Here is a 144,179-nt window from a genome sequence, read left to right as displayed (position 1 = left end):
TGGGCTGAGACGAGACAATTGGTACAACACTATTTTATTAACAAATGGCAGAACTGAACGAACCAACAGCAAAACCCTGACAGCGTTTATATATGCCGGCTGTCAAACCCAACCACCAATCAACTGGCACCTTTTTTCCTGGCCTTGTGGCTGCTTCTGCATCAGCCAATCAGGGAACGGCGCCTCCGTTGTTAGGCAACGTGCCGAACACAACACCCCTTCACCCCTGTTTGGTGCACATGTAATCTTTCAAGTAAAATGGACGTGTGCACACTCAGCTTGATCGTCAACACAGGAACAGCCGGCTGCGGGGTCGGTTCCTCAGTGGCCGGTGGATCTTCCGGGACAGCCTCTGGTGCAGACACGTCCAGTAAGCATATTGAAGGTTGTTTTGGGCCAGGGGCATCAGACGGAGGAATGATAACTGGTGCTGGTAACTGCAGGTGCTCGTCCTGGTGCGCCGGGGAAGCGCCAGGTGCGCTAGTTAGGCTTTGGGGCAGAGTTCGGCCACGCAATTGATCCACATGTCGCCGCCACGTTCGACCATCGTCAAACTGGATTCTGTAAGAGCAGGGACCTGTTATATGAGTCACTTGCCCTTGTAACCAAGGTGGTTCACCCCCAAAAATTCCGCACGAAAACCAGGTCTCCCACCTTAAATGCCTAAGGTGTCTGACATCCAACCAGAGTGTTTTCCGGCGCATATGTGGGATGTAGCCGGTCTAACATAGTTCGCAGGCGGCGACCCATAAGCAATTCCACCGGACTTCTGTTTGTGGTAGAGCACGGTGTTGTGTGCTGCACCAACAGGTAAACGGCCACTTTCTCTGGCCAATTGATGGGTTTAAGTGGGGCCAGTGTCTCCTTGACAGATCTCACCGCCCGTTCAGCCAAACCATTTCCCGCAGGATGAAACGGTGCTACCTGAACATGGCGGATTCCTAGGTTAGCTCGGAATAACTGGAAGGTGGCAAACGTTAATTGAGGCCCATTATCAGTCACCAGCACATCTGGAAGTCCATGGGTGGCAAATAACCTGCGTAACACCCGGATGACCACCTCAGACGTGGTCGAGGTCATTAGTTCCAATTCCACCCATTTTGAAAATGCATCCACCATAACAAGGAAAGTGCGTCCCAAGAACGGTCCAGCAAAATCCAGGTGGATATGTGACCACGGCCCCCTGGGAATCTCCCACTCCCTTGGGGGGGAGGCGGGAGCCGCAGGCCTTGATCATTGGCATTCTGGACAACTGGAGACCCAATTTGAGATGTCCTTGTCAATTTTGGGCCACCAGACATAGCTTCGGCTCAGGCCTTTCATTCGGACTATGCCAGGATGACTCTCATGTAAATGCTGCAGAATCAACGTCTGCAGCTTGGGGGGAACCACTACCCTATGACCCTATAGTAAGCATCCCAGGTGGACTGATAATTCTTGCTGATGGATTTTGTAGGGTACGAAAGGTATGGCCATCCCCTGCCCATGCAGTCCTAGACCTGAGACAGGACGGGGTCCCAGCGGGAGTGAGCAGCAATATCGGTGGTGGTCAAGGGGGTGCCCAGCTCATTGACCATCAGGACAGACAGAGCTGGTGTGGGGTCAACCACAGATAGAGGCAAAGGGCAACAGCTGAGGGCGTCAGCCTGTGCTATGAGCTTACCCGGACGGTGAATCAGGGTGTATGAATAGTTCGCTAAGAACTCCGTCCAACGGGACACCCTGGGAGACAGGAACTGTGGCGTTTGTCGGTGACCAGTTAGAAGCCCCAAGAGGGGCTTATGATCCATCACCAGCTCAAAATGGTGGCCATAGACGTAGTCATGAAATTTTTTGATGGAGGCAACAGCTGCCAAAGCCTTCCGATCAAGTTGACTATAGTTGCGTTCTGCAGAGGACAAGGTCCTCGAGTAAAAAGCCACGGGAGCCTCTAAGCCATTTGGCAACCTATGGCTTAACACGGCCCCAACCCCAAAAGGAGAGGCATCAGCCGTCAACACTAGGGGCAGAGTTGAGCTATACTGCACAAGAACAGCCGAAGATGTGAGTAAGTCCTTCACAGCTTGAAAAGCCCTGGAGTGCATTGGACCCCACATCCACGGTGAGTCCTTGTTCAGTAATCGGTGTAGGGGCTCAGCCACCGTGGCCTTATGAGGTAAAAATACACTATAGAAATTCAAGAGCCCCAAAAAGGCTTGTAACTCTGCTTTACAAGTGGGTGTCGCAGCTTGCTTAATAGCCGCAACCTTAGAGGGGGTTGGATATATACCCTTGGCATCAATCAAATACTCTAAAAACTCCACGTTTGGAACGCCAATCATATATTTGCTTTTCTTCAATTTAAGGCCAGATTCCCTGAAACGTAAGAAGACAGCCCGTACTCGACTGATGAGCTCATCTCAAGAAGACGCAGAGATGAGCACATCATTGAAGTAGGGCACAACACCTGGTAGGCCATGCAATAGACGCTCCATTAAATTTTGGAACAGGCCAGGGGCCACACTAATGCCAAATTGCAGGCGGAGGCATTTAAAAGCTCCCCGGTGGGTTACAATGGTTTGAGCTTCAGCTGAAGCATCATCCACCGGAAGCTGTTGATAAGCCTGAGCCAAGTCGAGCTTGGCAAAGATCGAACCAGGGCCCAGGGAGTGGAGGAGATGCTGGACAACCGGGACTGGATACGGGTTGGCTTGTAGGGCCTTATTCAGCGTACATTTAAAATCGGCACAGATTCTTATGGAACCATCAGGCTTATTGGGTATCACTATAGGTGTTTCCCAGCGGGAATGGTCTGTTGGTTCTAAAACACCCTGAGCGATAAGTTTGTCCAGCTCTGCATCCACCTTTGGGCGGAGGGCCAGCGGCACCCGACGAGGCTTGAGCCGTATGGGGGCAATTTGTGGATCTAAATTAAGCGAAATAGGAAAGCCAACATATTTACCTAATGATTCGCTGAATATATCAGCAAATTCGGTTGCCAGGGCAGAAACATCAATAGCTGTGGAGTGGACACCTGAAATGGCTAATCCTAAAGAGGTAAACCAATCTAACCCCAGAAGGCTTGGAAGGGACCCATGCACCACAATCAAGGGCAGACGGCCAGTAAACCCATCCTTCTCCACCAGCAACTGGCCCTGCCCTATGATAGGAATGTAATTTCCCTGGTAATCACAAAGTTTCACAGGGCAGGGTCTGAGTTGCTGTTTACGAAGAGATGGGATCAGACGCTTGATGGACGACCAGGAGATGATGGACTTCGAAGATCCGGTGTCCACTTCTGGACATCTGACAGGGTGAGCCTTTGATCTTTTTTTTTTTAAAGAAAAGATTTTATTTTATAAACATTCAAACAAACATATAATAATTCCCGCCATAGACGTTTTGCCGACAGATGGTAGGTTGAAATCCCCCATGACCATAAGCCTGGGGGTATCAACCGCCAACCCGGTTACCATGTCAAGCAGCTCAGGCAGGGCCGCTACCACGCAGCAGGGAGCCAAGTACGTAATCATCACGCCCATATGCACCCCACGACCCCACATCACAAGGAGGGACTCACATCCGGTTATCTGAGGTACAGTGGTCTCCCTTGGACATAGACTTTCTTTAATAATAACCACCACCCTCGTGCCCCTACCCTGGGCCCTCAACTGATGAAATGCCCAGAAACCTGGTGGAAACATTTCAACCAGGGGCACCCCCACTTCTGGGCCCAACTAGGTCTCCGTAATACCTGCCACATCCGCTTCCCCCTCCTGAATAAGGTTGTAAATGAGGGGGGTCTTATTTATCACGGATCTGGCATTGCACAACAACAGCCAATGGCCTAGGCCCTGAGACTCTGTGCTACCTGGGGAATGAGTAAAGCCTTGGAGACCGGAGTGTGCAATCGCTCGAAGATAGTGAGAGCGCACTCCCATAACATGATATGGCCCCCTGCTTCCACTATAACTGGCCCTCCCACCCACAGTACAAATCATGTGGCCCTCATTAGATCGAGCTCTAGCCCCCTCCCTGATATCCAGCCCTGCTCCCCTAATGCCGCTGCCCTCTGCCGGACCCAGCCTTGACCCTTGTGGGTTCTCCCCCAATCCCACTCTGGTCATCCCAGAACCCAAAGATGTACTTTGTACATTGGGATCAACAGTGGAAGGATAAAAGAAAAGGTCAAATTAGAAAATTGATAGCTATAATAATTGGGATATTGTTTAAATATGTATAACAAGTGTGATAATTTGAACATTTATTACCTAAGTGAAAGAAAAGAAAATTGAAACAATATATGATTATGATTTATAAAAGTTTATAAAAACTTTTTGCAAAAAAAGAGGCTTCCGGTTTTTCTGGCTCCAGTGAAGACGGTGCCTTTTTTAAGGTCCGCCAGCCCCGCCGTTTGTAGAGCCGCTTCGATCGTGAGAAGCGGCTTGAAAACTCCAGAATCTGTAGGATTTGAAGGAGAGAGTTGGCAAGGCGCAGGTTGAGCCCCTGTGAGCCCCCAGAAGTCTACTACTGGGGAGGAAACAGGCGCGGCTCCCTTTCAACTTGCGAAGACTCCGGACGGCGTGGGACGACTCTGCTTTCTGCAGAGCAAGCCGGCAGCAGCAAACAAATCGATTGAATTTAACCCTACCAACTAACAGGGAAAAAAAGCCTGAACCCTGAAACCAAGGAATTGCAAGTATTTTCCTTTCTTCGTGACTTCTTGATCTGATTAAAAATTTAAGTGAGTGGAAGCGGCTTGAAAAGATGGTGCCACTCCAGCGCTAACAAGTTAACAAGCTGAAAGGGAAAGTGACTTTCTAAAGCCATTCTAATAAGTTACATTGTAGCGCTGTTTGTTACGAGCACAGGAGAAGAGGGGTGAAAAAATCCCTTTCTAAAATAAGCTGACTTCATACAAGTTTACTTCTAATTTGATTAAAGCTGGGGGATTTTTTTAGAGGACTTTGTGGTGCTGGAAGAAGAAAAAGGATTTCTCTTTTTAGAAAATCTAACTCACGTGGCAAACTGGCTTCTAAAAAGCAGGAAAGCAAGGCAACAGGGGGGGGGGATCTCCCACACATAAGCCTGAAGAGCAGTTTGATTTTGAAAGTTTAAAAAAATTTATCACGCAGGCTTTGGATGATAAATTTCAAAAATCTCAACAGGAAATTAAGCAGGAAATTACTGAAATGAACTTAAGAAGCAGATGAAAGAATTTTTTGATATTAATTTGAACAAGGGTACCCCTATTGAAATTGTGTGGGATGCGAGTAAAGCATATATGAGAGGAGTACTCATTCATATGAACTCTAAACATAAACTGAATAGACAAAAGAAAAGATCTGAAATTGAAGTAGAAATAAAGAAAAAAGAACAGTTACTTATTAAAAATCCAACAGATGAAAGAACATGTAGTGCTATAAAACTTTTGAAAGACCAATTCCAAATGCTTATGGCAGACCAAGTTGCAACAAATTTACAATATGCAAAGCATAATACATTTTGTAATGCTAATAAACCGGGCAGATGGCTGGCTTACACTTTAAGGAAGAAGCAGAGTATGCGGACCATCGACTGTATTGATATTGGAGGGACAGAAATTTATCAACAAAAATTAATTAAAGAAGTTTTTGTAGACTACTATACTAAACTATATGCTAAAGAAGACATACAGAATGGACTTATAGAAAAATATCTAGAAAATAAAAGAGTTACAAAAGTTACTAATCAACAAAAGGAAAGACTGAATCATCCTATAACAGCTGAGGAGATAATTGCAGCAATAAAACAACTGAAAACTGCCAAAGCTCCGGGAACAGATGGCTTGACTGCAGTGTATTATAAAACTTTGCAAGCAGAAATGGTGGAACAACTTAGAGACTTATTTTGTAATATACAACAAGCGGGTAAAATACCCCCATCATGGAAAACAGCTTATATCTCTTTGATACCAAAAGAGCAAGCAGGTCCTAAAAAACCGGAAAATTATAGGCCAATATCTCTTCTGAATAATGATTACAAAATTTATGCAAAAGTATTAGCCAACAGGTTGATGCCAGTAATTAAAGAGGTGATTCATGATGATCAAGCGGGATTTATAGAGGGTAGATATATGAAGGACAATGTAAGGCAAGTGATAGATTTATTGGAATATCTTGAGAAGAATAAACAGATCCCTGCAGTGCTGGCTTTTTTGGATGCGGAGAAAGCCTTTGATAGAGTGGATTGGAATTTTCTATTAAAGACTTTGGAAAAAATGGACTTTGGGGATCAATTTATACTGGCGGTTTCAGCAATTTACCAAGAGCAAAAGGCACAGATTATTATTAATGGAAGTTTGACAACAGACTTTAAAATTGAAAAAGGTACAAGACAAGGCTGTTCGTTATCCCCTTTGCTATTTATTTTAACATTAGAAGTCTTGTTGAATATAATAAGGGATTCGACTAGCTTGAAAGGTATAGTGATAAGGCAAGAAGACTACAGAATAAGGGCATTTGCAGATGATCTGGTTGTTACCCTAACACAACCGGTGGAATCAATAATCCTGATGAAAGACATTATAAAAGATTATGGTACAGTATCAGGATTTAGACTGAACCAGAAAAAAACTAAGATGATAGTCAAAAATATGACACAAGATCGACAACATGAACTTGAAAAGAGGGCAGGTTTTGAGATTGTTTCAAAGGTTAAATATTTAGGAGTTCAGGTTGCAGAATCTAATATGAAACTGATTCAAAATAATTATGAGGTGTTGTGGCGAGAGGTACAAAAGGACATGGAGACATGGAAAAAACTGCAGCTTTCTTTACTTGGAAGAATAGCAGCAGTGAAGATGAACATTTTGCCAAGATTTCTTTTTTTGTTCCAAATGATTCCGGTGCTTAAAAGTGATAAACAATTGAAAGAGTGGCAAACTGGAGTGAATAAGTTTGTCTGGAACGAGAAAAAACCGAGAGTGAAATTGAAAATTATGCAAGATGTTCCGGAAAGGGGAGGTCTTAAACTTCCAAACCTACAGTTATATTATGAAGCAGCAGCTTTGACTCAAGCAAGCGATTGGTTTGGAAGGAAAAAGACTGGAATATTGAATATAGAAAGTTTTGATCTCGAATTTGGTTGGCACGCTTACTTGTTTTATGAAAACAAAGTGGATAAAGTATTTAAAAGTCATATACTTAGAGATTCTCTGATGAGAGTATGGAAGAAGCACCGATTCAAATGGGATTATAAAATACCGCTATGGCTGGATCTTGGTCATATTATGTGGAATACAAATATAATGTCACTCGGGGGGGTTTTATACAAAGAGGTTCTTTTTAGAGATGCGGGCAGATGGCAGTTGAAGACATTACAGACACTGTTGGATGAAGGGATTAACTTAACTTGGTTTCAATACAATCAACTACAATTGAGATGGAAAAAGGACCAAAAAACTGGTATTATGTTGCATGAGGAAGAATTGGTTAGACATATAAAAGAGAAAGGACCAATGCATATCAAAAGGCTATATAATGTTTTGTTAGAAAGGGACTCAGAAACTGAATTGGTTAAAGATTGCATGATTAAATGGGCACAGAATTTTGCAGAACCAGTAATGTTGGAAACATGGGAGAAAATATGGGTTCAGAATGTTAAATTTACGCAATCACAAAATTTGAGGAAAAATTTTTATAAGATGTTTTACAGATGGCATTTAGATCCCAAGAAATTATCCTGTATGTATCCTAATGTTCAGCCAAAATGTTGGAGATGTGATTGTTTAGATGCTACATATTATCATGTTTGGTGGAATTGTAAGAAAGTTAAGGCTTTTTGGATAAAAATATGGTGGGTTATGCAGAATGTTTTGAGGAAAAAAATTCCATTTTCTCCACAATTGTTTTTATTGGGTATAGTAAAGGGTTTTACACGGGATGAAATCAAGTTGATATTGTACATGATAACTGCAGCGAGATTATTGATAGGTAAATATTGGAAAAATGAAGCTTTACCCACTATCGAAGAATGGACTTTGAAGATGGCCAGTTTTGTGGAGATGGCGAAGATCTCAGCATATTTAAAAGATCGCTCACAAGAGACTTATGAATGGGAATGGAAAAAATGGATAGATTATGTGCAGAACAAATATCAAGTTAGAAAGTACCAAGTAGTTTTTCATTGAAAGTATTATATAAAAATAGAAATGTATGAAAACTGTGAAGATAAAATTTTTTTAAGGGGGTCTGAGGGGTTCAAGTTTTATAAAAAGGGGATTTTGATGGGATTATATTTTGTGGAAGTCAGGGGGGAGGGTTAGGGGGGGTTTGGGGGTGGGATGGGGGGAAAATGGGGTGAAAATGTAATTGTAAAACTTTTGCAATAAAAAAAAAACTTTTTGCAAAAAAAGAAGAAATTGTGGGTGCTTCATCACTGGAAGTTATCCTCAGAAGGAGACCAAGATTCTCCCATTAACCTCATTCCTGGCACCAAAATTCCTTCCAAGAGGCAATACCAAATGTCAGCCAGAGTCAGCCACCCTGCAATATTATTTGGTCTTAAATTTGCAAAAGGAATTGATATGACCATGCCAATCACCAGCTTCAGCTCCCAAATTTTCTGTGTCCAAGAAGCAAAGAACACCGATCACAAGTGTGGATAAATGAATCATACATTTATTTATTAATTCATATATTTTATCTTTGATTATTAGTTGGGATTTTAATTTCAATGGTCTTCAACTTTGTAGTTTTAATTCTTTCATTATTCAATCACCTTAATTATCAAAGAGATGCAAAAGAAGCATACAAACCCTGTAATAAGTTCAATGAATAATTAAACGTTATAAGCCTATGAAACCAATTCACAATCAGTTCCCCACTTTTATCATTAGATGCTCCTTAGTGTTTAGATCTGGTCTCAGGATGATAATGTAGCACTTGGGGAAGAAGATGCAGCCCAGAAGCCCAGCACTGGAGGCCAAGATGGAGAAGATCTGCACGACTACCATGAACTTTCCTTTAGTGCTCAGGTAGGTGGGCAGGAAGGAGACCCAGACGCTGCAGAAAACCAGCATACTGAAGGTGATCAGCTTGGCCTCATTGAAGGCCCCAGGCAGGTTCCTGGCCAGGAAAGCTACAGTGAAGCAAATGATAGCTAGGAAACACATATAGCCAAGGACAAGATAAAACATGGTGACAGAGCCTTCATTGCACCGAAGGATGATCTCTCCTGGCTGGGTGTTCAAGTCAGAGTCAGGGAATGGGGGAGAGATTCCAAGCCACGTGGCACAGATGATAATTTGTCCAGCAGAACAAGAAAGGATGATGGAGTTGGCCAAGCTCTTCCCCAACCATTTTCTCACCCTGTTCCCTGGTTTTGTGGCAAGGAAGGCCAATACCACTGTGATTGTTTTGGCCAACACAGAAGACACAGCTACTGAGAACACAATGCTGAACGCCGTTTGTCGGAGAAGACAGGTGGCTCTTCTTGGTCGGCCAATGAAGAAAAAGGAGGACAAGAAGCAAAGCAGGAGGGAGACCAGGAGGATGAAGGAGAGGTCCCGGTTGTTGGCTTTGACAATGGGAGTTTCTAGATATTTAATGAATATGATTAAAATAAATCCTGTGGTTAGGAACAAGAGTAAGGCAAAAGAGACCAGGATGATACCCAGATGTTCTTCAAAGGACAGGAAGGTTATTCTTTTTGGGATACATTGGATTCTGTTCTCGGTTGGATATTGATCATATGGGCACTTTGTGCATTTTTCAGTATCTGAGAAAACAACAAGTAATATTTCTTTTATATCTCTTTTCACCTTTCAAGAAAGATCTTCTTTGGATTTCAGATGACACTGACCAAGCATGGCAGGTGCTTATAGAGTAATAAATATAGAAAACTGATATTATATTCTTATTTATAGAAAAATAAGAATATGTATGTATATGGGATAAATTCAAGAAAAATTTATAGGCCAGGAGAGAATATATGGAGAATATATTTGATGTAACACGTTTCTATTCTAAACAGGTGGGAGACATGGAGGAGAATATGCTGAAAAGCAGCCTATACAATATGCTGTGAATCAGCCAAAACAATAAAAATGGAGTGCAGGAGAATATGCTGGAAAACAGCCAAAAGAAAAATGTTGTGAATCAGCCAAACAATAGATTTACGAGTGGAGAAGAACATGTTGGTAATCAGCGGGAGGAATGGAGGAGAATATGATGGAAACCAACTAAAATAAAATATACTGGGAACAAGACAAAACAATAGATGGAGACTTGGAGGAAAATATGCTGGAAAACAGTCTAAAGATAAAAATGTTGGAAATATTTTGGGGTGAAAAAGAAGATGATGAATGATAATTAAATAATGTGAACTGGTTTTGAAATGATTTTATGTAAAATGGGAAGTGTAATTGATGATAAGCCTAAGAAAATTAGATGTAAATCAATAGAGGTTAAGATAGAGATTTGATGAAATGGGTCTTGAGACTAAGGAATATATATGGAATTTTGATTTATAAAATGATATAAATTAGAATTGTGTTTATTGGAAACTAAAGATTGTATATAAAAAGGAGCTGTGTTTATTTGGGAATTAAGATTTATGGTGATACAATAGAATGCTAAATGTTTAAATTAAGATGTTAACATTTGTGATAAGAATTGGTGGTTTGACTTTTATCTTAAAAGATGTAAATGGATGAAACTTGGAATCAAATTTGTTAAAGAAGTGTGAGCAATTGTACCTATTCAAGACCAGACCAAACCTTCGTTCTCAAAAGATGTATTTTATGTTTAAGATGTTTAAAAAAAAAATAAATATTTTTCAAAATAAATAAATAAATATAATTGATTAGCATATTTTTTGGACTATAAGACACACCTTAGTTTTTGGGGAGGAAAATAACAAAAAAGCTGATTGGCGGGTGGATCACCCTCCCAGAATACCTCCAATCAGCTGTTCCCAGAGGTGAACTTTAGCAACAGATTCGTTGGTTGTGAGCTTTGCGCCTTCTTTTTTTTTTCAGCCTCTGAAACCCCCGTTTCAGAGGCCATTTTTTCAGCCTCTCGAATGGAGGTTTCAGAGGCTTTTTTCAGCACGGCAACATTCAGTGTATAAGATGCACCCAAATTTTCACCCTCTCTTAGGGGGGAAAAGGTGCATCTTATACTCTGAAAAATACGGTAGTTGGTTTTCTTTTCAACCTGTTTTCTGTTAGATCTGATTCCTTTTAATCCCAATAGTGGAAGTAAGGCTTCTTCCCCCCCCCCCATTAGAACCACAACTGTATTCCCTTTTTGTTGCTGTTGTAACTGTTGGTATTTCATAACTTCAACTTCCAATTTCCTAAGAAAATTGGAAAGATAAAAAGAAAAGAGAAATCACAGTAGCAATCCAACAAAGGAAATTATGATGGTAGTTATGCTGAACCTGGGAATGTTAAACTGGGCTATAAACAATATTTGTCTTTTACCTCTTAATCCATATGAAAAATTAAAGCACTAAAAAAAAAGTGGAAGCTTTTACCACTAATAATGGTAAATTTAATTTATGTTCCTTCTTTCACAAAGATGACCTCTCCCACTTCTTTAGGGCAAGTCTTCCTTTTGTATTTGTCCTGGCCTGCCAGCGGATCTGGCAGCAGATTTGGACAGTGAGTAGGTTAAGGAGGAACATGGGGCAGTCTTGGAGTCTGGGGAAGGCTCTGACAAGTGCTCTGCATCAGAGGCAGAGATGGAGTCAGGGCCGTCTGACAGTTGTCAGCTGCCTTCGGAGTCGGACATCAGTGGGGCAGAAGAACAGCCGGAGCCTGTTCCCAGTGTGAGCATGCACAGAGTTGCCAGGAGAAGGGAACAGCTAAGGAACAAGGTTCGACTCAGGAGTAAAGCCACAGATGGATGGTGAATGGCTCCTCCCATAGGGAATAAAGAGGAGCAAAAGGGGAGGGGAGTTTGCAGGAGACAATTAGTTCAATTCATTAGAGTGGAGATCTATTCCTGACTTCTTGCCAAGTATTGCCTGCTACAGAGTGGCGTTTGGAAGATATCGGCCTGGCAGGTCTGATCTTGTGAAATCTCTTGAAAGACTGTTGGCCGGGACTTTGCTGGAGAGGAATTCACTTTAAACTAAATAAAAGGAATTTTATCAGGATGAGGAGTTCACTTCGTGCTTTTGGGAAGCCTAGGTCAGAATAGGATTTCTCTCATCCCTTGAACCCAAACACTCTCCCTCCATGGTTCCCCGAATTAGATCTTTCTGCTTAGGGGATTCTGTGATCTTAATAAAGATTGACTGACTAATGAATTGATTGATTCATATATCTCTTAGGCTGTAATATAAACTTGGTTTGGGTGAGCAAAGGCCATTGATCTGAAATGATTTCTCAATTTCAAAGAATGCAGATGTTCCTAAGAACAGTCAACATAGGAGGACAGTTCCAAACCAACAAGAAAAGAGAAGTTTCCTCTAATGCGAGTGAGCTTGCACAATCCACCGTGTCCTTCTATCTCTTCCTACCTCATCCCTCAAGATCTTTTTCTTATCACTCCCATTATGGGCACCTTTCAAATTGGGCATCTTGAAAATTAAGAACCACAAAATTATCAACCTTCGATGTGTCTTTTTTAAAATGTACATTGATCAAAACGCTCTAGATGAGTCTAGCACCCTTTCCTCTGGTGTGACCCACCTTCCTGAGTGGAGATAGTCCCTTCTGGACAAGGAACACAGTCATAGCAGCAAACTGGCTCTCCTTCTCGAGCCTGCTTGAAAAATCCAGGATGACAATTTTCCACACATCTGGACTGAGGCAGAGACTAAGGAAAAAATAAGGAATGCCAAACGAAGTTTGTTAGAAGTAACCATCATTGAAAAATGGAGGTAGACATGAATATTAGTCAAGTAGCTGCTTAGGTAAGTTGTTCGCTTAGGTAAATAAGAAATTTTTAACTAACTCTCAATGTTGCAAGGGATCTAACTACCAGCAGATTCTTCACTTAGTTCAGTGCCAAAAGCAGAGGGAGTGCAGGGGGGAGGGAGGTCATGCGTGCACGTGCCCACACCCATAATTCTATCTGCCCTGCCTCTGTGCATGTGCGCACGACCCCCCCACACTCCCCCGCCTTTGGCACGATGGGCTGGTAGGCCCATTTTTTGCTCTCCCCAGGCTCCAGAGCCTTTCTAGGAGCCTGGGGTGGGCTAAAACAAACTTCCCCACCCCCTGGAGGACCTCGAAGGGCCAGAGACAGCCATTTGCTGACTTCTGGTGGTCGCAGAAGCCCCAAAAATCAGGGGGCAGAGCTGAGCTCATGTGCCCACCGATATAGGCCCATCACCATAGGTTTGCTATCACGGACTTAGTTCCTCCCTTTTGCTTCTAGAATATCTCATTGTAATACAGGATCCTTCTATTTAATAAATTCTGGAGAGAAGCAATTGAAAAAAGATTTAAGCATGAAGTGACAATTAGTGGTTCTTCCATATGGTTATATTAGCATGCATTCCTCCTTTCTTCATGTATCCATGAGTTTAAAGTATGTGCTTTAATCATATTAAAGTTTAGAATGAAATTTATTCTGAAAGGTTTGTGAATATTTTATTTTACTAGATTTATTGAAAGAGAATAAAAATGTGATGAAGAAACTTCTGGCCAATGGGATCTGGGAAGGTTTCTTCTAGACCACATGTATCATTGTATCATCATTCTTCTTGTGCCATAATCATCATCGGACATTGGCCAACATGATCACCAACATCCGATGACGGATATGGCACAAGAAGAAGAAGAAGACATATATCAATGCAAACCCACCCCCATTTGTAAGTGGATCAGGACAACCTTCCATTTAAGATATAAAGGAAAACTTAGTTACAGATTAGGGTTGGATTTGGTGCAGTGGTTAGAAGGCAGAATTGCAGGCTGACTCTGTCCACTGCCAGGAGTTTGATCCCCACTATCTCAAGGTTAACTCAGCTTTCCAGCTTTCCAAGATTGGTAAAATATGGACGAGATTGTTGGGGGCAATATGCTGACTCTCTAAACTGCTTAGAAAGGGATGTAAACACTATGGAGCAGTAGATAAGTCTAACTGCTGTTGATATTTATTTGTATATTTATTTGCTAATTTTATATGGTGGTGAAGTAAGACTAAATTTACTGCCTAGTTTTTGGAACTGTAGAGAGATGAGATAGAGATGAGGTGCCTTTAAAAAGGGTAAGTCATTCATTTTTTGCTGCATCACATGGGACATGAGTAGGAGCACTGTGTCAGCAAAAATGGAGCTTAGGGAGGCCATGCATGGCACACCCGGGCTCCGTTTGGAGCTGCGACAGCCTCCTGCGGCCCTTTGCAGTGAAAATGGTGCTCAGGAAGGCTGTGCGCTGGGCCAGTCCTTCACTATTTCCAGGTGGACCCATGTGACGGATGAAAGCACCCCATGGACCGGATCCAGACCCCGGGCCTTGAGTTTGACATACTGGTTCTAAGGTCATGTTAAGTATCCAAAAAAGGTTCCTTTCTGTTGAAAAACCACCGTTAGCTAACAACAACTGGCATGAAAATACAGAGCTACATTGATTATTAGTTACATTTGGAGACTCCTTTTTCCCAGAGAGACTTAATGTAGCTAATAATCAAAATAAACAACTGCATTCAAGGATGTTCCTTCTGAGGTTATAAGCTAAAGACCCAATCTAAGTAACTCCCCCCCCCCCCAATTTGTCCCTCATTTGTTCCAATATGAAGAATGGTTTTTCTTTGGATCAAGTCATGTTTCAGTGCTTCAGTTTTCTGGGTCAGGGCACATCAGAACCATCATTATGATATCATGTGAACTGAAAGCCTTGGACCTTCTCCTCAGGAGCAGAAGGCCTATTCATCTGTCCCCATGGCATGAAAGACAAGCATGGAAAATTCTGACATATATGGTCTGTTTAAGAAGATAAGCTTACCCAACCATGGCAAGCTAAATCTGAATTCCCAATGGTATCAACAGGAGTTGCATCCAGTCTTGATTAGAGTTATCCTTGCCTCTTTCACTCCACCAGGAACGTGGGTAGTGGCCAAAAGACTTGCATTCTATTTTGCTAATTTTAAGCAAGGAAACAAGACAAGTTGGTGCTATGAGCACCAAAATCCCCAGCACTTGATGTCCCCTTTCAGCAGTTTTATACAGATACTAGTTTGCACAGGGGACACAAAAGAGCCATCATCACCCAGCATCCCAAGTTGGACATGGCTGAATCAATTTTAAACCATGTTTCATATCACGGCATCTAAAGGACACCTTGCCAATTATATTGACGTCTCCTGAGACATTTTTTAAAAATTAGAAGGATTCTACTCCCCAAATTCAATTTTCACTGAAGCCTATTTGGTGAACAGGCTTAGCTACTTGAAATGTGCCCTAAGACTTTGGAAAACAAAGAAAAGACACCAATGTTTAATTCACCTTGTTAAGCAACTTTAGTTGTGAAATAGCATCTTGATCGATAGTAAGTCTCTGTCTTATAAAAACCCCTAGTTGCTCTTTAATGGGATCCTCCCTGGAGAGAACTATCAAGCTTACGATGTCCAGATCTGCTGCCACATCACCATTTTGGTCCAAGTATATTTTAATGTGGGAAAGATTGCAAAACTCATTCTTCTTCAAAAAGGAATGAAACTAGAACAAAAATATCCAGGAATGTTAAAAGCAGAAATACTAGTCTGGAGTAGCCTTCAAAAGTTCTACATGCTCCATCACTGATGGCTTCCAAAAAGAGACTGGAAAACCATATGTCTGAAATGGTATAGAGTCTCCTGCTTGAGTAGGGGGTTGGACTAGAAGACCTCTAAGGTCCATTTCAACTCTCTAATTCTATGTCCATGTCCACATCTCTGTCTAACTACACTTGATAAGAATATTTGTGGAAATGATCTCAAAATAGTAGATTGCAAACCAAATGTGAGTTGGCCATGTGATGCTCATGGAAAGAAGGCAAATGCATCCATAAAAATCTTAGAAGTAAAAGTGCAGGTTTGGAGAGAAATTGACTCAAGTACAAAGTCCCCTTGCAGACATCTCCTTTGAGAAGACATTGTACAACTACTGGATCAGCTTTAGAGATGGGCAATGAAATCAAGGAAGAGATCAAAGGAGCTGGTCTTAGCCTGGAGGAAAGGCAACAAGGAGAGGAGTCATGTTGGTCTCTGGGGATGAAAATCAGAAGGAATCTGGGAGCACCTTTTACAATGGAGAACATCTCTTGGTTGGAATAAGGAGAATACAGCACTCTTCCAATAGCTGAAAGATGTTACATGTCAGGTTCCAAGTAACGCATCCCTCACAAATCAAATCAGGGCATTTCCTTTCCCCAAAGGAAAAATAACAGATGTTTACTGTTATTCCAGAGCAGGGATGTAAAACTCGATTTCATGGAGGGCTGCATCAGGATTGTGTTTGACCTCCGGGGGCTGGGTGGAGAAGGTTTGGGTTGGCGTGGCCAGGGTGGGCATGGCCAGCTTGATGTATCTTGTGTTGGGGGCATCTGTGGGGGCCTGGGCAGGGTTGGGGGGGATCCAAAAACGGAGGTGGCAGAGGGCTGTAGGAGGCCATTGCGGCCGAAAATGGAGGCCCAGAAGTGCAGCCCTCCCAAGCTCCATTTTCACTGGTAGAGGTACCACTGGCCGGTCCTTCACTCTTTCCAGGGCAGCCACACAGGCCAGATCTAAACACCCCACAGACCAGATCTGGCCCACAGGCCTTGAGTTTGACAGCCCTGTCTCAGAGTGTTGGACATGGAAAAAATGAGCTCAGTCACAAGAGAAGAGATTCTGGCTGAATGAGATGAAAAACATCCTAAAAGGAGGAACAATTTTAGAGCTGATCTAGTGAACCGGAGAAGCTCAAGTTTCCTCTTCACTGATTGCTTTAACGCAAAGATCCAGCAGCTATTATTTAAAGAAGCTTTAACTGGGATTTTGGCAGGCAGCAGGGGTTGTACTAGATGGCCTCAGGGACTCCTTCAAATTTATGAACATAAAATTCCAAAATGCTAATCGCAAATTAATAAGGACAGGAATTTATTTAAAAATGCATATATACTTTGTAAAATTAATACTGTCTTAATATCAAAAAGTATATGTCACGGTACCCGCTCTTTGGAAAATTATCCGCAAGTGATTAGGTTGGTCAAACATGTTGGCCTTTTGAAGCACAAAACAGTTGAAATGGTTCCCTGCCTCCTTTGTATTACTTCTCCAAAGAAAATAAGTTTCATGGATCTTTGTCGGGACTCCATACCTGCCATGGCTTCAGCCTTCGAGTCCCCAGCCTCTCTTCTCCCTTTTTCCTTCTCCTCTTGAATATGGAGGAATAAGCAGCATTCAAGGCATGGGCCATAATATTCATCATAGCATAAGCATACCGGTTATACCGGTTCCACATCCTATTCCTTTCCACTTTCGTGTTCAGTGGGGATGTCTGAGTGCATCTTGTCCTGCCTTTGACAGAAATGTTGTCTTTTGAAAAAGAACACTGAAAAGACTGATTGGTGAACTGTGGTTCTAGAAAGAAATCTGGTTCGAAGGAACCATCATTTGGCATATTTTTCAACTGAAAACGGTAGTACCAAACACTATGGACATATTTGAGAAATGTGTGTCTTCTTTTTTGCATTTCCCCATAGCCTGCATATAGCCAGACTTTTCCTTCAAAGGGTTCTGGCAAACCTTGAAATATTGAATGGAAAAGAAGAATTCTGTCCAAAAGCGAAAAATAGGCTGCAAAGTGAACAAAGACATTGACTTGTTTCCACTTGGAGATGGCATCCCTGAGGGCTGCTGTACGTGCAGGAGTTGATAAAAGTTGTGATATAACAATACAAATCCCGTTCCTGACAAGCAGAGGTGTCAAAGTCCTCATGAACTTCACTCCATCCTCTGTGTCTGAAGCAAAGAGACCAATCAAAGACCATCCAAAATGGAGGAGCAGTTGGACAATTCCTGGGTTGAAAATCGCTAATTTGGGGAGAATCTGGTAGAAAAAAGGGAATTGTCTTTTATCATTCATAGCTTCTGAAGCACTTGAACAGATCTGGGAAAAAATATGAAGAATGCTGTATTTGAGGGTCAATTATTGGCTTTCAATAAATCCAACTCAACCAACTGATGTCAATTTCTAAAAACCATAACTTTTCAGCTTGCTTTATTAATAAGTATTAATAAGGTTTATGGAGAAAACAAAACTTGATTTCCCCTGACTGACATATTGTGTGATTACATGCAGGGGTGGTACTTTCCCTACCGGTTTGCAAATATGAGCGCACATGCCACTTCAGCACATGCACACGGCCTCAAAAACATGCCTAAATAGGACTTCATACAGCCAGGGTGGGGGTGGGCCACCCAAGATTTCCACTACTGGTTCACCCGAACCAGTCCAAACCGGCTGAATATCCCCTCTGATTATACAGTTCATGACAAAGCAATTGTCAACAATGGATTATCTGTGTCTAAATCCTTCTTATTCTTTGTTCTCCTTCATCTTTCCACTCTGAACTTTATTCAAGTGGAGCAAGATATTGTTTTTAGCCATAATATCTATTAGACGAATCTATTATTTATTTGTGGAGAAGAACCTGCAAATTGTAGGTCCCACAGATTGGGATATTTCTTGAATCGTTCAGCCAATAAAAAATCCTTTCCAGGAGCTTTGTTGCTCTTCAGGTCCTTTGTGTTGAATTTGATCATGGACTGATTAGCGTAAAAAATAGTTGACATATTGATTAATATGCTTGTACTTTTTAAATGAATTGGATTAATTAATGGGAGTGGTCAGTGTAAATCCACAAACATATATTTCTTATAAGCTTTAGGTAATATAAACTATTGGGATTCTTTTCACAAACCTGAAATTTGTATATCATTGAAAATATTAATTTGGCTAAACTAATAAAGAAAACAAAAGCTTTCCATCTGTGCTTCCTTTTCTACAGAAGACCCTTTGAATGGACACAAACCCCTTCTTCACCTTCACAAATGTGCAGGAGAAGCCCCCAAAGCAATGGGGATGTTGTCATGAAATTATATGGTTGCTTGGGTGACACACACACACACACACACACACACACACACACACACACACACACAATATCAATCTAATCCTTTGACAACACACCTAGAGTGGCCATGGAGAAAAGCAGCTCTTGAATTCACATGACGTATTGGTAAGATCTTACAAATCCTTAGTAAGGCCATACCTAGAATATTGCATCCAGTTTTGGTCACCATGTTACAAAAAAGTTGTTGAGACTTTGGAAAAAATGCAGAGAAGAGCAACTCAGATGACTGAGACTAAAACATACAGTTTTATGAACGGTTGCAGGACTTGGGTATGGCTCGTCTAGAGAAAAGAAGGAGTAGGGCTGACATGATAACAGTGTTCCAGTATTTGAGAAGTTGCTACAAAGAAGAGGGGTCCAACTTATTTTCCAAAGCAGCAGAAGGCAAGGCAAAAAACAAATGATAGAAACTAATCAAAGAAAGAAGCAACCTGGAATTTAGGAGAAACTTCCTAACAGTGAAAACAATTAACCAGCAGAACTTCTTTCAGAAGTTGTGGATGCTTCTGGAAATCTTAAAAATCTCACTGGAGATTTATTCTGATTGATTGATTGATTGATTGATTGATTGAATTCCACAGAGGAGATATAGTTGGATTTATCGCTTACCCATCTTGCCAATCCACCCAATTTACTAGATAGAGAGGTAGACATACAAACCTGTGGGATTTTGTAGGGAGCTATTAATGTTGATATCTGGATGGAGTACTCTCTGTCAGTTTGATCATAAAGAGCCAAATGGTTGTCCTTTTTGCCACAGCTGTAGTTGGGAACATTGGCTTCTCCTGTAGAGAGGATGTCCAGCAAGGCATCTGATGTGCCAAGAGTGCTGAAATAGTAGCCATGGATGTTGTAGCCAAGTGTGAGATTGTGCAGGAGTGGGGAATTCTTACTGACCATTTGAATAGCGAAAATATATCGTAGGATTCTAGACTGATCAGAGGATATTCTAGTGTAAAAAATGTTCATTTTATCATCATCACCACCACCATCATCAATCTTAAAATATATTTCATATTTCTAAATATATCTTTGCTTGACTAGTGAAAATGAAGCATTGCACTTCTGAATGAGCAATAGATAAACTCCTGTAAAAAATGATCACATTATTATCATCACTTCTGCTGTTCACCAGCTGCCAACAGTTTGGTAGTTTGTGTCTCACTGGCTCAGGGTTGGCTCAGCCTTCCATCCTTCCAAAGTTGGTAAAATGAGGAGCCAGATTGTTGGGGGTAATATGCCAACTCTGTAAACCACTTAGAGGCGGCTGTAAAGCACAGTGAAGTGGTATATAAGTCTAAGTGATATTGCTATGGACACCCATCATCAAAAATGTCATCAAAATAGCACAACAAAGAATTATCTTTCTGTCCTAACTCAGAAAGCTCAAACTGCCCAAGGAGCTGCTGATCCAGTTCTACAAAGGAATTATTGAGTCTGTCACCTGCACCTCTATAACTTTCTGGTTTGGTTCTGCAACCCAATGAGACAGACTCAGACTTCAGAGGATAATTAGAACTGCAGAAAAAACCATGGCTCCCAACCTGCCTTCCATTGAGGACCTGTATACTGCATGAGTCAAAAAGAGGGCTGTGAAAATATTTACAGACCCCTCACATCCTGGATATCAACTGTTTCAACTCCTACCCTCAAAACGACTCAATAAAGCACTGCAGAACAGAACAGCTAGACACAAGAACAGTTTTTTCCCAAACACCATCACTCTCCTAAACAAATAATTCCCTCAAAACTGTCAAACTATTCACTAAGTCTGCATTACTATTAATCTTCTCATCATTCCTATCACCCATCTCCTCCCACTTATGACTGTATGACTGTAACTTGTTACTGGTATCCCTACGATTTATATTGACTGTTTCCTAATATGATTTGTTTGCTTATTTTTACCCTATGACTATTATTGTGTTGTACCTTATGATTCTTGATGAACATATCTTTTTATGTACACTGAGAGCGTATGCACCAAAGAGAAATTCCTTGTGTGTCCAATCACACTTGGCCAATAAAGAATTCTATTCTATTCTGTTCTGTTCTGTTCTGTTCTGTTCTGTTCTGTTCTGTCCTGTCCTGTCCTGCTCTGCTCTGCTCTACTCTGTTCTGCTCTTTTCTATTCTACTCTATTCTATCATCATCAACAGAACCAACAACATATTTGTTTTTCAATCTAATCCACTTTGTCTCTTGAAGCCTACAGAATCTTAAGCCAACACTGACTCCAAACCCAGAGACAAATGATACTCACCCATCTCCATTTAATTTTAATGAATGTTGGGGAGATGGAATTGATACGGGCCCCCTCCTGGGTTAAGTATTGCAAATGCACCATTATTTGTAACAATACTAATTTTCATCTGGCCAGTAACCAAGGTCTGAAATAAATGAATGATTAAAGTGGAATCAGCATAGAAGGAAGAGGATGTTTCAAAAGTGACTCAGAAACCAATTCTAAAAAATAAGTCATCCTGTATTTCTATAAGGATCAGGAATAAATATCAATGAGTAGTTGTATTTGAAATGAGCCTGGCAGGGAGAAACCACAATAATCACTAATTTAAACAAAAGTCAGTACAGTATTCAAATCACAAATTCAAGACTGAACGGGGAGAGGAAAATAATGTGGACTTTTTTTCTGTCCCATCTTTGGACATGTGCTGCAATATAGGAGCCAGTGGAATAAGGCCTAGAAAATGAGAGTGTTCAAATTATAAATGGAGGGTATGCAACTGCATTATCCTGGATGACTTACGAGTCAAACTGATTAGAAGGCTCTATGTTGAAAGGAAGCGTTATATACACCAGTTTTGATGTAGCGATGATTATGTTAATGAAATGGTCTCCTGGTCTGTAATAACTCCATGGTTTTTTTGCATCCTGGTGCTCTAAACTCAGCGGGCATTTCATTCTCAGCTTCCCCGAGACAGGCTGGGACAACAGCAGCATCAAAAGCAGAAGCAGGAGGTCCATCATTCATAGGGCTGTATCAATTACTTTCCTGTTTCTAAACAAGAACAGGAAGAATTAAAAGCCCTCTCATAAAAGCCAGTGACTTTCCTGATTCAGACAGAGACAAACCAAGCTTCACCTGGAAAAGAGAGAAAGGTACATTTAACAGCACAGCCCCTACCTGTCCTAAAATTCAGATAATACAGAGTGTGACCTAAAGCCTTTATCCTTTCCTTGAGGCAACCTCCCTCTATGTTGCTTCAGTCTGCTGTTTTCATCAGTTACTGGAGAAGTAGAAGACATCTCAAAGAGCAGGATGGTGATAATTACAGTGTGAAGCAACTTTTCCTCTGGGGATGATGAACTCCTTCCTTGGCTCCATTTGCAGAAAAGAAGCCAGAGTACAGCATGTTAGTGAAAAATTACAGATACGCCCCTGAGGGCAGGGTTCTCTATCGGTTGTGGTCTTTCCTGTCAGGACATGTCCAGAAAATGATGCTGGAGGAAGACACAGTGTTGTTGTTGACTTCTGCTGCTCTTCAACATGGTGTCAGCCTCCTCTGGAACCACCTGTGCTCCGCCGAACAAACACCACACGCACACACTCAAAGGTGAAGCTATCCGGTTTAATCGTAGTTTACACGGTGGTCATACAGTAAGCGCTGAAGTTTTCTGATGAAAAACAAAGTCGGAGACGCCCGATTCCTCCGCTTACCTGGCTTCATAGAACGCCCCCAAGCGCTCCGCCCTTACTCAATTGTGCATTTAAAGTGACCGTGCTATTTACTCCTTCAGTTACTTCCGGATCTCGGTGTCCCTCATATTGAAGGGCGTTTGTTTCCTTTGACATCGTTTTATTGACCCTGTCCCCAGATTCCCTATACCGTCCACCACCTGATATCACCGTGCCCTGCTAAACGCTACAACACCCCCCTTCACCGTGTCTCTGTTTTTCTGGCTTGTCACAGTCCCCGGGATCATGTGTCGAGGGAATGGCTGACACTCGACATGCGCCCCCCCCCCCAGGTCTCTTCCTGTAGGGACATAAAAACATTTGGTTGTTCTCATTAAGTGGGAAAGTGTCCACCTGGTTTGTTTGGATATGTTTCATGAAATTGTTTTAGTAATCGTGGAGCATCTATATCCTTCGTCTTCACCCATGTTGCTTCTGATATAGGGTATCCCTTCCAATGTACTAAATACCTAAGCTTCCCATGATATATCTTAGAATCGAGGATCTTTTTAATTTCATATGAGCTTCCTGTCACCGGCCCTGGACATGTTCCTGTCTCTCTTATTTTGGCTGCTGGTTTTAGGAGACTACTGTGGAATACTGGGTGTATTCTTTTCAGTTAGGGGGGTAGTTGTAAGGATACCGTTACGGGATTTATTATTTTGGTGATGGGAAAGGGACCTATATACTTTGGACCTAATTTTTTACTGGGCCTACGCAGATTGATATATTTTGTGGACAAATACACTTTTTCTCCTATTTTGAAGGGTAGGTTATCTCGTCTCCGTTTGTTTACTTGGGTTTTGTACGCTTCAGAAGCTTTTTCTAATGCATTTTTGATGTGTGGCCAACTCTGTTTAACCCTCTCTGTCCATTCTTTTGGACTTTGGGAACTAGTCATTTGTACATCTAGATCGGGGATGGCCGGGAACTCTTTTCCAGAAACTACCAGGAAGGGTGTATAACCTGTACTGCTGTGCACGGTGTCTCACTGTCCCTCGTATTGAAGGGCGTTTGTTTCCTTTGCATCGTTTTATTGACCCTGTCCCCAGATTCCCTATACCGTCCACCACCTGATATCACCGTGCCCTGCTAAACGCTACAACACCCCGCTTCACCGTGTCTCTGTTCTTCTGGCTTGTCACAGTCCCCGGGATCATGTGTCGAGGGAATGGCTGACACTCGACACATGGTTTCTTTTCTCCAGGGGCTTCTGGGTAAGGTCACCCAGAGCTATGGAGTTTGGTGCCACTCTAGGTTGAAAACATGGAATGTTTTCAAATTTTAATATGGAGAAAGCAGTCGTGAAATATATTTTTTTTTGCTACCGGTTCTGTGCAAGTGGCTTGGTGGGCATGGCTTGGTGGGGTGTTATGTGACTGGGTGGGCATGGCCAACTTTTTTTTTTTTTTACTTTTTCAAGCACTTTTTTACTACTGGTTCACCCGAACCGGTAATTTTTATCACTACCGGTTCACTAGATCCGGAGGGAACCAATAGCATTTCACCCCTCAGAGAAAGATAGAGGGCCAATAGATTTTTTTTCTTGACACCAATTCGTTGCCACGCCCACCAAAAAACTGGTTTGAAGCAGGGGTGGGCTGCTGGGGGTTCTCAGGGGTTCAGGAGAACCTCTAGCTATGATGCTGTACCTTTCAGAGAACCCCCAAATCCCACACCTGGCTGGGCTGGCCCACCCCACCCCTCCCAGGAGTAGAAGGGAATACAATGGAACTTTTATAATTGGAGCAACTATTTGATTTGGAGAATGGAAATAAAAGAAATAACTATAATATTGCACAGGGGACAAAATTTAAGGATATAAAAATTGAAAAGGAGTATACATGTGTGGACAAGAAAATGAAGATGGAGAAATAAGACATAGAAGTGGAAAATAAAGAAGATAAAGATATTGTCAGCGTTTCGACGCTGGCATAGAGAGCAGAGGAGAGAGAGAGATAAGCTCTGAACTTTTGCCTGCTAAATCCCTTTGAAGTCGGTTTGTCGTGGAAATGAAGCGGGGAGACATTCCTGGGAAATGACGAGACAAGAAGTCTGAAGAATGACTTGGAAGATAGCCAATGAGAAGCAGAGTTTTGGGGATTGGAAAGGGAGGGATTGGGGGGCAAAAGGTCAGTCTTGTCCGCATCAAGTCATGATCCGGTGGCTGTGCTCAATTAGAGAAAAGATTTCCTTAAAGATTGGCAGTTTGGAAATTCATTTATTTTGAGATAGCATCGAAGTCTGACAGACGGACCTTTTGGTGGACCTCTGGTTCCGAGACAATCACATCTTTTGACAAAGAGAGATGGCCTAGCATGGAGAGGGACAAAACTTTATGTCCCAGACACCTTGCGCACCTTAATCCTCAAGAGAAGTCACAATGTCAAACCAGCGGGACATTTTGGCTTCCTAAAGACTCTGCACTTAGCTCGGAGACAGTTTTGGTAGCCCCATATGAGAAAAGACATGGACAGCTATGTAAAAAGTTGTACCATCTGTGCCACGATGAAAACCCGACCAGGAAGGCCCCCAGGGCTGCTGCTGCCAGTAGCTGAACCGTCAAGGCCATGGGGGGAGATTGCTATGGACTTCATAGTTGAACTGCCGAGGAGCAGCGGAAACACAGTGATCTGGACTGTAATAGACTTGTTCTCCAAACAGGCACATTTCATACCCTGCAGCGGACTACCCTCAATCCGCCAATTGGCCAAACTGTTCGAAAAACACATCTACCGCCTGCACGGAGTACCCAGAAGAATCATCTCTGATCGAGGGGTCCAGTTTACAGTGAAGTTCTGGAGAGAATTCCTTCGATCCATAGGATCATCCCAAGGCCTCAGCTCAGCATTTCACCCAAGCAACAATGGGGGGGGGGCGGAGAGATTGAATGCCATGATAGAGCAGCACCTGAGGTGCTACGTTGACTACCAACAATTGAACTGGGCGGACCTCTTATCGTTTGCTGAGGTCGCATATAACAATGCTGTCCACAGTACTACAGGACTAACCCCATTTAAGATAGTGAGTGGCATCGATTTCGTCCCCATGCCAGAGTACCTGAGGGAGCCTCCTTCCTCAGTTACCTTGACCAAATGGATGGCAATGCTAAGAGAAACCTGGGAGAACGTCAAGAAGGCGTTAGACAAGGCAGCACGGTCTTATAAGACACAAGCAGATAAGCACCGAGCCCCTCAGAGACCGTTCCAAGTGGGGGAAAAGGTCTACCTCTCCACCAAGTACTTGAGACTCAGACTCCCGACCAGAAAACTGGGGCCGAAATTCATAGGGCCATTTCCAATAGTAAAAGTAATCAACCCGGTCACAGTACAATTGCAGTTGCCCCGGTTACTAGGGAGGATACATCCCGTTTTTCACAGTAGCCTCCTGAAGCCTGTAGTAGGGTCAACTTTAAGGTCAGTGCCACGTGATCCCCCAGGGCCCTTAATTGTTGGAGGCCAGACCCACTATGAAGTACAGCGAGTTCTCGATTCGAGGTGGCACAGAGGGTGCCTCCAGTACTTAATTAAGTGGAAGGGCTACCCTTTGTCAGAAGCTTCCTGGGTGAAGAGCACAAATATCCAAGCTGACCGCCTCATAGCTAAATTCCATGCAGATCACCCGGACAAGCCGGGAGGGGGTGGGGTACCCCCTCGGAGGGGGTGAGGTATTAAACTTGTTGTTTTTCTCACGCAGGCCCCACTGGGAGAGTGAAGGGAGAGGGCCCGGATGTCAGCATTTCGACGCTGGCATAGAGAGCAGAGGAGAGAGAGAGATAAGCTCTGAACTTTTGCCTGCTAAATCCCTTTGAAGTCGGTTTGTCGTGGAAATGAAGGGGGGAGACATTCCTGGGAAATGACGAGACAAGAAGTCTGAAGAATGACTTGGAAGTTAGCCAATGAGAAGCAGAGATTTGGGGATCGGAAAGGGAGGGATTGGGGGGCAAAAGGTCAGTCTTGTCCGCATCGAGTCATGATCGGGTGGCTGTGCTCAATTAGAGAAAAGATTTCCTTAAAGATCGGCAGTTTGGAAATTCATTTATTTTGAGATAGCATTGAAGTCTGACAGATATTGTGATTAAATATGAACAAATAATTGAATATGTGCATACTAATAATAAAAAGGAAGTCTCTAGAGATTATATTGAGATTAACAATAACACAGTGATGATTACACTGAGATTAATAATGATATAATGATGATTATATGGAGATTAGTACTGACTGATAAAAGAATAAAAGGTTGGAAAATATTAAGAAATTTAAAGAAGTCCAGGACCTGGATTTATAAAATGACTATATTGAGATAAACAAATATGAGAAGAACTATGTTACAGATATTTAAAAATGAAATAGGGATTGAAGCTAAAATATATGGAAAATAGATTATATTAAAAAAAATATAGCAATGGATATAATGAATTTTTAATTCATTTTTAATTCATCTTAATTTTTTATTAAGATGTTAAAAGATACTACTTGAGGAAGTTGATGGTTATAATAACTAGGATATAGTTTAAATATCTCTAAAAATTGTTATAATTTGAATATTTTTAATAATATAACTACAAAAGTAAAAGATGATTACACTGGGAGTAACAGTGAGAAAAATAAAGATAATTATAGTACAGTAACAGTAAATAAGATGATTACACTGAAATTAACACTGAGAAAAATAAAGATGATTACACTGAGATTAACAGTGGAATAAAGATGATTACACTGGGATTAACAGTGAGAAAAATAAAGATGATTACACTGGGATTAACAATGAATAAAGATGATTACATTGAGACTGACAAAGAGAAAGATGATTACACTGGGATTAACAGTGGAATAAAGATGATTACATTGAGATTAACAGTGAGAAAGATAAAGATGATTACACTGGGATTAACAGTGGAATAAAGATGATTACACTGAGATTAGCAGTGAGAAAAATAAAGATGATTTCTCTGGGATTAACAGTGGAATAAAGATGTACTTTGTACATTGGGATCAACAGTGGAAGGATAAAAGAAAAGGTCAAATTAGAAAATTGATAGCTTTAATAATTGGAATATTGTTTAAATATGTATAACAAGTGTGATAATTTGAACATTTATTACCTAAGTGAAAGAAAAGAAAAATATTTATTTATTTGTTTGTTTTGTTTGTTTGTTTGTTTATTTGTTTGTTTATTTATTTATTTATTTATTTATTTATTTATTTATTTATTTATTAAATATATACTGCCCTACTCCCGAAGGACCCAGGGCGGTGAAAAGCCAAACAGTAAAAATACAAAGATACAAAATTTAAAAACAAAGTAAAATCGAATTAAACAAATTTGGCCCAAACATATTAAAACCCCAATCATTTAAAAAACCTATTAAAATTTGCGTAATTAAAAAGAGGGAAAAGATTAGGCCAGGCCCGCCTGGTGGAATAAAAAGGTCTTAAGAGTGGCGGAAGGTGCGCAGATCCGGTATCCTCCGTATCTCCGGGGGGAGCTAGTTCCAGATAGTAGGTGCCCCCACAGAGAAGGCTCTCCCCCTAGGGACCGCCAGTCGACATTGTTTGGCCGACGGCACCCGGAGGAGCCCCACTCTATGAGAGTGTACCGGCCGGTGGGAGGCTATTGGTGGTAGTAGGCGGTCCCGTAGATAACCAGGTCCTAAGTCATGGAGCGCTCTAAAGATGGTAACCAAAACCTTGAAGCGCACCCGGAAGACCACCGAGAGCCAGTGCAGCTCACGCAGGAGATGTGTTATATGGGAACACCATGTCGCTCCCATTACCACCCGCGTGGCTGCACTCTGCGCCAGTTGGAGCCTCTGGGTGCTCCTCAAGGGGAGCCCCATATAGAGAGCGTTACAATAGCCCAGGCGGGAGGTGATGAGGGCATGAGTGACCGTGCGTAGGGAGTCCCAATCCAGAAAGGGACGCAACTGGTGAATCAGGCGAACCTGATGAAAAATCCTACCGGTCACAGCCGACAAATGGTCTTCTAAAGACAGCCGTGAATCCAGGAGGACGCCCAAGTTGCGAATCCTCTCCATGGGGGCCAATGATTCACCCCCAATAGTCAGTGATGGTGCCAACTGACTATATCGGGACGTCAGAAACCACAGCCACTCGGTCTAGGATGGGTTGAGCCTGAGCCTATTCCTCCCCATCTAGATCCGCACAGCCTCCAATATACGATTATGATTTATAAAAGTTTATAAAAACTTTTTGCAAAAAAAAAATAAGTTATGGGTGCTTCATCACTGGAGGTTATCCTCACACGGAGACATTGATTCTCCCATTAACCTGGTTCCTGGCACCAAAATTCCTTCCAAGAGGCAGTACCAAATGTCAGCCAGAGTCAGCCACCCTGCAACATTATTTGGTCTTAAATTTGCAAAAGGGATTTATATAACCATGCCAATCACTAGCTTCAGCTCCCGACTTTTCTGTGTCCAAGAAGCAAAGCACACCGATCACAAGTGTGGATAAATGAATCATACATTTATTATTAATTCACATATTTTATCTTTGATTATTAGCTTGGATTTTAATTTCGCTGGTCTTGAACTTTGTAGTTTTAATTCTTTCATTATTAAATCATCTTAATTACCAAAGAGATGCAAAAGAAGCATACAAACCCTGTAATAAGTTCAATGAATAATTAAACGTTATAAGCCTATGAAACCAATTCACAATCAGTTCCCCACTTTTATCATTAGATGCTCCTTAGTGTTTAGATCTGGTCTCAGGATGATAATGTAGCACTTGGGGAAGAAGATGCAGCCCAGAAGCCCAGCACTGGAGGCCAAGATGGAGAAGATCTGCACAGCCACCATGAACTTTCCTTTAGTGCTCAGGTAGGTAGGCAGGAAGGAGACCCAGACGCTGCAGAAAACCAGCATACTGAAGGTGATCAGCTTGGCCTCATTGAAGGCCCCAGGCAGGTTCCTGGCCAGGAAAGCTACAGTGAAGCAAATGATAGCTAGGAAACACATATAGCCAAGGACAAGATAAAACATGGTGACAGAGCCTTCATTGCACCGAAGGATGATCTCTCCTGGCTGGGTGTGCAAGTCAGAGTCAGGGAATGGGGGAGAGATTCCAAGCCACGTGGCACAGATGATAATTTGTCCAGCAGAACAAGAAAGGATGATGGAGTTGGCCAAGCTCTTCCCCAACCATTTTCTCACCCTGTTCCCTGGTTTTGTGGCAAGGAAGGCCAATACCACTGTGATTGTTTTGGCCAACACAGAAGACACAGCTACTGAGAACACAATGCTGAATGCCGTTTGTTGGAGAAGACAGGTGGCTCTTCTTGGTCGGCCAATGAAGAAAAAGGAGGACAAGAAGCAAAGCAGGAGGGAGACCAGGAGGATGAAGGAGAGGTCCCGGTTGTTGGCTTTGACAATGGGAGTTTCTAGGTATTTAATGAATATGATTAAAACAAGGCCTGTGGTTAGGAACAAGAGTAAGGCGAAAGAGACCAGGATGATGCCCAGATGTTCTTCATAGGACAGGAAGGTTATTCTTTTTGGGATACACTGGACTCTGTTCTCGGTTGGATATTGATCATATGGGCACTTTGTGCATTTTTCAGTATCTGAGAAAACAAAAAGTAATATTTCTTTTATATCTCTTTTCACCTTTCAAGAAAGATCTTCTTTGGATTTCAGATAATACTGACCGAACATGGCAGGTGCCAATATTCAAAATATAAATGGGGGCTGGTTGATAATACTAACTGTGACTGTGGGAACATCCCACAAACTTTATACAGTATCATATTGCTACAAAATGCCCCCTCAGAAGGTTCCCTGGATCCCGGCATTAAATACACCATCTTGAGGGCATTGTTGCCCAATGGCTAAACAGTCTAGATATCCAGCCATAGGTTTAGACACTCTGGTAACTGTTCATACGTAATTTAATTTTATTCATAATTGTACCCATCATTTCTAGTATGCATTGTTGAAATAATTCACTATTCTGGTGTTTTATATTTTGATAAACATTTTTATATCCTGTTTCTTCTAATTTTATGTAATAATGCTGTATTCTTTTACACCATACAAAATAAATATAATTGATTAGTGTATTTTTTGGACTATAAGATGCACCAAAGTATAATACACACCTTAGTTTTAGGGGAGGAAAATAAGAAAAAAGCTGATTGGCGGGTGGAAGAGCAGAAGGGTCTGGGTAGAGCTCCCCTAGACCCCCAGGCTTTTTTTTTAAGCCTGGGGTTTGCAGGGTGAGAGCTCCCTGAAAGCCCTTCAAAACTCTGGAGCCGGGACGAGTCTGCTTAAAGCAGACTGAAGCGTCGCGACCACTCCAGCAAAGCAACTAGAAGGATTAAAAAGAATTTGGATTTTGGATGCTGTCAGAGTTAATCCAGGAGACTAAAAATGCAAGTATTGTATGCTAACTCTGTTTTTTTAAAAAATGATGGTGCCTTAGGGCGTGAAAACTGAAACCTATAAGTGAAAGTCCTTTTTAATATCAGTAACATTGTTAAAGCTATCGGGTTATTCAAGAAAAAGATTTGAAGTGGAAGTGGAATGGAAAAGACTGTGGTATTGACTTTAACTAATTTATATTCCTAATTTGTCTGGAAATAATTGGAGTTAATGACCTGATAGCTGAACTAACACAAACATAAAGAGACAATTGAAAAATGGCTGAAATTAAAGATGGACTACATGAGTCAGCAAATTTACAAGTAGTGACTGCGAAGGACTTAAAAGACTTTTTAAAATCTTTTACTGCTGAGATAAGACAGATAATTAAAAGAACTATTCAAGATTTTAAATTGGGGGATAATAATGACTTGCTGGCTGAAAAAGAGGAAGAAATTAATCAGGACAATGTGCCTTTGGAGGGTAAAAGAGACATTGTTGGGGCTAAAATGGAGGTTATTATATCAAAAACACAGGTTTTGGAAGAGGCTTCCATTCAATTAACTGAGAAACAGCAAGAGGACTCTTTACTGCAGGGTTGATAAATATTTTGACAAGTTTTGGCGCTACAGACAGAACCGATATATAAGGAACAAACTGATGGATTACAAATGCAGGAAGAGTTGAAACGGGGGCTTCAAATTAAAGGAAACAATCCCAAGAAGAGAACGAATTCCTAAGACATACCAACTACAATTTCAAACCAAAAAATCTTCGAAAATAAAAGCGGGGGAGGAGCAATGCTGAAGGAGAAAGTATTATTGAAGAAGGACTGGAAAAAATATAGAAAGAAAGAAAGGCTGGTCATATTTTGGAGATTGTTTCATGATGTTAAAAGATTTAATTAAAGTTGGAGCAGGGGGAGGAGTAATGCTGAAGAAGAAAGTATTATTGAAGAAGGACTGGGGAAAAATATAGAAAGAAAGAAAGACTGGTCATATTTTGGAGATTGTCTTATGATTTTAAAAGATTTAATTAAAGTTGGATAACTTTTGAATTTTATGGTAGTCTTAAAGTATTGAAGTTTAAAGGTGGATAACTTAAAATTTAATGGATAACTTTTTGACAGTTTTGAAACTTATATTTTGGAGAATGTTTTGTATTAAGAGATTTTAAAATATTTAAAATAAGATCATGGTGGTTTTTTTTTTACAAATGTGAAATGTGATAAGAGAATTTATAAAAGGAAGGTTGAAGTACAATTTTTAAAGGGGGAGTTAACAAGTGTGAGAGAGTTTTGAATTCTGTAATAGTTAGCATATTTTAGCTTATGTTTGTTAAATGCTATATCCTGTTTTTCCTCTGGGAAGTCGGGGGGAGGAATTGGGGAGGGGGGGTTGGGTGGTGATAAAATGATGTATGATAATTCATTGTGTAATGTTTGGTTGTTTGAATATAAAAATGAAAAACTTTTGTTTTGGAGAAACTGGTTGTTCACCATTTCAAGCTGGGCCTTGATAAGACTTTACGTCAGGCTTGTGCATGCAGGGACCTGGCTCCACGGTTGGCCGCTTGGTTCCAAGCGGCCACTTAACTGGACGTCAAATTCCGAGACGATCGCCAATGGAGAGAGTGGGGTTCCAGGGGCCAACGTTCAACATCCAGGCTTCCTAGTCGAAACTTAGTACCACCTTCTCCAGCTCAGGTTCCCAAAACATCAACGGTACAACCAGCGAGACTAGTAATGAAGTGTTTCCGGTGTGGAAAACCAGACCACAGAGCCACGGACTGCCAGGATGGAACCAAGACTAGACCAGGTCCTAGCAGTACAAACCGGGGGTCTGCTAGAAAAACCATCCGAACCACATCAGAACGGTCCCGGGGAACACAACAGGTACCAAAGACACCAGTAACCTTGTTGGAGGAGAGGTCCCCTCCCACCAAGGACTCGGAGACCAGTGATAGTGAGGGTGACACAGATCCAATGGTGCATATGGCCATAAGACCATTTGTGGTGCCTGTCGTCTTAGAGGCTGAGTGACGTAGAAGGTGTGCAGCCCTCATTGACTCAGGCTGCACATGGTGTCTAATAAGCATGGGGGTGGCTGCTGAGCTAGGAGTCAGATTACATCGATTGGGTCAGCCCATCCGTTTTGAACAGATGGATGGGTCTTTGTTGGGGGGTCAGCCAGCAACCCATGTCACCAGCAAAATGATAATGGAAATAGGTCAACACAGGGAGGAAATAGGCTTCATTGTAGTATCCAGAATCACCGAGGAGATAGTCCCCGGTTTGGCTTGGATGGATAAGTGGGGCCACAACATATGGTGGGGAGGTGGTTGTCGGCATCTATGGATAGGGCTAGGTCCCAATCCACCCCCACATGAAAGCCACCCATACTCCATGCCCATACCTGAATGTCCATCAAATACCACAGTGGATACGGATGTACAAGAGTGGTTAGCCCAAGCAGAACAGGTACGGCAAATCGCCAAAAAACCTTACAGAAGGCATCGGATAATTACAAACGTCAGGCCGATAAAGCCAGATGGCCAGCACCACCCTTTCATGTAGGCCAACAAATATTCCTGTCTACAAAGTATCTGAACCTATGCCTCCCGAGTAGGAACTTAGGTCCCAAATATATTGGGCCCTTCCCAGTGGTGAGGGTGATCAACCCCGTAACTGTAAAACTCCAACAGCCCAGGCTGTTGGGAAAAACACACCCGGTGTTCCACTGCAGTATACTGTGCCCAGCCCACTTATCTACACTCAGGGAGACCCCATTGCAACCACCTCCACCACTGATGGTGGATGGGGAACAGCAGTATGAGGTAAAGAAGGTGCTGGATACCTGATGGCATAGGGGTAAGCTCCAATACCTTCTCTTATGGGAGGGATATCCTCTGTCAGAGGCCTCCTGGGTACCCGAACACGATATACAAGCTCCCCGATTGATTGATAGGTTTCACAGGATATACCCAGGGAAGCCGGGTGGACCCCGGGATCCACGACATGGCATTTCTGTTTCAGAAGGCGTCTCCATGGTAGAGGGGCCGCATGTCAGCTCCAGTGTGCTGTCGGCATGGAGCTGCCATTCATGGGGGGAGGAAAACACAAACCTCATTTCAGCCCAGCATCTGCTTCATCAAGCCTGCCAGGAACTGACAGGATTGACGAGAGGGAATAGCAAGGGGATTATCTATTTAAATATTGGTTGCAAATACTCAAGTAGATTAACTGTTTAGATGCTGGTTGCAAGTAGTCAAGTGAATTAACTGCTTAGATGCTGGTTGTAAATACTCAAGTGGATTAATTGTTTAGATTCTGGTTGCAAGTATTCAAGTGGATTAACTGCTTAGATGTTGGTTGTAAATACTCAAGTGAATTAACTGCTTAGATGCTGGTTGTAAATACTCAACTGAATTAACTGTTTAAATGCTGGTTGTAAATACTCAGTGGTGGTTATGCTGAACCTGGGAATGTTAAACTGGGCTATAAACAATATTTGTGTTTTACCTCTTAATCCATAATATGAAAAATTAAAGCACTAAAAATAAAAAAGCAGCTTTTACCCCTAATAATGGTAAATTTAATTTATGTTCCTTCTTTCACACAGATGACCTCTCCCACTTCTTTATGGCAAGTCTTCTGTGTATATTTCTTGTGGCCCACCAGCGGATTTGGCAGCAGATTCAGACAGTGAGGAGGAACATGGGCCAGTCCTGGAGTCTGCAGAAGGCTCTGACAAGTGCTCTGCATCAGAGGCAGAGATGGAGTCAGGGCCATCTGACAGTTGTCAGCTGCCTTCGGAGTCGGACATCAGTGGGGCAGAAGAACAGCCGGAGCCTGTTCCCAGTGTGAGCATGCACAGAGTTGCCAGGAAAAGGGAACAGCTAAGGAACAAGGGTTGACTCAGGAGTAAAGCCACAGATGGATGGTGAATGGCTCCTCCCATAGGGAATAAAGAGGAGCAAAAGGGGAGGGGAGTTTGCAGAAGACAATTCGTTCAATTCATTATAGTGAAGATCTGTTCCTGATTTCTTGCCAAGTATTGCCTGCTACAGAGTGGCGTTTGGAAGATATCGGCCTGGCAGCTCTCCAAGCCTGATAAAGGTCTGAAGTTGTGAAATCTCTTGAAAGACTGTTGGCCGGGACTTTGCTGGAGAGGAATTCACTTTAAACTAAATAAAAGGGTTTTATAGGGATGAGGAGTTGGCTTCGTGCTTTTGGGAAGCCTCGGTCAGAACAGTATTTCTCTCATCCTTTGAACCAAACACTCTCCCTCCATGGTTCCCCGAATTAGATCTTTCTGCTTAGGGGGTTCTGTGATCTTAATAAAGATTGACTGATTAATGAATTGATTGATTCATATATCTTTTGGTCTGTAATATAAACTTGGTTTGGGTAAGCAAAGGCACTGATTTGAAACCATTTCTCAATTTCAATGAATGCAGATTTTCCTAAGAATGGTCATCATGGGAGGACAGTTCAAACTGACAAGAAAAGAGAAGTTTCCTCTGATTCAAGTGATCTTGCGCAATCCACCGTGTCCTTCTATCTCTTCCTACTTCATCCCTCAAGACCTTTTTCTTATCCCTCCCATTATGGAAGAAATTGGGCATCTTGAAAATTAAAAGCCACAAAATTATCAACCTTCGCTGTGTCTTTTTTAAAATGCACATTTTAATCAAAATGCTCTAGATGAATCTAGCATCCTTTCCTCTGGTGTGACCCACCTTCCTGAGTGGAGATAGTCCCTTCTGGACAAGGAACACAGTCATAGCAGCAAACTGGCTCTCCTTCTCGAGCCTGCTTGAAAAATCCAGGATGACAATTTTCCACACATCTGGACTCAGGCAGAGACTAAGGAAAAAACAAGGAATGCCAAACATAGTTTGTTAGAAATAACCATCATTGAAAAATGGAGTTAGACATGAATATTAGTCAAGTAGTTGCCTGGGTACGTAGTTCGCTTAGTAAATAAGAAATTTTTAACTAACTCTCAATGTTGCAGGGGATCTAACTACCAGCAGATTCTTCATTTAGTTCAGTGATGGCTAACTGTTTTGCCATCGCATGGCAAAACCGGGAGGGGGGCCCGGGGAGGTTGTGTGCACACGTGCCCACATCCATAATTCTATGTGCCCTGCCCCTGTGTATCTGTGCACGACCCTCCCCCCCGCACTACACTGCCTTTGGCACGATGGACCTGGTAGGACCATTTTTTTATCTCCCCAGCCTTTCTAGGAGCCTGGGGAGGGCAAAAACAGCCTTCCCCACCCCCAGGAGAATCTCCAGGGGCCAGAGACAGCCGTTTGCTGACTTCCGGTGGTCCCAGAAGGCTCAAAAATCAGCTGGCGGAGCTGAGCTCACATGCCCACTGATATGGGCCCACCGCCATAGATTTGCTATCACAAACTTAGTTCCTCCCTTTGGCTTCCAGAATATCTCATTGTAATACAGGATCCTTCTATTTAATAAATTCTGGAGAGAAGCAATTGAGAAAAGATATAAGCATGAAGTGACAATTAGTGGTTTTTCCATATGGTTATATTAGCATGCATTCCTCCTTTCTTCATATATCCATGAGTTTAAAGTGTGATGCTTTAGTCATAATAAAGTTTAGAATGAAATTTATTCTGAAAGGTTTGTGAATTTTTTATTTTACCAGATTTATTGAAACAGAATAAAAATGTGATGAAGAAACTTCTGGCCAATGGGATCTGGGAAGGTTTCTTCTAGACCACGTGTATCATTGTATCATCATTCTTCTTGTGCCATAATCGTCATAGGACATTGGCCAACATGATCACCAACGTCCAATGACGGATATGGCACAACAAGAAGAAGACATATATCATTGCAAACCCACCCCCATTTGTAAGTGGACCAGGACAACCTTCCATTTAAGATATAAAGGAAAACTTTTTTATAGATTAGGGTTGGATTTGGTGCAGTGATTAGAAGGCAGAATTGCAGGCTGACTCTGTCCACTGCCAGGAGTTTGATCCTCACTATCTCAAGGTTAACTCAGCTTTCCAGCTTTCCGAGCTTGGTAAAATAAGGACAAGATAGTTGGGGGCAATATGCTGACTCTGTAAACTGCTTAGAAAGGGCTGTAAACACTATGGAGCAGTATATAACTCTAAGTGCTTTTTCTATTTATTTGTATATTTATTTGCTAATTTTATATGGCCACCATGCTGGTGAACTAATATTAAACTGCCTAGGTTTTAGAACTGTAGAGAGATGAGATGGAGATGAGGTGCCCTTAAAAACGTCAAGTCATTCATTTTTTGCTGCATCACATGGGACATGAGTATGAGCCCTGTGTCAGAAAGAGATGTTTCTAAGACAGGGGTCTCAATCTCTATTTTATTGAGGGACGCATCAGGGTTGTGTTTGATCTCAAACACAATGAGTGACATTGAGCTGGCCAGGGGACATGACCAGCTCAATGTCATTCATTGAGGCTCTGTTTTCAGCCATGATGGCCTCCTTCAGCCCTCTGCCAGAGAAAACAGAGCTCAGGGAGGCCGCCACACCCTGACTCCGTTTTCTGCTGCAATGGCCTCCTGCAACCCTCTGCCAGCAAAAATGGAGCTTAGGGAGGCCGTGCATGGCCCTCCCGGGCTCCATTTGCAGCTGCGACAGCCTCATGCAGCCCTTTGCCAGTGGAAATGGAGCTCAGGAAGGCTGTGCGCTGGGCCAGTCCTTCACTGTTTCCAGGGTGGACCCGTGTGACAGATGTAAGGACCCCATGGACCGGATCCAGACCCCAGGCCTTGAGTTTGACATCCCTGTTCTAAGGTCATGTTAGGTATCCAAAAAAGGTTCCTTTCTGTTGAAAAACCACCGTTAGGTAACACCAACTGGCATGAAAATACAGAGCTACATTGATTGCTGAGGATTTTGTACAGTATCTGGATGATAAAATAACTCAGATTCAGGAAGACTTGGCCGCCGACTGGGTTAGTTCAGACGAGATGACTGAGGCAGGCCTTGAGAGTGTTATCTGGGAGGAGTTCGATCCTGTGGCTCCCGAGGACGTGGACAGGATCTTGGGGCGGCTGAACGCAACCACATGTTTATTGGACCCGTGTCCCTCCTGGTTGGTGCTGGCTTCCCGGGAGGTTACACGAGGCTGGCTCCAGGGGATTATTAACGCTTCTTTGAGCGAGGGTGTCCTGCTGGCTGCCTTGAAAGAGGCGGTGGAGAGGCCTCTCCTCAAGAAGCCATCCCTGGATCCGGCTGTTTTGGTTAACTATCGTCCAGTCTCCAACCTTCGCTTTATTGCAAAGGTTGTTGAGAGTGTGGTGGCGCAACAGCTTCCCCGGTACCTGGATGAAGCTGTCTATCTGGATCCGCTCCAGTCCGGCTTCAGACCTGGGTACAGCACGGAAACGGCATTGGTCGCGTTGGTGGATGATCTCTGGAGGGCCCGGGATAGGGGTTCTTCCTCTATCCTGGTCCTATTAGACCTCTCAGCGGCTTTTGATACCATCGACCATGGTATCATGTTGCGCCGGCTGGAGGGACTGGGAGTGGGGGGCACCGTTTTGCGGTGGTTCTCCTCCTATCTCTCCGACCGGTCGCAATCCATGTTGACAGGGGGGCAGCGGTCGACCCCAAGGCGCCTTGTTTGTGGGGTGCCGCAAGGGTCGGTCCTCTCGCCCCTCCTGTTCAACATTTATGTGAAGCCGCTGGGTGAGATCATCCGTGGTTTTGGGGTGGAGTTCCATCAGTATGCTGATGATACTCAGCTGTACATTTCCACCCCAGACCATCCCAATGATGCCTTGGAAGTGATGTCCCAGTGCCTGGAGGCCGTGCGGGTCTGGATGGGGAGAAACAGGCTTTGACTCAACCCTTCCAAGACCGAGTGGCTGTGGCTGCCGGCGTCCCGGTATAGCCAGCTGACGCCATCGCTGGTTATTGGGGGCGAATCATTGGCCCCCACGGAGAGGGCCCGCAACTTGGGTGTCCTCCTGGATGCGCGGCTGTCTTTAGAAGGGCATATGACAGCCGTGGCCAGGGGGGCTTTTTGTCAGGTTTGCCTGATACGCCAGTTGCGCCCCTTTCTGGACCGGGACTCCCTACGCACGGTCACTCAAGCACTCGTCACTTCTCGTCTGGACTATTGTAACGCTCTCTACATGGGGCTCCCCTTGGGGTACACCCGGAGGCTCCAACTGGTGCAGAATGCGGCTGCGCGGGGGATTATGGGAGCGACGGGGCGCTCCCATGTGACTCCTCTCCTGCGCGAGCTGCATTGGCTTCCGGTGGACTTCCGGGTGCGCTTCAAGGTGTTGGTGATCACCTTTAAAGCGCTCCATGGCTTAGGGCCAGGGTACTTACGGGACCGCCTTCTGCCACCAATAGCCTCCCACCGGCCGGTTCGCTCCCACAGAGAGGGCCTCCTCAGGGTGCCGTCGGCCAGACAATGCCGGCTGACGACCCCCAGGAGGAGAGCCTTCTCTGTGGTGGCACCTACCCTATGGAACAATCTACCCCCAGAGATACGAGTGATCTCCGACCTTCGGATTTTTCGTCGGGCCCTAAAAACTCATTTTTTCCAGTTAGCCGGTCTGTCTTGATTTTAGGGTTAGTTTTAAAATTTTAATATTGATTTTAATTGACAAGTTTTAAATTATGGGCCAAATTTATAAATTATTTTAACTTTATTTTTTAACTGTGATATTTTGTATAGATGTTTTTATCTTGGCTGTTCACCGCCCTGAGTCCGAAAGGAGAAGGGCGGTATAGAAATTTGAATAAATAAATAAATAAATAAATAAATAAATAAATAAATAAATAAATAAATAAATAAATAAATAATTATTAGTTAAATTAGGAGACTCCTTTTTCCCAGAGAGACTTAAGGTAGCTAATAATCAAAATAAACAACTGCATTCAAGGATGTTACTTATGAGGTTATAAGCTAAAGACCCAGGCTTAGTAATTTCCCCCTGCCCCCAATTTGTCCCTCATTTCTTCCAATATGAAGAAGGGTTTTTCTTTGGATCAAGTCATGTTTCAGTGCTTCAGTTTTTTGGGTCAGGGCACATCAGAACTGTCATTATGATATCAGGTGAACTGAAAGCCTTGGACCTCCTCCTCAGGAGCAGAAGGCCTATTCATCTATCCCCATGGCATGAAAGACAAGTATGGAAACTTCTGACATATATGGTCTGTTTAAGAAGATAAGCTTGTCCAACCATGGCAAGCTAAATCTGAATTCCCAATGGTATCAAGAGGAATTGTATCCAGTCTTGATTGGAGTAATCCTTGCCTCTTTCACTCCACCAGGAATGTGGGTAGTGGCCAAAAGAGTTGCATTCTAGTTTGCTAATTTTAAGCAAGGAAACAAGACAAGTTGGTGCTATGAGCACCAAAATCCCCAGCACTTGATGTCCCCTTTCAGCAGTTTTATACAGATACTAGTTTGCACAGGGGACACAAAAGAGCCATCATCACCCAGCATCCCAAGTTGGACATGGCTGAATCAATTTAAAACCACGTTTCATATCACGGCATCTAAAGGACACATTGCCAATTATATTGACGCCTCGTAAAACATTTTTTAAAAATTAGAAGGATTCTACTCCCCAAATTCAATTTTCACTGAAGCCTATTTGGTGAATAGGCTTAGCTACTTGAAATGTGCCCTAAGGCTTTGGAAAACAGAGAAAAGACACTGATATTTAATTCACCTTGTTGAGCAACTTTAGTTGTGAAATAGCATCTTGATCGACAGTAAGTCTCTGTCTTATAAAAACCCCTAGTTGCTCTTTAATGGGATCCTCCCTGGAGAGAACTATCAAGCTTACGATGTCCAGATCTGCTGTCACATCACCATTTTCGTCCAAGTATATTTTCATGTGGGAAAGATTGCAAAACTCATTCTTCTTCAAAAATGAATGGAACTAGAACAAAAATATCCAGGAATGTTAAAAGCTGAAATACAAGTCTGGAGTAGCCTTCAAAAGTTGTACGTGCTCCATCACTGGTGGCTTTCAAAAAGAGACTGGAAAACCATATGTCTGAAATGGTATAGAGTCTCCTCCTTGAGTTGTACATTGTACAACTACTGGATCAGCTTTAGAGATGGGCAATGAAATCAAGGAAGAGATCAAAGGAGCTGGTCTTTGCCTGGAGGAAAGGTAACAAGGAGAGGAGTCATGTTGGTCTTTGGGGATGAAAATCAGAAGGAATCTGGGAGCACCTTTTACAATGGACAAAATCTCTTGGTTGGAATAAGGAGAATACAGCACTCTTCCAATAGCTGAAAGATGTTACATGTCAGGTTCCAAGTAATGCATCCCTCACAAATCAAATCAGGGAATTTCTTTTCCTCAAAGGAAAAATAACAGATGTTTACTTTTATTCCAGAGCAGGGGTGTCAATCCCGATTTCATGGAGGGCTTAATCAGGGTTGTGTTTGACCTCGGGGGGCTGGGTGGACAAGGGTGGGGTGGGTGTGGCCAGGGTGGGCATGGCCAGCTTGATGTAACTTGTGTTGGGGGCACCTGTGGTGGCCTGGGCAGGGATGGGGGGATCCAAAAACGGAGGTGGCAGAGGGCTGTAGGAGGCCATTGCAGCCAAAAATGGAGCCCAGAAGTGCAGCCCTCCCAAGCTCCATTTTCACTGATAGACGTACCGCGGGCTGGTTCTTCACTCTTGCAAGGGCAGCCTCACAGGCCAGATATAAACAGCCCACAGGCCAGATCTGGCCCACAGGCCTTGAATTTGACACCCCTGTCTCAGAGTGTTGGACATGGTAAAAATGAGTTCAGTCACAAGAGAAGAGATACTGGCTGAATGAGAGAAAAAACATCCTAAAAGGAGGAACAATTTTAGAGCTGATCTAGTGAACCGGAGAAGCTCAAGTTTCCTCTTCACTGATTGCTTTAACGCAAAGATCCAGCAGCCATTATTTAAAGAAGCTTTAACTGGGATTTTGGCAGGCAGGAGGGATTGTACTAGATGGCCTCAGGGACTCCTTCAAATTTATGAACATAAAATTCCAAAATGCTAATCGCAAATTCATAAGGACTGGAATTTTTTAAAAAATGCATACATACTTTGTAAAATTAAAACTGTCTTAATATCAAAATATATATGTCACGGTATCCGATCTTTGGAAAATTATCCCCAAGTGATGGAGTTGGTCAAACGTTTTGAAACACAATACGGTTGAAATGGTTCCCTGCCTCCTTTTTATTCCTTCTCCAAAAAAAATAACTTTCATGGATCTTTCTCGGGACTCCATACCTGCCATGGCTTCAACCTTCGAGTCCCCAGCCTCTCTTCTCCCTCTTTCCTTCTCCTCTTGAATATGGAGGAATAAGCAGCATTCAAGGAATGGGCCAGAGTATTCATCGTAGCATAAACATATCGGTTATACCGGTTCCACATCCTGTTCCTTTCCACTTTGGTGTTCAGTGGTGATGTCTGAGTGCATCTTGTCCGGCCTTTGACAGAAATGTTGTCTTTTGAAAAAGAACACCGAAAAGACTGATTGGTGAACTGCGGTTCCAGAAAGAAATCTGGTTCGAAGGGACCATCATTTGTCGTTTTTTTCCACTGAAAACTGAAGTACCAAACACTATGGACATATTTGAGAAATGTGTGGCTTCCTATTTGCATTTCCCCATAGCCTGCATATAGCCAGACTTTTCCTTCAATGGGTTCTGGCAAACCTTGAAGTGTTGAATGGAAAAGAAGAATTCTGTCCGAAAGCGAAAAATATCCTGCAAAGTGAACAAAGACATTGACTTGTTTCCACTTGGAGATGGCATCCCTGAGGGCTCCTGTACGTGCAGGGGTTGATAGAAGTTGTGATATAACAATACAAATCCCATTCCTGACAAGCAGAGCTGTCAAAGTCCTCATGAAGTTCACTCCACTCTCTGTGTCTGAAGCAAAGAGACCAATCAAAGACCATCCAAAATGGAGGAGCAGTTGGACAATTCCTGGGTTGAGAATCGCTAATTTGGGGAGCATCTGGTAGAAAAAAGGGAATTGTCTTTTATCATTCAGAGCTTCTGAAGCCATTGAACAGATCTGGGAAGAAAATATGAAGAATGCTGTTTTTGGAGGTCAGTTATTGGCTTTCAATAAATCCAACTGAACCCACTGATGTCAATTTCTAAAAACCATAACTTTTCAGCTTGCCTTATTAATAAGTATTAATAAGGTTTATGGAGACAACAAACCTTTATTCCCCCTGACTGACATATTGTGCGATTACATGCAGGGGTGGTACTTTCCCTACCGGGTCGCAAATATGAGCGCACATGCCACTTCAGCACATGCACACAGCCTCAAAAACATGTCTAAATAGGACTTCATACAGCCAGGGTGGGGGTGGGCCACCCGTGATTTCCACTACTGGTTCAACCGAACCAGTCCGAACCTGCTGAATACCACCTCTGATTACACAGTTCATGACAAACCAATTGTCAACGAAGGATTATCTGTGTCTAAATCCTTCTTATTCTTTGTTCTCCTTCATCTTTCCACTCTAAACTTTATTCAAGAGGAACAAGATATTGTTTTTAGCCATAATATCTATTAGACGAATCTATTATTTATTTGTGGAGAAGAACCTGCAAATAGCAGGTACCAGATATTGGGATATTTCTTGAATCGTTTAGCCAATAAAAAATCCTTCCCCGGAGCTTTTTTTCTCTTCAAGTATTTGTGTTGAATTTGATCACGGACTGATTAGGGTAAAAAATAGTTGACATATTGATTAATATGCTTGCACTTTTTAAATGAATTGGATTAATTAATGGGAGTGGTCAGTGCAAGTCCACAAACATATATTTCTTATAAGCTTTAGGTAATATAAGCCATTGGGATTCTTTTCGCAAACCAGGAATCTATACATCATTGAAAATATTATTAGCTGAAAAAGAAAACAAAAGTTTTCCATCAGTGCTTCCCTTTCTACAGAAGACCCTTTGATTGGACACAAAGCCCCTCCTCACCTTCACAACTGTGCAAGAGAAGCCCCCAAAGGAATTGGGATGTTGTCATGAAATTATATGGCTGCTTGGGTGCTACACACACACACACACACACACACACACACACACACACACACACACACAAAATATAAATCCCATCCCTAGACAACACACCTAGAGTGGCCATGGAGAAAAACAGCTCTTGAATTCACATGATGTATTGCTAAGGTCTTACAAATCCTTAGTAAGACCACACCTAGAACACTGCATCCAGTTTGGTCACCATGTTACAAAAAAAGATGTTGAGACTTTGGAAAAAAGCAGAGAAGAGCAACTCAGATGATTAAAGACCTGGAGACTAAAACATACGGTTTTATGAACGGTTGCAGGACTTGGGTATGGCTAGTCTAGAGAAAAGAAGGAGTAGGGCTGACATGATAGCAGTGTTCCAGTATTTGAGAAGTTGCTACAAATAAGAGGGATCCAACATATTTCCCAAAGCACCAGAAGGCAAGGCAAGAAACCATAGATAGAAACTAATCAAAGAGAGAAGCAACCTGGAATTTAGGAGAAACTTCCTAACAGTGAAAACAATTAACCAGCGGAACTGCTTTCAGAAGTTGTGGAGGCTTCTGGAAATCTTAAAAATCTCACTGGAGATTTTTAAGAAGAGACTGGACATCCAGTTGTCTGACATGGTGTAGGGTCTCCTGCTTGAGCAAGGGATTAGATTAGCAGATCTCCCAGATCCCTTCCAGCTCTATTCTGATTGATTGATTGATTGAATTCCACAGAGGAGATATAGTTGGATTTATCGCTTACCCATCCTACCAATCCACCCAATTTCCTAGATAGAGAGGCACACAGACAAACCTGTGGGATTTTGTAGGGGGCTATTAATGTTGATATCTGGATGGAGATATCACTGTCAGTGTGATCAAAAAGAGCCAAATGGTTGTCCTTCTTTCCACAGCTGTAGTTGGGAACATTGGCTTCTCCTGTAGAGAGGATGTCCAGCAAGGCATCTGATGTGCCAAGAGTGCTGAAATAGTTGTCATGGATGTTGTAGCCAAGTGTGAGATTGTGCAGGAGCGGGGAATTCTTACTGACCATTTGAATAACGAAAATATAGCGTAGGATTTTAGACTGATCAGAGGATGTTCTAGTGTAAAAAATGTTCATTTTATCATCATCACCTCCACCACCATCAATCTTAAATTACATTTTATATGTTTTAATATATCTTTGCTTGACTAGTGAAAATGAAGCATTCCACTTCTGAATGAGCAATAGATAAACTCCTGTAAAAATGATCACATTATTATCCATCCTTCCAAGGTCGGTAAAATGAGGAGCCAGATTATTGGGGGCAATCTGCCAACTCTGTAAACCGCTTAGAGGGGGCTGTAAAAGCACTGTGAAGTGGTATGTAAGTCTAAGTGCTATTGCTATGGACACCCAACATCAAAAACATCATCAAAAAAGCACAACAAAGAATGTTCTTTATGTGCTAACTCAGAAAGCTCAAACTGCCCAAGGAGCTGCTGATCCAGTTCTACAAAGGAATTATTGAGTCTGTCACCTGCACCTCTATAAGTGTCTGGTTTGGTTCTGCAACCCAACGAGACAAACACAGACTTCAGAGGATAATTAGAACTGCAGAAAAAACCATGGCTACCAACCTGCCTTCCATTGAGGACCTGTAAACTGCACAAGTCAAAAAGAGGGCTGTGAAAATAATTACAGACCCCTCACATCCTGGATATCAACTGTTTCAACTCCTACCCTCAGAACAACGCTATAGAGCACTGCACATCAGAACAACTAGACACAAGAACAGTTTTTTTCCAAACGCCATCAATCTGCTAATCAAATAATTCCCTAAACACTGTCAAATTATTCACTAAGTCTGCATTACTATTAATCTTCTCATCATTCCTATTACCCATATCCTCCCACTTATGACTGTATGACTGTAACCTTGTCGCTGGTATCCTTACGATTTATATTGGCTTTTTCCTAATATGGTTTGATTGCTTATTTGTACCCTATGACTATCATTGAGTTGTACCTTATGATTCTTGAGGAATGTATCTTGTCTTTTTATTTACACTAAGACTATATGTACCAAAGAGAAATTCCTTGTGTGTCCAATCACACTTGGCCAATAAAGAATTCTATTCTACTTACTCTACTTTACTCTACTCTACTCTACTCTACTCTACTCTACTCTACTCTACTCTACTCTACTCTACTCTACTCTATTCTATCATCATCAACAGAACCAACAACATATTTATTTTTCAATGTAATCCATTTTGTCTCTTGAAGCCTAGAGAATCTTAAGCCAACACTGACTCCAAACCCAGAGACAAATGATACTCACCATCTCCATTTAATTTTAATGAATGTTGGGGAGATGGAATTGATACAGCCCCCCTCCTGGGTTAAGAATCGCAAATGCACCAATATTTGTAACAATACTAATTTTCATCTGGCCAGTAACCAAGGTCAGAAATAAATGAACGATTAAAGTGGAATCACCACAGAAGGAAGAGGATGTTTCAAAATGACTCAGACACCAATTGTAAAAAATAAGTCATCCTGTATTTCTATAAGGATCGGGAAGTAAATCTCAATGAGTAGTTGTATATGAAATGAGCTGGGCAGGGAGAAACCACAATAATCACTAATTTAAACAAAAGTCAATACAGTATTCAAATCACAAATTCAAGACTGAACGGGGAGAGGAAAATAATGTGGACATTTTTCTGTCCCTTCTTTGGACTTGAGTCTTTTCCTCAAAATAAGACAAAGAAAGCATGGAAATCAACATGATTCAGGAAAGTAGATTGGACATGTGCTGCAATAGAGGAGCCAGTGGAATAAGGAGAACAAAATGAGAGTGTTTGAATTATAAACGGAGGGAATGCAACTGCATTATCCAGGATGACTTACGAGTCAAACTGATTAGAAGGCTCTGCGTTGAAAGGAAGCATTATATGCACCAGTTTTGATGTAGCAATGATTATGTTAATGAAATAGTCTCCTGGTCTGTAATAACTCCATGGTCTTTTTGCACCCTGGTGCTTTAAACTCAGCAGGCATTTCATTCTCAGATTCCCCGAGACAGGCTGGGACAACAGCAGCATCAAAAGCAGAACCAGGAGATCCATCATTCGTAGGGCTGAATCAATTACATTCCTGTTTTTAAACAAGAACAGGAAGAATTAAAAGCCCTCTCATAAAAGCCAGTGACTTTCCTGATTCAGATAGAGACAAACCAAGCTTCACCTGGGAAAGAAAGAAAGGTACATTTAACAGCACAGCCCCTACCTGTCCTAAAATTCAGATAACACAGAGTGTGACCTAAAGCCTTTATCCTTTCCTTGAGGCAACCTCCCTCCATGTTGCTTCACTCTGCTGTTTACATCAGTTACTGGAGAAGTAGAAGACATCTCAAAGAGCAGGATGGTGATAATTACAATGGGAAGCAACTTTTCCTCTGGGGATGATGAACTCCTTCCTTGGCTCCATTTGCAGAAAAGAATCCAGAGTACAGCATGTTAGTGAAAAATTACAGATACGCCCCTGAGGGCAGGGTTCTCTATCGGTTGTGGTCAGGACGTGTCCAGAAAATGATGCTAGAGATAAACACAGTATTGTTGTTGATTTCTTCTGCTCTTCAACATGGTTTCTTTTCTCCAGGGGCTGCTGGGTAAGGTCACCCAGAGCTATGGAGTTTGGTGCCACTCTAGGTTGAAAACATGGAATGTTTTTAAATTTTAATATGGAGAAAGCAATGGTGAAATGTAATTTTTTTTGCTACCGGTTCTGTGCGAGTGGCTTGGGGGGGTGTCTTGTGACTGAGTGGGCGTGGCTGTGAGTGACATTGAGTTGACCATGCCCACTTAGTCACAGGACACCCCCACCACTACCAAGCCACACCCACAGAACCGGTAGTGAAAAATTTTAGATTTCACCCCTGGAAAATACCAGTAGGTTTTGCTGTTTTCACAATAAGTGTGAATGTCGAGAAACCAACAATTTGCATGGCATGGCGTTCTGGACAATTTCCATATTGCAGATGGTCTTCAAGAGGAACCCAACACAGAGTACATTGTAGTAATTAAAACACAAAATGACTAAAGCATGAACAAGGCTTCCCAGTAGAGGAAGAAGCACAGTTGGTGCATTAGAAGAATCTGTGTGAAGGCCCTCTAGCCATAACTGCCACCTGCTCATTGAGCAGTAGCCATGACTCTAAGACAAACTCCAAATCATGCACTACCCTTTATCCAGAGTAGTGCCACCTCATTCAGACTCTGAGATGGCTTATCAATAGAATCTTTGGAGATCAAAAACAGAAAGCCACTCCATCTTGCCAAGGTTGAGTCAAAATCAGTTCATCCCCATTAAACCATCAGGTGCTTGGCCTCCATTACAACAACACATATGCTTGGCCTGGAGTATGCATGATACCATATGTCAACCATCCCACTGGGTTAGACAGCAAAAGAAACTCTTGGGACATTTTTTTACCAAGAGTATAACTTTACTGAAGATTACATATGAGTACAGAAGAAGAAAAGCCAGTTCTAACTATTTTGCACACAGACAGCATAGGAAAACTTTCCCTCCCCCCACCCCGGACCTCTCACTGTCCATTGTCCACTAATCATTTGCAATTGCTTTGTTTTGGGAATGGCTTGTCTGCCTGAGCTGTTCCCAACAGGTAACCTTGAGGTGTTACGACAGTTTCAGGCTCCCAGTTGGCACACTCACAGTCCAGATTTCCTTCCCAAGCCTAAGGATACCTTGGTTGGTGGTATCAAAAGCCATTGAGAGATCCAGAAGGACCAAGATCTTCGCTATCTCCGAGCAGTGCCATGCTCTGACCCTCCTGGTTTCACCCGACTTCCTGGGGGTTTGAGAGGGAGGCCCTCTGGGCTCCGACTGGTCTATTTTAATGCCAGGTCAGTGGTAAACAAAGCTCCCCTCATTCGGGATTTGATCGAGGAGGAAAACACGGACCTGGCTTGCATTACAGAAACCTGGTTGGGCCTGGAGGGAGGTGTCCCTCTGACTGAACTTTGCCCACCAGGTTTCCATGTGCTGCACCGGCCAAGGGCCCAGGGGAGGGGGGTTGTTAGGGAGACCCTAAGACCTCTGCTTTGTGGCGAAGGTTGTTGAGAGCGTGGTGGCACGTCAGTTCACAGTGGTCCTGGATGAAGCGGATTATTTAGATCAGTACCAATAGGGTTTCAGGTCCAGATACAGCACGGAGACGGCATTGGTTGCGCTGGTGGATGATCTCTGGAGGACTCGGGACAGAGGTTATTCCTCTGTCCTGGTCCTATTAGATCTTTCGGCAGCCTTTGATACCATCGACCATGATATCTTGCTATGGCGCCTCGAGGGGTTAGGAGTGGAAGGTACTGTTTTACAGTGGTTCGTCTCCTACCTCTCAGGTCGTATGCAAGCGGTGTTGGTGGGAGGGCAGAGGTCGGCTTTGAGGCCTCTCACTTGTGGGGTGCCTCAGGAGTCGGTCCACTTGCCCCTTCTGTTCAACATTTACTGTACATGAAGCTGCTAGGAGAGATCATCCATGGTTTGGGGGTGGGGTATCACCAGTACGCTAATGAAATCCAACTTTTTATATCCACCCCGAACCAGCCCATTGATGCCCTCGATGTGATGGCCCGGTGCCTGGAAGCGGTACGGGTCTGGATGAGGAGGAACAGGCTTTGGCTCAACCCGACCAAGACCGAGTGGCTGTGGATACCGGCATAGCGGACCAAATGAGAGGTTCCATCTCTGACTATAGGGGGTGAGGTGATGCCCCCTGTAGACAGGGCTTGCAACTTGGGCGTCCTTCTGGATTCACGGCTGAGTTTGGAGGAGCATATAACAGCCGTGACCAGAGGGGCGTTAGCCCAGGTTCGCCTGGTGCGCCAGTTGTGCCCATATTTGGACCGTGATGCCCTATGCACAGTCACTCATGCGTTAGTCACCTCCCGGATTGACTACTGCAATGCTCTCTACCTGGGGCTGCCCTTGAAGACCACTCGGAGGCTTCAGCTGGTGCAGAATGCAGCCGGGCGGGTTGTAATGGGAGGATCCCGATACTCCCATGTTACATGTCTCCTGCGCGGCTTGCATTGGTTGCCAGTTGCCCTCCGGGTGAGATTCAAGGTGCTGGTGTTAACCTATAAAGCCCTTCATGGCTTAGGCCTAGGATATCTGTCGGACCACCTGCAACCAGCATCGACTTCCCATCGCCTGGTGCATTCCCAAAGAGAGGGCCTACTCAGGGTGCCATCAGCCAAACAATGTCAGCTGGTGACCCCCAGGGGTAGAGCCTTCTCTGTGGCCGCACCCACCCTTTGGAATCAACTTCCCATGGTCTTTGGCTGGCCCCCGACCTTTGTACCTTCCTCTGTGAGCTTAAGACCTGGCTGTTTAAATGTCCTAGCCAGAACTGATGGGGTCTACTGTTTTAAATTGGTTTTTAGTCTGTTTTAGTCTGTTTTAATTTGTATTTATTGGGATTGTTTCACTGATGTGAGCTGCCCTGAGTCCTTCAGAGAGAGGGCGGCATATAAATCCAATAAATAATAATAATAATAATAATAATAATAATAATAATAATAATAATAATAATAACAACCCCTCCGAGGAGCTCTACCTTGTCGTGGTGGAGGGGCTTGCGTGCTCTAGTGATCCTAAGGGCTATGCTGAACAGGTGCAACCATATCAGACAGACCTTAGGTGAAGGGCCAGACAAAATCTGCTCCACAACCCATTCAAATATGGTGAATACAGAAAAAATGAAATTTATGCCGGCTGAACCGTCGCCCGGATTAACAAGGGTTCTGTTGGATGCTATGGCTCCTGGGCATTCTACGCAAAATGAGTTACAGGGCTCAACTCCCTCTGCTAGGCAACCAGGGCATGGAGCTGACAAGCTACTGGAAGAAAAACCCAAAAAGCGAAAAATCTGGACCAGGGAAGAAAACACCTCTATTATGAAAGCTTACTATCAGTCTGAACCAGCAAAACATGGATTTCAAAAAAGAATGTATCAGATTTGGAAGATGAACCATACGGACTGTGACACCAGTGAACAAAGGTTAATGGACCAACGACGTGTAATCCTAAACCACAAATTTTTCACTACAGAAGAATTAATAGCAATAGAAGAGAAAGCAATTAATGGTCTGAGTACAACAACAAAGAGGAGGAACATCAAGAATGATTTCCAGACTCAAAAGCAAATTGAGGAAGAAAGGGAAGAAGAGGATACTGAAATGGATGAAGATAAAGAACAAGGAAGCACTAAAGAACAAACACCAACAGATAGTGCTCAATTAGCTGGAAAAATAAAGCACCAAATGGAAGATGATGAAAGAACACGTTTGCCAAAGCTGAACCAAGTGAACCGGAAAGAATTGAGAAATGTACTAAAAAAGGTCAATGAGGCTGTGCAAACTATTCGAACCACTACATTAGCCGAAACTAACCAACTGATGTATGCAGCAGCTGTCATAACCACCAAAGAACTGGGGTTGAAAATACAAAAGAACCAAAGAGGCAAGAAGGGGAAGCCTAAGTGGAAAATTCGGTTAGAATTGAAGATCAAAAAAGTACGTGGAGATTTGAGCAACTTGAAGAACCTAAGGCAAGGTCAGCTAAAGAACAAGCAGGTCAAAGCAGCCTGGAAGCAAGATACGATCTAAGGAATAAGGAGATTGCAATAGTAATTGAAGAGCTGAAGCAGAGGGTTGTTGCCATCGCTGAAAAGATTAAAAGGTATGAAAACCGAGTAACTCAGTTCAAGGAAAACTCATAGTTCAGAGCAAATCAGCACCAGTTTTATAAGAATTTAGAAAATGGAAATGGAGTAACAACAAATGAAAAGCCTGATAAAGAGAAAGCTCTGAAATTCTGGAAGAAATGTGGGAGAACAACAAGAAGCACAACAGAAATGCAAAATGGATCAAACAGGTTGAGGACTCTATTAAAATGCATAAAATGGAAGACGTGAAAATAACAAAAGCAATGGTGCAAAGACAGTCAAGAAAAGTGAAGAACTGGAGTGCACCTGGACCGGATGAGCTGCATGGCTTCTGGTTAAAGGCACTTACAAGTCTGCACAAAAGATTGGCAACCCAGATGAACCAGATTCTAAAAACACCTGAAAATGATGGATGGATGACAACAACTGGAAGGACATTTTTGATCCAAAAAGATAAAGAAAAAGGAAAGGACCCTGGAAACTATAGGCCAATCACCTGCTTGCCAACAACATACAAGCTTCTTACTGGTATCATTGCAAACCAAATCTATGGATACCTGGAAAGAAATAACTTGCTTCCTGTAGAACAGAAAGGATGCTGCAAAAACTGAAGAGGAACAAAAGATCAATTGCTGATCAACAAGCTAATCCTAAAGAACTCAAAGAAAAGACGAACCAACCTGTTCATGGCTTGGATAGACTATAAGAAAGCGTTTGATTCAGTTCCCCATAGCTGGATCAAGAAATGCCTGGAAATCTTAGGCATCAGCAGCAACATACAAAAATTCATGGAATCTTCAATGAACCTCTGGAAAACAAAACTTATGGCTAATGAAGAAGAACTGGGTGAAGTTGAAATTAAATGAGACATTTTCCAGGGCGATTCCCTTTCACCCCTACTTTTTATACTCTCAATGCTACCACTGACAATCATTTTGAAGAAGATGAACTGTGGATACGAACTTGCAAAGAAAGGACTGAAAATCTCGCACTTGATGTACATGGATGATTTGAAGCTGTTTGGTAAAACAAAAGCTGAACTGAATTTATTAATTGAAAACACAAAAGAATTCAGCCAAGACATTGGGATGCAGTTTGGAATTGACAAATGTGCAACAATAGCAACCAAAGCAGGCAAGATCATAGAAGAGGATGGAATAGAACTAGAGAATGAAGAAATGATAAAGGCAGTAAAATCAGAAGAAGGCTACAAGTACTTGGGGATTTTAGAAGCCTCTGACTTAATGCATAATAAAGTCAAGGAATTAACTTCAGCCAAGTACATTCGACAAATTCGTAAGATATTAATGTCCAAATTGAGTGGAGGAAACATCATAAAAGCCATAAATACCTGGGCTATACCTGTGATTAGATACTCTGCAGGAATAATTGACTGGACCCAGATGGAGTTAGACAATTTGGACAGAAAAACAAGGAAGCTTATGACAATGAATCATGCCTTGCACCCTAAAAGTGATGTTGACCGATTATATTTACCAAGAGCAGAGGGTGGTCGAGGATTCCTACAAGTAAAGCAGACTGTGGAAGAAGAAAAATGCAGCTTGAATGGTTACATCCAGAAAAGTGAAGAACCAATGATTAAGGAAGTAAATAAAGGAGGCCTTTTAAAGACAACTAAAACAAAAGCAGAATATAAGAAAGAAGTAATTGAGCAGCGAGCTGAAAATTGGAAACACAAAGCTCTGCATGGCCAATACTTGAAAAGTATTGAAGGCAAAGCTGACCAGAAACTAACTTGGAACTGGTTAAGATCAGGAGTACTGAAAAAAGAAACAGAAAGCTTTATTTTGGCAGCTCAAGAACAAGCCCTAGCCACAAACTGTATGAAGGCAAAAATTCAACATGTTACCACCAACAGCAAATGCCGCCTCTGCAATGAAAAAGAGGAGACAGTTGACCACCTGATCAGTGGGTGCAGCAAAATTTCACAAACTGACTACCTACAACACCATGACCGTGTTGCTAAAATCATTCACTGGAAATTGTGCCAGAAGTTTGGATTTGAGTACAGCAAAAACCACTGGGAACATCAGGTTGAGAAAGTTTTAGAGAATGAGAAACTCAAGATCTTGTGGGACTTTAGGATTCAGACTGACAGGCACTTGGTCCACAACACACCTGACATAACAATAGTTGAAAAGAAAAAAGTATGGTTCATTGACATTGCAATACCTGGTGATGCACGGATTGAAGATAAGCAGCAAGAAAAAATCACAAAGTACCGGGATTTGCAAATTGAAGTTGAGTGACTGTGGAAAAAGAAATCGTGTGTTGTCCTGATTGTAATTGGAGCCCTCGGAGCAATACCCAAAGGGCTACCCCGCTATTTAGAAATTCTAAATTTGCCGGACTTGAACATTTTGTCTCTACAAAAAACCACCTTACTCGGAACAGCTTACATCCTCCGACGATACCTTAACAGTTCCTAGGTCCTTGGTTAGGACTCGAGCTGCTGAGCTATTAACCAGCCTCAAAGGCTGTGAATCTCACTAAAGATTAACCAATAAATAATAATAATAATAATAATAATAATAATAATAATAATAATAATAATAATAATAATAATAATAATATGGTTGCACCACCACTCATCTTCAGACATCCTCTTCAAGTTGAAGACTTCATAGCAATTTTAAATTGACTTAAATGATTGACTGCTATATGGATATGGATGGATCTAAAACTGTCAGATCTCTAACGTGATACTGCCATTCAAATGGAGGGAAGGGGGAGCATAGGGATAAGCTGTATTTTATAACCTTTTTCCTGCCACCTAAGCGCCCTGCAATATTCTCACCATTTGGGAATGAAATAAGGAGGGAGGACCATATGAATTATGTCAGTTGGTTGAAAGCGAAAGAAGATCCTGGGAACGGATCCTTATCTGGTTCTCCAGGCGGCTGTTGCAATAAACATCTTCATACCTGTGGATTAGCTAAATCCACATTCAGACTGGAGGGGAGGGATTCTAAAGCCCTATTTCTAACTGTATAGTTTGGGAAGGAATTTAGAGTCTGCTTCACCTATGCTGCTATCACTTCTTCTCAATAAAAGGTTCCTTTTGAAATACCACATTTCAAGAGTCTATACTTTCTTGGGAAAGGAGGAGAGGCAGGTCCTTACAGACTCTTTAATTGGGAGTTATTCACCTTCTTGAGTGGAGATGGTCCCTTCCGGACAAGGAACACAGTCATAGCAGCAAACGGGCTCTCCTTCTCGAGCCCTCTTGACAAATCCAGGATGACAATTTTCCACACATTTGGACTGAGGCAGAGACTAAACAGAAGAACAAGAAATGCCAAAGAAAATATGTTAAGACTCACCATCCATGGAAAATGGAGGTTGACTTGAACATTAGTCTAGCAGTCTCTGGGCTTCCCCTAAGTAAATCTAAAATCTCTAACTAGTTCTAAATAGTTGTAGGAGATAGTCCCACTGGCAGATTCTTCATTCAGTTCTTTCCTTCTGCTTCTGGCAAATAGTATTACAATATGCTACTTTTCTATTTAATTAAGCCTGGATGGAAGGAATTGACAAAATATGTAAGCATTAAGTGACAACCCGTTGATTCCTCCTCATGGTTGTGTTAACACACATTCTTCATAAATTCATGAATTTCAAGTTTGGCGATCTAGTCAAATGCAGTTTTAGAAAGAGAGGCATGAATAACTCTGGCAAAGTCCTGGCTGCTTAACAATGTCACAGACCCTGGTCCAGTGGTGGGTTGCTACCGGTTCACCCCAGATCGGGTGAACCGGTAGCGGTGCAGCGGGAGGCTCCGTCCACCCACTCAGACGTCTCTGCGCACGGACAGAAGCTTCTGCGCATTCACAGCAGTGGTGGGTTGCTCCCGGTTCGGCCCTGTTTGGCTGAGCCGGTAGCGGTGACGATGTGACGTCACCGAACCGGTTCTCTTTGTTTGGGAGCTGGGCCCTCCTGCCCACCCTCACATTATTCCTATCTTTATTTCTTCTTTTTCAGCCCAGCTGATAGGTGCGGCAGAGTGGATTGCCACACCTCTCCTGGGCAGAAACCTAATGCGCTTGTGCAGAGCGGAAGTTTGGTGCGCATGCGAGCAAAGTGTGCATGCATGCAGCGATTGTATGCAAAGCATGTGCATGAAGAGGACTGGTAGTAACGCCGGTTGGAACCCACCACTGATGCACACACTCATGAGCGAACTAGTAGTGGCCAAAATTGAAACCCACTACTGCCCTAGTCCTCCCCATTCAGAGAACAATATCCCTAATCTGACAACATGAATCCTGATTCAAAATCTCATTTTGCACTGTGACCCACAGGATGTCAATCCAGACCTGATTGAATTTTATTGGATCCATTCAAACCTTAACTTGGGCACAGGTGAACAGAATTGTCTTTTTCTTTGCAAATGGTGGACAAGTAGCAGATGAAGGACACCTTGATCCATACTACTGAATCCTCCCAAGCTGTCTACAAAAACTATCAAGATACAACTCCTGAAGACTCAAGGTTGAACCAATTTGAAATGGGTCCAAAGGCTCTGGAAAATAAAATAAAAAATAAGCTACCTTGTTGAGCAACTTCAGCTTTGACAGGGCATCTTGGCTGATATCCAGCGTCTGTCTTTCAAACGTCCCCATTTGTTCTTTGATGAGATCCTCTATGGGGAGAATCACTAAGCTCATGATTTTGAAATCTGCTGCTATTTCTCCATTTTGGTCCAAGTACAGTTTCCGCTGGGAAAGATTGCAAAATTCATTCTTCTCCAGGAAGGGGTGGAACTAGAAGGAAAACATGGAGGAATTTTAAAACCTGAGACCTTCATTTCTTATTCCATGCGGCCTTTTCACATTTGAATCATTCTTCTAAAATAATCTAACTTGCAAAAATGCCTAGTTGGGAGAGCAAGTGTTACCCATATCTTCATAAATTAAAAAAAAAAAAAAGCAGTTCAGCAAAATTTGTCAATCATATATTGACAAAATAAATAATTGAAAAAAATTGTCAATTATAGGGAACATTGTAGAGCAAGTCACAAATAAATTGAACAATTGAACAACTTAACTTTCCTATTTTTCCTATTATTTACTTTTGTATTTTCTTTGTGTGCTACATTATAAACGTAAAAAATTGTTATTAACGTAGAAACAAGAGTTTGTAAGAGCCGTGGTGGTGGAGTGGTTAGAATGCAGTTGTTGTTGTTGTTAGTTGCAAAGTCTTGTCCGACCCATCGCGCCCCAATGGACAACATTCCTCCAGGCCTTCCTGTCCTCTACCATCCCCTGGAGTCCATTTAATCTCACGCCTACTACTTCAGTGACTCCATCTAGCCACCTCATTCTCTGTCGTCCCCTTCTTCTTTTACCCTCAGTCTTTCCCAGCATTAGGCTCTTTCCAGTTAGTCCTTCCTGCAGTACTGAAGGCTAATTCCATGGACTGTTGGCTACTATCTTATTTTTAGCAACGAGGACATGACAAACTATGGTATCTATAGATATCATTTATGCATTTCTCTCTGCCAGGAAATCATAAATATTTTTTGGAAGTTTGGTGGTTTTTAAAAGAGTTGAACATAGCTTTGCCTACAAGTTGGTATAAATTTTGAATCACCAAATCATGCTTTAGATAGGGTGCTTTAACATAGACCCTTCATTAAGATAACATTTCTACTTTTTCCCATATTATTATACACGTATACTAGTCATTTTGTAATGAATTAGTAGCAATAGTAGTATTTTACTGATTTGATGCTTATCGTATAATTTAATTTGATGAAAATGCTATTAATGATGCACTGGAAGAAGGATGAAGGATATCATAAGATATGAAGATAAGGTATCTTCATAAGATAAAACAATCTCAAAATAGTAATTGGTTGCAAACCGATTCATGGAAACCACATAGACACATCCATAATAATCTCAGAAAGAGAATGTTTGGGTTTGGCGGGATTCTAACTCAATTAACAGTTCACATTGTAGAAATCATGCTTGAAGAAGACATTGTAAAAGATCTGGATCAAGATTAGGGAAGGGCAATGAAGCCAATGAAGAGATCAAAGAACCTGCTTTTAGCCGTGATGGCGAACCTATGGCACACATGGCACAGGTGGCACACGGAGCCATATTGGTGGGCACGCGAGTGTTGCCCTAGTTCAGTTCCAGCACGAATGTGCACACTGGCCAGCTGATTTTCGGGCCTTCAGGGCCCACCGGAAGTCTTCAAATGGGCTGTTTCCGGCCTCTGGAGGGCCTCCAGGGGGGTGGGGAAGGCTGTTTTCACCCTCCCCAGGTTCCTAGAAAGCCTCTGGAGCCTGGGGAGGGTGAAAAACGGTCCAAATGGGCCCACCGGGCCATCACATGCCAAAAGCGGGGGGACCATGGGGGGGTCATGCGCGCTTGCGTGGGGGGGCAGAGTGCATAGAATTATGGGTGTGGGCATGCACGTACACGGCCACCCCGCACTCCCCCAGCTTTTGGCATGTGATGGCAAAAAGGTTAGCCATCACTGGCCTAGAGGAAAGACAACCAGAATGTCGAAGCGTAAATCAGCCCCGTTCCCCCCCTGGGGTAATTGCACCTAATTAGAAACGGATGGATCTTGTTTTCCATGCTGTATACTTTAAAGAAAGAAAAACCGATATATATATATATATATATATATATATATATATATATATATATATATATATATATTTGTTTATGTAAGTTTTATTAATTAATTAAATATTAACTACACACACACACACACACACACACACACACACACACACACATATATATATATATATATATATATATATATATATATTAATAAGGATTTTATTATAAAAATAGAATAACTAGCTAACTACATCTTTTACCGGCAGCTTATCACACAGACGAACAAAGGAAGTATAAATCAGGAAGTTAAAAAAGAAAGAATGTAGACATGCGCAGTAGCTCAAAATTTCACAAGACCAGTCTTATCTCTGTTGCTATAGATACGTGATAAAGTTCTCTGGCAGGCTACCGTAATGCTCAGAATGGACGTTCGGCTGACAAACACATAACGCAGTGACACAGAAGAACCATCTTTGTCTATGAAAGCTGAAAACCAGGAATAGTCTGAGAGCATCTTTTCCAATGAACAAAATATTTTCATTGGAGAAGGGAAGATACAACACTTTTTGAATAGCTGAAAGAAGGTATATAGAAGCTTAAGATATTTTCTCTGGTATTCCAGAGTGTCAGAAATGGGAAAATGACTTTAGTCACAAGAGAGGAGAGCCTGGCTGAATGAGAAGAAAAACATCCTAAAAAGAGGAGCAGTTTTAGAAGTTCCACTTCACTGTCTCCACTTCACTGATTGTCTTGATGCAACCATCAGTCAAAGCTTTAACTCAGATTCCTGCAGAGAGGAAGAGTTGGGCTAGATGATCTCAGGATCTCCTTCAAATTTATGAATGTAAAATTCTATTATGCTAATCACAAACCGATGCATACAGGAATCTATTTAAATGCCTTTTTAAATATTGGAAATGTTTATATATATCTATATCTATATATAGATATATAAATAGCTCCTAAAAGGAGGAGCAGTTTTAGAAGTTCCACTTCACTGTCCCCACTTCACTGATTGTCTTGATGCAACCATCAGTCAAAGCTTTAACTCAGATTCCTGCAGAGAGGAAGAGTTGGGCTAGATGATCTCAGGATCTCCTTCAAATTTATGAATGTAAAATTCTATTATGCTAATCACAAACCGATGCATACAGGAATCCATTTAAATGCCTTTTTTAATATTGGAAATGTTTATATATATCTATATCTATATATAGATATATAAATAGCTCTGTGATAAATCAGATGATTTACTGTCTAGAAGAAATACTGTGGGGGTAATACACCCCTAACACTCATCAGTGTGTGTGTGTATGTGTGTGTGTGTGTGTGTGTGTGTGTGTGTGTGTGTGTTCCAGCATAACTCTGGAACGCCTGGGCTGCTGAAATGAAAAGGAATGAATTATATCTATAGTGTCAAATCACAGTACTTTTGACAGTGATAGTACAGATTTTGGATTCAAGTTCTGTTAAGATACAGCCTGTTGTGCCTTAAAATGGCTTCTACTGTACAGCACAGTGGAGTTTCCATGGTAATGGCTTCACAGTACTCCACAAGGGGGGCTCCCTCTGGTAAAGGGGATTGATTTGACACTATAGATATAATTAATTCCTTTTCCTGTCTAATACAGGATTGGGATAAATAAATACCCAGGCAACGCCGGGTTATCTGCTAGTAAAAAATATATGTCATTGGTGCCCACTCTTTGGAACCTTATCCCATAAGTACTTAGATTGGCCAAACCTATTGGCCTTTTGTAGCACAAGGAGCTTGAAATGGTTCCCCTCCTCCTTTGCACTTCTTCTCGAAAGGAACTAAGTTTGATGGATCCTTGTTAGGATTCCTTACTTCCCACGGCTGAATCTTAGAGCCCCCAAACTCTTTTCACTCTCCTTCCTTCTCCTCCTGGATCTGGAGGAATATGCAGCATTCAAAGCATAGGTCAACGTCTTAATAACACTGTGAATATACTGGCGATTTTTAATCTGGATCCTGTTCCTTTTCTTCTGGCTCTCCATTGGAGCATTCTGGGTGCATGTATTCCGGCTTTTGACAGAAAAGATGTTCTTGGAAAAAGAACAGCGAAAAGACTTCTCTTCAAACTCAGGGTCCACAAACAAAACAGGTACAAATGTATTATCATTTAGCCATTGTTTCAGCAAAAAAGCGAACATCCAAATACTATGGACGTATTTGTAAAGCATGTGTTTTTTACTGTTATATGATCCCAAGCCTGTCATGATCCAGACTTTTCCTTCAACGGGTGTTGGCAAACCTTCAAAAGTTAAATGGAAAGGAAAAATTCTCTCCCAAATGGAATCATATTCCAAGAAGTGAACTAAAACATTGACTTGTCTCCATTTGGAGAAGGCATGCCTGAAGTAAGCTGCGTTGATGGTCATTGAGTCCAATGGAGAGCGTAAAGAGACTGGTGGCATAAAGGATTGTATTGTGAGTAGAGGAATAGAGTACTCTTCTCATGAAATACCTCTAGACCCACTCAATCATATTAATATCTGTATGTATATCCACATATACAGTGTGGATTCCATGCAGATAAACTGTATTCGAGAATTGGTCTGGCAAAGGTTTTGTATGTCCTAGTTAGCAATACAATGTTACCAGAGAAGAAGCTTCACAAAATTTATTGAATAGTTCAGTTGGAAGAAAAGTCCCTCTGGGACCTTCAATGTTTTGTGATGAATTTCAGCAGATTAGGGTAAAAATAGTTGATGTGTTGGCTAATGTAATTTTTTTCAATTGGTTATTTAATGCTATTGGTCTCTATGCATCCATACATATGTTTTTACTAACAGTCCTTAAGATAATCCATTTCATAAAGTTGTTAATTAATGCTAGTGGTCCCTACAAATCCATAGGACATAAATATTGTATCAACTGTAGGTAAGATAATCCATTGGATTTATTTTCATGAATATGGGATTTATTTACCATTGAAAATATTTTGGTTGGGTTCCTGCACAAAATATGAGTTTTCCATCACTGCTGCACCTTTCTTATTACAGATGTCCCTTTAATTGGACACAGAGGCCCTCCTCACCTTCACACGTGTGCAGCAGAAGCCCACAAACAATGGAGATGGTATCATGATAAGGTATGTCTGCTTTGATCCTTGCCTCCTCCCCACTATGATCTTAATCCCTGGTCATGACACTTCCAGTGGCCAAAGGAGCTCTTCAATTCCATAGAGAAGATAGACCTAACCACTTTCCCTCTCATTTTACAAATTACAAATCACACACACAAACCTGTGGGATTTTGTAGGGACCTACTAATGTTGACATCTGGATTGAGACATCCCAGTCAGCTCCATCAATAAGGGCCAAAATATTGTCCTTCCTTCCACAACTATAGTTGGGAACATTGGCTTCGCCAGTAGAGAGTATGCTCAGCAATGCATCTGAAGTGCCAAGTGTATTCAAATAGTTGTCGTGGATGTTGTAGCCAAGTGTGAGATTGTGCAGGAAATAGGGATTCTTGTTGACCACTTGAATGGCGAAAATGAACCGTAGGATTTCTGAATGATCACTAAAACCCCTGTGTTTAAAAATGTACATTTGATCATTATGATCATCATCATTCGTTTAAAATAATCTAATTTACAAATATGCTTAGTTGGGAGAGCAAGTGTCACTCAGTTCTTCGTAAATAGAAAAAAAACACAGCAGAATTTGTCAATTATATATTGATAAAATAAATATTGAAAAAATTGTCCACAATAGGGACCATTGTAGAGAAGAATGGAGAAGACATTGTAGAAGATCTGGATCAGGTTTAGGGAAGGGCAAGGAAGTCAAGGAAGAGATCAAAGAAGCTGCTCTTAGCCTAGAGGAAAGACAACCAGGTGAAAGCTAAAAGCCAGAAAGAGTCTGAGAGCACCTTTTCCTTTCTTTTTTTTTTTAAGTTTTTTATTTTAAACATAATTAAAAACATACATAGACATACAACATATATAGAAATCTTGGTTTCTTTTTCAGCTACTTAGCAGTGATCCATTTCTTGCTATATATCAATATTTACAGATATTATAATATTAACTTATTCAACCTTTATCTTCTATTATATTTCATTTCTGCTAACATAATGATTGATCTATCACATTTTTCGCTTTCCTTTCTTCATTCCTTTAACTTATTTCCTTATTTTTCAGCCATTCATACCATTTATTCCACACTTTATAATATTTGGTTTCCTCTTTCCCCTTAATTTCTTTAGTTAATTTATCCAATTCTGCACATTCCAAAATCTTCTTAATTATATCTATTTCTGGTGGTGATTCTTCTTTCTTCCAATATTGCGCATATATAATACGTGCTGCAGTCAATATATGTAGTATGAGATACTGTATTTCTTTGGTATAATTTTCTATTGACATCCCTAATAAAAATTGTTCAGGCTTTCCCTCTATTGAATTTTGGATTATTTCTTCAATCCAATTTTTAATTTTCTTCCAAAATTCTTTCGCCACCGGGCATGTCCACCATTGGTGGTAGTATGTTCCATAACTAATCTTACACTTCCAACCTTTCAGAGAATTGCTGGGGAACATTTTCACTATTCTTGCTAGTGGCAGATGCCATCTGTGAAACATTTTCATCTGGTTTTCTTTGTATGCAGTTGAGATTGTTAATTTCATGTTTGTTTTCCACATCTTCTCCCACTTCTTCAACTCTACCACATAATTAAAATTTTGGGCCCATTTGATCATCATTTCTTTCACTGTTTCCTCTTCCATTTTATACCATAATAGAAATTTATATATTCTACTAATTAGTTTTTGTTCATTCTTTAGCAAAATTTTGTCTGAATCGGTTTGTTCTAATCTAATTTGATCCGTTTTTCTCTCCTCAACATATTTTGATCTTACTTGTAGGTATGATCACCATTCTATTTCTCTACCTAAGTCCTGTTCCAGTTCATGTTTTGTTTTTAAAGTTCCCCCCTCATTTATAATATCCCTATATTTAATAACTTTGGATCAATCTACTAAATTTGGGTGTGTTAGTATTTCTTCTGGGGAGATCCAGGACGGTACTCCTATATAGTGATGTTTCTTAATTTTATTCCAAAATGTTAAGAGTGAATTTCTAATTATATGTCTTTTAAAATATCCATGGGTGCTCTGTTCCCCCCCCCATAAAAATGTGTGCTTCCCGAAATGTAAATCATGTCCCTCTAATATTAGGAGTCTTTTATTTTCTAACTCTATCCAATCCTTTATCCAGACTAAACCAGCTGCTTGGTAATAAGTCTCCCAGTTCGGGACAGCTAGTCCTCCTCTATCTCTTGTATTTTGTAGTACTTTTGATCTAATTCTGGATTTCTTCCGTTGCCAAATAAATTTTGTGGTCATTCTGTTTAATAAATCAAAAAAAAATTCCACTTTAATCGGTATAACTTGGAAAAGGAATAACATTTTGGGCAAGATATTCATTTTTATTGCCGCCACTCTTCCTGTCAATGAAATTTGCAACTTTGTCCAATTTTCCAAATCCTTCTCAATTTGCCGAACTAATTTATCATAATTTTCTTTTTTAATTGATGAACTTTTTGCGGTCAGCCAGATTCCCAAATATTTTATTTTTTTTGTTGTCTGTATATCCAAAATCTTTTCTAATTCTATCTCCTGTTCTTTTGTAACATTTTTAGTTAATAATTCTGATTTGTTCTTATTTATTTTTAAACCTGCTACTGCACCAAATGCTTCTACTGTTCTAATCAATTTAGGACCCGATTTTAGCGGGGCTTCAATGATAAAGACCATATCATCTGCATAGGCTTGAACTTTGTACTCCTCATTCTTAATTTCCAGTCCTTTTATCTCTTGATCTTCCCTAATTCTATTTAAGAGTGGTTCCAGTGATAGAATAAAAAGAAGTGGGGAGAGTGGACATCCTTGTCTTACTCCCTTTGTTATCTCAAATCCCTCTGTCGTTCCTTGATTAAACATTACTTTTGCTGTTTGTTTTGAATATATTTTTTCAACCATTTTCCCAAATTTTTGTCCAAATTCCATTTTGTTTATTAATATTGTCATGAATTTCCAGTTCAAATTGTCGAAAGCTTTTTGTGCATCAAGGAAAACCAGTGAAATTTGCTTCTCCGAGTGTATTTCGTAATATTCTAATATATCAACTATCGTATGTATATTATTTTTAATTTGGCGTCCTGGTAAAAATCCGCTTTGGTCCGGGTGTATATGCTTATTCAGAATCATTTTTAGTCTTTCCGCAATTATTGACATAAATGTTTTATAATCAGCATTCAATAGAGAGATAGGGCTGTAGTTTTGTATTAGTTGTTGGTCCAAATCTTCCTCGTGTATTAGTGTAATTAATGCCTCTGACCATGATTTCGGAATGTTTGTCTCCTGCAGTACGTCATTAAATATTTCTAACATTAATCCTCCTATCTGATTTATTGTATTCTTATATAATTCAATCGGTAATCCGTCTGGGCCTGGGGTCTTATTATTTTTTTGTCTTTTTATAGCCATCCCAAATTCAGTTTCAGAAATTGGTCTGTTCGGTATTTCTTTTTGTTCCTCTGTCAATTTACAAACATTTATTTCCTCCAAATATTTTTTAATTTCCAATTCTTCTTTTTCTTCCTGTGTATATAGTTTAGAAAAGAAATTATATATATTTTATCTTCTTTTCTATATCAAATTGCCCCTTCTTCATCTTTCAGACATTGTATCGTTCTTTCATCTTTTTCTTTTTTCAATTTGTAGGCTAACCACCTACTTATTTTATTTGCATGCTCAAAATAATTTTACTTCACTGTTCTTATTTTCAATGCTAATTCTTCCTGTGCAATTAAATTTAATTATGTTTAATTATCCTTCTTTCCTCTTTGATTTTCTTATTTTGGGGATCTTTATATAGTTTTTCTTCTATTTTTTTGAGTTCTCCCTGTAGTTTATTTTGTTGTTGTCTTTTCTCTCTCCTTTTATTTGCTATATATGCAATCAAGACCCTTCTGATGTAAGCTTTTTATGTATCCCAAAGATTTTGGGGTGAGGTATCTTCTTTTTTATTTATACTCAGAAAAATCTCTATTTCTTTTTCCATTCACTGTTTATACTCTTTCTCCTTACATACATATTGGTTTAGAATCCATCTTTTATATCTTTTTTGTCCCTTCCAATGAATTATTATAGGATTATGATCTGCCCATTCATTTATTCCAATATATATTTTTCTGATCTCCAATTAGCAATTGTGTTGTCATCCAGGCCATATCGATCCTGGACCAAGACTGATGTGGATGTGAATAATAAGTATATTGCCTTTCTTCTTTATTGATTTCTCTTCACGTATCTTTTAAACTTAATTCTTGTGTCATATTGAAAAACTCTTTTGGTAATATTTCTTTCTTTCTTTTTTGGGGGGGGGTTTCTTCTCACTATGGTAATCTTTTTTACTGTCCACTACAGCATTATGATCTCCTATTATGCATATATTTTCTATCTCTTGTTCTACTATTTTGTTGTGTAGTTTTTTATAATATTCTTGCTGATTTGAATTTGGAGCATAAATCACAACTAATAAAAATTGTTTGGTTTCAATATCTAATTTGACCATCAAAATTCTGCCTTCATCATCCACATATTTTAATTCTGATTTTATTTTTTCTTTTATATACACTGCTATTCCCTTTTTTTTTTCTGTTGTGATAGAGACACATATAATTTCCCTAATTTCTTATTTTCCAGTAGTTTTTGAAAGCCTTTTTTATGTGGACTTCTTATAAACAAATAACATCTATGTCTAATTTTTTTAATTTTGAGAATATTTGTGCTCTTTTCTTCTGTACATTTAAACCATTAATATTCACGGAGAATAACAATATTGCTTCTTCCATCTCCTACTGTGCTTGTTTTTTTGTATTTCTTGTCTCTCTCTTAACTCTTCCTTTTGCTCCTTCTCTTTCTTCTCGTTATTTTCCTTGGACTTTCTTTAGTTCTTCCTCTCTTTCTATTTCTTCTTGTTGTTCCTCTTCTTGACTTTTACTTTCTAATTTATCCTTACTTTCTTGTTCGTCTTCAAAATAATTTTTGTAAAACTGTTTTGCCTTTTCTACTGAGTCAATTTTAAATTTTTTATCTTGCCATGTAATAAGGATTCCTTCCGGCATAATCCATCGAAACATCACTTTGTGTTGTATTAGTCGGAATGTCAACTGATAATATTGCTTTCTTTGATCTCGTACTCTCTGTGGGATTTGCTTTAATATAATGATCTCTTTCCCTTTATAGGTTACTGTTTCCTCACTAGATTTTTTATATATTTCGTCTCTCATTGTTTTTTTACTGAATCTGATGTGTACTTCCTGTGCTAACTGATGCCTTCTGATATAATTATTGTGTATTTGGAATATTTCAACTATCGAGTCTATTACATCTTCTTTATCTCTTTGTATTAATTCTGATATTATATCACTCATATTCCCTTCCAAATCTTCTTCTTTCTCTTCTGCCACATTCTGAAAATGCAAAAAGAAGGAGGCTTTCTCCATTTCTAAAAATGTGATAGAATCGGCCAGTTCTTTTTTTGATTGTTGGGCTTCCTGTTCTACCATTTCTAATTTCGGATCCAATAAATCTACCTTAGATTCTATTTTTTTGACTTTCTGCTCATTCTCTACTACCGTTTGTTGTATATTCTCCATCTTCTCCTTCATACTTTTCAGATCTTCCTTTAATTCTCCTATTTCATTTTTAATTTCTTTATGAAAACTTCTAGCTTCCTCTTGATGATTTGCCATCTTTTCTTGAGATTTCATTAAAGTCTCTTGGATCGTTTGTAACATGGTTTGCATGGTACTCATTGTTGGCTCCATCTTGTCTTTTTCCTTTCCCAACATACTTTCAATCGATCGCTGGGTTGTGGGGGAAGGCATCAAGGTTGGGGTCGATATAGTTTTTTCCCCAGTTTTTGTTATTGTTGTTGACATTGTTAAATTTCTTGTCAAGTTCCTCCACAATATCATAAAAATTTAGAGATCACTCTAACACATTACAGTTCAATTTAACTAGTCTTAAGACCTCTCACTTAAAACTGCTATTTGTTATTATTTAATTTTTTAATTAATTAATTAATTAATTTAATTAATTGCCGTTCTTCATTCCACCATCCAGTTTCTCCCACTTCTCAGTCTTACACCAATTTACATTCCACTGTCTTTCTTGGTACTTATAAATCCACAGTATTCGATTGTCTATTTTTAATTCTCTGTCCACAGTTCTCTTCCAAAAATCCTCTGTCCTAACACACCAATTTTGCCAGTTAAGGAAAGGAAACTTCTCAGTTTTAGTTTTAGATCCAAAAATCACCATATTAATTTACTCCTTTTCTCTCTTCCATCGCAATTCCTCCGCAATAGTCCTGGTTGTTACTTTGTATCTTCTTTGTTGCTTCTACTTTCACTACTTCCACTACATTTGTTGCCTTCGTTCAATCACCTCCTATTAAGCGCGCTCCCTCTCTGTCTCCGCTTTCACTGCTCCCTGCCATTCTCTTTCTCGTAATCTTTTCTTAAATGTCACTATTTTCTTTCTTTCTTTCTCCGCTTTCAAACGATCACTGCCGCTGACACCACTCTTTGCTTCCTCATTAAAGTGGCTGCTATCACACCTGATCTGCCTTATAGACAGATTTTTTCCTGCAGGATTTAAGGGGTCCAGCTTTCTTTCTCTTGGACGCTAGCGTCTTGCCCAAGAATCATACAGGAATTTATTTAAATGCATTTTTTTAATATTGGAAATGTTTATATATTTAATGCTGTACATATGTCATTGGTGCCCAGTCTTTGGAACCTTATCCCATGAGTGACTAGATTGGCAAAACCTATCGGCCTTTTGTAGCACAAGGAGGTTGAAATGGTTCCCCACCTCCTTTCCATTTCTTCTCCAAAGAAACAGTTAGAGGGATCCTTGTTGTAGTAAAAAAGTGCTTGAAAGAGTAAAAAAAAAAAAAAAAGTTGGCAATGCCCAACCAGTCACATAACCCCTCACCAAGCCATGCCCACAAAGCCACACGCACAGAACCGGTAGCAAAAAAATTTACATTTCACCACTGCTTTCTCCATATTAAAATTTAAAAACATTCCATGTTTTCAACCTAGAGTGGCACCAAACTCCATAGCTCTGGGTGAACTTACCCAGCAGCCCCTGGAGAAAAAAAACTATGTTGAAGAGCAGCAGAAATCAACAATAATACTGTGTTTTCCTCCAGCATCATTTTCTGGACACGTCCTGACAGGAAAGACCACAACCGATACAGAATCCTGCCCTCAGGGGCGTATCTGTAATTTTTCACTAACATGCTGTACTCTGGCTTCTTTTCTGCAAATGGAGCCAAGGAAGGAGTTCATCATCCCCAGAGGAAAAGTTGCTTCCCACTGTAATTATCACCATCCTGCTCTTTGAGATGTCTTCTACTTCTCCAGTAACTGATGTAAAGAGCAGACTGAAACAACATGGAGGGAGGTTGCCTGAAGGAAAGGATAAAGGCTTAGGTCACACTCTGTGTTATCTGAATTTTAGGACAGGTAGGGGCTGTGCTGTTAAATGTACCTTTCTCTCTTTTCCAGGTGAAGCTTGGTTTGTCTCTGTCTGAATCAGGAAAGTCACTGGCTTTTATGAGAGGGCTTTTAATTCTTCCTGTTCTTGTTTAGAAACAGGAAAGTAATTGATTCAGCCCTACGAATGATGGACCTCCTGCTTCTGCTTTTGATGCTGCTGTTGTCCCAGTCTGTCTCGGCGAAGCTGAGAATGAAATGCCTGCTGAGTTTTGAGCACCAGGGTGCAGACAAACCATGGAGTTATTACAGACCAGGAGACCATTTCATCAACATAATCATCAGTACAGCAAAACTGGTGCATATAACGCTCCCTTTCAATGCAGAGCCTTCTAATCAGTTTGACTCGTAAGTCATCCAGGATAATGCAGTTGCATTCCCTCTGTTTATAATTTGAACACTCTCATTTTGTTCTCCTTATTCCACTGGCTCCTATATTGCAGCACATGTCCTATCTACTTTCTGAATCATGTTGATTTCCATGCTTTCTTTGTCTTATTTTGAGGAAAGGACTCAAGTCCAAAGATGGGACGGAAAAAAAGTCCACATTATTTTCCTCTCCCCATTCAGTCTTGAATTTGTGATTTGAATACTGTACTGACTGTTGTTTAAATTAGTGATTATTGTGGTGTCTCCCTCCCTGGCTCATTTCAAATATAACTACTCATTGATATTTACTTCCTGATCCTTATAGAAATACAGGATGACTTATTTTTTGAAACAGCCTGAGTGGTGTAGGAGGCTAATGCCTCCTACTAAGGCAGCATTTAACATCCAGCTGCCTGCAATTACTGCAAGTTCAATTCTCACCAGACTCAAGGTCGACTCAGCCTTTCATCTGTTCTAAGATGGGTAAAATGAGGACCCGGTTTGTGGGGGCAATAAACTGACTTTGTATAAAATATACAAAAGTATGAAGGCTATTGCTTAACACATTGTAAGCCACCCTGAATCTCCAGAGAAGGGCGGCATATAAAAATAAATAAAAATAAAAAAAATAAAAAATAAAATTGGTTTCTGAGTCATTTTGAAACATCCTCTTCCTTCTAAGGTGATTCCACTTTAATCATTCATTTATTTCTGACCTTGGTTACTGGCCAGATGAAAATTAGTATTGTTACAAATAATGGTGCATTTGCAATTCTTAACCCAGGAGGGGGCCTGTATCAGTTCCATCTCCCCAACATTCATTAAAATTAAAGGGAGATGGGTGAGTATCATTTGTCTCTGGGTTTGAAGTCAGTGTTGGCTTAAGATTCTGTAGGCTTCAAGAGACAAAGTGAATTAGATTGAAAAACAAATATGTTGTTGGTTCTGTTGATGATGATAGGATAGAATAGAGTAGAATAGAGTAGAGTAGAGTAGAACAGAACAGAACGGAACGGAACGGAACGGAACGGAACGGAACAGAACAGAACAGAATAGAATAGAATAGAATTCTTTATTGGCCAAGTGTGATTGGACACACAAGGAATTTCTCTTTGGTGCATATGCTCTCAGTGTACATAAAAAGACAAGATACATTAATCAAGAATAATAAGATACAACAAAATGATAGTCATAGGGTAAAAATAAGCAATCAAATCATATTAGGAAACAGTTAATATAAATCGTAAGGATACCAGCAACCAGGTTACAGTCGTACAGTCATAAGTGGGAGGAGGTGGGTGATAGGAATGATGAGAAGCTTAATAGTAATGCAGACTTAGTGAATAGTTTGACAGTGTTGAGGGAATTATTTGTTTAGCACAGCGATGGCATTTGGGAAAAAACTGTTCTTGTGTCTAGTTCTTCTGGTGTGCAGTGCTCTATAGTGTTGTTTTGAGGGTAGGAGTTGAAACAGTTGTTATTCAGGATGTGAGGGGTCTCTAATTATTTGTTCGTGCAGTATACAGGTCCTCAATGGAAGGCAGGTTGGTAGCCATGGTTTTTTCTGCAGTTCTAATTATCCTCTGAAGTCTGAATTTGTCTTGTTGGGTTGCAGAACCAAACCAGACAGTTATAGAGGTGCAGGTGACAGACTCAATAATTCCTCTGTAGAACTGGATCAGTAGCTCCTTGGGCAGTTTGAGCTTTCTGAGTTAGCACAGAAAGAACATTCTTTGTTGTGCATTTTTGATGACATTTTTGACGTTGGGTGTCCAAAGCAATAGCACTTAGACTTATATACCACTTCACAGTGCTTTACAGTCCCCTCTAAGCGGTTTACAGAGTTGGCAGATTGCCCCCAACAATCTGGCTCCTCATTTTACTGACCTTGGAAGGATCGAAGGCTGAGGCAACCCTGAGCCAGTGAGACCCGAACTGCCAAACTGCTGGCAGCTGCTGAACAGCAGAAGTGATGATAATAATGTGATCATTTTTACAGGAGTTTATCTATTGCTCATTCAGAAGTGCAATGCTTCATTTTCACTAGTCAAGCAAAGGTATATTAAAAAATATAAAATATGTTTTAAGATTGATGATGGTGGTGGTGATGATGATGATAAAATGAACCTTTTTTACACTAGATTATCCTCTGATCAGTCTAGAATCCTACGCTATATTTTCGCTATTCAAATGGTCAGTAAGAATTCCCCGCTCCTGCACAATCTCACACTTGGCTACAACATTCATGACAACTATTTCAGCACTCTTGGAACATCAGATGCCTTGCTGGACATCCTCTCTACAGGAGAAGCCAATGTTCCCAACTACAGCTGTGGCAGGAAGGACAACCATTTGGCTCTTTTTGATTTAAATTACAGTGAGATCTCCATCCAGATATCAACATTAATAGCCCCCTACAAAATCCCACAGGTTTGTATGTGTACCTCTCTATCTAGTAAATTGGGTGGATTGGTAGGATGGGTAAGTGATAAATCCAACTATATCTCCTCTGTGGAATTCAATCAATCAATCAATCAGAATAGAGCTGGAAGGGATCTGGGAGATCTGCTAGTCCAATCCCCTGCTCAAGCAGGAGACCCTACACCATTTCAGACAACTGGATGTCCAGTCTCTTTTTTAAAAATCTCCAGTGAGATTTCTAAGATTTCCAGAAGCATCCACAACTTCTGAAAGCAGTTCCGCTGGTTAATTGTTTTCACTGTTTGGAAGTTTCTCCTAAATTCCAGGTTGCTTCTCTCTTTGATTAGGTTCTATCTCTTGTTTCTAGCCTTGTCTTCTGGTGCTTTGGAAAATAAGTTGGTCCCCTTCTTCTTTGTAGCAACTTCTCAAATACTGGAACACTGTTATCATGTCAGCCCTACTCCTTCTTTTCTCTAGACTAGCCATACCCAAGTCCTGCAACTGTTCATAAAACTGTATGTTTTAGTCTCAGTCATCTGAGTTGCTCTTCTCTGCATTTTTTCCAAAGTCTCAACACCTTTTTTGTAACATGGTGACCTAAACTGGATGCAGTATTCTAGGTGTGGCCTTACTAAGGATTTGTAAGACCTTACAAATACATCATGTGAATTCAAGAGCTGTTTTTCTCCATGGCCACTCTAGGTGTGTTGTTTAGGGATGGGACTGATAGTGTTTGTGTGTGTGTGTAGCACCCAAGCAGCCATATAATTTCATGACAACATCCCCATTGCTTTGGGGGCTTCTCCTGAACACTTGTGAAGGTGAGGAGGTGCTTTGTGTCCAATCAAAGGGTTTTCTAACTGATAGTTGGTGTTCATGGATGGCTTCCGCTAATCTTCTGCCTGTTTGTGCTACATAGTGGTTTTTGCAGTCCTTAAACTCCTCGTTTTTTCTTCTGGGGCTGCTGCATCTTTTGGTTTACTTAGGATATTTTGCTGCGCTTTACTTGGCTTTTGTGCCATGTGGCTTAATAGTTTTGGAGGATTTCTTATTTCAGCTTAGCCAAAATAATATTTTCAATGATGTACAAATTCCAGGTTTGCGAAAAGAATCCCAATGGTTTATATTACCTAAAGTTTATAAGAAATATATGTTTGTGGACTTACACTGACCACTCCCATTAATTGATCCAATTCATTTAAAAAGTACAAGCATATTAATCAACATGTCAACTATTTTTTACCCTAATCAGTCCATGATCAAATTCAACACCTGACTCTATTTCCCCAAGCGAACTTGCAGGAATGTATTCACCAGCTGAGCTCTTTGCCTTGCGAGACTCCCCCCTCTCGCAAGCCTGGCCTTCCATGTTATCAAAGGCCTACCTCGATGAAGGGCTTTGGAACCCAGAGAGGTGGCATGTCACGAAGAGGGGGTTGAGAGGTTTTTTAGATAAAGTTTTAGCAAATGTCTTAAGGGGTTCCGGGGGGGGAGGGTTGGATTAGAAGTAAGGCCGTGGGTATGGGGGATAACCCACTAAGGGGAGGGCCAGGTAAGGCTGTGGAGCACGGCATGGGAGGTGGGGGACCCGGGATCGAGGGGGGGGGATAAAGTTCATCCAGATAAGGTTTTTACCATCAGTACTGTGGGTGGGAGAGGTAGATATGGCGGGAGCAGGGGGCCATATCGTGTTAGGGGAGCGCGCGCCCGCTGTCCTCGAGCGGTGGCGCGCTCTGGCCCCCAAAGCTCCACTCGTTTTCCAGGTGGTGCAGATCCTCAGGGCCCTGGCCTCCGTCTGATGTTATGCAATGCCAGGTCTGTAGTAAATAAAACCCCCCTCATTTGTGATCTTGTTCAGGAGGGGGGAGCGGACCTGGCAGGTATTACGGAAACCTGGTTGGGCCAAGGGGGGGGTCCCTCTTGTTGAAATGTACCCACCAGGTTTCCACGCATTCCATCAGCTGAGGTTGCAGGGTAGGGGTGGGGGGGGTAGCGGTTATTATTAACGAAGGTCTGAGACCGAGGGAGGCCACTGTTCCTCAGACGGCCGGCTGTGAATCCCTCCTTGTGAAATGGGGCCACGGGGTTCAGATGGGTTTGCTGATCACATACCTGGCTCCCTGCCATGTGGCAGCAGCCCTGCCCGAGCTACTCAGTGTCATCGCCATGGTGGCGGTTGAGACCCCTAGGCTTATGGTCATGGGGGATTTCAACTTGCCGTCCGTTGGTGAGGCATCTGAGGTGGCTCGGGAGTTCATGGCTTCCATGACAGCCATGGACCTGACCCAGTTAATTCATGGCCCTACCCACACGGGGGGAAACACGCTGGATCTGGTTTTTGTCTCTGGACAGTGGTTGAGTGATCTCGAGATAGGGGATATAGTCACCGAGCCCTTGTCATGGTCTGATCACTCTCTCCTTCGTCTCGACCTTTGAACCACTACACCCCGCCGCAGGGAGGCGGAGCCGGTAAGATGGTTCCGCCCCAGGTGCTTGATGGAACCGGATAGGTTCCAGATGGAGCTTGGGCCATTCCCTGAGGCTCTGGCACACGCCTCGACTGGAGACCTAGTGGCCGCCTGGGATAGGGCGGCCGCTGGAGCTCTGGATCGGGTCGTGCCTTTGTGGCCTCTGACCCAGCGTTGATCTCATTTAGCTCCTTGGTTCACTGAGGAGCTGAGGGAGTTGAAGCGCCGGAAAAGACGCCTAGAGAGTAGTTGGAGGGCCAGTCTTTCTGAATCTGACCGGACATTGGTAAGAGCTCATATTAGGAATTACCTAGTGGCGATAAAAGCAGCGAAATGTAGCTATTTTGCTGCTCTTATTGCATCATCAGATAATCGCCCGGCCGCCCTGTTTAGGGTGACCCGCTCCCTGCTCCACCAGGAAGCGCGGGTGGACCCCTTGGAGGGTAGAGCCGAGGATTTTGTCCAATATCTGTATGACAAAATCGCTCAGATTCGGGAAGATCTGGACTCCGACTGGATAGTCTCAGGGGGAGGGACTGGGGCAGGTCTTGAGAATGTTATCTGGGATGAGTTTGATCCTGTGACCCCTGAGGACGTGGACAGGATTCTGGGTAGACTGAACATGACCACTTGTTTATTGGACCCGTGTCCCTCCTGGTTAGTGCTGGCTTCTCGGGAGGTGACACGAGGCTGGTTCCAGGGGATTATAAATGCTTCGCTGGGTGAGGGTGTCTTTCCTGCCGCCTTGAAAGAGGCGGTGGTGAGGCCTCTCCTCAAGAAGCCTTCCCTGGACCCGGCAATGTTGGTAAATTATCGTCCGGTCTCCAACCTTCGTTTTGTGGCGAAGGTTGTTGAGAGTGTGGTTGTGCAACAGCTTCCCCAGCACCTGGATGAAACGACGTATCTGGATCCGTTCCAGTCGGGCTTCAGGCCCGGGTACAGCACGGAAACGGCATTGGTCGCGTTGGTTGATGATCTCTGGAGGGCTCGGGACAGGGGGTGCTCCTCTGTCCTGGTCCTGTTAGATCTCTCAGCGGCTTTTGATACCATCGACCATGGTATCATGCTGCACCGGTTGGAAGAGTTAGGGGTGGGAGGCACTGTGTTGCGGTGGTTCTCCTCCTTTCTCTCTGACCGGTCGCAGTCTGTGTTGACAGGGGGACAGAGGTCGACCCCGAGGCCCCTCATATGTGGGGTGCCGCAAGGGTCGGTCCTCTCACCTCTCCTGTTCAACATTTATGTGAAGCCGCTGGGCGAGATCATCCATGGTTTCGGGGTGGAGTACCATCAGTATGCTGATGACACCCAGCTGTACATCTCCACCCCGGATCACCCCAACGATGCCCTTGAAGTGATGTCCCGGTGCCTGGAGGCTGTACGGATCAGGATGGGGAGGAACAGGCTCAGGCTCAACCCATCCAAGACCGAGTGGCTGTGGTTTCCGATGTTCCGATATAGCCAGTTGACGCCATCACTGACTATTGGGGGCGAATCATTGGCCCCCACGGAGAGGGCTCGCAACTTGGGCGTCCTCCTGGATTCACGGCTGTCTTTAGAAGAGCACTTGACGGCCGTGACCGGGAGGATTTTTTATCAGGTCCGCCTGATTCGCCAGTTGCATCCCTTTCTGGATCGGGACTCGTTACACACGGTCACTCATGCCTTCGTCACCTCCCGCCTGGACTATTGTAATGCTCTCTACATGGGGCTCCCCTTGAGGAGCACCCGGAGGCTCCAACTGGCGCAGAGCGCGGCCGCACGGGTGGTAATGGGAGCGACATGGCGCTCCCATGTAACACCTCTCCTGCGCGAGCTGCACTGGCTCCCGGTGGTCTTCCGGGTGCGCTTCAAGGTTTTGGTTACCACCTTTAAAGCACTCCATGGCTTAGGGCCTGGTTATTTACGGGACCGCCTACTACCACCAATAGCCTCCCACCGGCCAGTATACTCTCATAGAGAGGGACTCCTCCGGGTGCCGTCAGCCAAACAGTGTCGACTGGCGGCCCCTAGGGGGAGAGCCTTCTCTGTGGGGGCACCTACCATCTGGAATGAGCTCCCCCCGGAGATACGGAGGATCCCGGATCTGCGCTCCTTCCGCCGTGCTGTGAAGACCTTTTTATTCCATCAAACGGGCTTGGCCTGATCTCTTCCCTTTTTAAATATGTAAATTTTAATCTGTTTTTAAATTATTGGGGTATTTTAATTTGTCTGGGCCAAAAAGTTTAATTTGATTTTATCGGGTTTTTAAATTTTGTGTATTTATGTATATTATTGTTGGCTGTTCACCGCCCTGAGTCCTTCGGGAGTAGGGCGGTATACAAATCAAATAAATAAATAAATAAATAAATAAATAAATAAATAAAATAAATAAACACAAAGGAGCTGAAGAGCAACAAAGCTCCTGGAAAGGATTTTTTTTTTTATTGAAAAGTTTTACAAAAAGGAAATACAAAAAGTTTTTTTTCCCTGCTCCCCCCACCCTTTCCCCCCTTTCATCCCACCCTCCCCCCCGACTTCCCAGAGCAAAATACAAGGTATTTTATTTAATCAAACATAAATTAGATTAATCTACTTATCCTCAAAGTACTGCCTCCCCCACTGAAACCTTAACTCCACTACAGATAACCAAATACTTCTAATACTAATATTCATTCATAAGCTATTTGGTATTTTCTTGTCTGATACTTATTTTGAATATAATCAATCCATCTTCTCCATTCTGATACGTATCTTTCTTGCGTATGGTCCTTCAAGTACGCCGAGATTTTCGCCATTTCTGCTAGGTTGTTACTTTCAATATCCACTCTTCAATAGTAGGCAAAGAGTCCTTCTTCCAATATTGAGCTACCAGCAGCCTAGCTGCTGATATTAAATTCAAAATCAATTTAGTCTCTGAAACTGTACAGTCCGTAATTATACCCAATAGAAACAATTGAGGAGTAAATTTCAACCTTCTTTTCAAAATGTTCTGCATCACCCACCAAATTTTTATCCAAAATGCCTTGATTTTCTTACAAGTCCACCATATATGATAATAGGTTACATTCACATCTCCAACATTTACTTGCAAATTCGAGTACATACATGATAATTTCTTAGGATCTAAGTGCCATCTATAAAACATTTTATAAAAATTCTCTCTCAAATTTTGTGCTTGTGTAAATTTAACATTTCTGACCCAATTTTTTTCCCACGTTTCCATCATCATTGGTTCCTGAAAGTTTTGTGCTCATTTTATCATACAATCCTTAACCAATTCAGTTTCTGAGTCTATTTCCAGTAATGCATTATACAACCTTTTAATATGCATCTGACTTTGATCTCTAATCTGTTTCACCAAATTTTCCTCATTTTGCATAACCCCAATTTTTTGATCCTCCCTCCATCTAGCTTGGAGCTGACCATACTGAAACCAAGTATAAATTATCCCTTCTTCTTTTAATTCATCTAGAGATTTCAATTGCAACTTGCCCCTTTCCAAAAGAAGAAGCTCTTTATAGGTAATCACCTCTATTTTTTGCTCTGTACTTATATTTTCTATTACATGTCTGGGGTTTGCCCATATAGATATCTTATAGTTCAGCTTATATTGGTACTTTTTCCAAACCCTCAACAATGCATTTCTGAACATATGACCCTTAAACACTTTATCCACTTTTTTTTCATATAACAAATAAGCATGCCATCCATATAACAAATCATAACCTTCTATGTTTAACATTCTTTCTTCAGTTAAGTTAAACCAGTCACTAATTTGTGATAAAGCTGCTGCTTCATAATACAATCTTAAGTTAGGCATTTTAAGACCTCCTCTCTCACGTATATCCTGTATAATTTTCAGTTTCACTCTTGGTTTCTTCCCAGCCCAAATAAAAGTATTAACCGCTTTCTGCCATTCCATCAGATTTCCATCTTTTTTAAGCACTGGTATCATTTGAAACAAAAATAAAAACCTAGGTAGTACATTCATTTTTATTGCTGCTATCCTTCCCAGTAGTGATAGTTGTAACTTTTTCCATTTTTCCATTTCTTTCTGTACTTTTTGCCAAAGAATTTTGTAATTATTTTTATACAATTTCGTATTTGAGGCTGCAATATATACTCCTAAATACTTAACCTTTTTAACTACTTCAAACCCCATTATCCTCCCTAACTCTTCTCTTTGAGTTATAGATAAATTTTTAGTTATCATCTTTGTCTTGTGTAGATTTACTTTGAATCCAGATACTTTACCATATTGAGCTACTATATCCAACATATAGGGAGCCGCTTCTATAGGTTGAGATAAAGTAAGAACCAGGTTGTCTGCAAACGCTCTTAAGATATAATCCTGCTGTCTAATTACAATTCCTTTTATTTTGTCAGAATCACATAGCTTATTCAACAAAACTTCTAAAGTTAAAATAAACAACAATGGCGACAAAGGACAGCCCTGCCTCGTACCTTTCTCAATTTTAAACACATCTGGTAAACCTCCATTAATTATTATTTGTGCTGTTTGTTCCTGATATATTGCTCTAATTGAATGTATGAAATACTCCCCAAAGTGCATTTTTTCTATTATTTTAAACAGAAATTGCCAGTTCAGTCGATCAAATGCTTTCTCTGCATCCACGAATATAAACGCTGCAGGGACCTGATTATTTTTCTCCAAATATTCCAATAAGTTTATAATTTGCCTAACATTATATTTCATCTGTCTCCCTTTTATAAAACCTGATTGGTCATTGTGAATAACTTGTTGCATAACTGGCATTAATCTATTCGATAGTATCTTAGCAAAAATTTTATAATCCGTGTTCAAAAGTGAAATTGGCCTAAAATTTTCAGGTTTCATACAGTTTTGAACTTCCTTCGGAATCAATGAAACAAAAGCTGTTCTCCAAGAGGGTGGAACTCCTCCCCCTGATTGAATTTTACAAAATAGAGTTCTAAGCGGCTCTACCATTTCAAGCTGTAAGTTCTTATAATAAACAGCTGTTAGTCCATCTGTTCCTGGAGCTTTCCCTATTTTTAACTGCTTAATTGCCGCAACAATCTCCTCCGAAGTTATTGGTTGATTCAATCCTTACTTCTGTTCCAATGTTAGATCCAAAATATTCCCTTCCTTTAAATATCTATCTATATCTATACCTTGTATCGAGTCACTAGCATATAGCTTTGTATAAAATTCCAAAAAAGCCTTTTTAATCATATTCTGTTGGTAAACTTCCTTACCTCTATATTCTATCTTACTAATGACTCGTGCTTTCTGTTTTTTCCTCAACATGTAGGCCAACCACCTACCTGGTTTATTGGAATTACAAAATGTATTATGTTTAGCATATTGTAAACTAGTTGCCACCTGATCAGCCATTAACATATTGAATTGCCCTTGTAGTATATTTATTGTTTCTTTTACTTTCTTATCTCCTGGATTAGATATAAGTAATTGTTCTTTCTTTTTTTTCTTCCTCTATCTCTTCTGTTGTTTTAGTCTATATTTCTTATTCATATGTATTAAGATACCCCTCATATAAGCCTTACTAGCATCCCAGACCATTTCCATAGGAGTACCCTTATTCATGTTAATAACAAAAAATTCTCTCATTTGTTTTTTAAGATCCTTTACATTTTCTTCATATCTAAATAAGTTTTCATTCAACCTCCAAGACCTCCTTTCTCCCCTCCCCTGTTCAAATTCAATCCAGACCTGACTATGATCAGTTAAAGTTCTTGGACATATCTTCGTCTTCTTCACCCTGGAAATAAAATCATTTGTGATTAGTATAAAATCAATCCTGGAGAAGGATTGATGTCTATCAGAAAAAAAAGTAAATTCTTTTTCCTCCAGGTTACGTTCTCTCCAGATATCTCTCAATTCTATATCTTCCATCATATCAAAAAAAGATTTAGGTAGTTTTGCACATGCTGAAGTCTTTGATAAACTTTTTTTTATTTTTCTGCGTATCAATTACACCATTCCAATCACCCATTAATATAAAAGATTTATAGTCCCACTGTATTATTTTAGTATGTAAAAATTTATAAAACTTGTCTTGTTGCTGGTTAGGGGCATATATTCCAATAAGAAGCATTTTTCCAGACTGTGTCAATAATTCAATTGCAATATATCTTCCTTGATCATCTGCTTCAATTAGATTAGCTGATAGTCCTTTCCTTACATATATCACTAGTCCATTTTTCTTCTCTGGCACTGATGCCACAAAATTTGTACCTAATCTTGAACTTATCAAATATTTTTGGTCTGATAATCTAAAATGTGTTTCTTGTAAGCAAATAACATCATTGTTAAATTGTTTCAAGTAGTGAAATACTTTCTTTCTTTTTTGTGGTGAGTTTAGGCCATTAACATTCCAAAATATGAATTTAGTTGCCATCTTTAGCCTTTCGAAGCCTTGTGAGCATCAGCTGAAGCTCCTCCTCCACCTTACTCTTCGGCCTAGCTCCCCCCACTGCTTCTGTTTTTTGGATTTCTTGAGGTGATTCTTGAGATTGTTGCCCTTTTGATTGTTGTCGTTGCAATTTACAAGTTGATCGGGTCAGTCGTTGTGCTTTTGGCTCTCCCTTCTTAGATGGTTCCAAAGTTGGGGGTAAACCCCAAAGATCCAAATCTTCTTCCATAATAATACCTCCAGCTGCAGCTTCAGCGTAGGTTTGTTCCTGTTTTCCATCTTTTTCTTGTTGTAACATCTCCATTTTCTTCCTTCCCCCCCCCTGGTGAGGGTGGGTATCCAGCCTGTAACACATTTACATAAAAATCTTTTGCCTTCCAAACTGTGTTTAACCGGTATCTTTCTCCTTTATAAGTCACTATTAGACCAATTGGAACGTCCCATCTATATGCCACTTGTTGATTTCTCAACTCATTTACCAGAAAGCCAAAGTCTTTCCTGCTTCTCAACATCTTTGGAGGAATCTCTTTCAAAACCACCACCTCCTGCCCAGCCACCTGAACTTTATTCTTGTAAAAAGCTTGTAGAATTTCATTTCTGATACTCCTAGTTGTAAAATAAATCACTACATCTCATGGCAGCTGTCTTTGTTTTACCAACCAAGAATTAACCCTGTAAATTTTATCAATTTGAATTGCCACATCTTCTGGTCTTTCTTTAATTATCTCCGCCATAGCATCAGCACAAATGTCTTTTAAATTTTCTTTGCTATTTTCCTTCAGGCCTCTCAGTCTCAGAGCAAACTCCATAGATCTGTATTGTAACATACCAATCCACTTTCTCTGTTCTGGTCATGACATCACCCATTTTGCTTTCCAGATTTAAATTGGCTTCATTAATTTCTTCAACTTTCCCATCAAGCTGGATAACAAGATTTGAGAGTCCTGATACAGCAAAAACAATATCATCTCTTATTTTATCATGCTCCTTTGCAACTGCTCCCTTGATTGAGCTTATGTCTTCCTCAATTTTCTTAAATTTCCCTTCAACAAGTAATGTTAAATTGTTCATTGCTTCTCTCATTGCTGTAGCTTGATTATTCATGGCTTCTTTCATAGCTTCCTTAAAATCATTAAGTGCTGCGTCTTGACTCTGGGTCTGGCTCTGTGAATCAGCCGGAAGTTGTGCTTTCTGTGTCACCACTGACACAACTGGAGAGCCTCCCCCTCCTTTAACGACTCCTGGTTTCATTTGTCTAGAAGCCATTTTTTCCCTCCCCCCCTCTTTTCTTTAAAAGCAACAAAGTCTTTAAACATGTTAATTTATAGTCTCTAAATTGCCAGACAAAGTAGTTTTTTTTCTTTATTCTCTTCCCTCAGCACTCTCAGTTCCCAGCAGTTAATAGGCAGCTAATCCACTCTCCCAGCACAAAGTTCTCAAGCACTTTCATTTCTGGCTTTCACTTTCAAAGCCCTAACAAAGACGCCATCTTCCGCCTCTAGCTCAAGATTCAAATTGAAACAAAGTAACTTTGGAGTTAAGCTCTGTATTTTTAAGGCTTGTTCTCTTGTTTTCCGCTTTGCCTGCGCTTGGGATCAATCAAACTCACTTTTTAAAAGCAGGATTGGATTGCGGCTTCTCGCCCTGCTTTTGCAGGGTCGTCCTGGCTCCGGAGCTTCTTGGCGGGCTGACTGAGGAGCTCTCATCCTCCAAGCCTCTGGAAATGATCCAGAGGACTTTTGGGGGGCTCTACTCTCACCAACCGGCTCTCCTCTCCTTCTTTTCCTGAAGGAGAGTTTTTCAGCCGCTAGACAGCCGATTTGCGCTGTCAGAGCGGCTTTTACAGAGACGCAGGGCTGGCGGTCATAAATGACCATCGACGGAGCCTGCGGTTCCAACCGGAAGTCCTTTCCTGGAAAGGATCTTTTATTGGCTGAACGATTCAAGAAATATCCCAATCTGTGGGACCTGCAATTTGCAGGTTCTTCTCAACAAATAAATAATAGATTCATCTAATAGATATTATGACTAAAAACAATATCTTGTTTCTTGTTATCTTGTTCTTGAATAAAGTTCAGAGTGGAAAGATAACAAAGAATAAGAAGGATTTAGACACAGATAATCCATTGTTGACAATTGCTTTGTCATGAACTGTGTAATCAGAGGTGGTATTCAGCCGGTTCGGAGTGGTTCGGGTGAACCAATAGTGGAAACCAGTAGTGGGACTTCATAAAGCCCTGGCTGTATGAAATCCTATTTAGGCACATTTTTGAGGTTGTGCGCATGTGCTGAAGTGGCATGTGCACTCATATTTGTGAAATGGTAGGGAAAAGACCACCCCTGCTGTCAGCATTCCAGAAATCCTCCGACTCCCAGTAAAGACGCGGAAGCAGGCATTTTCCAAAGTTCTCTTCACTAGATTAGGTAAACTGGCACATCTGGGGAAATCCCGAATCTGAAAAGCTCGGGTTTTCCTTCAGTAATTCAAAGCTCCCAAAACCATCCCATTTCTCCCCAGTTGGTCACATGCTCCAATCAACATCCGTTCTACCTCGACCAAGCCCCTGACCACTCCTCCTCCAGATGCTGGCTCGCCCTGACCTTGACCGATAGGAAGAATGCTATTAGGTCTACTCTCCTAAATCCCCCCTCCTACTTTCCCACACACAAGAAGGTGGCAGCATTGAAGCTTCCAGCCTAATATTGCTTCCAAGGCTGACACCTACATGTAATCACACAATATGTCACTCAGGGGAAATAAAGGTTTGTTGTCTCCTTAAACCTTATAAATACTTATTAATAAAGCAAGCTGAAAGTGAAGTGTTTTAGAAATTGACATCAATGGGTTGAGTTGGATTTATTGAAAGCCAATAACTGACCCCCAAATACAGCATTCTTCATATTTTTTCGCAGATCTGTTCAACTGCTTCAGAAGCTCTGAATGATAAAAGACAATTCCCTTTTCTCTACCAGATACTCCCCAAAATAACGATTCTCAACCCAGGAATTGTCCAACTGCTCCTCCATTTTGGATGGTCTTTGATTGGTCTCTTTGCTTCAGACACAGAGAGTGGGGTGAACTTCATGAGGACTTTGACACCTCTGCTTGTCAGGAATGGGATTTGTATTGTTATTTCACAACTTTTATCAACCCCTGCACGTACAGCAGCCCTCAGGGATGCCATCTCCAAGTGGAAACAAGTCAATGTCTTTGTTCACTTTGTAGCCTATTTTTCGCTTTTGGACAGAATTCTTCTTTTCCATTCAACACTTCAAGGTTTGCCAGAACCCATTGAAGGAAAAGTCTGGCTATATGCAAACTGTGCAGAAATGCAAATAAGAAGACAAACATTTCTCAAATATGTCCATAGTGTTTGGAACTACCGTTTTCAGTGGAAAAAAGTGCCAAATGATGGTTCCTTCGAACCAGACTTCTTTCTGGAACCACAGTTCACCAATCAGTCTTTTCGGTGTTCTTTTTCAAAAGACAACATTTCTGTCAAAGGCCGGACAAGATGCACTCAGACATCCCCACTGAACACCAAAGTGGAAAGGAACAGGATGTGGAACCAGTATAACCGCTATCTTTATGCTATGATGAATACTCTGGCCCATGCCTTGAATGCTTCTTATTCCTCCATATTCAAGAGGAGAAGGAAAGACCGAGAAGAGAGGCTGGGGACTCAAAGGCTGAAGCCATGGCAGGTATGGAGTCCCAACAAAGATCCATGAAACTTATTTTCTTTGGAGAAGGAATACAAAGGAGGCAGGGAACCATTTCAACCGTTTTGTGCTTCAAAAGGCCAACATTTTTGACCAACCCAATCACTTGTGGATAATTTTCCAAAGTGAGGGTACCGTGACATATACATTTTGATATTAAGACAGTGTTAATTTTACAAAGTATTTATTTATTTTTTTATTTTATTTTATTTCTATACCACCCTTCTCCTGCGGGACTCAGGGCAGTGTACAGCCAAGATAAAAACATAGCATATAAAATTTAAAAAAACAATTTAAAAAACAATTAAATAATTTTGGCCCAAGTTTAAAACAACTTAATTAAAACCAAATTCAATTAAAAAACTGAGAGGATGGGATCAGGCCAGCCCAGCTAGATGGAATAAGTGTGTTTTCAGGGCCAGACGAAAAGACTGATATCGTGCGTATCTAAGGGGGCAGGTCATTCCAGAGGGCAGGTGCTGCAACAGAGAAGGCTCTTCCCCTGGGGGTCGCCAGCCGGCACTGTCTGGCCGACGGCACCCTGAGGAGGCCCTCTCTGTGCGAGCGAACCGGTCGGTGGGAGGCTATTGGCAGCAGAAGGCAGTCTCACAAATACCCCGGCCTTAAGCCATGGAGCGCTTTAAAGGTGGTCACCAACACCTTGAAGTGCACCAGGAAGACCACAGGAAGCAAGTGCAGCTCATGCAGGAGAGGTATTATATATGAGCGCCCCGTCGCTCCCATAATCCCCTGCACGGCAGCATTCTGGACCAACTGCAGCCTCTGGGTTCACCCCAAGGGGAGCCCCATGTAGAGAGCATTGCAGTATGTATGCATTTTTAAATAAATTCCAGTACTTATAAATTTGCGATTAGCATTTTGGAATTTTATGTTCATAAATTTGAAGGAGTCCCTGAGGCCATCTAGTACAACCCCTCCTGCCTGCCAAAATTCCAGTTAAAGCTTCCTTAAGTAATGGCTGCTGGATCTTTGCATTAAGCAATCAGTGAAAAGGAAACTTGAGCTACTCCAGTTCACAAGATCAGCTCTAAAATTGTTCCTCCTTTTAGGATGTTTTTCATCTCATTCAGCCAGAATCTCTTCTCTTGTGACTGAGCTCATTTTTACCATGTCCAACACTCTGAGACAGGGGTGACAAACTCAAGGCCTGTGGGCCAGATCTGGCCTGTGGGCTGTTTAGATCTGGCCTGTGAGGCTGCCCTGGAAAGAGTGAAGGACCGGCCCGTGGTACCTCTACCAGTGAAAACGGAGCTTGGGAGGGCTGGATTTCTGGGCTCCATTTTCGGCCACAATGGCCTCCTACAGCCCTCTGCCACCTCCATTTTTGGATCCCCCCAGCCCTGCTCAGGCCACCACAGGTGCCCCCAACACAAGTTACATCAAGCTGGCCATGCCCACCCTGCCCACGCCCACCCTACCCTTGTCCACCCAGCCCCCTGAAGTCAAACACAACCCTGATGCAGCACTCCATGAAATCGAGTTTGACACCCCTGCTCTGGAATAACAGTCTATTATTTTTCCTTTGAGGAAAGGAAATGCCCTGGAGTTTGATTTATGAGGGATGTGTTACTTGGAACCTGACATGTAACATCTTTCAGCTATTGGAAGAGTGCTGTATTCTCCTTTTGCCAGCCAAGAGATTTTCTCCATTATAAAAGGTGCTCCCAGATTCCTTCTGATTTTCATCCCCAAAGACCAACATGACTCCTCTCCTTGTTGCCTTTCCTCCAGGTTAAGACCAGCTCCTTTGATCTCTTCCTTGATTTCATTGCCCATCTCTAAAGCTGATCCAGTAGTTGTACAATGTCTTCTCAAAGGGGGGGTGGATGAAAGGGGACTTTGTACATGAGTCAATTTTTCTCCAAACCAGCACATTTACTTTTAAGATTTTTATGGATGCATTTGCCTTCTTTCCATGAGCATCACACGGCCAACTCCCATTTGGTTTGCAATCTACTATTTTGATATCATTTCTACAAATATTTTTATCAAGTGTAGATAGACAGAGATCTGGACATGGACATAGAATTATAGAGTTGAAATGGACCTTGGAGGTCTTCTAGTCCACCCCTCTATTCAAGGAGGAGACTCTATACCGTTTCAGACATATGGTTTTCCAGTCTCTTTTTGGAAGCCACCAGTGATGGAGCACATATAACTTTTGAAGGCTATTCCAGACTAGTATTTCTGCTTTTAACATTCCTGGATATTTTTGTTCTAGTTCCATTCCTTTTTGAAGAAGAATGAGTTTCTTCAAAAGAGTTGCAATCTTTCCCACATGAAAATATACTTGGACCAAAATGGTGACATGGCAGCAGATCTGGACATCGTAAGCTTGATAGTTCTCTCCAGGGAGGATCCCATTAAAGAGCAACTAGGTGTTTTTGAAAGACAGAGACTTACTATCGATCAGGATGCTATTTCACAACTAAAGTTGCTCAACAAGGTGAATTAGATATTGGTGTCTTTTCTCTGTTTTCCAAAGCGTTAGGGCACATTTCAAGTAGCTAAGCCTATTCACCAAATAGGCTTCAGTGAAAATTGAATTTGGGGAGTAGAATCCTTCTAATTTTTAAAAAATGTTTTACGAGGCGTCAATATAATTGGCAAGGTGTCCTTTAGATGCCGTGATATGAAACGTGGTTTTAAATTGATTCAGCCATGTCCAACTTGGGATGCTGGGTGATGATGGCTATTTTGTGTCCCCTGTGCAAACTAGTATCTGTATAAAACTGCTGAAAGGGGACATCAAGTGCTGGGGATTTTGGTGCTCATAGCAGCAACTTGTCTTGTTTCCTTGCTTAAAATTAGCAAAATAGAATGCAAGTCTTTTGGCCACTACCCACGTTCCTGGTGGAGTGAAAGAGGCAAGGATAACGCTAATAAAGACTGGATACAGTTCCTGTTGATACCATTGGGAATTTAGATTTAGCTTGCCATGGTTGGGCAAGTTTATCTTCTTAAACAGACCATATATGTCAGAATTTTCCATACTTGTCTTTCATGCCATGGGGATAGATGAATAGGCCTTCTGCTCCTGAGGAGAGGGTCCAAGGCTTTCAGTTCACATGATATCCTAATAACAGTTCTGATGTGTCCTGACCCAGAAAACTGAAGCACTAAAACATGACTTGATCCATAGAAAAACCCTTCTTCATATTGGAAGAAATGAGGGACAAATTGGTGTGTATGTGGGAGGGAGTTACTTAGATTGGGTCTTTAGCTTATAACCTCATAAGGAACATCCTTGAATGCAGTTGTTTATTTTGATTATTAGCTACCTTAAGTCTCTCTGGGAAAAAGGAGTCTCCAAATGTAACTAATAATCAATGTAGCTCTGTATTTTCATGCCAGTTGGTGTTACCTAACTCTGGTTTTTCAACAGAAAGGAAGTTTTTTTGGATAACTAGCTTGACCTTAGAACAGGGGTGTCAAACTCAAGACCCAGAGTCTGGATCCGGTCCATGGGGTGCTTTCATCTGTCACATGGGCCCACCCTGGAAACAGCGAAGGACCCACCCAGCACACAGCCTTCCTGAGCTCCATTTTCACTGGCAAAGGGCTGCAGGAGGCTGTCGCAGCTGCAAACGGAGACCAGGTGGGCCATGCACGGTCCCCCTAAGCTCCATTATTGCTGGCAAAGGGTTGCAGGAAGCCATTGCAGCAGAAAATGGAGCCAGGGTTGGTCATGTGCGGCGGCCTCCCTGAGCTCTGTTTTCTCTGGCAGATGGCTGAAGGATGCCATCATGGCTGAAAATGGAGCCTCAATGAGTGATATTGAGCTGGCCATGCCCCCTAGCCAGCTCAATGTCACTCATTTTGTTTGTCCCCCGAGATCAAACACAACCCTGATGCGTCCCTCAATGAAATAGAGTTTGACAACCCTGCCTTAGAAACATCTCTTTCTGACACAGGGCTCCTAGTCATGTACCATGTGAAGCAGCAAAAAAATGCATGACTTACCCTTTTTAAAGGCAGCTCATCTCCATCTCATCTCTCTACAGTTCTAAAACCTAGGCAGTCGGTTTAGTCTTAGTTCACCAGCATGGTGGCCATATAAAATTAGCAAATAAATATACAAATAAATAGCAATAGCACTTAGACTTGTATATTGCTCCATAGTGCTTTACAGCCCTTTCTAAGCAGTTTAGAGAGTCAGCATATTGCCCCCAACAATCTCGTCCTTATTTTACCAATCAAAGAAAGATGGAATACTGAGTTAACCTTGAGATAGTGGGGATCAAACTCCTGGCAGTGGACAGAGTCAGCCTGCAATTCTGTCTTCTAATCACTGCACCAAATCCAACCCTAATCTGTAACAATGTTTTCCTTTATATCATAAATGGAAGGTTGTCCTGGTCCACTTACAAATGGGGGTGGGTTTGCAATGATATATGTCTTCTTCTTCTTGTGCCATATCCGTCATCGGACGTTGGTGATCATGTTGGCCAATGTCCAATGACGATTATGGCACAAGAAGAATGATGATACAATGATACATGTGGTCTAGAAGAAACCTTCCCAGATCCCATTGGCCAGAAGTTTCTTCATCACATTTTTATTCTGTTTCAATAAATCTAGTAAAATAAAAAATTCACAAAGCTTTCAGAATAAATTTCATTCTAAATTTTAATATGACTGAAGCATCATACTTTAAACTCATGGATACATGAAGAAAGGAGGAATGCATGCTAATATAACCGTGTAGAGGAACCACTAATTGTCACTTCATGCTTCAATCTTTTCTCAATTGCTTCTCTCCAGAATTTATTAAATAGAAGTGTCCTGTATTACAATGAGATATTCTGGAAGCCAAAGGGAAGAACTAAGTGAAGAATCTGCCGGTAGTTAGATCCCCTGCAACATTGAGAGTTAGTTAAAATTTTCTTATTTACCTAAAATTTCCTATTCACCTTATTTACCTTCTTATTTACTGACCCAAGCAACTACGTGACTAATATTCATATCTACCTCCATTTTTCAATGATGGTTATTTCTAACAAACTTCGTTTGGCATTCCTTGTTTTTTCCTTAGTCTCTGCCTCAGTCCAGATGTGTGGAAAATTGTCATCCTGGATTTTTCAAGCGGGCTCGAGAAGGAGAGCCAGTTTGCTGCTATGACTGTGTTCCTTGTCCAGAAGGGACTATCTCCACTCAGGAAGGTGGGTCACACTAGAGGAAAGGGTGCTAGATTCATATAAAGCCTTTTGATCAAAGTGCTTTTTAAAAAAGACATATTGAAGGTTGATAATTTTGTAGTTCTTAATTTTCAAGGTGCCTAATTTCTTCCGTAATGGGAGGGATAAGTAAAAGATCTTGAGGGATGAGGTAGGAAGAGATAGAAGGACACGGTGGATTGGGCAAGATCACTTGCATCAGAGGAAACCTCTCTTTTCTTGTCAGTTTGGAACAGTCCTCCCATGTTGACCAATCTTAGGAACATCTGCATTCTTTGAAATTGAGAAATGGTTTTAGATCAATGGCCTTTGCTCACCCAAACCAAGTTTATATTACAGCGCAAAAGATATATGAATCAATCAATTCATTAATCAGTCAATCTTTATTAAGATCACGGAACCCCCTAAACAGAAAGATCTAATTTGGGGAACCATGGAGGGAGGGTGTTTGGGTTCAAGGGATGAGAGAAATCCTATTCTGACCTAGGCTTCTTAAAAGAACGAAGCAAATTCCTCTCCAGCAATGTCCCAGCCAACAGTCTCTGAAGAGATTTCACAAGTTCAGACCTGTATCAGGCATGGAGAGCTGCCAGGCCGATATCTTCCAAACGCCATTCTGTAGCAGGCAATACTTGGCAAGAAGACAGGAACAGATCTCCTCTCTAATGAATTGAACTAATTGTCTCCTGCAAACTTCCCTCCCCTTTTGCTCCTCTTTATTCCCTATGGGAGGAGCCATTCACCATCCATCTGTGGCTTTACTCCTGAGTCGACCCTTGTTCCTTAGCTGTTCCCTTCTCCTGGCAACTCTGTGCATGCTCACACTGGGAACAGGCTCTGGCTGTTCTTCTGCCCCACTGATGTCCGACTCCAAAGGCAGCTGACAACTGTCAGATGGCCCTGACTCCATCTCTGCCTCTGATGCAGAGCACTTGTCAGAGCCTTCCCCAGACTCCAGGACTGGCCCATGTTCCTCCTCAACCTCCTAACTGTCCGAATCTGCTGCCAGATATGCTGGCGGGCCACAACAAATACACACAGAAGATTTGCCATAAAGAAGTGGGAAAGTTCATCTGTGTGAAAGAAGGAAGATAAATTAAATTTACCATTATTAGGGGTAAAAGCTGCCTTTTTTATTTTTAGAGCTTTAATTTTTCATATTATGGATTAAGAGGTAAAACACAAATATTGTTTATAGCCCAGTTTAACATTCCCAGGTTCAGCATAACCACCATCATAGTTTCCTTTGTTGGATTGCTATTGTGACTTCTCTTTTCTTTTTATCTTTCCAATTTTCTTATGAAATTGGAAGTTGAAGTTATGAAATACCAATAGTTACAACAGCAACAAAAAGGGAATACAGTTGTGGTTCTAAAAGGGAGGGGAAAAGCCTTACTTCCACTATTGGGATTAAAAGGAATCAGATCTAACAGAAAGCAGGGAGAAAAGAAAACCAACTACCGTATTTTTCAGAGTATATGATGCACCTTCCCCCCCCTAAAAGAGGATGAAAATTTGGGTGCGTCTTATACACCAAATGTATCCCCGCCCAGCCTCTTAAAGGGAGGTTTCAGAGGCTGAAAAAAAAGCAAGGCACAGAGCTCACAACCAATGAACCTGTTGCTAAAGTTCACCTCTGGGAACAGCTGATTGGAGATATTCTGGGAGGATGATCCACCTGCCAATCAGCTTTTTTCTTATTTTCCTCCCCAAAAACTAAGGTGTGTCTTATAGTCCGAAAAATATGTTAATCAATTTTATTTATTTTGTATGGTGTAAAAGAATACAGCATTATTACATGAAATTAGAAGGAACAGGATATAAAAATATGTATCAAAATACAAAACACCAGAACGGTGAATTATTTCAAAAATGCATAATAGAAATGATGGGTACAATTATGAATAAAATTAAATTACGTATGAACAGTTACCAGAGTGACTAAACCTACGGCTGGATATCTAGACTGTTTAGCCATTGGGCAAGAATGCCCTCAAGATGGTGTATTTAATGCCGGGATCCAGGGAACCTTCTGAGGGGGCATTTTGTAGCAATATGATACTGTATAAAGTTTGTGGGATGTTCCCACCGTCACAGTTAGTATTATCAACCAGCTCCCATTTGTATTTTGAATATTGGCACCTGCCATGCTTGGTCAGTATCATCTGAACTACAAAGAAGATCTTTCTTGAAAGGTGAAAAGAGATATAAAAGAAATATTACTTTTTGTTTTCTCAGATACTGAAAAATGCACAAAGTGCCCATATGATCAATATCCAACCGAGAACAGAGTCCAGTGTATCCCAAAAAGAATAAACTTCCTGTCCTATGAAGAACATCTGGGCATCGTCCTGGTCTCTTTCGCCTTACTCTTGTTCCTAACCACAGGCCTTGTTTTAATCATATTCCTTAAATACCTAGAAACTCCCATTGTCAAAGCCAACAACCGGGACTTGTCCTACATCCTCCTGGTCTCCCTTCTGCTTTGCTTTTTGTCCTCATTTCTCTTCATTGGACGGCCAAGGAAAGTCACCTGTCTTCTCCGACAAACGGTGTTCAGCATTGTCTTCTCAATAGCCGTGTCTTCTGTGTTGGCCAAAACGATCACAGTGGTATTGGCTTTCCTAGCCTCAAAACCAGGGAACAGTGTGAGAAGATGGTTGGGGAAGAGCTTGGCCAACACCATCATCCTTTCTTGTTCTGCTGGCCAAATTTTCATCTGTGCCTTATGGCTGGGAATTTCTCCCCCATTCCCTGACTCTGACTTAAACTCCCAGCTTGGAGTGATCATCCTGCAATGCAATGAAGGCTCTGTCACCATGTTTTATGTTGTCCTTGGCTACATGTGTTTCCTAGCTGCCATTTGCTTCACTGTAGCTTTCCTGGCCAGGAACCTGCCTGGGGCCTTCAATGAAGCCAAGCTGATCACCTTCAGCATGCTGGTCTTCTGCAGTGTCTGGGTGTCCTTCCTGCCAACTTACCTGAGCACCAAAGGAAAGTCCATGGTGGTTGTGCAGGTCTTCTCCATCTTGACCTCCAGTGCTGGTTTGCTGGGCTGCATCTTCTTCCCAAAATGCTACATTATCATCCTGAGACCAGATCTAAACACTAAGGAACATCTAATGATAAAAGTAGGGAAATGACTGAAATTGTTAGTTAGGCTCATAACATTTAATTTTTTCATTGCAATTATTGGGCTTTTGTATTTTTTCTTTGCATCAATGTGAAAATTAAGCTGATTTATACTGAAGCAAATAAACACATGAACAGTATAAGACTAATGAAATTAAATTCGAACATAATCCTCAAACATTTCTGGGGACAATAGAAAAGCTGCTTTATAAACATAACCATGTCAAATAAACATCGTCTTTTCCTCAAACAATTTGTGCTGTGTGCTCTTTGGAAGATCCAATCAGGATTTGAACCAGAATTTTCTTCTAATAATATTTCCCAAAAAATTTGGAACAAAGCCAGGACTTGCCTTCCAAGTCTGTTTTTCAAAGAGGAGCTTGCAAAAGAGTCATCTAAAGTTGTTCCAAGGTCAAAGTTGGTCCAAGATGAAAGTGTCAGCCAATCCAAGCATGTAAGGTTCATGAGTGAAATTCATGAATAGGGATCATCCTTGAGTTAAATGTTATTTCCAGCAAAGAGAAGAGAGGGAATCCAGTCTCTTCTATAGGCTGTCACTCAAGGGTAAATTTTTTTGCTACCGGTTCTGTGGGCGTGGCTTAATTAGTGTGCGAGGTTGGTGCTAAGGTGACTGGGTGGGCGCGGCCAAGTCAATGTCACTTCTTTGCCCTTTTTTAACCTACAAAACACAACATAACTGGCTCACCCACAATGTAAAAGCAGCTGTGCTAGACCCAAAATGGCCCCTGCAACAGGCAGGAACCTCACACAGCCACAAAAAGCCGAAAAAACCAACTTTCACACTTTACACACACAAAATTCCACATACAGCTTTGCGAGATTTTGTGTGTTTGTGTAGTTAGAGTGAAACACTACAGAAACACACTAAATCTCAGAAAGCTGCACAAATATTATTTTATTTTAATTTATTTTTATTTTTATATAAAAGCAGCTAAATTTAAAACTTCCTAAACTTTAAATGGCTAGGTCTAAAAAAAGAACAACTAAGAAAAAACCGCAATTAACTATTTTTTTTAAAGTTCCCAAAGGGGGAAAAAACTTACCCAATAGAACAGGGGTCTCCAACCTTGGCAACTTTAAGACTTGTGGACTTCAACTCCCAGAATTCCTCAGCCAGCTTTGCTGGGAGTTGAAGTCCACAAGTCTTTTTTATTATTATTATTGAAAAGTTTTAAAATGTTTTACAAACAAATTTCCCCCCTCCTCCCCCCACCCATTCCCTTCTCCCTCCCCCCCCCGACTTCCCAGAGCAAAATACAGGGTATCACATTTAACAAACATAATCCAACATAAACAAACTAGCTATAAGCTCTAAACTCCCCCTTACTCTTTAACTCCTCCATAGGTATCAAAATATCAGAATAAAAGGAAAAATCATCTAATTATTTCATTCATAACCTATTTGCAACTTTTTAGTCCCATATTTGTTTTGTATATAGTCAATCCATCTTCTCCATTCCAGTACATATCTTTCATTCGAACGATCCTTCAAATATGCAGAGATTTTAGCCATCTCCGCCAGATTAGCTACCTTTAATGTCCATTCTTCAATAGTAGGTATTTCTTCCTTCTTCCAATATTGCGCCACCAAAAGTCTGACTGCAGTTATTAAGTTCAAAATCAAATTAGTCTCTATAAATGTACAGTCAATAAAAACAACTGTGGAGTAAATTTTATCTTCCTTTTAAGAATATTTTGTATAATTCACCATATCTTAATCCAAAATACCTTAATTTTCTTACATGTCCACCATATATGAAAATACGTTGCATCATCACATTTACATCTCCAACATGTAGATTGTAAACTTTGGTACATACAAGCTAACTTTTTGGGATCTAAATGCCATCTATAAAACATTTTATAAAAATTTTCTCTCAAGTTTTAGGCTTGAGTAAATTTTACATTTCTAACCCATATTTTCTCCCATACATCCATGGTTATTGATTCCCCAACATTTTGTGCCCATTTTATCATACAATCCTTCACTAACTCAGTTTCTGAGTCTATTTCTATCAATGCATTATACAACCTTTTAATATGCATTGGACTTTGATCCCTGATTTGTTTTATTAAATTTTCTTCATTTTGCAAAATACCAATTTTCTGATCTTCTTTCCATCTAGTATACAACTGTCCATCCTGAAACCAAGTTTGAATTTTCCTCTCTTCCTTTAATACCTCTAAAGACTTTAATTGCAATGTACCTCTTTCCCAAATAAGAAGCTCTTTATAAGTAATCACATCTTGTTTCTGTTCCACACTTATATTCTCTATCATATGTCTAGGTATTGTCCATATAGGTAATTTGTTATTTAATTTATATTGATACTTTTTCCATACACATATTAATGCATTTCTTAATATATGACTTTTAAAATTCTTATCCACCTTTTTATCATATAGTAAATATGCATGCCATCCATATAACAAATCATACCCTTCAATATTTAATATTCTCTCTTCTGTTGAATTAATCCAATCACTAATTACTGAGAGCACAGCTGCCTCATAATACAATCTTAAATTAGGCATTTTGAGACCTCCTCTTTCAAGTGTATCTTGCATTATTTTTCGTTTTATTCTTGGTCTCTTTCCTGCCCACACAAAATGAGTAATACACACAGGCAGTAGACAATCTTTTTTTTTTTTGAATATATATATTTTAAAACAAAAACATAAAACACATCTTTTCAAAACGAAGCTTTTGCTCCAGTCACATATTAAAACAAATCATTAACAAATCTTATTTTTCAATTAACACAACTAAATATTTTAAACAAGTATTTCCCTCAAATCTATCTATATAACTATGACATTATCCACAAAAACCCGTTACCTTATACTAACCAATTATCAATCCATTTTTTCTCTTTCATTTGCCTAGATGGATATATTTTAACAATATAGAGCATACAATTATATTAAACATTCCAGAAATATTTAATTTCAACATACCCATTTTATTTCTAACTATTAGACTCCAAATTTATTTATTTATTTATTTATTTATTTATTTATTAAATTTCTATACCGCCCTTCTCCAAATAGGACTCAGGGCGGTGCACAGCCAAGATAAAAACAAAGCATACAAAATTTAAGAACAGTATTAAAATAATTAAATATTTTGGCCGAAATTAAGATAACCCAATTTAAAATCAATTTAAAATTTAACTCAGGCCAGCCCAGCTTGTTGAAATAAATAGGTTTTCAGGGCCCGACGAAAAATCCGGAGGTCTGTTATTATACGTAACTCTGGGGGAAGGTTGTTCCAGAGGGTGGGCGCCGTCACAGAGAAGGCTCTCCCCCTGGGGGTCGCCAGCCGACATTGTCTGGCGGACGGCACCCTGAGGAGGCCCACTCTGTGCGAGCGTACTGGCTGGTGGGAGGCTATTGGTGGCAGAAGGTGGTCTCGTAAATACCCCGGCCCTAAGCCATGGAGCGCTTTAAAGGTGGTCACCAACACCTTGAAGCGCACCCGGAAGACCACTGGGAGCCAGTGCAGCTCGCGCAGGAGAGGTGTCACATGGGAGCGCCTCGTCGCCCCCATAATCCCCCGCGCGGCCGCGTTCTGGACCAGCTGGAGCCTCCGGGTGCACCCCAGGGGGAGCCCCATGTAGAGAGCGTTGCAGTAGTCCAGGCGGGAAATGACTAGTGCCTGAGTGACTGTGCGTAGAGAGTCCCGATCTAGAAAGGGGCGCAGCTGGCGTATCAGGCGAACCTGATAAAAAGCCCCCCTGGCCACGGCCGTCAAATGATCTTCTAAAGACAGCCGTGCGTTTATTTCTATTATTAAACCTAATTTATGCATCTTATCTTAATTATCACTTTCAACATACATCTCCTCATTTTAATTATCCCACCTCATTTTATATTTTCCTTAAAAAAACCCCAACGTTATTATCTTTATCTTTGTTGTTAAACCAATCATTTTTATTTCTTGACTGTTGAACACAGCATAAAAATTTGTTTTAGCTGTTGAACACAGCATATCCTTTTGGTTTTTTTTGGCTGTTACACAGCATCCCCTTCCTTATTTGGCTGTTAAACACAGCATATTAGTTTCTATTTTTTGGCCGTTGCACAGCATATTCCATTTTTTGGCTGTTAAACACAGCGTATTCATTTTTATTTGGCTGTTCAACACAGCATATTGTAACTTTTTGGCTGTTAAACACAGCATATTCATAGTTGGTTTAACTATCAATCTCTACTTAAACCTTTCTTTGTTTTTTCCATCCATCTATGCATTGCTTTTTCACATAGTCATTATTTTTCTGTATCCTTTTTCATGACATTCATGACATTTTAACATTGAGACGTGGTTTGTTTAAAACGTATCTTTAACTGTATTTATAAATTCCTTTTAACATTTTCAATTAATCATATTTATCCTTATTTCTTTTTCCTTAACATTTTAACATTAAAACATAGTTCTTGCATCTAGCATAACTTTACATGTATTGATTAATTTCTTTTAACATTCTTAATTTCTATAAAAACTTCCCTTTTCTTATTACAATCCATCTTTACTTTATTTTATTTTTAATCACTTTATCTTCATTTCCTCATCTGCAAACATATATTCTCTCCCATTTTCCATATTATTAACTTTGTTCTCCATGAATCAAATTCATTCTCTTTTCTTATTTTTGTTCCAGATGTAATATATCAAATCTTTTCTTTTGAGGCTGTGCTTAATCCTTCTTCTATTCCTGCGCCAGTACTTAAGTTATTATTATTATTATTTCAACTGTAGGAGTTCCATTATAGATTTATTTTCTTTTCACCATAATCAAACCACCTGCAAACAGGAAAGAAAAATCCTCCTCCACAAAATTCAGTAATGTTTATCTATAGTATTCAGAGTTTCCCATAACAAAGGGAGGTTACAAAGTTCCTTTTTATGCCAGATTGTGTCTCTCTGTAATCCACATTTCCATTAGTCATGCAAGACTCCATTTTATTTACTGTTATATAACCATCCAATCCATTTCTTCTTCTTTTAATTAAAAAAAACCTAAAAATTATCAGTCTTTTTCTTTTTTAAAATCCAATTCAATTTTTTAAAAAGTGTTTAGTCTTTTAACCATATCTCCAGATTAGTTTCCTTAGTTCTGTTCCAAAATTAAATGTTACTCAGGTCTTTGTCTCTTTAAAATTGTAGTTTCAAAATTTTTTCCAAAGCCCCTTTGTTACATAGCCGCTGTTTTAGACTAGGGGTCTTCTAATTATTATTAATGTTCCAAACATTGTTGCAAGCCTGGGCTGTTGTCACTCACCCGGCTTCAAAGAGCTCCGTCTTTCTCCGCTTTCCTCCAGCACTTTTCTTGCCCGGTTGTCCCAGCTTCGTGACAGCCTCCATGGCTGCCGCCCCCCGCCGCCGACTCACAAAAGGTTCCCTCTGACCTCCGAGGAACTTGCCTATTCCTCTTGGTTGTCCGAGGCACCCCTCTTCTTCCCCCATCCCTGCAAGATGGGTTCGGTCCAAAGACACATCGGCGGTGGTTCAGCAGCCGGGGTTTTCTCGGGATTCATCAGAGCCCGCTATTTCCCCGACTGTCTCGCCGTGATGTCAAACCGGAAGTCTCCAGGCAGCAGACAGTCTTGTCTTGTCCCCTTTTAGATATCACCTGGTTTAGTTAGAGCACCGTTAACCATTATTTGAGTCTTCTGAAACGTATATAACACCTTAACTTGATAATTTTATTTAGTGCTAAAGTCAGTATCTCTCAGGACTTTAAATTTATTTATTTATTAATATTTCATATATTTAACCACCCATTTTTGTCAGATTGCCAAATTGTTTCCTCTGCATCTAGGAATATTAACCCAGCTTGTTTTTTTCATTAAATTGTGGTAAATATTATTTTACATCCAATACAGCTCTGACATTGTCTTTTGTCTTTTAGATAAGATTACACACTGATTTTTCATAAATAAACTTTTGTAATTTGTTTTATAATCACAAGCAATTTTAATATCATCTCAGCCGCCCTGAGTCTTCGGAGAGGGGTGGCATATAAATTGAATTAATTAAATTAAATCTCCAATTTAGGATTCAGTTTATTTATTTATTTGTCAACAAGTATAAGGAAACAAGTAACAGTATAGACATAGACATGGACACATGAAAAAAAATGGCACAAATAAAAGGATATAAATAGTCAAAACATAGCCATAAACACATAGAATGATTACCTATCAATGGGGACAGTAGGACAGGGATGGTAGGCACACTGGTGCGCTTATGCAGTTCTATGATTCTCTAGATATGGAGTGCTAACAGAAAACAAAACCACAAACAGGCTCAATTCTTAACATTAGATGGGATTCAAGGGTACTGATTACTTAATAGGCATTAGAACACGGTGTTGGAAGAAATGTCCATCTGGGTTCAGTTCCAAGTGGGGGAAAAACACTGGATTGATGGAAGTTGCTCGGAAAGAAGGTTTATTGATGAACAGGATCACATGGCTTGAGTTCCTGAGCAGAAAAGGACAGAGATGCTGAGAGTGACTTGGTTTTATGCCCTCTGTTGGGCCCCACCTTAGAGTTTCCTGTTCCTGTACAAGAAATGTATCCCATTGGCTGTCAGACTCCCAGGGGATGGGGGTTTTTAGTTAAGTTTGTAGGTTTGCTGGGTGATGTAATCTTCCCAGGTGCCATGAAGTGGTGGGTTCCTCCCGGTTCGGCTGTGCCGGTAGCGATGACGATATGATGTCACCGAACCGGTTCTCTTTGTTCCGGAGCTGCCCACCCCCACATTATTCTTACCTTTTATTTGGCCCTGCCCCCAATCTATTCTCTGCCTCCCGAGTCCCACCTGATCAGCTAGAAGGAAAAGAACTGTTTAAACTCTTGCCGTGGGGCTTCAAAGGGCCACCCTACAGCTGATCAGTGTTAAAAGGCAGTGTGGTGGTAGACCAGTGCGCTCCAAAAACAAATGGGTAGACCGGTGCCTCCAAAAACAAATGGGTAGACCAGTGCGCTCCAAAAACAAATGGGTAGACCGGTGCCTCCAAAAACAAATGGGTAGACCAGAACACTCCAAGAACAAATGGGTAGACCGGTACAGCTCTGCAAGCAGTAAAAAGCCTGGTAGACTAGGACCTCTGCTAAATCCTAAAGAATTGTCACATGATCATAAAACCATGCCCACAAAATAAGCCACACCCACAGAATTGGTAGTAAAAAAATTTAGAACCCATCCCTGGTGCCATGTGATGAGTTTCTGTTGCTAGATGGGTCCTATTATGTCCTGGCCTTTTGTGCTGCAGATGAGCTGGCTCAGGTCTTAATACCCATTGACAAAGGTCGGGAGGGGGCCTGAGTTTCTGCTTCCCTTTTAGGGGAAATATTCTGCCCTAAATTTTAGGAAATCTTTCCTAAAATATTTCATTGGCCTAGGAGAGGGGTGGGTGCTAACTTCCTACAACGGCACTAGAGTTAGGGGTCACCAACCTAGAATGTCACATAGCTGTAACTGACATTGTCTCCAGTGCTCTCTGGAGACAAGATCCCACACTGAAGGACAGCAGAAGTCATTATCTGGGTATTGAACTATCTTCCTCCAGGATCACTTTCTGGACATGTCTGGACAGGAAGGACCACAACCGTTACAGAGCACTGCCCCTTGTGATTCTTCACTAAGATACTAAGATTTTGCAGCTGTCCCTTTACATCGTGGCACCCTGGAAGAAGTTCTAGTTCTCAAGAGGAGAAGTTTCTTCTTGCTATAATTTTCACAATTCTGGTCTTTGAGAGCTCTTCTGCTCCTTCTTGCCTTTGATGTAGACATCAGATTGAAGAAAGATGTAACAATTCGTGCATCAGAAAAGGATAAATGCCACAAGTTGTGCTCTGTGTGGCACAAGTTTTGGGACAGGCAGAGATTGTGCTCTTGAATGTATCTTTCTCTCCTTTCCAAGTGAAGATCGGTTTGTCTTTGCCTGAATCAGGAAAGTGAGAACGCTTTGGCTTCTTATTCTTCTTGTTGTTCATGTTTAGAAACAGGAAGGGGATTGATTCAGCCCTATAAATTATGGCTCCTCTGCTTCTGATGCTGCTGGTCTCTCAGGCAGGTCCTGAGAAGCTTAGAATGAAATGCCCGCTGAATTTTGAGAACCCAGATGGGGAAACACCATGGAACTATTACAGGCCAGGAGACCATTTCATTGGTATAGTCACCACTGAAACAACCTCCTCACCTAGAATGTTGCCTTTCAACATGGCTCCTTCAAGTCAGTCTCGCTCGTAAGTTATTCGGCACGATGGAATTGCGTTCCCTCCATTTGCAGCTCTAACACTCTTCTTTTTATTTCACTTACTCCTAACTGGTATTGCAAGGTCATAAAATTAACTGCCACAATGTCCTTCCTGTCAATGACTACTTCAGCTTCAACCACAACAATGCACAAGCAAATAATAGATACAGACTCAAGGTAAACCGCTCCAAACTCGATTGCAGAAAATATGACTTCAGTAACAGAGTGGTCAATGCCTGGAATGCACTACCTGACTCTGTAGTTTCTTCCCCAAACCCCCAAAACTTTAACCTTACACTGTCTACTGTTGACCTCACCCCATTCCTAAGAGGTCTGTAAGGGGCGTCCATAAGCATACCAGCGTGCCTACTGTCCCTGTCCTAATATTCCTTTTTACTTACTCTTTTCATGTATTCAAATTATGTTTATACTTTTACATGTTATCTTATATATGTTTGACAAATAAACTTATGAATGAATGAATGAATATTGCAGGACCTGTCTAAATTCTTGAATTATTCTGATTTTCATGGCTTTCCTCTTTTGTCTTCTATTGTGGAAGAGACTCAAATGAGGCAAATCAAACCTAAAACATCCAGATTATTTGTCCATTCACATTCAATACTGATTTTACCACTTGAATACTAAGTTTAAAGCAGTGACCGAAAGGGTTGCAACTTCTTCTACCCACCTCATTTTCATATTTATATAACCATTCATTGATACAGCATTCAATGTCTGATCCTTAGAGGAAATAGAGGATGAGTTCTTTTTACAGTTCCTTTTCTGGGTTACTTATAGAGAATAGAATAGAATAGAATAGAATAGAATAGAATAGAATAGAATAGAATAGAATAGAATAGAATAGAATAGAATAGAATAGAATAGAATAGAATAGAATAACAGATTGTTTTAATTGGCCAAGTGTGATTGGACATACAAGGAATTTGTCTTGGTGCGTATGCTCTCAGTGTACATAAAATAAAAGATACGTTTATCAAGGTACAACACTTAATCATAGCCATAGGGTACAAATAAGCAATCATGAAACAATATCAATGTAAATCATAAGGATACCAGCAACAAGGTTACAGTCATACAGTCATAAGTGAATGATGCATCCTCTTCATTATATGATGGTCCCACTTCAATGATTGAATGATTTTGAATACAAGTTACTGGCTGGCTCCATGAGCCTCGAAGAAGCTCTTTTACGAGCGCCCGATCCCTGGTTCCGTAAAAGCCCCAGAACAGCTGGAAAACAGCTGTCTGGAGGCTTGGAACCCTCTCTGCAAAGGGGAGAGAGAAGAGCTGACAGGTGGAGGTAGAGCCCCCCAAGTGCGCTAGGAGAAATCCTGGGGCGCGAAGGGTGTGGGCTCCCTATTGAAGCCTGTCAAGCTGCTCCGGACCAGGGACGACTCCGCTGAAGCAGAGCTAGAAGCCGCGACCAAAATCTGCTGAAAATAAATGAGGGGACTTTTTAACATCTTTACCTTGATTGCAGACAGAGCAAATCAGGAGAAAAAAGAAAAAAAATTGCAAGTAACACTTTAACTCCGTTTTGAATGCATAAAATGGCGCCTGAGGGTGGGAGGAGGAAGCTACTAGGGAAAGTGCTTGTTAATGCTTGTTAACGTTTGCAACATTGATACAGCTACTGGATTACACCTTAAGAGAAAGTTTTAAAGTGGAAGCGGCTAGGAAAAGAATTTGGTACTGAGGAAAAGAATTTGGTATTGATTTTAACTAAAATTTTGCTCTTATACTGTGTGGAAAACAGCTGGAATTGTTGTCCTGATAGCTGGATAAATACAAAGTGGCTGAAATATGGCTGACATCAGGGCTGGTGAATCAGCAAACTCTCAAGCTGTGACTGTTAAAGCTTTTCAAGAACTTCTAGACTCTTTCAATTTTGCTCTTTTGGATACAATTGAAAGAGCTTTTTCAAAAAACAGCTTGGAAAATCATAAGGAGTTGTTGGATGGGCAGCAGGAAATTTTTCAGAGGAGTTTGCCTTTGGAAGATCAAGAGGATGTTAGGACTGAAAGGCAGGCTGGCACAGTTGAAACAAAGATCTGGGCAGACGCTTCCATTCAATTGATAGAAAAGCAACAAACAGACTCTTTATTGCAAGCTGACAAACTTTATGGCAACGAATTTTGGCTATATGGACAAAGGAATGGACTGAATGATTATACAAGCAAGAAGAGTCGAAATGGGGATTTCAAATTAGAAAAAGTGACTTCAAGAAGAGAGCGAGTTTTTCAGAAACATCAACCTGAAATCAACATTTTAAAATTTTCAAAAATAAAATTTGGGGGAATGTTGAAAGAGGCCAAGACCGAGTGGCTGTGGTTGCCGGCGTCCCGATATAGTCAGCAGGTGCCATCGCTGACTATTGGGGGTGAATCTTTGCCCCCCACAGAGAGGGCTCGCAATCTGGGTGTCCTCCAGGACGCACGGCTGTCTTTAGAAGAGCATATGACGGCCGTGGCCAGGGGGGCCTTTTATCAGGTTCGCCTGATCCGCCAGTTGCAGCCCTTTCTGGACCGGGACGCCTTGCGCACGGTCACTCATGCCCTTGTCACCTCCCGGCTGGACTATTGTAATGCTCTCTACATGGGGCTCCCCTTGAAGAGCACTCGGAGGCTCCAACTGGTCCAGAATGCGGCCGCGCGGGTGGTTATGGGCGCAACTCGTTGTGCCCGCGTGACGCCCCTCCTGCGTGAGCTGCACTGGCTCCCAGTGGTTTTCCGGGTGCGATTCAAGGTGTTGGTTACCACCTTTAAAGCGCTCCATGGCATAGGACCCGGGTACCTTCGAGACCGTCTTCTGCCACCAATAGCCTCCCACTGACCAGTCCGTTCCCACAGAGAGGGTCTCCTCAGGGTGCCATCAGCCAAGTTATGTCAGCTGGTGACACCCAGGGGGAGGGCCTTCTCTGTGGGAGCCCCAGCCCTGTGGAATGAACTGCCCCCGGAAATACGTAAGATCTCCGACCTCCGGGTGTTCCGCTGCGCACTGAAGACCCTGTTGTTCCGCCAGGCAGGGCTGTCAATATAATAATTTTAAATTGGGGTATTTTAATTTTTAGGGTTTTAAATCGGCCAAATCTATTTAATTATTTTAATTTTTAATTATTGTTGTGTCTTGTGTTTTTAAATTGGCTGTACACCGCCCTGAGTCCTTCGGGAGAAGGGCGGTATAGAAATAAAATTATTTATTTATTTATTTAATTAATTAATAAAAAAAAGGATTGGAAAAAATATAGAAAGAAGAGAAGAACAGAAGATTAAGTATTTGCTTTTTTTTCTTTTTGGGGAAGGAAGACTCTAGTAATAAATTGAACAGTTTAATTACATTGGTATTGTTAAAGGTTACTCTAAGACAAAATGATATAATATAATTAGTTTTGGATAGTAAAAGGGCTGCTTTCTAAAAAAAGGTTAGAGGTATTAAAATGGCTAATTGAAAATTTGAAAGATATCTTCCTGTAGATTCTGAGAAAAAATATAGAAAGAAGAGAAGAATAGAAGATTAAGGTTTTTTTTTCTTTTTTTCTTTGGGGAAGGAAGACTCTAGTAATAATTTGGAAAGTTTAGTCACATTAGTTTTGTTAAAAATGGCTAATTGAAAACTTGAAAGATATCTTCCTGTAGATTTTGAAATTTGCATTTGGCAAATATGTGTTTTAATGGTATTAAGAGATTTTTAAAATGTTTAACATAAGATTATATTATTTTAAAAGATATATGAGATAAAATGTTTAAGATTTCAAGATGCCCAATTTTTTGAAGGAAAGAGGATTAATGTTAAATTCAGAATTTTAATAGGGAGTAATGTTCACAAAGAATGATGTTCGAGGGTATGGAAATGAAATTTATTCATGATTTTTACTGTTTGTAATACTGCTAAAGTATTGGATTATACATCAAGAAAAAGTTTTTTTATAATTAGGAAGAATGAATTTAACTTAATTGGTCTTGAGAATTTATAAAAGGGAGGTTGATGAATTGGAGCAAGGGGAGTTAAAGAACGTGTGGGAGTTTTGAACTTTATAATTAGTTAGTTTATTTTAGCATATGTTTGTTAGATGCTATACCCTGTTTTTGCTCTGGGAAGTCAGGGGGGGTGGGGAGGGTGGGATAAGGGCTGGGGTGGGAAAAAAGTGGTGAATAGAGAAATGTTTTAGCAGAAAAGTAAATGTGGGGGAAATGTATAAATAATGAAATGATGTGGGGGAAATGTAATAATAAATGAAATAATAATATTAAGTTGCAATAGTTAGAAGATTATAAGAATAAATGTACAATTAGGATGATAATGCAGATAGATAGAATAAATCTGAAAAGAAACTGAAAGAAAGTATCTACGATTAGAATACAGGAGTTGTTCAGATACTAAAGGAGGAGAATATTTCACAGCAAAGAAGTTAGAAAGGAGAGAGGAGGAGAGGGTAGGAAGAGGAGAGGGAGGGAGAGGAATGGAAGAAAGGAGAGGAGGAAGGGAAGGGGACAGGAGTAGGAGTGAAGGTGAGAAGGGGGAAAAGAAGAGAGAAGTGGGGGAAAGGAAAAGGAAGTAGGATGAGGTAGGAGAGGAGGAAGGAGAAAGTAGGAGAGAAGAGGACGGAGGGAAGGGAAAGAAAGGAGGAGAAGAAGAAGGTTTGCCATGGAATGAGGGAAGAAAGAGAAGAAGAGCAACTCCGAATGTAATTAAAATATCTTATTTTAATGCTTTCTTTAAGGGAAACATGTATATGTAGGATTTATTATGTATAAGAAAATGTACATTTTCTATTATGTGAGGAGGGGGAAAGGGTGGGGGGAGAAAATTGTTTGTATTTCTTATAAAACCTTTCAATAAAAAAAAGTTACTGGACAAATGAATATTATGGTAGAAATAACTGTACATTTGTGATTCTTAACCATGGCTGAGGACTGTCTCCATCCCATCTTCTCAATGCGCATAAAAATTATGCGCTGATGGGTGGCTGGCTTCAACTTTGGATCTGAAATGGCATAAAGATAGTGTAGGCTTGTGGAAACAAAGAGGATTAAATTGAAAAATAATTTTGTTAACCGGTAGCGAAAATTTTGAGTGGTTCGGAGAAACGGTAGTAAGAATTCGGACTGGCCACGCCCCCATCTATTCTCTGCCTCTCAAGTCCCAGCTGATCAGGAGGAAATGGGGATTTTGCAGTAACCTTCCCCTGGAGTGGGGTGGGAATGGAGATTTTACAGTATCCTTCCACTGCCACGCCCACCAAGCCACGCCCACAAAACCGGTAGTAAAAATTTTTGAAACACACCACTGTACCATTCCCCATTGCTTTGGGGGCTTCTGATGCACACTTGCAAAAGTCAGGAAAGCTCTGTGTTCTATCAAAGGGTCTTCTGACTGATAGTTGGTCTTCATGGATGTGTTTTGCTAGTCTTCTGCCTGTTTGTGCTACATAGTGGCTGTTCCAGTCCTTACATTGTATGTTGTAGATGACTCCTGTTTTTTTCTTCTGGGGCTGCTGCATCTTTTGGTTTACTTAGGATATTTTGCAGGTCTTAACTTGGTTTGTGTGCTACAGTGATGCCATGTGGCTTAATAGGTTTGGGGGGTTTCTGAGATATTTTGATGTACGGTGTTATGGAATGATGAGACCAAACAACATTCCTGGTCAGCCAGAGACAGTTTATTGCGCAGTTTCAGAATCAGATTTGTATCTGCAATTCTGAGCCAAGAAGAGCTTTGATACAATTGCTTTTATACTTTAACATGACAAAGGATTTGATGTGAGCACAGCAGCTTTTCATATATGGTTAACATATATTTGTTAGGTGATGATTGATACTTTCATCAGTTTTCTATGTTACTAAATTCCTACATTAATTTCTAGTACATGAGATAATTTTAACTAAACATCCTTTATTAATTCTGTGATTGCTGATGCGTAGGTTAATGGCTGCTTTGGTTAATAAGTGACTCTTGCTTAATATGGATTTCCTTGCAAGCGTGACAGCTTGGTCTCTCAAATGTTATGTATTAACAAAAATGGAATTTAGCTGACTTGGTGAAATCTCCAAACAAGCATATTTCTTTCTTATGATCAGGAGATAAAGAGGGCCCTTCAATGTTCATGTAGCTGACCCTGTATTATCCCCACATTAACGGCAGTCCTATTCTTTTCACCAGTGTGTATTAGTTGTGCCATATTAGGGATTTTTACAGAAAAATACATGAAAGAAATAAAATATTTGATACTACATAGTTTAACATCTGCTCGTATGGTTTATGCCCAGAATTGGAAAAAATAAAATATACCAACAGATGAAGAATTAATAAAAAAAAAAATATTGGAATGTGCCGAGATGGATAAATGAACAAAAGAACTTAAAGAAAAGGAGGACACAGAATATTACATGATTTGGCATAAATGGTATAAGTGGTTGGAGGAAAGGAAAAATAAGGAAGAAAATTAAGGGGAAATGATAGAAACGTTAAAAAGTAAAGAAAGAATTTGTTTAAGCATAAAAATTAAGAAATTGTTATGAACGATGAGAAATATATTATAAATAAAATAAAGGGGACAAGTAGTAAATTGGAATAATACAAAGAGAAATAAGGGGAAATTGTGAATAACAAAGAAAGACCATCACGAAATAGCTGTAAAAAGATTATTCATATACAGTATATGTTGTATGTCCTGTATTGTTATATTATGTTATAAAAATAAAATTAAAAAAAAACTTGGTTTGAGTGCTACAGTGATGCCATGTGGCTTAATCGGTTTTGGGGGCGGGGTTGTTTCTGAGATATTTTGATGTACGGCAGTCTTATTTCACCAGCGTGTATTAGTTGTGCCATATGAGGTTGGTTCGACAGGAACTTGCTAACGAAGCTGTATGGATATCCAATTGGTTGGAAGATGCTGTATAGATAATCTGTTTCCTTTTTGTGATCTTCAGGGTTGCTGCAATGTGTTTGGGCTTGTCTAAATAATGTCCAACCAAGGAACCACTAACACCACTTCCACCCATACTAACGGGGCAAGCCCATCGGTGGGTTTCACATTTGGTTACCACCAGTTCGCCGCTCATGCACCAGGCCTATAGAGTAGAGTAGAGTAGAGTAGAGTAGAGTAGAGTAGAGTAGAGTAGAGTAGAGTAGAGTAGAGTAGAGTAGAGTAGAGTAGAGTAGAGTAGAAGAGAAGAGAAGAGAAGAGAAGAGAAGAGAAGAGAAGAGAAGAGAAGAGAAGAGAAGAGAAGAGAAGAGAATTCTTTATTGGCCAAGTGTGATTGGACATACAAGGAATTTGTCTTTGGTGCATACTCTCTCAGTGTACATAAAAAGACAAGATACATTCGTCAAGAATAATAAGATACAACACAACGATAGTCATAGGGTACAAATACGCTCCAAGAATTCGGAGTTTCCTGGTGCCGGTTGGTGCGAATAAAACGTTGACTCTCCAAGCTGGTATTCCGCTTTTGGTGCTTCAACATTCAATGCCCAGAGGAAGACCGTTGGAGCCGAGACCATGTTGAAGAGCAGCAGAAGTCAACAACAACACTGTGTCTTCCTCCAGCATCATTTTCTGGACACGTCCTGACAGGAAAGACCACAACCGATAGAGAACCCTGCCCTCAGGGGTGTATCTGTAATTTTTCACTAACATGCTGTACTCTGGCTTCTTTTCTGCAAATGGAGCCAAGGAAGGAGTTCATCATCCCCAGAGGAAAAGTTGCTTCCCACTGTAATTATCACCATCCTGCTCTTTGAGATGTCTTCTACTTCTCCAGTAACTGATGTAAACAGCAGACTGAAGCAACATGGAGGGAGGTTGCCTCAAGGAAAGGATAAAGGCTTTAGGTCACACTCTGTGTTATAGGAATTTTAGGACAGGTAGGGGCTGTGCTGTTAAATGTACCTTTCTCTCTTTTCCAGGTGAAGCTTGGTTTGTCTCTGTCTGAATCAGGAAAGTCACTGGCTTTTATGAGAGAGCTTTTAATTCTTCCTGTTCTTGTTTAGAAACAGGAAAGTAATTGATTCAGCCCTACAAATGATGGACCTCCTGCTTCTGCTTTTGATGCTGCTGTTGTCCCAGCCTGTCTCGGGGAAGCTGAGAATGAAATGCCCGCTGAGTTTACAGCACCAGGGTGCAAGAAAACCATGGAGTTATTACAGACCAGGAGACCATTTCATTAACATAATCATCGCTACATCAAAACTGGTGCATATAATGCTCCCTTTCAACGCAGAGCCTTCTAATCAGTTTGACTTGTAAGTCATCCAGGATAATGCAGTTGCATTCCCTCCGTTTATAATTCGAACACTCTCATTTTGTTCTCCTTATTCCACTGGCTCCTATATTGCAGCACATGTCCTATCTACTTTCTTGAATCATGTTGATTTCCATGTCTTATTTTGAGGAAAAGACTCAAGTCCAAAGACGGGACAGAAAAAAAGTCCACATTATTTTCCTCTCCCCATTCAGTCTTGAATTCATGATTTGAATACTGTACTGACTTTTGTTTAAAATAGTGATTATTGTGGTTTCTCCCTGCCCAGCTCATTTCAAATACAACTACTCATTGAGCTTTACTTCCCGATCCTTATAGAAATACAGGATGACTTATTTTTTACAATTAGTTTCTGAGTCACTTTTGAAACATCCTCTTCCTTCTATGGTGATTCCACTTTAATCATTCATTTATTTCTGACCTTGGTTACTGGCCAGATAAAAATTAGTATTGTTACAAATATTGGTGCATTTGCAATTCTTAACCTATGAGGGGGCCTGTATCAATTCCACCTCCCCAACATTCATTAAAATTAAATGGAGATGGGTGAGTATCATTTGTTTCTGGGTTTGGAGTCAGTGTTGGCTTAAGATTCTGTAGGCTTCAAGAGACAGAATAGAATAGAATAGAATAGAATAGAATAGAATAGAATAGAATAGAATAGAATAGAATAGAATAGAATAGAATAGAATAGAATAGAATAGAATAGAATTCTTTATTTGCCAAGTGTGATTGGAGACACAAGGAATTTCTCTTTGGTGCATACGCTCTCAGTGTACATAAAAAGACAAAATACATTTGTCAAGAATAATAAGATACAACACAACGATAGTCCTAGGGTACAAATAAGCAATCAAATCATATTAGGAAACAGTTAATATAAATCGTAAGCATACCAGCAACCAGGTTACAGTCGTACAGTCATAAGTGGGAGGAGACGGGTGATAGGAATGATGAGAAGATTAATAGTAATGCAGACTTAGTGAATAGTTTGACAGTGTTGAGGGAATTATTTGGTTAGCAGAGCGATGGCGTTTGGGAAAAAAAAACTGTTCTTGTGTCTGGTTGTTCTGTTGTGCAGTGCTCTATAGCGTTGTTTTGAGAGTAGGAGTTGAAACAGTTTATGTCCAGGATGTAAGGGGTCTGTAATTATTTTACCCCCCTCTTTTTGACTCGTGCAGTATACAAGTCCTCAATGGAAGGCAGTTTGGTAGCCATGTTTTTTTCTGCACTTCTAATTATCCTCTGAAGTCTGTGTTTGTCTCGTTGGGTTGCAGAACCAAACCAGACAGTTATCGAGGTGCAGGTGACAGACTAAATAATTCCTTTCTAGAACTGGATTAGTAGCTCCTTGGGTAGTTTGAGCTTTCTGAGTTAGCACAGAAAGAACATTCTTTGTTGTGCTTTTTTGATGATGTTTTTGATGTTAGGTGTCCATAGCAATAGCACTTAGACTTATATACAACTTCACAGTGCTTTACAGCCCCCTCCAAGCGGTTTACAGAGTTGGCAGATTGCCCCCAACTATTTGGCTCCTCATTTTACCAATCTTGGAAGGATGGAAGGCTGAGCCAACCCTGAGCCAAACTGCTAGCAGCTGGTGTACAACAGTAGTGATGATAATAATGTGGTCATTTTTACAGGACTTTATCTATTGCTCATTCAGAAGTGCAATGCTTCATTTTCACTAGTCAAGCAAAGATATATTAAAAAATATAACATATATTTTAAGATTGATGATGGTGGTGGTGATGATGATAAAATGAACATTTTTTACACTAGAATATCCTCTGATCAGTCTAGAATCCTACGCCATATTTTCGCTATTCAAATGGTCAATAAGAATTCCCCGCTCCTGCACAATCTCACACTTGGCTACAACATCCATGACAACTATTTCAGCACTCTTGGCACATCAGATGCCTTGCTGGACATCCTCTCTACAGGAGAAGCCAATGTTCCCAACTACAGCTGTGGCAAGAAGGACAACCCTTTGGCTCTTTTTGATAGAACTCGAAGTGAGATCTCCATCCAGATATCAACATTAATAGCCCCCTACAAAATCCCACAGGTTTGTATGTCTGCCTCTCTATCTAGTAAATTGGGTGGATTGGTAGGATGGGTAAGCAATCAATCCAACTATATCTCCTCTGTGGAATTCAATCAATCAATCAATCAGAATAGAGCTGGAAGGGATCTTGGAGATCTGCTAGTCCAATCACCTTCTCAAGCAGGAGACCCTATACCATTTCAGATGACTGGCTGTCCTGTCTCTTTTTTAAAAAAGTGAGCTTTTTAAGATTTCCAGAAGCATCCACAACTTCTGAAAGCAGTTCCGCTGGTTAATTGTTTTCACTGTTAAGAAGTTTCTCCTAAATTCTCTCTTTGATTAGTTTATATCTATGGTTTCTTGCCTTGCCTTCTGGTGCTTTGGAAAATAAGTTGGACCCCTCTTCTTTGTAGCAACTTTTCAAATACTGGAACACTGTTATCATGTCAGCCCTACTCCTTCTTTTCTTTAGTCTAGCCATACCCAAGTCCTGCAACCGTTCATAAAACTGTATGTTTTAGTCTCAGTCATCTGAGTTGCTCTTCTCTGCATTTTTTCCCAAAGTCTCAACATCTTTTTTGTAACATGGTGACCAAAACTAGATGCAGTATTCTAGGTGTGGTCTTACTAAGGATTTGTAAGATCTTACCAATACGTTGTGTAAATTCAAGAGCTGTTTTTCTCCATGGCCTCTCAAGTGTGTTGTCTAGGGATGGGATTAATATTGTGTGTGTGTGTGTGTGTGTGTGTGTGTGTGTGTGTGTGTGTAGCACCCAAGCAGCTATATAATTTCATGACAACATAATAAATAATAATAATAATAATAATTTTATTTCTATACCGCCCTTCTCCCGAAGGACTCAGGGCGGTGTACAGCCTATTTAAAAACACAGACAAAACAACAATATAACAACAATATAAAACATCCCCATTGCTTTGTGGGCTTCTCCTGCACACTTGTGAAGGTGAGGAGGGGCTTTGTCTCCAATCAAAGGGTCTTCTGTAGAAAAGGAAGCACAGATGGAAAGCTTTCGTTTTCTTTATCAGCTTAGCCAAAATAATATTTTCAATGATATACAAATTTCAGGTTTGTGAAAAGAATCCCAAAGGCTTATATTAGCTAAAGTTTATAGGAAATATTTGTTTGTGGACTTAAACTGACCACTCCCATTAATTAATCCAATTCATTTAAAAAGTACAAGCATATTAACCAATATGTCAACTATTTTTTACCCTAATCAGTCCATGATCAAATTCAACACAAAGGACCTGAAGAGCAACAAAGCTCCTGGAAAGAACTTTTTATTGGCTGAACGATTCAAAAAATATCCTAATCTGTGGGACCTGCAATTCGCAGGTTCTTCTCCACAAATAAATAATAGATTCGTCTAATAGATATTATGGCTAAAAACAATATCTTGTTCCTCTTGAATAAAGTTTAGAGTGGAAAGATGAAGGAGAACAAAGAATAAGAAGTATTTAGGCACAGATAATCCATCGTTGACAATTGGTTTGTCATGTACTGTGTAATCAGAGGTGGTATTCCACCGGTTCATACTGGTTCGGGTGAACCAGTAGTGGAAATCACGGGTGGGCCCTCCCTGGCTGTATGAAGTCCTATTTAGGCACATTTTTGAGGCCATGCCCATGTGCTGAAGTGGCATGTGGCTCATATTTGTGAACCGGTAGGGAAAGTACCATCCCTGCGGATAATCACACAATATGTCAGTCAGGGGAAATAAAGTTTTGTTGTCTCCATAAACCTTATTAATACTTATACATAAAGCAAGCTGAAAAGTTATGGTTTTTAGAAATTGAAGTCAGTTGGTTGAGCTGGATTTATTAAAAGCCAATAACTGTCCCCCAAATACAGCATTCTTCATATTTTTTCCCAGATCTGTTCAATTGCTTCAGAAGCTCTGAATGATAAAAGACAATTCCCTTTTTTCTACCGGATGCTCCCCAAATCAGCGATTCTCAACCCAGGAATTGTCCAACTGCTCCTCCATTTTGGATGGTCTTTGATTGGTCTCTTTGCTTCAGACACAGAGGATGGAGTGAACTTCATGAGGACTTTGACAGCTCTGCTTGTCAGGAATGGGATTTGTATTGTTATATCACAACTTTTTTCAACCCCTGCACGTACAGCAGCCCTCAGGGATGCCATCTCCAAGTGGAAACAAGTCAATGTCTTTGTTCACTTCGCAGCCTATTTTTCGCTTTTGGACAGAATTCGTCTTTTCCATTCAACACTTCAAGGTTTGCCAGAACCCATTGAAGGGAAAGTCTGGCTATATGCAGGCTATGGGAAAATGCAAACAAGAAGATACACATTTCTTAAATATGTCCATAGTGTTTGGTACTTCAGTTTTCAGTGGAAAAAAATGCCAAATGATAGTTCCTTCGAACCAGATTTCTTTCTGGAACCACAGTTCACCAATCAATGTTTTCAGTGTTCTTTTTCAAAAGACAACATTTCTGTCAAAGGCCGGACAAGATGCACTCAGACATCACCACTGAACACCAAAGTGGAAAGGAACAGGATGTGGAAACTGTATATCCACCATGTTTATGCTACGATGAATACTCTGGTCCATGCCTTGAATGCTGCTTATTCCTCCATATTCAAGAGGAGAAGGAAAGAGGGAGAAGAGAGGCTGGGGACTCGAAGGCTGAAGCCATGGCAGGTATGGAGTCCCGACAAAGATCCATGAAACTTATTTTCTTTGGAGAAGGAATACAAAGGAGGCAGGGAACCATTTCAACCGTTTTGTGCTTCAAAAGGCCAACACATTTGACCAAGCTAATCACTTGCGGATAATTTTCCAAAGAGCGGGTACCGTGACATATACATTTTGATACTAAGACAGTGTTAATTTTACAAAGTATGTATGCATTTTTAAATAAATTCCTGTCCTTATGAATTTGCATTTAGCATTTTGGAATTTTATGTTCATAAATGTGAAGGAGTCCCTGAGGCCATCTAATACAACCCCTCCTGCCTGCCGAAATTCCAGTTATTATTTATTTATTTATTTATTAATCAAATTTCTATACCGCCCTACTCCCGAAGGACTCAGGGCGGTGAACAGCCAAGATAAAATACAGATAATCCAAATATTAAAAAAGTCCCTTAAAATTATTAAATATTTCGGCCGAAACACAGATTAAAACACCCAATTTATAAAATCACAAATTAAAAAATTTAAAAAATTTAAAAGATTTAAAAGATGGGGAGTTAGGCCAGGCCAGCTTGCTGAAATAGAAAGGTTTTGAGAGCACGGCGAAACGTGCGCAGGTCCGGGATCTTCCGTATCTCTGGGGGGAGCTCGTTCCAGATGGTAGGTGCCCCCACAGAGAAGGCTCTCCCCCTGGGGGCCGCCAGTCGACACTGTTTGGCCGACGGCACCCTGAGGAGCCCCTCTCTATGGGAGCGTACTGGTCGGTGAGAGGCTATTGGTAGCAGAAGGCGGTCTCGTAGATACCCCGGTCCGATGCCATGGAGCGCTCTAAAGGTGGTAACCAAAACCTTGAAGCGCACCCGGAAGACCACCGGGAGCCAGTGCAGCTCGCGCAGGAGGGGAGTCACATGGGAGCGCCACGTCGCTCCCATAACCACCCGCACGGCCGCATTCTGGACCAGCTGGAGCCTCCGGGTGCTCCTCAAGGGGAGCCCCCATGTAGAGAGCATTGCAGTAGTCCAAGCGGGACTAAAGAAGTTAAAGCTTCTTTAAGTAATGGCTGCTGGATCTTTGCGTTAAAGCAATCAGTGAAGAGGAAACTTGAGCTTCTCCGCTTCACTAGATCAGCTTTAAAATTGTTCCTCGTTTTATGATGTTTTTCATCTCATTCAGCCAGAATCTCGTCTCTTGTGACTGAGCTCATTTTTTCCATGTCCAACACTCTGAGATAGGGTGTCAATCTCAAGGCCTGAGGGCCAGATCTGGCCTGTGGGCTGTTTAGATCTGGCCTGGGAGACTGCCCTGGAAAGAGTGAAGGACCAGCCCGCGGTACGTCTACCAGTGAAAATGGAGCTTGGGAGGGCTGCACTTTAGGGCTCCATTTTCAGCCACAATGGCCTCCTACAGCCCTCTGCCACCTCTGTTTTCGGATCCCCCCAGCCCTGCCCAGGCCACTACAGGTGCCCCCAACACAAATTACATCAAGGTGGCCATGCCCACCCTGGCCACACCCACCCCACCCTTGTCCACTCAGCCCCCCGAGGTCAAACACAACCCTGATGCAGCCCTCCATGAAATCGAGATTGACACCCCTGCTCTGGAATAACAGTAAACATCTGTTATTTTTCCTTTGGGGAAAGGAAGTGCCCTGGAGTTTGATTTGTGGGGGATGTGTTACTTGGAACCTGACATGTAACATCTTTGAGCTATTGGAAGAGTGCTGTATTCTCCTTTCTCCAGCCAAGAGATTTTGTCCATTGTAAAAGGTGCTCCCGGATTCCTTCTGATTTTCATCCCCATAGACCAATTTGACTCATCTCCTTGTTGCCTTTCCTCCAGGTTAAGACCAGCTCCTTTGATCTCTTCCTTGATTTCATTGCCCATCTCTAAAGCTGATCCAATAGTGGTACAATGTCTTCTGAAAAGGGGGTCCCTGAAAGGGGACTTTGTACTTGAGTCAATTTCTCTCCAAACCTGCACATTTACTTCTAAGATTTTTATGGATGCATTTGCCTTCTTTCCATGAGCATCACACGGCCAACTCACATTTGGTTTGCAATCTACTATTTTGAGATCATTTCCACAAATATTCCTATCAAGTGTAGTTAGACAGAGACATAGACATGGACATAGAATTAGAGAGTTGAAAACGACCTTGGAGGTCTTTGAGTCCAACCTCCTACTCAAGCAGGAGACTCTATACCGTTTCAGACATATGGTTTTCCAGTCTCTTTTTGAAAGCCACCAGTGATGGAGCACGTATAACTTTTGAAGGCTATTCCAGACTAGTATTTCTGCTTTTAACATTCCTGGATATTTTTGTTCTAGTTCCATTCATTTTTGAAGAAGAATGAGTTTTGCAATCTTTCCCACATGAAAATATACTTGGACCAAAATGGTGATGTGGCAGCAGATCTGGACATCGTAAGCTTGATAGTTCTCTCCAGAGAGGATCCCATTAAAGAGCAACTAGGGGTTTTTGAAAGACAGAGACTGACTATCAATCAAGATGCTATTTCACAGCTAAAGTTGCTCAACAAGGTGAATTAAATATCGGTGTCTTTTCTCTGTTTTCCAAAGCCTTAGGGCACATTTCAAGTAGTTAAGCCTATTCACCAAATAGGCTTCAGTGAAAATTGTATGTGGGGAGTAGAATCCTTCTAATTTAAAAAAAAATGTTTTAGGAGGCGTCAATATAATTGGCAAGATGTCCTTTAAATGCCTTGATATGAAACATGGTTTAAAATTGATTCAGCCATGTCCAACTTGGGATGCTGGGTGATGATGGCTCTTTTGTGTCCCCTGTGCAAACTAGTATCTGGATAAAACTGATGAAAGGGGACATCAAGTGCTGGGGATTTTGGTGCTCATAGCACCAACTTGTCTTGTTTCCTTGCTTAAAATTAGCAAAATAGAATGCAAGTCTTTTGGCCACTATCTGCGTTCCTGGTGGTGTGAAATAGGCAAGGATAACTCTAATCATGGGTGGATACAGTTCCTGTTGATACTATTGGGAATTCAGATTTAGCTTGCCATGGTTGGGCAAGCTTATCTTCTTAAACAGACCATATATGTCAGAATTTTCCATGCTTGTCTTTCATGCCATGGGGACAGGCGAATACGCCTTCTGCTTCTGAGGAGAAGGTCCAAGGCTTTCAGGTCACATGATATCATAATGACGGTTCTGATGTGCCCTGACCCAGAAAACTGAAGCACTGAAACATGACTTGATCCAAAGTAAAACCCTTCTTCATATTGGAAGAAATGAGGGACAAATTGGGGGCAGGGGGAAATTACTAAGCCTGGGTCTTTAGCTTATAACCTCATAAGGAACATCCTTGAATGCAGTTGTTTATTTTGATTATTAGCTACCTTAAGTCTCTCTGGGAAAAAGGAGTCTCCAAATGTAACTAATAATCAATGTAGCTCTGTATTTTCATGCCAGTTGGTGTTACCTAACGGTGATTTTTCAACAGAAAGGAACTTTTTTTGGATACCTAACTTGACCTTAGAACTGGGGTGTCAAATTCAAGGCCCAGGGTCTGGATCCGGTCCATGGGGTGCTTTCATCCGTCACATGGGCCCACCCTGGAAAGAGTGAAGGACTGGGCCAACGCACAGCCTTCCTGAGCTCCATTTTCACTGGCAACAGGCTGCAGGAGGCTGTCGCAGCCACAAATGGAGCCCAGGTGGGCCATGCATGGCCTCCCTAAGCTCCATTTTTGCTAGCAGAGGGCTGCAGGAGGCCATTGCAGCAGAAAATTGAGTCAGGGTGGGCCATGTGCGGCGGCCTCCCTGTTTTCTCTGGCAGAGGGCTGAAGGTGGCCATCATGGCTGAAAACAGAGCCTCAATGAGTGATATTGAGCTGGCCATGCCTTGCCCCCTGCCCAGCTCAATGTCACTCATTGTGTTTGTCCCCCAAGATCAAACACAACCCTGATGCGTCCCTCAATGAAATAGAGTTTGACACCCCTGCCTTAGAAACATCTCTTTCTGACATAGGGCTCCTACTCATGTCCCATGTGATGCAGCAAAAAATGAATGACTTACCCTTTTTAAGGGCACCTCATCTCTATCTCATCTCTCTACAGTTCTAGAAACTAGGCAGTCAGTTTAGTCTTAGTTCACCACCATATAAAATTAGCAAATAAATATACAAATAAATAGCAACAGCACTTAGACTTATATACTGCTCCATAGTGTTTACAGCCCTTTCTAAACAATTTAGAGAGTCAGCATATTGCCCCCAACAATCTCATCCTTATTTTATCAATCTTGGAAAGCTGGAAACCTGAGTTAACTTTGAGATAGTGAGGATCAAACTCCTGGCAGTGGGCAGAGTCAGCCTGCAATTCTGCCTTCTAATCACTGCACCAAATCCAACCCTAATCTGTAACAATGTTTTCCTTTATATCTTAAATGGAAGGTTGTCCTGGTCCACTTACAAATGGGGGTGAGTTTGCAATGATATATGTCTTCTTCTTCTTGTGCCATATCCGTCATCGCATGTTGGTGATCATGTTGGCCAATGTCCTGTGACGAATATGGCACAAGAAGAATGATGATACAATGATACACGTGGTCTAGAAGAAACCTTCCCAGATCCCATTGGCGAGAAGTATCTTCATCACATTTTTATTCTGTTCAATAAATCTAGTGAAATAAAAAATTCACAAAGCTTTCAGAATAAATTTCATTCTAAACTTTAATATGACTAAAGCATCATACTTTAAACTCATGGATACATGAAGAAATGAGGAATGCATGCTAATATAACCATATGGAGGAACCACTAATTGTCATTTCATGCTTCAATCTTTTCTCAATTGCTTCTCTCCAGAATTTATTAAATAGAAGTGTCCTGTATTACAATGAGATATTCTAAAAGCAAAAGGGAGGAACTAAGTCCGTGATAGCGAACCTATGGCACATGTGCCGCAGGTGGCACACAGAGCTGTAAGGGTGTGCATGCGAGCTCAGCTCCTCCAGCTGATTTCTGGGCCTTCTGGGACCACCAGAAGTCAGCAAACAAACTGTCTCCGGCCCCTGGAGGGCCTCCACGGGGTGGGGAAGGCTGTTTTCAGCCTCCCCAGGCTCCTAGAAAGGCTCTGGAGCCTGGGGAGAGTAAGAAATGGGTCTACCAGGCCCATCGTGCCAAAGGCGGGGGAGTGCGGGAGGGGGTCGTGCACACATTCACAGAGGCGGGGCACATAGAATTCTGGGTGTGGGCACATGCGCGCATGACCTCCCCCCGGCACTCCCCCTGCTTTTGGCACCGAACTAAGTGAAGAATCTGCTGGTAGTTAGATCCCTTGCAACATTGAGAGTTAGTTAAAAATTTCTTATTTACCTAAGCGAACTACTTACCTAAGCAACTACTTGACTAATATTCATGTCTACCTCCATTTTTCAATGATGGTTATTTCTAACAAACTTCGTTTGGCATTCCTTGTTTTTTCCTTAGTCTCTGCCTCAGTCCAGATGTGTGGAAAATTGTCATCCTGGATTTTTCAAGCGTGGTCGAGAAGGAGAGCCAGTTTGCTGCTATGACTGTGTTCCTTGTCCAGAAGGGACTATCTCCACTCAGGAAGGTGGGTCACACCAGAGGAAAGGGTACTAGATTCATCTAGAGCATTTTGATCAATGTGCATTTTTAAAAAGACACATCGAAGGTTGATAATTTTGTGGTTCTTAATTTTCAAGGGGCCCAATTTCTTCCATAATGGGAGGGATAAGAAAAAGGTCTTGAGGGATGAGGTAAGAAGAGATAGAAGGACACGGTGGATTGTGAAAGATCACTTGCATCAGAGGAAACTTCTCTTTTCTTGTCAGTTTGGAACTGTCCTCCCATGTTGACTGTTCTTAGGAACATCTGCTTTCTTTGAAATTGAGAAATCATTTCAGATCAATGGCCTTTGCTCACCCAAACCAAGTTTATATTACAGCCAAAAAGAAATATGAATCAATCAATTCATTAATCAGTCAATCTTTATTAAGATCACGGAACTCCCTAAGCAGAAAGATCTAATTCGGGGAACCATGGAGGGAGAGTATTTGGGTTCAAGGGATGAGAGAAATTCTATTCTGACCTAGGCTTCCCAAAAGCAGGAAGCGAACTCCTCATCCTGATAAAATTCCTTTCATTTAGTTTAAAGTGAATTCCTCTCCAGCAAAGTCCTGGCCAAGAGTCTTTCGAGAGATTTCACAAGATCAGACCTTTATCAGGCTTGGAGACCTGGAGGCCAATTTCTTCCAAACGCAATTCTGTAGCAGGCAATACTTGGCAAGAAGACAGGAAAAGATCTCCACTCTAATGAATTGAACGAATTATCTCCTGCAAACTTCCCTCCCTTTTTGCTCCTCTTTATTCCCTATGGGAGGAGCCATTCACCATCCATCTGTGGCTTTACTCCTGAGTCGACCCTTGTACCTTAGCTGTTCCATTCTCCTGGCAACTCTGCGCATGCTCATACTGGGAACAGGCTCCGGCTGTTCTTCTGCCCCACTGATATCCGACTCCGAAGGCAGCTGAAAACTGTCAGACGGCCCTGACCCCACCTCTGCCTCTGATGCAGAGCACTCGTCAGAGCCTTCCCCAGACTCCAGGACTGGCCCATGTTCCTCCCCAACCTCCTCACTGTCCGAATCTGCTTCCAGATCCGCTGGTGGGCCACAACAAATACACACAGAAGACTTGCCCTAAAGAAGTGGGAGAGGTCATCTGTGTGAAAGAAGGAACATAAATTAAATTTACCATTATTAGGGGTAAAAGCTGCCTCTTTTATTTTTAGTGCTTTAATTTTTATTTTTTTTTATTTTTCATATTATGGATTAAGAGGTAAAAAATTGTTTATCACCCAGTTTAACATTCCCACATTCAGCATAACCACCATCATAGTTTCCTTTGTTGGATTGCTACTGTGACTTCTCTTTTCTTTTTATCTTTCCAATTTTCTTATGAAGTTATGAAATACTAACAGTTACAACCGCAATAAAAAGGGAATACAGTTGTGGTTCTAAAAGGGGGGGGGAAGACTTACTTCCACTATTGGGATTAAAAGGAATCAGATCTAACAGAAAGCAGGGAGAAAAGAAAACCAACTACCGTCTGTCAGGTTCCAAACAGAAGGAAATAAAAGGAGACAAACCTAGATGGCTGCTACCTTAGTTTAATCACTTCTTGGCACTCACTGACAATCACAGATGAAATTCTTGTTATTTTTATTTTATTTATTTTATTTATTTTATTTTGAATTTGTATACCGCCCTTCTCCCTGAGGACTCAGGGCGGTGAACAGCCAAGTAAAAACATCAAGTACAAATATTAAAATACAGTTAAAATATACATATATAAATTTGGCCCCATTAATTAAAAACAATAAACAAATTTTTGTTAGGGCTACTGCCCTGTGCTTCCCACCACTATTTATCCATTAGTTATCAACACCCAACCAATCATGTGCGCTGCTCCCTCCCATGTGACCAGGAAGTGGGATTATGCTTAATTTGTGAGTATTTACAACCAGCATTTAAACAGTTAATTCAGTTGAGTATTTACAACCAGCATCTAAGCAGTTAATTCACTTGAGTATTTACAACCAGTATCTAAACAATTAATCCACTTGCTATTTCCGGCTGGCCATGATGATGTCATCCCCCAGCTATTCCCTCCCGTCAATCCTGTCAGTTCCTGGGAGGCTAGACGAAGCAGATGCTGGGCTGAAACAAGGTTTGTGTTTTCCTCCCCTCACGAATGGCAGCTCCATGCCAACAGCACACTGGAGCTGACACCGTATTTTTCAGAGTATAAGACGCACCTTCCCCCCCATAAAAGAGGGTGAAAATTTGGAATGCATTTTATACACTGAATGTAGCCCCGCTGAAAAAAGGCTCTGAAACCTCCATTCGAGAGGCTGAAAAAAAGGCCTCTGAAGTGGGGGTTTCAAAAGCTGAAAAAAAAGCAAGGCACAAAGTTCACAACCAACGAACCTGTTGCTAAAGTTCACCTCTGGGAACAGCTGATTGGAGGTATTCTGTGAGGGTGATCCACCCGCCAATCAGCTTTTTTCTTATTTTCCTCCCCTAAAACTAAGGTGTGTATTATACTCTGGTGCATTTTATAGTCCAAAAAATACATTAATCAATTATATTCATTTTGTATGGTGTAAAAGAATACAGCATTATTACATAAAATTAGAAGAAACAGGATATAAAAAATGTGTATCAGAATATAAAATACCAGAACAGTGAATTATTTCAAAAATGAATAATAGAAATGATAGGTACAATTATGAATAAAATTAAATTATCTATGAACAGTTACCAGAGTGACTAAACCTATGGCTGGATATCTAGACTGTTTAGCCATTGGGCAACAATGCCCTCAAGATGGTGTATTTAATGCCGGGATCCAGGGAACCTTCTGAGTGGGCATTTCGTAGCAATATGATACTGTATAAAGTTTGGGGATGTTCCCACAGTCACAGTTAGTATTATCAACCAGCCCCCATTTGTATTTTGAATATTGGCACCTGCCATGTTCGGTCAGTATCATCTGAAATCCAAAGAAGATATTTCTTGAAAGGTGAAAAGAAATATAAAAGAAATATTACTTTTTGTTTTCTCAGACACTGAAAAATGCACAAAGTGCCCATATGATCAGTATCCAACCGAGAACAGAATCCAATGTATCCCAAAAAGAATAACCTTCCTGTCCTATGAAGAACATCTGGGCATCATCCTGGTCTCTTTTGCCTTACTCTTGTTCCTAACCACAGGATTTATTTTAATCATATTCATTAAATATCTAGAAACTCCCATTGTCAAAGCCAACAACCGGGACCTCTCCTTCATCCTCCTGGTCTCCCTTCTGCTTTGCTTTTTGTCCTCATTTCTCTTCATTGGACGGCCAAGGAAAGCCACCTGTCTTCTCCGACAAACAGTGTTCAGCATTGTCTTTTCAATAGCTGTGTCTTCTGTGTTGGCCAAAACGATCACAGTGGTACTGGCTTTCCTGGCCTCAAAACCAGGGAACAGTGTGAGAAGATGGTTGGGGAAGAGCTTGGCCAACTCCATCATCCTTTCTGGTTCGGCTGGCCAAATTTTCATCTGTGCCTTATGGCTGGGAATTTCTCCCCCATTCCCTGACTCTGACTTAAACTCCCAGCTTGGAGTGATCATCCTGCAATGCAATGAAGGCTCTGTCACCATGTTTTATGTTGTCCTTGGCTACATGTGTTTCCTAGCTGCCATTTGCTTCACTGTAGCTTTCCTGGCCAGGAACCTGCCTGGGGCCTTCAATGAAGCCAAGCTGATCACCTTCAGCATGCTGGTCTTCTGCAGTGTCTGGGTGTCCTTCCTGCCAACTTACCTGAGCACCAAAGGAAAGTCCATGGTGGTTGTGCAGGTCTTCTCCATCTTGACCTCCAGTGCTGGTTTGCTGGGCTGCATCTTCTTCCCAAAATGCTACATTATCATCCTGAGACCAGATCTAAACACTAAGGAACATCTAATGATAAAAGTAGGGAAATGACTGAAATTGTTAATTAGGCTCATAACATTTAATTTTTTCATTGCAATTATTGGGCTTTTGTATTTTTTCTTTGCGTCAATCTGAAAATTAAGCTTATTTAAAACTGAAGCAAATAAACATATGAACAGTATAAGACTAATGAAATTAAATTCCAACATAATCCTCAAACATTTCTGGGGACAATAGAAAAGCTGCTTTATAAATGTAACCATGTCAAATAAACATTGTCTTTGCCTCAAGCAATTTGTGCTGTGTGCTCTTTGGAAGATCCAATCAGGATTTGAACCAGAATTTTCTTCTAATAATATTTCCCAAAAAAATGTGGAACAAAGCCAGGACTTGCCTGCCAAGTCTGTTTTTCAAAGAGGAGGTTTGAGAAGGCATTTCGTCGCAATATGTATTTTGAATATTGGCATTTGCCATGCTTGGTGAGTATCATCTGAAATCCAATGAAGATCTTTCTTGAAAGGTGAAAACAGATATAAAAGAAATATTACTTTTTGTTTTCTCAGATACTGAAAAATGCACAAAGTGCCCATATGATCAATATCCAACCGAGAACAGAGTCCAATGTATCCCAAAAAGAATAATCTTCCTGTCCTATGAAGAACATCTGGGCATCATCCTGGTCTCTTTTGCCTTTCTCTTGTTCCTAACCACAGGCATTGTTTTAATCATATTCCTTAAATACCTAGAAACTCCCATAGTCAAAGCCAACAACAGGGACCTCTCCTTCATCCTCCTAGTCTCCCTCCTGCTTTGCTTCTTGTCCTCCTTTTTCTTCATTGGCCAACCAAGAAGAGCCACCTGTCTTCTCCAACAAACAGCATTCAGCATTGTGTTCTCAGTAGCCGTGTCTTCTGTGTTGGCCAAAACAATCACAGTGGTATTGGCCTTCCTTGCCACAAAACCAGGGAACAGGGTGAGAAAATGGTTGGGGAAGAGCTTGGCCAACTCCATCATCCTTTCTTGTTCTGCTGGACAAATTATCATCTGTGCTACGTGGCTTGGAATCTCTCCCCCATTCCCTGACTCTGACTTGCACACCCAGCCAGGAGAGATCATCCTTTGGTGCAATGAAGGCTCTGTCACCATGTTTTATCTTGTCCTTGGCTATATGTGTTTCCTAGCTATCATTTGCTTCACTGTAGCTTTCCTGGCCAGGAACCTGCCTGGGGCCTTCAATGAGGCCAAGCTGATCACCTTCAGTATGCTGGTTTTCTGCAGCATCTGGGTCTCCTTCCTGCCCACCTACCTGAGCACTAAAGGAAAGTTCATGGTGGTCGTGCAGATCTTCTCCATCTTGGCCTCCAGTGCTGGGCTTCTGGGCTGCATCTTCTTCCCCAAGTGCTACATTATCATCCTGAGACCAGATCTAAACACTAAGGAGCATCTAATGATAAAAGTGGGGAACTGATTGTGAATTGGTTTCATAGGCTTATAACTGTTGGTAGTGCAATACTGGTAGAAGGACTCTTTGCCTACTATTGAAGAGTGGATACTGAAAGAAAAGAATTTGGCAGAAATGGCGAAAATTTCAGTGTATTTGAAGGACTATACACAAGAAAGATACGTATTGGAATGGAATAGGTGGATTGATTATATTCAAAATAAGTATCAGACAAGAAAATATCAAATAGCTTATGAATGAATGCTAAGTACTAGAAGTATTATGTTATCTATAGTGGAGTTAAGGCTTCAGGGAGGGAATCTAGTAGTCTAAGGATAGATAGTTTAATTTAGCTTATGATTGTTAATTGAAATACCTTGTATTTTGCTCTGGGAAGTCTGGGGGGGGAGAGTGGGTTTAGGGGAGGGAAAGGGTGGGGGGAATATTGGGGGAATTTTTTTTTCTTTTTGTAAAACTTTTCAATAAAAAAAAAAGAAAATCCTCCTCCACAAGTTCTCACATCTATTATCTGGTGAAGTTCACAATTTTCCAAAACAAAGAACTCATCAGAACCCGCTATTTCCCCGACTGTCTCGCCGTGACGCCAAACCGGAAGGCTCTAAGCACCCACAACTTCTGAAGGCAAGCTGCTCCCCTGATTAATTGTCCTCACTGTTGGGAACTTTCTGCTTAATTCCAGGTTGCTTCTCTCCTTGATTAGTTTCCACCCATTGTTTCTTGACTTGACTTTTGATGTTTTGGAAAATAAGTGGACCCTCTCCTCTTTGTGGCAGTCCCCCAAATACTGAAATTGCTATCATGTTCCCTCTAGTCCTTCTTTTCCCTAAACAGTCTCAGAGATCTGGAGGTCAAAAACCTCATCACGATAGAGTACATCCACACAACCAGAAGAAGGGAAATCATGTCTCTTCAAACCAGGGGTGGACCTCAAAAATTTTATCAAGGGGTTCTCTGCCTGGTTGTTGACTGGGCATGGCCACAGTGTGCATGGCCTAGTAGGCCTCCTGCACCATGGCTGGAGGGGGTGTTTTTGCCCTCCCTGGGCTCTGGAGGCTTTTCTCGGGCCTCCAGGAGGGCGAAAACAGCCTCCCCCGTGTCTCGAGGCCCTCTGGAGGCTAGAAATGGGTCCGTTTCCAGCCTTCCCAAAATTCTGGTAGGCCCATTTGTAGGCCCAAGTATGTGCCCTACACTTACCTGCATCCAAAATGGGCTGTGTGGGGACTCCTGGGAGGGGTGGGGTGGGCCGGACTGGCCAGGTGTGGGATTTGGGAGTTCTCTGAACTACACAGAATCATAGCTAGAGATTCTCCTGAACCCCTGCGAACCCCCAGCAGCCCACCCCTGCTTCAAACCAGTTTTTTGGTGGGCATGGCAACAAATTGATGTCAAGAAATAAATCTATTCACCCTCAATCTTTCTCTGAGGGATGAAATGCTACTGGTTCCCTCCGGTTCTGGTGAACAGGTAGTGATAAAAATTACCAGTTCAGGTGAACCAATAGTAAAAAAAGTGCTTGAAAAAGTAAAAAGAAAAAAAAAGTTGGCCATGCCCACCCAGTCATATAAACCCCTACCAAGCCTTGCCCACAAAGCCACATGTACAGAACCGGTAGCAAAATTTTACATTTCACCACTGCTTTCTCCATATTAAAATTTAAAAACATTCCATGTTTTCAACCTAGAGTGGCCCAAAACTCCATAGCTCTGGGTGACCTTACCCAGCAGCCCCTGGAGAAAAGAAACCATGTTGAAGAGCAGCAGAAATCAACAACAACACTGTGTCTTCCTCCAGCATCATTTTCTGGAAGTGTTCTGACAGGAAAGACCACAATCGATTGAGAACCCTGCCCTCAGGAGCGTATCTGCAATTTTTCACTAACATGCTGTACTCTGTCTTCTTTTCTGCAAATGGAGCCAAAGAAGGAGTTCATCATCCCTAGAGGAAAAGTTGCTTCCCACTGTAATTATCACCATCCTGCTCTTTGAGATGTCTTCTACTTCTCCAGTAACTGATGTAAACAGCAGACTGAAGCAACATGGAGGGAGGTTTCCTCAAGGAAAGGATAAAGGCTTTAGGTCACACTCTGTGTTATCTGAATTTTAGGACAGGTAGAAGCTTTGCTGTTAAATGTACCTTTCTCTCTTTTCCAGGTGAAGCTTGGTTTGTATCTGTCTGAATCAGGAAAGTCACTGGCTTTTATGAGAGGGCTTTTAATTCTTCCTGTTCTTATTTAGAAACAGGAAAATAATCGATTCAGCCCTACGAATGATGGACCTCCTGCTTCTGCTTTTGATGCTGCTGTTGTCCCAGTCTGTCTCGGGGAAGCTGAGAATGAAATGCCTGCTGAGTTTAGAGCACCAGGGTGCAAAAAAACCATGGAGTTATTACAGACCAGGAGACCATTTCATTAACATAATCATTGCTACATCAAAACTGGTGCATATAATGCTCCCTTTCAACGCAGAGCCTTCTAATCAGTTTGACTCGTAAGTCATCCAGGATAATGCAGTTGCATTCCCTCCGTTTATAATTCGAACACTCTCATTTTGTTCTCCTTATTCCACTGGCTCCTATATTGAAGCACATGTCCTATCTACTTTACTGAATCATGTTGATTTCCATCCTTTCTTTGTCTTATTTTGAGGAAAAGACTCAAGTCCAAAGATGGGACAGAAAAAAAATCCACATTATTTTTCTCTCCCCGTTCAGTCTTGAATTCGTGATTTGAATACTGTACTGACTTTTGTTTAAATTAGTGATTATTGAGCTGGGCATGGGGAAACATGCCCAGCTCATTTCAAATAAAACTACTCATTGAGATTTATTTCACGATCCTTATAGAAATACAGGATGACTAATTTTTTACAATTGCTTTCTGAGTCACTTTTGAAACATCCTCTTCCTTCTATGGTGATTCCACTTTAATCATTCATTTATTTCTGACCTTGGTTACTGGCCAGATGAAAATTAGTATTGTTACAAATATTGGTGCATTTGAGATTTTTAACCCAGGAGGGCGGCTTTATCAATTCCATCTCCCCAACATTCATCAAAATTAAATGGAGATGGGTGAGTATCATTTGTCTCTGGGTTTGGAGTCAGTGTTGGCTTAAGATTCTGTAGGCTTCAAGAGACAAAGTGGATTACATTGAAAAACAAATATGTTGTTGGTTCTGTTGATGATGATAGAATAGAATAGAGTAGAGTAGAGTAGAGTAGAGTAGAGTAGAGTAGAGTAGAGTAGAGTAGAGTAGAGTAGAATAGAATTCTTTTTTGGCCAAGTGTGATTAGACACACAAGGAATTTCTCTTTGGTGCATACGCTCTCAGTGTACATAAAAAGACAAGATACATTCGTCAAGAATAATAAGATACAACACAATAATAGTCATAGGGTACAAATAAGCAATCAAATCATATTAGGAAACAGCCAATATAAATCGTAAGGATACCAGCAACAACGTTACAGTCACATAGTCATAAGTGGGAGGATATGGGTGATAGGCATGATGAGAAGATTAATAGTAATGCAGACTTAGTGAATAGTTTGACAGTGTTGAGGGAATTATTTGTTTAGCAGATTGATGGCGTTTGGGAAAAAACTGTTCTTGTGTCTAGTTCTTCTGTTGTGCAGTGTTCTATAGCGTTGCTTTGAAGGTAGGAGTTGAAACAGTTGATGTCCAGGATGTGAGGGGTCTGTAACTATTTGCACAGCCCTCTTTTTGACTCGTGCTGTATACAGATCCTCAATGGAAAGCAGGTTGGTAGCCATGGTTTTTTCTGCAGTTCTAATTATCCTCTGAAGTCCGAGTCTGTCTTGTTGGGTTGCAGAACCAAACCAGACAGTTAAAGAGGTGCAGGTGACAGACTCAATAATTGCTCTGTAGAACTGGATCAGCAACTCTTTGGGCAGTTTGAGCTTTCTGAGTTAAAACAGTTAAAAGAGTTAAAACTTTGTTGTGCTTTTTTGATGACGTTTTTGATGTTGGGTGTCCATAGCAATAGCACTTAGACTTATATACCACTTCACAGTGCTTTTACAGTCCCCTCTAAGTGGTTTACAGAGTTGGCATATTGTCCCCAACAATCTGGCTCCTCATTTTACCGACCTTGGAAAGATGGAAGGCTGAGCCAAGCCTGAGCCAGTGAGACCCGAACTGCCAAACTGCTGGCAGCTGGTGAACAGCAGAAATGATGATAATGATGTGATCATTTTTACAGGAGTTTATCTATTGCTCATTCAGAAGTGCAATGCTTCATTTTCGCTAGTCAAGCAAAGATATATTAAAAAATATAACATATATTTTAAGATTGATGATGGTGGTGGTGATGATGATAAAATGAACATTTTTTACACTAGAACCTCCTCTGATCAGTCTAGAATCCTACGCCATATTTTCGCTATTCAAATGGTCAGTAAGAATTCCCCGCTCCTGCACAATCTCACACTTGGCTACAACATCCATGACAACTATTTCAGCATGCTTGGCACATCAGATGCCTTGCTGGACATCCTCTCTACAGGAGAAGCCAATGTTCCCAACTACAGCTGTGGAAAGAAGGACAACCATTTGGCTCTTTGTGATCGAACTGGCAGGGACATCTCCATCCAGATATCAACATTAATAGCCCCCTACAAAATCCCACAGGTTTGTATGTGTACCTCTCTATCTAGTAAATTGGGTAGATTGATAGGATGGGTAAGCGATAAATCAAACTATATCTCCTCTGTGGAATTCAATCAATCAATCAATCAGAATAGAGCTGGAGGGGATCTTGGAGATCTGCTAATCCAATCCCCTGCTCAAGCAGGAGACCCTACACCATTTCAGATGACTGGCTGTCCAGTCTCTTTTTTTTTAAAAAAGTGAGATTTTTAAGATTTCCAGAAGCATGTACAACTTCTGAAAGCAGTTAATTGTTTTCACTGTTAAGAAGTTTCTCCTAAATTCTCTCTTTGATTAGTTTCTATCTATTGTTTCTTGCCTTGCCTTCTGGTGTTTTGGAAAATAAGTTGGACCCATCTTCTTTGTAGCAACTTCTCAAATCCTGGAACACTGCTATCATGTCAGCCCTACTTCTCCTTTTCTCTAGACTAGCCATACCCAGGGCCGGATTTATTCCACTTATTCCACTTATGAGGTCCTTTCACCTATAGTGAAAGTGTAATTTTAATTTTGCTAACAATTTGAATGTAGGCCCCTCTTGATCTTGAGGCCCTAGGCTGAAGCCTAGTTAGCCTATAGGAAAATCCGGCCCTGGCCATACCCAAGTCATGCAACCGTTCATAAGTTTTAGTCTCCAGGTCTTCAATCATCTGAGTTGCTCTTCTCTGCATTTCTTTCCTTTTTTCCAAAGTCTCAACATCTTTTTGTAACATGGTGACCAAAACTGGATGCAGTGTTCTAGGTGTGGTTTTATTAAGGATTTGTAAGACCTTACCAATACGTCATGTGAATTCAAAAGCTGCTTTTCTCTATGGCCACTCTAGGTGTGTTGTCTAGGGATGGGATTGATAGTGTGTGTGTGTGTGTGTGTGTGTGTGCGTGTGTGTGTGTGTGTGTGTAGCTGCCAAGTAGCCATATAATTTCATGACAACATCCCCATTGCTTTGAGGGCTTCTCCTGCACACTTGAGAAGGTGGGAAGGGGCTTTGTGTCCAATCAAAGGGTCTTCTGTAGAAAAGGATGCACAGATGGAAAGCTTTCGTTTTCAGCTTAGCCAAAATAATATTTTCAATGATTTCAGGTTTGTGAAACGAATCCCAATGGCTTATATTATCTAAAGTTTATAGGAAATACAGTATATGTTTGTGGACTTCCACTGACCACTCCCATTAATTAATCCAATTCATTTAAAAAGTACAAGCATATTAATCAATATGTCAAAAAATTTTTACCCTAATCAGTCCATGATCAAATTCAATACAAAGGACTTGAAGAGCAACAAAGCTCCTGGAAAGGATTTTTCATTGGTTGAACGATTCAAGAAATATCCCAATTTGCAGGTTCTTCTCCACAAATAAATAATAGATTCGTCTAATAGATATTATGGCTAAAAACAATATCTTGTTCCTCTTGAATAAAGTTTAGAGTGGAAAGATGAAGGAGAACAAAAAATAAGTGGGATTTAGGCACAGATAATCCATTGTTGACAATTGCTTTGTCATGAACTGTGTAATCAGAGGTGGCATTCAGCCGGTTCGGACTGTTTTGGGTGAACCAGTAGTGGAAATTGCGTATGAAGTCCTATTTAGGCATGTTTTTGAGGCCATGCAAATGTGCTGAAGTGGCATGTGCGCTCATATTTGTGAACCGGTAGGGAAAGTAACATCCCTGCGGGTAATCACACAATATGTCAGTCAGGGGAAATCAAGGTTTGTTGTCTCCATAAACCTTATTAATACTTGTTAATAAAGCAAGCTGAAAAGTTATGGTTTTTAGAAATTGTCATCAGTTGGTTGAGTTGGATTTATTAAAAGCCAATAGCTGACCCCGAAATACAGCATTCTTCATATTTTTTCCCAGATCTGTTCAATGGCTTCAGAAGCTCTGAATGATAAAACACAATTCCCTGTTTGCTACCAGATGGTCCCCAAATTAGCGATTCTCTACCCAGGAATTGTCCAACTGCTCCTCCATTTTGGATGGTCTTTGATTGGTCTCTTTGCTTCAGACACAGAGAATGGAGAGAACTTCATGAGGACTTTGACACCTCTGCTTGTCAGGAATGGGATTTGTATTGTTATATCACAACTTTTATCAACCCCTGCACGTACAGCAGCCCTCAGGGATGCCATCTCCAGGTGGAAACAAGTCAATGTCTTTGTTCACTTCGCAGACTATTTTTGGCTTTCAGACAGAATTCTTCTTTTCCATTCAACACTTCAAGGTTTGCCAGAACCCATTGAAGGAAAAGTCTGGCTAAATGCAGGCTATGGGAAAATGCAAATAGGAAGCCACACATTTCTCAAATATGTCCATAGTGTTTGGAACTACAGTTTTCAGTGGAAAAAAACGCCAAATGATGGTTCCTTTGAACCAGATTTCTTTCTGAAACCACAGTTCACAAATCAGTCTTTTTGGTGTTCTTTTTCAAAAGACAACATTTCTGTCAAAGGCCGGACAAGATGCACTCAGACATCCCCACTGAACACCAAAGTGGAAAGGAACAGGATGTGGAACCGGTATAACCGATATGTTTATGCTACGATGAATACTCTGGCCCATGCCTTGAATGCTGCTTATTCCTCCATATTCAAGAGGAGAAGGAAAGAGGGAGAAGAGAGGCTGGGGACTCAAAGGCTGAAGCCATGGCAGGTATGGAGTCCCGACAAAAATCCATGAAACTTATTTTCTTTGTAGAAGGAATAAAAAGTAGGACGGGAACCATTTCAACCATTTTGTGCTTCAAAAGACCAACACGTTTGACCAACCCAATCACTTCTGGATAATTTTCCAAAAATCGGGTACCATGACATATATATTTTAATATTAAGACAGTGTTAATTTTACAAAGTATGTATTTATTTTTAAATAAATTCCAGTCCTTATGAATTTGCGATTAGCATTTTGGAATTTTATGTTCATAAATTTGAAGGAGTCCCTGAGTCCATCTAGTACAACCCCTCCTGCCTGCCGAAATTCCAGTTAAAGCTTCTTTAAGTAATGGCTGTTGGATCTTTGCGTTGAATCAATCAGTGAAGAGGAAACTTGAGCTTCTCCTGTTCACTAGATCAGCTCTAAAATTGTTCCTCCTTTTAGGATGTTTTTCATCTCATTCAGCCAGAATCTCTTCTCTTGTGACTGAGCTCATTTTTTCCATGTCCAACACTCTGAGACAGGGGTGTCAAACTCAAGGCCTGTGGGCTGTTTAGATCTGGCCTGTGAGGCTGCCCTGGAAAGAGTGAAGGACCAGCCCGTGGTACCTCTACCAATGAAAATGGAACTTGGGAGGGCTGCACTTCTGGGTTTCATTTTCGGCCACAATGGCCTCCTACAGCCACCTCCATATTTGGATTCCCCCCAGCCCTGCCCAGGCCACCACAGGTGCCCCCAACACAAGTTACATCAAGCTGGCCATGCCCACCCTGGCCACGCCCACCCCACCATTATCCACCCAGCCCCTCGAGGTCAAACACAATCCTGATTAAGCCCTCCATGAAATCGAGTTTGACACCCCTGCTCTGGAATACAGTAAACATCTGTTATTTTTCCTTTGGGGAAAGGAAATGCCCTGGAGTTTGATTTGTGAGGGATGCATTACTTGGAACCTGACATGTAACATCTTACACCTATTGGAAGAGTGCTGTATTCTCCTTTAGCCAGCCAAGAGATTTTGTCCATTGTAAAAGGTGCTCCCAGATTCCTTCTGATTTTCATCCCCATAGACCAACATGACTCCTCTCCTTGTTGCCTTTCCTCCAGGCTAAGACCAGTTCCTTTGATCTCTTCCTTGATTTCATTGCCCATCTCTAAAGCTGATGCAGTAGTTGTACAATGTCTTCTGAAAAGGGGGTGCCTGCAAGGGGACTTTGTATTTGAGTCAATTTCTCTCCAGACCTGCACATTTACTTCTAAGATTTTTATGGATACATTTGCCTTCTTTCCATGAGCATCACATGGCCAACTCACATTTGGTTTGCAATCTATTATTTTGAGATCATTTCCACAAATATTCTTATCAAGTGTAGTTGGACAGAGATGTGGACATGGACATAGAATTATAGAGTTGAAATGGACCTTGGAGGTCTTTGAGTCCAACCCCCGACTCAAGCAGGAGACTCTATACCATTTCAGACATATGGTTTTCCAGTCTCTTTTTGAAAGCCACCAGTGATGGAGCACGTACAACTTTTGAAGGCTATTCCAGACTAATATTTCTGCTTTTAACATTCCTGGATATTTTTGTTCTAGTTCCATTCCTTTTTGAAGAAGAATGAGTTTTGCAATCTTTCCCACATGAAAATATACTTGGACGAAAATGGTGATGTGGCAGCAGATCTGGACATCGTAAGCTTGATAGTTGTCTCCAGGGAGGATCCCATTAAAGAGCAACTAGGGGTTTTTGAAGGACAGAGACTTACTATCGATCAAGATGCTATTTCACAACTAAATTTGCTCAACAAGGTGAATTAAATATTGGTGTCTTTTCTCTGTTTTCCAAAGTCTTAGGGCACATTTCAAGTAGCTAAGCCTATTCATCAAATAGGCTTCAGTGAAAATTGAATTTGGGGAGTAGAGTCCTTCTAATTTTTTTAAAAAATGGTTTAGGAGGCGACAATATAATTGGCAAGATGTCCTTTAGATGTCGTGATATGGAACATGGTTTTAGATTGATTCGGTCATGTCCAACTTGGGATGCTGGGTGATGATGGCTATTTTGTGTCCCCTGTGCAAACTAGTATCTGTATAAAACTGCTGAAAGGGGACATCAAGTGCTGGGGATTTTGGTGCTCATAGCACCAACTTGTCTTGTTTCCTTGCTTAAAATTAGCAAAATAGAATACAAGTCTTTTCGCCACTACCCATGTTCCTGGTGGAGTGAAAGAGGCAAGGATAACTCTAATCAAGACTGGATGCAATTCCTGTTGATACCATTGGGAATTCAGATTTAGCTTGCCATGGTTGGGCAAGCTTATCTTCTTAAACAGACCATATATGTCAGGAATTTCCATACTTGTCTTTCATGCCATGGGGACAGACAAATAGGCCTTCTGCTCCTGAGGAGAAGGTCCAAGGCTTTCAGTTCACATGATATCATAATGATGGTTCTGATGTGCCCTGACCCAGAAAACTGAAGCACTGAAATATGACTTGATCCCAAGAAAAACCCTTCTTCATATTGGTAGAAATGAGGGACAAATTGGTGTGGGTGTGCGAGGGAGTTACTTAGATTGGGTCTTTAGCCTATAACCTTATAAGGAACATCCTTGAATGCAGTTGTTTATTTTCATTATTAGCTACCTTAAGTCTCTCTGGGAAAAAGGAGTCTCCAAATGTAACTAATAATCAACGTAGCTCTGTATTTTCATTCCAGTTGGTGTTACCTAATGGTGGTTTTTCAACAGAAAGGAACTTTATTTGGATACCTAACTTGACCTTAGAACAGGGGTATCAAACTGAAGGCCCAGGGTCTGGATCTGGTCCATGGGGTGCTTTCATCTGTCACACGGGCCCACCCTGGAAACAGTGAAGGACTGGCTCAGCGCACAGCCTTCCTGAGCTCCATTTTTCACTGGCAAAGGGCTGCAGGAGGTTGTCGTAGCCGCAAATGGAGCCCGTGTGGGCCATGCACAGCCTCCCTAATCTCCATTTTTGTTGGCCATTGCAGCAGAAAACGGAGTCAGGTTGGGCCACGTGCGGCAGCCACCCTGAGCTCTGTTTTCTCTGGCAGACAGCTGAAGGAGGCCATCATGTCTGAAAACGGAGCCTCAATGAGTGACATTGAGCTAGTCATGCCCCCTGCCCAGCTCAATGTCACTCATTGTTTTTGTCCTCCAAGATCAAACACAACACTGATGCATCCCTCAATGAAATAGAGTTTGACACCCCTGCCTTAGAAACATCTCTTTCTGACATAGGGCTCCTACTCATGTCCCATGTGATGCAGCAAAAAATGAATGACTTACCCTTTTTAAGGGCACCTCATCTCCATCTCATCTCTCTACAGTTCTAAAACCTAGGCAGTCGGTTTAGTCTTAGTTCACCAGCATGGTGGCCATATAAAATTAGCAACTAAATATACAAATAAATAGCAATATCACTTAGACTTATATACTGCTCCATAGTGTTTACAGCCCTTTCTAAGCAATTTAGAGAGTCAGCATATTGTCCTCAACAATCTCGTCCTTATTTTACCAATCTCAGAAAGCTGGAAAGCTGAGTTAACCTTGAGATAGTGAGGATCAAACTCCTGGCAGTGGACAGAGTCAATCTGCAATTCTTCCTTCTAATCACTGCACCATTACTACTGCACTGCACCATTACTACTGCAATGCTCTCTACATGGGGCTCCCCTTGAGGTGCACCCGTAGGCTCCAAGTGACACATAGTGTGGCCACGCGTGTGGTTACGGGAGCAACATTGCCTTCCCATGTAATACCTCTCGTGTGCGAGCTGCACTGGCTCCCGGTGGTATTCCGTGTGCACTTCAAGGTCTTGGTTACCATCTTTAGAGCGCTCCATGGCTTAGGACCTGGTTACTTATGGGACCACCTGCTGCCACCAGTAGCCTCCCACTGGCCAGTATGCTCTCATAGAGAGGGGCTCCTCCGGGTGCCGTCGGCCAAACAATGTTGACTCGCGGTCCTCAGGGGGAGAGCCTTCTCTGTGCGGGCACCTACTATCTGGAATGAGCTCCCCCCGGAGATATGGAGGATCCCGGATCTGCGCTCCTTCCGCCGCGCTCTCAAGACTTTTTTCTTCCATCAGGCTCGCCTGGCCTAACTGTTTCCCTTTTTTCCCTTTTTAAAACGTAAATTTTAATTCATTTTTAATTTATTGGGGTGTTTTAAATCTGTCTTCGGCCAAATTGTTTAATTCGATATTATTCAGTTTTAAATTTTGTATTTATGTTTTTTATCCTGTGGCTGTTCACCACCCTGAGTCCTCTGGGAGTAGGGCAGTATACAAATCAAATAAAACTAAACTAAACTAAAACAAATCCAACCCTAATTTGTAACAATGTTTTCCTTTATATCTTAAATGCAAGGTTGTCCTGGTCCACTTACAAATGGGGGTGGGTTTGCATTGATATATGTCTTCTTCTTCTTGTGCCATATCCGTCATCAGATGTTGGTGATCATGTTGGCCAATGTCCGATGATGATTATGGCACAAGAAGAATGATGATACAATGATACACGTGGTCTAGAAGAAACCTTCCCAGATCCCATTGGCCAGAAGTTTCTTCATCACATTTTTATTCTGTTTCAATAAATCTAGTAAAATAAAAAATTCACAAAGCTTTCAGAATAAATTTCATTCTAAACTTTAATATGACTAAAGCATCATACTTTAAACTCATGGATAGATGAAGAAAGGAGGAATGCATGCTAATATAACCATATGGAAGAACCACTAATTTTCCCTTCCTGCTTAAATCTTTTCTCAATTGTTTCTCTCCAGAATTTATTAAATAGAAGTATCCTGTATTACAATGTGATATTCTAGAAGCAAAAGGGAGGAACTAAGTCCGTGATAGCGAACCTATGGTGGTGGGCCCATATCAGTGGGTACGCGAGCTCAGCTCCTCCAGCTGATTTTTGGGCCTTCTGGGACCACCGGAAGTCAGCAAACGGCTGTCTCTGGCCCCTCGAGTTCCTCCAGGGGGTGGGGGAGGCCATTTTTGCCCTCCCCAGGCTCCTAGAAAGGCTCTGGAGCCTGGGGAGAGTAAAAAATGGGCCTACCAGACCCATCGTGCCAAAGGCGGGGGAGTGCGGGGGGGTTGTGCACACATGCATGGGGGCAGGGCGCATAGAATTATGGGTGCAGGCACGTGCACGCAGAACCTCCCAGAGCCCCCCTCTCGGTTTTGGCATGTGATGGCAAAACGGTTAGCTATCACTGAACTAAGTGAAGAATCTGCTGGTAGTTAGATCCCCTGCAACATTGAGAGTTAGTTAAAAATTTCTTATTTACCTAAGCGAACAACTTACCTAAGCAACTACTTGACTAATATTCATGTCTACCTCCATTTTTCAATGATGGTTATTTCTAACAAGCTTCGTTTGGCATTCCTTATTTTTTCCTTAGTCTCTGCCTCAGTCCAGATGTGTGGAAAATTGTCATCCTGGATTTTTCAAGCGGGCTCGAGAAGGAGAGCCAGTTTGCTGCTATGACTGTGTTCCTTGTCCAGAAGGGACTATCTCCTCTCAGGAAGGTGGGTCACACCAGAGGAAAGGGTGCTAGATTCATCTAGAGCATTTTGATCAATGTGCATTTTAAAAAAGACACATCGAAGGTTGATAATTTTGTGGTTCTTAATTTTTAAGGTGCCCAATTTCTTCCATAATGGGAGGGATAAGAAAAAGATCTTGAGGGATGAGGTAGGATGAGATAGAAGGACACGCTGGATTGTGCAAGATCACTTGCATCAGAGGAAATTTCTCTTTTCTTGTCAGTTTGAACTGTCCTCCCATGTTGACCTAGGCTTCCCAAAAGCACGAAGCCAACTCCTCATCCCTTTTATTTAGTTTAAAGTGAATTCTTCTCCAGCAAAGTCCTGGCCAACAGTCTTTCAAGATATTTCACAACTTCAGACCTTTATCAGGCTTGGAGAGCTTCCAGGCCGATATCTTCCAAACACCACTCTATAGCAGACAATACTTGGCAAGACGTCAGGAACAGATCTCCACTCTAATGAATTGAACTAATTGTTTCCTGCAAACTCCCCTCCCCTTTTGCTCCTCTTTTTTTTTTATTGCAAAAGTTTTACAATTACATTTTCACCCTTTTTTCCCCCCACCTCAACCCACCCCAAACTTCCCAGCCTCCCTAACCCACCCTAACCCTCCCCTCCCCCCGGACTTCCGCACAATATACTCATATCAGGTTAAAAAAAATAAAAAAACCCCTCCTTTATATAAAACTTGTATAAAACTTGAACCCCTCCTTCCCACTTATAGTTTTTCATCTTCATTACATTAAAAATTTTTTATCTTAATATAACATTTTCAAATAAAAGCTATTTGATACTTCCTAGTTTGATATTTGTTCTGAACATAATCTATCCACTTTTTCCATTCCCATTCATAAGTCTCTTGTGAACAGTCTTTTAAATATGCTGAAATCTTTGCCATCTCTGCAAAACTGGCCATCTTCAAAGTCCATTCCTCGATCGTGGGCAAAGCTTCATTCTTCCAGTATTTACCTATCAACAGTCTCGCAGCTGTTATCATGTACAATATCAACTTTGTTTCACCCAAAGTAAAACCCATAACTATACCCAATAAAAACAATTGTGGAGAAAAATGAATTTTTTTCTTCAAAACATTCTGCATGACCCACCAAATTTTTATCCAAAAAGCCTTAACTTTCCTACAAGTCCACCAAACATGATAATATGTAGCATCTAAACAATCACATCTCCAACATTTTGGCTGAACATTAGGGTACATACATGACAATTTTTTGGGGTCTAAATGCCATCTATAAAACATTTTATAGAAATTTTCCCTCAAATTCTGCGACTGTGTGAATTTAACATTCTGAACCCAAATTTTTTCCCATGTTTCCAACATCACTGGTTCCTCAAAGTTTTGTGCCCACTTAATCATACAATCTTTAACCAATTCAGTTTCTGAATCCCTTTCTAACAAAACATTATAAAGCCTTTTAATATGCATTGGACCTTTCTCTTTTATGTGTCTAACCAATTCTTCCTCATGCAACATAATACCAGTTTTTTGGTTCTCTTTCCATCTCAATTGTAATTGATTATATTGTAACCAAATTAAGTTAATCCCTTCATCCAGCAGTGTCTGTAATGTCCTCAACTGCCATCTGCCCGCATCTGTAAAAAGAACCTCTTTGTATAACCCCCCCCCCCCGAGTGACATTATATTTGTATTCCACATAATATGACCAAGATCCAGCCATAGCGGTATTTTATAATCCCATTTGAGTCGGTGCTTCTTCCAAACTCTCATCAAAGAGTCTCTAAGTATATGGCTTTTAAATACTTTATCCACTTTGTTTTCATAAAATAAGTAAGCATGCCATCCAAATTCAAGATCAAAACTTTCAATATTCAGTATTCCAGTCTTTTTCCTTCCAAACCAATCACTTGCTAAGGTCAAAGCTGCTGCTTCATAATATAACTGTAGGTTTGGAAGTTTAAGACCTCCCCTTTCTGGAACATCCTGCATAATTTTCAATTTCACTCTCGGTTTTTTCTCGTTCCAGACAAACTTATTCACTCCAGTTTGCCAGACTTTCAGTTGTTTATCACTTTTAAGCACCGGAATCATTTGAAACAGAAAAAGAAATCTTGGCAAAATGTTCATCTTAACTACTGCTATTCTTCCAAGTAGAGACAGCTGCAGTTTTTTCCAAGTCTCCATATCTTTCTGCACCTCTCGCCACAACACCTCATAATTATTTTGAAACAATTTCATGTTTGATTCTGCAACCTGAACTCCTAGATATTTTACCTTTGGTACAATCTCAAAACCTGCCCTCCTTTCAAGCTCGTGTTTACGATCTTGTGTCATATTTTTAACAATCATCTTAGTTTTTTTTTGATTCAATCTAAATCCTGAAACTTTGCCATAGTCTTGTATAATGTCCTTCATCTGGATTATTGATTCCATTGGCTGAGCTAGGGTAACGACCAGATCATCTGCAAATGCCTTTATTCTGTATTCCTCTTGCCTTATCATTATAGCTTTCAAGATATTAGAGTCCCGTATTGTGTTTAACAAGACTTCTAGTGTTAGAATAAATAGCAATGGGGATAACGGACATCCCTGTCTTGTTCCTTTTTCAATTTTAAACTCTGTTGTCAAACTTCCATTAATAATAATCTGTGCCTTTTGTTCTTGGTAAATTGCTGAGACCGCCTGTATAAATTGGTCCCCAAAATCCATCTTTTTTAAAGTCTTTAATAGAAAATTCCAATCCACTCTATCAAAGTCCTTTTCCGCATCCAAAAAGACCAGCACTGCAGGTACCTGTTTATTCCTCTCAAGATATTCCAATAAGTCTATTACTTGCCTTACATTGTCCTTCATATATCTACCCTCGATAAATCCCCTTTTGCTCCTCTTTATTCCCTATGGGAGGAGCCATTCACCATCCATCTGTGGCTTTAATCCTGAGTCGACTCTTGTTCCGTAGCTGTTCCCTTCTCCTGGCAACTCTGTGCATGCTCACACTGGGAACAGGCTCCGGCTGTTCTTCTGCTCCACTGATGTCCGACTTTGAAGGCAGCTGACAACTGTCAGACGGCCCTGACTCCATCTCTGCCTCTGATGCAGAGCACTCGTCAGAGCCTTCCCCAGACTCCAGGACTGGCCCATGTTCCTCCTCAACCTCCTCACTGTCCGAATCTGCTGCCAGATCCGCTGGCGGGCCACAACAAATACACACAGAAGACTTGCCCTAAAGAAGTGGGAGAGGTCATCTGTGTAAAAGAAGGAACATAAATTAAATTTACCATTATTAGGGGTAAAAGCTGCCTTTTTTATTTTTGGTGCTTTAATTTTTCATATTACGGATTAAGAGGTAAAAGACAAATATTGTTTATAGCCCAGTTTAACATTTCCAGGTTCAGCATAACCACCATCATAATTTTCTTTGTTGGATTGCTACTGTTGGACTTCTCTTTTCTTTTTATCTTTCCAATTTTCTTATGAAATTGGAAGTTGAAGTTATGAAATACCAACAGTTACAACAGCAACAAAAAGAGAATAGAGTTGTGGTTCTACAAGGGGGGAAAAAGCGTTACTTCCACTATTGGGATTAAAAGGAATAAGATCTAACAGAAAGCAGGGAGAAAAGAAAACCAACTACCATCTGTCAGGTTCCAAACAGAAGAAAATAAATAAAAGGAGACAAACCTAGATGGCTGCTACCTTAGTTTAATCACTTCTTTGCACTCACTGACAATCACAGATGAAATTCTTGGTAGGGCTACTGCCCTGTGTTTCCCACCACCATTTATCCATTAGTTATCAACACCCAACCAATCACATGCGCTGCTCCCTCCCATGTGACCAGGAAGTTGGATTATGCTTAATTCCTGAGTATTTACAACCAGCATTTAAACAGTTAATTCAGTTGAGTATTTAGAACCAGCATCTAAGCAGCTAATCCACTTGAATACTTGCAACCAGCATCTAAACAGTTAATCCCCTTGCTATTTCCAGTTGGCCATGATGATGTCATCCCCCAGCTATTCCCTCCCGTCAATCCTGTCAGTTCCTGGGAGGCTAGACGAAGCAGATGCTGGGCTGAAACGAGGTTTGTGCTTTCCTCCCCCCACGAATGGCAGCTCCATGCCGACAGCACACTGGAACTGACACCGTACTTTTCAGAGTATAAGATGCACCTTCCCTCCCCTAAAAAAGGGTGAAAATTTCGGTGCATTTTATACACTGAATGTAGCCCCGCTGAAAAAAGGCTCTCAAACCTCTATTCGAGAGGCTGAAAAAAAGGCCTCTGAAACAGGGGTTTCAAAAGTTGAAAAAAAAGCAAGGCACAAAGTTCACAACCAACGAACCTGTTGCTAAAGTTGACCTCTGGGAACAGCTGATTGGAGGTATTCTGGGAGGGTGATCCACCCGCCAATCAGCTTTTTTCTTATTTTCCTCCCCAAAAACTAAGGTGTGTCTTATACTCCGGTGCGTCTTATAGTCCAAAAAATACGCTAATCAATTATATTTATTTTGTATGTTGTAAAAGAGGACAGCATTATTACATAAAATTAGCAGAAACAGGATATAAAAATGTGTATCAAAATATAAAACAGCAGAATGGTGAATTATTTCAACAATGCATAATAGAAATGATGGGTACAATTATAAATAAAATTAAATTACGTATGAACAGTTACCAGAGTGTCTAAACCTATGGCTGGATATCTAGACTGTTTAGCCATTGGGCAACAATGCCCTCAAGATGCTGTATCTAATGCCGGGATCCAGGGAACCTTCTGAGAGGGCATTTCGTTGCAATATGATATTGTATAAAGTTTGTGGGATGTTCCCACAGTCACTGTTAGTATTATCAAGCAGTCCCCATTTGTATTTTGAATATTGGCACCTGCCATGCTTGGTCAGTATCATCTGAAATCCAAAGAAGATCTTTCTTGAAAGGTGAAAACAGATATAAAAGAAATATTACTTTTTGTTTTCTCAGATACTGAAAAATGCACAAAGTGCCCATATGATCAATATCCAACCGAGAACGGAGTCCAATGTATCCCAAAAAGAATAACCTTCCTGTCCTATGAAGAACATCTGGGCATCATCCTGGTCTCTTTTGCCTTACTCTTGTTCCTAACCACAGGCCTTGTTTTAATCATATTCCTTAAATACCTAGAAACTCCCATTGTCAAAGCCAACAACCGGGACCTCTCCTTCATCCTCCTGGTCTCCCTCCTGCTTTGCTTTTTGTCCTCATTTCTCTTCATTGGCCGACCAAGAAGACCCACCTGCCTTCTCCAACAAACTGTGTTCAGCATTGTCTTCTCAGTAGCCGTGTCTTCTGTGTTGGCCAAAACAATCACAGTAGTATTGGCCTTCCTTGCCACAAAACCAGGGAACAGGGTGAGAAAATGGTTGGGGAAGAGCTTGGCCAACTCCATCATCCTTTCTTGTTCTGCTGGACAAATTATCATCTGTGCCACGTGGCTTGGAATCTCTCCCCCATTCCCAGACTCTGACTTGCACACCCAGCCAGGAGAGATCATCCTTCGGTGCAATGAAGGCTCTGTCACCATGTTTTATCTTGTCCTTGGCTATATGTGTTTCCTAGCTATCATTTGCTTCACTGTAGCTTTCCTGGCCAGGAACCTGCCTGGAGCCTTCAATGAGGCCAAGCTGATCACCTTCAGTATGCTGGTTTTCTGCAGCGTCTGGGTCTCCTTCCTGCCCACCTACCTGAGCACTAAAGGAAAGTTCATGGTGGTCGTGCAGATCTTCTCCATCTTGGCCTCCAGTGCTGGGCTTCTAGGCTTCATCTTCTTCCCCAAGTGCTACATTATCATCCTGAGACCAGATCTAAACACTAATGAGCATCTAATGATAAAAGTGGGGAACTGATTGTGAATTGGTTTCATAGGCTTATAACATTTAATTATTCATTGAACTTATTACAGGGTTTGTATGCTTCTTTTGCATCTGTTTGATAATTAAGGTGATTTATTAATGAAAGAGTTAAAACTACAAAGTTCAAGACTAGTGAAATTAAAATCCAATGTAATAATCAAAGATAAAATATGTGAATAATTAAATAAATGTATGATTCATTTATCCACACTTGTGATCGGTGTTCTTTTCTTCTTGGACACAGAAAAGTCGGGAGCTGAAGCTGGTGATTGGCATAGTCATATAAATCCCTTTTTCAAATTTA

General features: G+C 41.2%; 2 protein-coding genes across 2 annotated transcripts; one reads left to right on the top strand and one right to left on the bottom strand.

Annotated features, from left to right (window-relative positions):
- Positions 1-29,457: 29,457 nt before the first annotated feature.
- Positions 29,458-123,612, bottom strand: LOC139309829 (vomeronasal type-2 receptor 116-like). The gene is made up of 8 exons (XM_070934032.1): positions 123,533-123,612; positions 61,810-62,098; positions 56,506-56,718; positions 55,105-55,231; positions 45,010-45,134; positions 40,993-41,088; positions 35,899-36,025; positions 29,458-30,362 (listed from the first exon to the last, which is right to left on the bottom strand). The coding sequence occupies exons 1-8, from the start codon at positions 123,610-123,612 to the stop codon at positions 29,458-29,460; spliced, it is 1,962 nt and encodes a 653-aa protein (XP_070790133.1).
- Positions 123,613-132,315: 8,703 nt separating this feature from the next.
- LOC139309828 (vomeronasal type-2 receptor 26-like) lies at positions 132,316-143,830 on the top strand (the record flags this gene model as incomplete). The annotated part of the gene is made up of 3 exons (XM_070934031.1): positions 132,316-132,423; positions 137,859-137,985; positions 142,965-143,830. Coding segments are annotated over exons 1-3 (1,101 nt in total), but the record flags the coding sequence as incomplete, so codon positions are not given.
- Between the last annotated feature and the right edge of the window lie 349 nt (positions 143,831-144,179).

The sequence above is a fragment of the Pituophis catenifer genome, unplaced genomic scaffold (genome assembly GCF_029215685.1).
Source record: "Pituophis catenifer annectens isolate HBS135680 unplaced genomic scaffold, rPitCat1.0.hap2 SCAF_2, whole genome shotgun sequence".
NCBI classification, from domain to species: Eukaryota; Metazoa; Chordata; class Lepidosauria; order Squamata; family Colubridae; genus Pituophis; species Pituophis catenifer.
Note: the sequence above shows the minus strand (reverse complement) of the source record. Positions and strands in the feature narration are given on the sequence as shown.

Excerpts from the sequence above, each read along its gene's own strand:
- LOC139309829 (XM_070934032.1), bottom strand. The coding sequence starts at position 123,612 with ATGCAGCCCAGCAAACCAGCACTGGAGGTCAAGATGGAGAAGACCTGC. Across the intron at positions 55,232-56,505 it reads AGCTGAAGTTGCTCAACAAG|TCTCTGCCTCAGTCCAAATG; the intron begins GTAGCTTATTTT and ends TCTTCTGTTTAG. Across the intron at positions 36,026-40,992 it reads TGACAGCAGATCTGGACATC|TCTCTGCCTGAGTCCAGATG; the intron begins GTAAGCTTGATA and ends TTTTTTCCTTAG.